The sequence below is a fragment of the Calonectris borealis genome, chromosome Z, assembly GCF_964195595.1.
Source record: "Calonectris borealis chromosome Z, bCalBor7.hap1.2, whole genome shotgun sequence".
NCBI lineage: Eukaryota > Metazoa > Chordata > Aves > Procellariiformes > Procellariidae > Calonectris > Calonectris borealis.
The window spans coordinates 70,415,758-70,559,936 of record NC_134352.1 but is presented as its reverse complement, the minus strand read 5'-3'; the positions used below and the strand labels follow the sequence as shown (position 1 = coordinate 70,559,936).

Sequence of the window (144,179 nt, the reverse complement as noted above, 5' to 3'; positions counted from 1 at the left end):
AACTGATGGTCACTTAGGCAACAGAAAGACAGGCAACTTCTTGTCTTGTTCACATCTTTTTCGTTTTCCTGAGGACAAAACTCTGCTCTAAGATCTGCTGATCCTATCTCCATTTTGACATTCTGCTTTCTGTGTATACGTGGGAATATTACCGTAAATATGCAGGTCATGTACGGACGAGTAACCTACAAAGCCAGCAAAAAGCAGAATGTTGCAATGGCTCAAGAAGGATCATTTTGGGGGGTTACTACCAGGATATTTTCATATTTCACAGTCAATATGAAAGGAAAAAATGTTACAGCTTTGTTTTTGTTGAAATAAATAAAATTATCTCGTTTTCTGTAGGCCAGATTAGTATTGTTTTCAAGCATTGAGTCTGAATAAACAGCAGACTGTTCTCATTGAGAGGTGAAATAATAAATTGTTTTCCCCTCTTAAATGTCCCCGGACTTTTTGAAATGACATCACCTGCGCATTCATCAAAGCTCTGTACTTGGCATATTTTTTTCTGGTTTGGCAAAAATTAAGCAATAACTTGAATATGGTCCAATGAGTAGAAAAAAATTACTTTAAAAAAAGTACATGTGTTTTAAATTTGTTTTGGAGGCTTAGTAGCATAAAAGTTTTTATGCCATTGTTTCCATACTTCTTTTCGCCCCTCAATTTTTTTGGAACGTGGATTGTGTAGGATCAGAAATGTTTTCTTATTGAGCAATCTGCAAATCAGGAAAATAAACTGCTCAGAAATGTCCGTGTTTTCCCGATAACCTTGTTTGGGGGAAAGAATGTTTGCTCGGGCCGTGCTGTGGTTCCTGCCCGCTGGGTGGGTTGGCTGCGCTGGGAGCGTCCCTCCAAGCAGCTCTTGAGCAGATCGTGGCTGAGAGCCCTATGCAAACACCCATGCAGCAGGCAAGAGGTGTTTCCTAGGTGCAGGATCGGACCCAATTCACAGTGCTCAGCTTTATGCCTGAGTTTAAACCTGCCTCCCCTTAGCAAAAGGCAATGGCTTGAGTCTCAGGGGCTGCTACCGGACTAAAGGATCTCATCTAAATCCTGCTGAGGGAGGGAAGGATCCCTTAGAGGTACGCCTCAGTGCAGGTGGAGAGGCCGGCGTGCATTTAAGCGGGGTGGTGGTTTGGGCACAAGTGTGCTGAGCATGCCTATCCATTTGCCTGCTGGGGCAGCTGTCTACCAGTGTGGAAGAGTGGCCGTGTCCCTGCTGACTAAGTCACGCCAGTGCCCTGGTGTCACGCTAGCAGCAGGTTTTCACTGGGCCAGCAGCAGGAGCTCCCTGGGAGTCCTTCTGTCCGCCTGGAGGAATCTCCTCTAGCTGGCAGAGTCTGTAGGTAGCAGGCACAGTGCCCTCCCGTCCTCTACCTTCTCGCGCCAGCAAAGGGAAATACCAAACAATTCACTAGCCTAAATAGATATCGAGATTAACTTTTGGGTGCCAATATAACTTAACATGGGAAAAGTCCAAACTTCACCACTCAGTTTTTCTTGGTAATTAGATAATAAACAAAAGCTTTTATTTTTGCCGATTACTTTTTAGTTTGTGTAACATTACTAGGAGACAAACTGTGGGCAAGTAACATTCCTGTATTAAATTAATTAAAGAGGCCAGGCTGGAATTATGTAATCTTCATTCCTCAAAACTGAGAGCTTGGTAAAATAATTAATTCTTTTCACAGCAGCTTTAGATTGGACCCAGAAGACCAGCTTGTTGCTGGAGTTAATGAAAACAATATCATTGCTCTCTATTCCTGTTTAAAGTCAGAAGGCTAAAAGCTGTGGACTCACTGGACCAGATTTTTCTTCTTGCTTACACTTCATAACATAAGAATTGTTGCAGTGGATCAGAGCAAAAGTCAAACTAGCGAAGCCTCATTTCCAATAGTGACCAGTACTTCATGTTTAAAAAGAGCATAAGAAACAGACTTGATAAGAAAGGTCTTTCCTTCTGCATTTTTATACTGCTCTTAGCTGAAGCTTGGGCCCAAGTTTAGGCTTTGTCAAGACTGCTTCAGGCAGTAAAGTTTAATAGCCACATGCAGAGCTGCCTTTAGCATCTCAGTAACCCTATGGACGTCACTGGATTTACTCCTGCTTCTGGAGAGGGAAGCCTTGGCTGCACCTAGCTACAGTGATAACAGTTTACTGGTGGGATAGCTGAAGCAGCTTTTCACTAGCCAGTGTCCTGACTGGAGCTCAGGGTGGCCTTCACCGTTACCTGTGTACAAGAGCACATGGGTATCAATGCCGTTAAGTGATTAAAGAGCCAAAACAGCATTTTTAAAAGAAGACTTTGGCACACGTGGCTATCTTCATATTTAGGTGCTTGCATATTCTTTTTAGGCCTTTATATCCCTGGGCATTGAGATCTGCACATGCTTTTGTGATAATCTAGAAAACTCTTGCACCAGAGAAGCCCAGGCTGGTGTCTGGCAGTGAGTTAACATTACTCTAACTTTGGGTGTTTGTACCTGTCTTTCTTCTGCTTCTCTTCATTTTTCTTTGGGTTGGGGAGGAAAAATCAGCTTCAGGTATTTGACTTACCAGAGCTGAAGTTCCAGGGAGTGACACAAAGCATCTTAAAGACTGTAACTGGTGAGCACCTTTTGAATTAGACTCTTTTTCTGTGCCCAGTATTCCCAGAGTGTTGCATTTGGGTGAGCAAATATCCAGGATGGATGATAGACCTGTGGTTGAATTATGTCCTTTGACAAGATAAGGTTGTTAATTCATAGGGACAGCTAAGGTTCTTTATTAAAAATAATGTCTGGTGGGATTCATGGCTGAACTGGAGAAGCCAAAATGACACTTTGCTTTTGAGGATGAAATTCATGTACTTATAACCTGACTACATCTTTCACTCCTGTTTGCTGTTCTGATTCATTTTTATTTGTACATTGTAATCAGATTGACTTCTGCATAAATACTTTCTTCTAATTTTATTTGCACAAGATAAGGTTTCATTCCAGTGGGTTGTCGGGCAGTGACATGTTGGACCATGTACATTGGCAATCTTTCTGCATGTTGAATAGGACAAATCAGGCACCTGCCATTTCCCATATGGGTAACTATACAAAAATAAAATTTGTTCTTCCTTTGGGAGAAGGACTAACAGTGAATTTACGTGGCAGAGACACTGCCAATAGTATAGCCAGAATGTACTGCTTTTCGTCTATTGCTCCACAATAGTGGAGAGCTTCATAAGAAGCATTTATGCTAATATATGCAGAGGACAGTTGCTTATTACAGTAAATTTCTCAAATAACAGGAAGAAGTTACAAATATACTTGTCCTGTGAATTTATCTAAAATTGTAAATAAAAACTCATTATTTTAGAGCTGACGTCAGCTTTTATTTTTTTTTTTTTAAGCATTATGTTCCTTATTTTAGAACTGGACCACTTTAGAACCAAGTGACATAGGCATTTGGAAAAGAGTATTAAAAGGAGGCAACTGGTCAATTTTAAACATACTAATTATGGTTATATTTTGTAAAAACAAACTATGATTCTTGTTCTCGGCAGAAAATATGAAGAAAGTGCTAAGACATGTGGTGTTAGTGATTTCATAAACCTCGTATTAAATTTAAAAAATGAGAAGCACAAGGGGAACATGGAAAAAAGTTAGTGCATAACAAGCAAGAGGACACAGAAGCAGTGCTAGCTGGCACTGCAGCAACTGAGAAAAGTGGGCCAAGAAATAAGTGGGAGGGAAAAAAAGAACATTTGGCAAATATGAATCCTGGTGGAGGAAAAGCAAGGACATGTGGCCTGAAGCAGTTGTCAGAATCTAAATTCAGATGAGTAGGAAGATATGTGACAGAACAGGAAAAAAGAAATTGAAGGGGTAAGAGGTGTGTCTCTGAAAGGGAGTCTCATGATGGAAGACTGAACTAGGAAGAAGAGAATACTTAGGGTATGGTACGGTCCTGATGTAACAGGAACAATTAGATTATTAATTAACAGTCCTCGTCTTTTGTCTTTAGTCTTTTTTACATATTTTTAAACCCCACTTATACATTTAATTAAACAGTTTTTATTTTATAAATAAAACACATGCTTTCTAAAGCAAAAATTTAGGATTAATGTTGGACTGTAACAGTGTTTTGTAGTAGACCTCATACTTCATGTGTTCATTTGTTCCTTCTTTGGGATGTTCTTTGTTAATCTTCCATTTCTGTCTTTTGCCTTCTGCATTTGCCAGTCCCACTGGGAGAATCCAGAGAAGTTTGGAGAAACGCTTCAGATTTTTTCTCTTCCTCTCCCCCTTCGCCTGAATTTACAGTCTAATGAAGCACAGATGCAGTCTTTTTTATAAGATATAAGTTTCTAACATGAAATCAAAGACTGAATAGGGAAAATATCTAGTAAGTGGGAAAACTATGTAATTGTGTGACCATCACTCTGTCAGAAAGTTCTGCTTTTGAAAAGCATTCATGTGTGATTGCCTCTGATCTGACCACCCTTGTTCTCTTTTGTCTAAGTGCCTACAAAGGAAAAATGGTTTGAGTATAACTCTGAGTTAGTAACTAGTGAATTACACCCTGTCATAACTCAGCTCCTAGAAAGGTGGCTTTCTCAAGCCATCTGTTGGTTCCTTGCTTCACCCTGATGTGGGCATTGACTATTTGGCAGCATTGCTGCAAAGCATTCAAAAAAGAAGAAACAGCTTCTTATATCTGTGTGAAAGCTCCAGTCTAGAGAGCTAAATATGCAGAAAGTTTTGGGTTAAACAGGTTACAGCAGAAAGCTCTGTTCCTACTGTAACTAGAAATAGTTATGGTAGAACTCCTTTGACTTTAGAGAAGCCACGAGGAATTAAAGAGTGGTCATTCCCTGAGGAAATACCAAAAAAAGGGTATCTAACTCCTGTATGCACCTTTGAAACACCTAAATACTATCCATCCCTCACAAAATATATATTCCTGTTACATCCATCAACAGTGCACTGATGCTCTATGTCAGGTTGAGTCCTGAAACTCCAAATGAAGGAAAACTTTGCAGTAACAAATGTCTAGCCAAGAAGAAATCCCAAGATTTGGACCACAGTGGGATCCTGCCAGTAGCTCAGCAAAGAAAAAGTGCAGCAGAAGCAGTAACTCTTCGTGATAAATCGAGAAGGCACCAAAGCTGCCCAGCAGCTAGCAACCAAGGCAACATCATTAAATGTAACCACAGTAGCTAAAAGCTGAGATGATGCCAATTACGTAACCACAATAGCTAGCGAGCAAGGCTGCACCAGTAAAGCAGCCTCTGTTCCAGTCATGCTCATGTCTTTTGATTGCCTGTTGACATGAACTATAAGAAAACCAGACAGATTTGGAATTTCTTAAATAGCCTGTTACCTGTATTGACAGTACACCCATGTCCTTCCTCAGCCACTGGGGAATGACGCCTACAACATATATAGCCTGGGGTACAATGCAGGACTGTATGTATGTATACATTCATGTGTATTTGAATACAATGTGAGTTTTAGTGCTTAAAGTCAAAATTCATGTATTTAAGAGAAAATGGTTAGTTCAACCTTCCCCCCCCCTTATATTTGAACAACATAATTGCTTCCATTACAAATAAACACAATGCGTTCAATATATTCCATGATCCATAGCTACAAAGAATAATTAACTCATTTAGTGACTTGTTCTCAGTATGGATACTACAGTAGAAACTGCCTCTGTTATAATTTCAAACAGAACATCAAGATCATATTTTGAGAGGTGTAGAATCACACAGCAAGGTCAAAACATGTCTCATCAATACGTCCTCATTATGCGTTTTTAAGATCCAATATTGAGTAACCTAGTTAACAACTGAAAATTACACTTAAGCACAAACAGAATTATAAACAAGTTTGTTTATTTTCAACCATCTTGGTGTTCCTGTTTCCTCTTCAGGCTGACATACACATGCATGCACTTGCCTTATTAAGGATTTGGAAGCTGATTGTTTATGATATTAAAATATTGCAATTATTTAGTTGAAAGGAAGTCTTAAGTTTTTGCAGGAATAAGTTTGACTTTGGCTAAACAGTTATATAAAATGCTGAAATCTAGGCAGGATTAATCTCTATTAAGGGTTGCTGAGATGAGAAGAAACCTTTGCCTGGAATAGGAAAAGAGCAGAAGACTAAAAGAAGGAGCTGGGGAAAAAAGTTTTGATGGATATTTCATTCCCTGAAAAACACAGATACAATTTCAGTCAGAAACACTTGAGAATTCACGCAACAGTTAGAGAACAATTTTCATTGAAAGTTTGTTACTTTTTTTTCTGTAAAAGCTGTATGTTTCATTTCAAAGGTTTCCAAATGAAACTTTTTACTGTTTCTCTTTGGACAGACATTTGTTTTGAACTTTGCTTGTAAAATTTTAAAGCTAAAAACACAGAATAAAAGTTCTTTCATTTCTTTCTCAGAGAGGGAGTTTGCGTAAAGGAAAAGAAAACTTCTTTTCTATTCTGAGCTGCTTCAGATTTACTTTGAATTATTTTGTCTGGTTTGACCAGGGAAGTGAAAAGTCAGCTTGTCACACAGCTCAGCCTCTGAGAGGTCAGGAGTGGGTATTGTACTTGTCATAGAATATCACTACAAGGATACAATGAGAAAAGAAAAAGGCTGTAATAGAAGTACACCAGCTATTTTTGTCTCACGACATTGATTGACTTGATTAAGACTATTTCTTCGACTAATAGTGTGTTGTATCCTGGTTGAGTCTGTGACTGAACAAGCACTTTTCTTACATAAAACTGTTATGTCACATGAAATGTGTGTGCTATAATAAATACCTTATAATGAAATCTGCCAAGACTGATTGAAAAAGCAACAGTTCAAAATGAGATTGAGAAAGTAATTCTGACCAGGATGTCCTATTTTGCTGGTTTGACTGCTCTGATTGAAACCGTCTGTGAAGCAACAGCCTTTGCGTGATAGGCCCAGACACAAATTAATAAGACGACAGTGTGTTGACCTACTAAGCAAAAAGCACAGCAGCCCAATAACTACAAACAGACGCAGTTATTTTACTGCTTTGTTAAAAACTCCCCTTCTCCCGCCCGAATTGTTGTGCTGTGGCTCCTTTTGGCTGTATGTATATTCCCCCTGTGGAAATGTACACTTCCCCAGACAATCCCACCTGTGAATGATTGCATCCTTTAACCCTGAGGTTATGTTTTCTCCTAGTAGTTCACCAAAAGGGGCATTTTTTTCTGTTTTGTTTTGTTTTTAAACAGCTTGGTGGTTAAATTATATAAACAAAACTGGATGCAAGGGAGCTTGATCCCAAGGGCAGAACTTTAGAGGGTGTACACAGGTTTTCTTCCATTGGGGACCTCTGATTGCTAGTATTTTCTGCATCAGAATTATGTCATGCAATGAGTCAGGGTTGACACATTGGTCCTGTAACTTGAATAAAATTGCCAAGATATTTTAAGGACCCTGTACCCTCAAGGAGTAAGTGAAATATACTTTTTATGTGAGTAACACAAAATCTTTTATAGCATCAGAGTAACTGTTAATCTGTTTCTAGTGTGCCTATGACAGAAGAACCTAATATTGCCTTTGTTTCCGCATGAGACGTTACAAGCCTGCTGCTGGTGATATGGACACTCCGGCACTCTGGATGTCACATGTTTGGCAATTTATTCCACTGAACTTGAACAATGTTTTTTTCATTATCCCTGTGTTTTACTGAAGTTTTGTATAACACTGCCTAATCTGTCTCCTAATGATATTTACAGCAGTCAGGGTATATCTCAGATGCCTTTTTCCAAGATAGCTGAACACCTGGATAGTATCAATCTTTTAACAGAAATTCAGTTTTTTAACTCTTTTGTTACTAGCTGTTATTTGAAAAAACTAATTATCAATATCAGGAGAATTAGACTAAACACATAAACAGCCATAAGAGTTTCCAAAAACTGTTTTTGTAAGTTATATACGCACAGTATGGGGAATCAAATAAAATTGTTTCAGGATTTCAAGTATTAATCTCATTGTCAAATAGTTTATTCTATTTATGACTTTTTTTTTTGATTTCTAAATTCCAAATTCGATTGGACTAATAGTTTCCATATTGAAAGTAGTTTCACAGTATAAACAAAGTAGGCATTTTCCCATGAAAAGCACACAAAAAAATTGAACATCCATCAGGCACAATGGAAATGGGAAGACTCAGTCTCCTTCTGAACGCAGAGGTCGTGCAACCACATGCCTGTTCCACACTGTGCAGTACATGCCAAACTGGTTGGTGCTCAACAAGACTCAAGGCACTAGTAAATATTAGCCTAAAACGGTCCAGTTGTCTGAGTCCTGTGAATGATATGTGGGTGAATAGAGTGTCTTTTCTATTTTATTTAAAAAACTTCATCATATTTTAAATAGTATATGAGGCCATAGTAAGAGGCTATGATTTGAGATACCTGCCTCTTACCAATACATTTGGGAAGATGGTGTTGGAGGCAATAGGCTTTAATACACTCTTAGAGAATTATGCACTCAGGCTTTCAGCTATATTCATTCATATTATGTATAGGAAAAAATGTAATGTAGAAAAAAAAGTTTTAAAATGTATTGTATAATTCAGTAATTTCCTAGGCTTTGATGAGGTGTAGTGGATTAGTTCTAATTAAAAAAAAAACCTCAAACATTACAGGAGAGTAAATAACACAAGAACAAAAATCATTCCTTTTCAATATTTTTTTTAAGCTGTTTTTCAGTTTGACAGTTGCTGTAAATCCCAGAATTGTTTTCACTTCAGCAAAAAGAAGATTTCAGATGATGAATAACATGTACTATGTGTTGGAATATATGTTACTACACAAATTGAAGATACTGTTACTGCTGCAGCAGTAGCTCATGAGATACAGCTACACTAACTCACCTATCACACTCATCCACGATATCGTTGATATGCATTCAAATCTTTTCTCTGGCTTGGAAGACAGATTTTGGTGCTGGACCTCCCATATTTTAAGACACGGTCTGTGTCTCTGACTTGAAAAACAACATTTAGATTCCCACCGTGAAGATGTTTTACTTCTCTGATGTTAATTCTTAATAAGAATTAGTTGGGCCAGAAGGAGCGTGGTGGTGAGTCCATTTATGGTGGTGATGTGGAGACCCAACACTGAAATGTCTTCCCAAGTGGAGCAGTGGGCGGGTTTGGAGCAGACTCTCCTGCATCTCAGATGCCCTTGTGTCTAAGTGGAGTATTAGCTCCTTTTTAAGGTAAAGCCTGATCTGATTTAAACTGCCTAACACCAGAAAACAGTTCATTTCTGAGAACATGTAGGCAGGTTGCAAGGTTAAATGTGTAGTCTCTTGAGGAAGATGGAAATGCATTTCTGGCTGATGCTGTGATGCAAATCCTAAAGCCAACTTGATAACTGAATCTCACTGACAGCTTTTGAAATGTCTTTCATTTCACAGAAGTTAAATTTTTGACAAGCTCCAGTGATAAGCACAGCAGAGCTCTCAGCAGCATCTGCCCATTCATCCAGCTCTTTCCGTTATGTCCCTTGTGATTGAAAACTTTCACAGGCAATGAGTACAGTGAAATGCCAATGGTTTTCATTTCTAGCTGACAAGCCATACCTCCAGCTTTGGTGGGAATTCAGCAGAGGATCATAGGATCATAGGATAATTCAAGTTGGAAGGCTTAAAGTTAACTGCAAGCTTAAATTCTGTGTTCACTGTAAGCCTTTAGCATGTATATGTTGGGGTCTAAACAGTCTTCTGCAGTACCAAGTGACTCACAAACACATATTAAAAATCTCAGCTTCCCCCATGACCACCATGTTACAGAGCAAAAAGGCAAGGTCTGGAGGATTTATAAGAGTGGCTCAGATAACACAGGAAGCCATAACTAGAACGTAGCACCTGACTTTTCATTATATTGGCTCTTGACTCTGCTTTTGTCATGCTAATATCCACCACCATGGGAATGAGAACATGGATTTACTAATCACCAAACACACCAAACACATTTCTGATTATGTAGCACTGTTAAGAATATTTCTTTCTAGTTTAGGTTAAAGAATCACAAATAAGGGTCACTTGCTTTTAATTCCTTGGGGGCACATATGTTTTTTTAATTGGTATACAGGTAATTTTAATCAAAAAAATCCAAATTAAATTCAAACAAGTAAGAAGATTCTAGAAGATTCTAGTATGGGGAGATCTTTTAGCTAGGCAAAATGTGTTTATCTCTGCAGAGAGTCTGACCAACATAGCAGGACTAATGTATGTTCTAAGGTAGAACGGTGGTGTAACATTTTTCGTGACACAAATAAGGATTACGTATGCATTGTATGACAGTTGAAACACAGTGCTTCCATCAGTCTGGTATTTCTACTTCTGGTAATAGGTTGACATTAACCAAGAGAGGAAAATACATCTTCATGTAACTCCCAGGCTCTCTTATCTAAATTTTCATTTGGCCTGAGTCCAGGACTTAGTTTGTGACCTCTGATGAACTCACACTACAAAGTAGAAAAGGCACAAATTTCATACACAGTCTTATCCATTTCCCTTCTATTACACTATTTCTCACTGTTTCTGTAACTTTCCATGCTTGTATTAACATTGCACAATTTATTGGCAATGTAGTTTAATTACTTGTTTTTATTAACAATTAATTGACATTGGAAACCCATGCTCTGGGGACACTTACAAATGGAAATTTTAGTTTTAATAACTAGGAAAAAATAACAGTGTGTAAGTTGAACTCTTTTTATGTGGCATATTTTGTAGGGGGCTTTCCTTTCACGTCTCATCAACTGCTAGTCAAAAAGTATTTTATAACATTAATAAAATGTAAGTGGAGAATATCTGATGACAGGAATATTATTTTCCTAAACCATAAGCTAAACTTAGTGTTTTAATATCATCACCTATGTTGGGTACATTAAGATACCTTATGCCTTTTTCATTTGCATGCCAAACTTTATTTTTTCTACTCCCTCTTGTTATTAAAATAAGATTCTTGTTTAATTTAATCCAAAGCAGTATGTTTTTTAAATTACCTGAGAGAGCTATTAATCCACAGTAGTAGAGTTTATCTGAGTTAGCTGAGACACCTACTCTAAATCAGTATTTTTCAACAGTGATGTGGTAACTTCTCTGGGGAGAATTAAGTCTTGTAACAGAGACTCAGGAAGGACCTAGGAAAATGAAAAGGAAAAAAAAAAGTTTTTCTTTCTTATTAAGTCTTTTTCTTCTGGGACCTACTAAAGGCTGAACTATTTATTGAATATCCTGTAAGTGTTTTGGTTTTTGTGTCCCAAGTGCCAGAGAACAGCTAGCTACCTCTGTGCACTTCCTGGGGTGAGTGAACAGCAGACTTGATCAGAGGGGGAATTGCTTTTTCAGTTCTCAACTGGGATGGCATCTCCTCTACTCTGCATGGTGGAGGGAGACCTGGAGGTGAGAGCAGGACTGTGCAAAGGCCTGGGGACTGGCAGGGGCTTCAGAGTTTTGGTAGTATGTTGAAGACATCAGACCTGTGCTGTGATCAGCCAAGCTGGACATTCACAGAGCCACCGTGGCACATGAGTCTCATTCACTACACTGGAGATGGGGATCGTTTTCATTCTATGTTCTTTCCATCTGCTGGCATAGATAAGAACTGTAAAGATGGCTCAAAATATCGGCAGTCGTCACTTCAATACCTTCTCATTTCCTGCCTGTCTCCTCTCTGTCATACAACCTAACATTCAGTAGGGTCTTTTGTCTCGCTGCTGTGAAAGTGGAAGATTCTTTGGACCTGGCCAACCCATACCGTTTCCCTGTCAACTTCCCAATAACCTTAAGATCTATTTGTGTCTTAATTCATGTTATTTCTTCCAGTGGTGTTTCTGGGCAAATAGTCCTTTGAATTTCATATATATATTGTGCTACAAATCTACTGGGCTTTGGCAGGTCCCTCAAAGGCTTCCCTAAATAAACAGAGCCTGTTTTTTGGTTGGAAACTTGGATGACTTGCAAGAAACTTTTCTGACTCGTAGGGACTGGATTATCTCTGATCCATAGAGACCAGGTTTGTGTCTATTCTGCAAGCCCCTCTGCATCTTCCACGTCACTGCTTATGAAACAAACAAACAAAATCTCTGGGTGCATATATTTCCCTGAGTGTTTGCTTAGATGAATTTATGCAGTATGAGGAATTTTTATCGGCAGTTATACTACTGCTACAAATTTAAAGAGGAGTCATCTGCCCATGGTAATGTCCAAGAAATAAATGTATTTTATGCTGAAAAGCTTTCTTTTTTTAATGACTTCTGCGTTATTCGCTGGGTAAGACAGTGAAGATCAGAGGCTATTTTACCCTGTGGGCAACCAGTGAAAGTAAAGGGTCCTTGCCCTTGACATTCCCAAGCTAGAGGCAAACAAGGACAGAAGTACTCATTTAAGCACTGGTAGCGGCATGCTTAACAATGGAAGGGGAAAAATGGATGCATCAATGTAATTAAAATAGATTAAACAGACATGGAATGTATTAGTCATGGAAAAATCCCAGCTTCCAGCTCTTGAGGAGACAGTTTCTGGAAGGCTATTTTTGTGATATGATTGACTTTAAAATGGAATCCACAATGCTTTGAGAATTATCTGGAGGCAAGACCAGCAAATGCATTCAAACTATCATAGGTCAGTGTTGGGAATAGGGACAATTTGTGAATAGCACTTCCAACGTTTTCTGAAATGCCCCCCTACTTGGGAGCTACTGTGGTTGCCTTCCCTTCTGCAGGCTAAGAAAAAAGGCAGTGGCATGCTTTCTTTTGCATCTGGCATGGGAGTAGGGGGGGACGTGCAGAAAGGTTGGGTAAGGTGTAAAGGAAGAAAATGGAATAGGCCAGATAAGACTAGAAAAATAGCAAGAAATCTAAAATTGCAAGTGCAGCTGATCAAGATAAGCACAGATCTACCCTAATACCTACGAGGTGATGCGAGCTTGACGACCATGCAGCTTCCTCTCTCCCTGCCATATAGTCAGAGTTGCATCTGCTGCTACCTGAGCTCTTAAGCCACGTTGCTCCCTCCAAGTCAGCTCCTCCATCTATCATATCATCTGTTTACATGGGACTTTGGGGAGCAGTGGAAGATTTGACCTTAATGAATTTTTCCACTGGGAAATGGTTCCTCTTTTATGGCTACAAGTGTATTCACGTAGTAATAATAATATTGCTTGTGCATGAAGAGCTTGACTTTTTTCTGATTAGAGAGTCTCATGCTCATCAAAGTTTTGAGAAATTTTATAACTGTTGTATGTGTAGTGCTTCATAAACAGAGTTTGTGTTCATTGATTACATGATGCAAGGAAACAGATGTGTTTTATAAACAGTTTTAACACTTTTGAAGGGAGCAAAATACTTTGAACAACACAATGAAAATATCAGCCATTACAAGTCCAAGCCAATGCACTAAATTAATATCATATTGTTCTCTGTGTGAAAAATAAGAGGCCTGATTCTGAAGTGACTTATTTAAATATTTCACCAGTGTAACTCTCTTGACTTTAGCAGAATTGCATGAGATTCATACGTGAGAAAAATATGCTCAAAGTTGAATGATATTTTTACTTGTGTGATGAGAAAGACTGGGGAGACGAAAGCCTTTATGAAGCTGATACATTTGCAGGCGTCTTAGGACAAGCAGCAAAATTTAAAAGCAGCGATGTTTATTATAATGTTTCCAATCTTAAGTTGCAGGGTCCTACCAAAAGGCTTTGAAACTGTCAACATGGCCCCTTATAAGTTTATTACTTGCCTATGAACTGGCATGTGTTTTAGATTTGTTAGAGGAAGTTTTCTAATGTACACTTTCTGTGTTTCTCTACTGTAAACAACTCTTAAACACAGAAAGTCGTACTGTGAGCCAAGCTGGACTTTTACTGGTCACTAGGGTCAACTGCAGAACCAAGTCTGACCTTCAATCTCTGACTCCAATTAGTCACAGAACTAATTTATTTTTCATTTTCCAGGCCATTTTTCTTCTTGGAAACCACAGTGACTTATATGATTCCAAGAGTTGCACTTGGAAAAAATAATTGTAGTGTGTTTGTCTGTATTTAGTTTTAACACATGTTCATACCAGTGATTTATACATTACAAAAGGTGCTAGTTTATTTGAATTAGAAGACTTGGTGGGTCTGTTAATGTTTGTGTCTGGAATATGTTCTTTTCGGAATGAATGTGGTTCGGGTTTGATCTTTTTATGGTTTCCTAAGCATAGGTACATAGATATACTGGAGTGCATGTCCGGTTGTCATGTTATAGCTATTTGGTCAAATTTTCTACTGCTCTATATTGTGAACAGCACTGCAGGAATTTTTAAAGAATGCAGTTTCTTTGAATTTGCACTAAAGTTAAATGAGGCTGGCTGTTCAGTGAAAAATTTTTCTTTGTGCCTATTGGAGTTACAACAGCCGTATGATTTCCAGAATCTAGCAAATCATAGGCTGTGGTATACCAGCACTATATTTTCACCACTGAAGAAGAATTACATTTCCTTTGTGGTGCAGGACTGTGTACACACAATTACCATGAACAATAACCAGAATTATGCACATTGCCCAGCATGAAGTAGGGTAAATAACAATCTCTAAGAGTCTTTCTCACTCCTTATATTCTAGATAATATAGATAATATACCCATACATACATGAAAGGCAAAAGTCAAAGTTTGCAGTGGAAGTTTGGACAACGATAACTAAGAAGAATAAAATCTTCAGAAAGAGATAGTTGCCAGAGCATACTCAGTAGCACTTCAAATTTCGGGATGTCCCAGGGACTGGCATCTTGCCTCCATACTGTTTTTTCTAGGTAGGTTGCACTCAGCCTGAGGCCCAAGCAGGTGTATTTCTCTCCGGTCCTGGATTGCACAGGGTGAAAACCCAGACACACAGGTCAGGGGGACCCACAGCATGTTCCTGTAGTCTAGACATAGCCTCACTCTTCTTCGGTTGAGAGAGCGGTGCCACTACAGCCTGGTCTTAGGTTAAGCTACTGGCTATCTTGTAGCAAGAAAGGATTAGTTTGGGAATAATGCCTCTCCATGAAAACACTCTGTTCTTGAGTCCTTCCTACAGCTATGATGTCCTGGCCTTTTTGAAGGTCAAATCTGCAAGTGCACAATTTCACCATTCCTAATTACAAATCCATTGTTCTGATATGAAAACACATGCATTAGCACACTGTGTTTTTCATAAATCTATGAAAAATTATGATTTGAAGAAATATCTTCTTGAATGGTAGCAATTTATATATTAATTCTATTTGTGTCAAGCTATTTAAGATTTGGGTTTTTTGTTTTCTCGTGCTAATCTTGGAACACAATGTCCAGGGAGACAGACAACGGAAGAATTTTGAGGTTGATTTCTAAAAGCCTCCCAATTTCCCTGTTGGTAGCGGCTGTGGGATTTTTTGGAAGCTGTATGGAATGCACTTTTTACAGTTTTCCAGTGAAACGTCCAGTACGGGCATTCTCAGAGCCCTTACATTCTGTCTAGATTAGCAGCCAAACCTTCTCCCACTTTGATATTTTAAGCTCACTAGAGCTTCAACTGGTAGATGCAGATGACATATTGCATCATATCACTTTAAGTGACTTCAGTAATCATTGTATGAAAAACACAGTACTGCTTATGTTTTCCTGAGAAAAAGGAGAGAAAAAAAATGTTATTTGTACACAGTAACAAGTCAGTGGGAAGACGAGACCTTAGAGTTTTTCAGATGAGGAGTGGAAACAGGCTAATCATAAGCTGTCAGTGGAAAAATAGCTTATATGATTTAATGCTTTAGATATTTTGCAGAAAGCAGCGGCGCAAAATCTGACTGGTGATCTAGCTGCTTTAAAGGCACCCTTGAGAGACGTATTTCCCATTGTGCAGGCACTGTGGTACTCTGCTGTAAAGATCTCTTTGAGGATCCTTTTGCAAGTCCTGTTGTGAGAGGCATGCTAGGATGGAGCTGAGACCCAGGGACCTGCTGTGGTATGACTGCACTTTGCAGCACCGGAGAGTCTGGGAGACTGTGAGGCCAATAGGGGAATCCAGGTACCTGATAGACTTGTCTTGAGGTGCAAGTAAAAAGTAATGTCTCAGAGGTCTTAAGTCATCAGAGCAGGTCTGGAGAGGTTGCTCATCTCACTTCCATCCACACAAGATTTGCCATAGCTCTACCTGTGCAATGTCTATGCATATGACACATATACATGTACATCCATTGACAATACATATCAGTTTACTGGACTTAGAAAATAAACTAACACCCTAAAGCTAATATGAAAAGTCTACTGGAAGTTTAAATAAGCAGGAAAATGTGTGAGTAGATGCTATAGAAAACAAAACATCATAGAGGATTTTCGGAGATAATGAGAAGAAAAAATAATGAGACCTTTTTAGTCTCATTGAATCCAAGAAACAATTTGGGAAGAAAAAGCTCATGGATGGCTCAGGATGTCTAAAATTCCAGATTCATTGTACTAGAAAATCGGTAATTTATGCAAAAAACAGTGTAAGAAAATGAAGCGTCATAAGGGTTTCCTTTTCAAAGTAGAACCACACCTGAGCATTGCATTAAGGACTAAGATTTCACATGAAAGGTTTGGAAAATTCTTTTTTTCTGTAACACAACATAGAGATTTCTGGAAAACAACTTCTGGATAATGAGAATAAGATCATTGTAAATGCTTTTCCTGGAATATGCTCCTAAAAATCTAATTAAAAGGTTTTGCTGTTTCCACCTTTAGATCTGTATTTGTGGAAGATAATCAAAGCATCACATTCCTTACTTCTAATGCCTTCGACATATGTCCCTTCACTCCATAAATGCCTGTATCCATAAGTTGAGCTTCAGCACCCAAGGTGTGGAGCCTGTTTGCTTTGCTTTAAGTTTCACCCAGAATTGTTTTTTGTTTGCCTTTTCCATTCTTGCTATCATTATTGGCACACTTTGTGAGGTCAGTGGAGTCCAGGATAGAGAGGAGAAATCTCTGGTTGATTCCTAAAGATGCTGACCACCTGTTTTGCCATGAATATACAAGGAAATGCAGGGATTCTTCACGTTTCAGATAATAAGGACTCACTCATTTTATGCCATTTACTAGATTGCTGAATATTTCCAGTCATTTCCCACATGGTTATGGTCAGTCAATCAATGTAAAATAAGAGTACAATAGTAAAGAGAAAAAAAGAATGAGCAATAAAGGGACCATAAAAAAGAGTGCAAATCAAAGTGCATAACAGGAAAAAAAAAACAGCAAAACAACAAGAGAAAAAAAAAACAATCCAAGGAAGAAGAAAAAGGAAAGAATCAGAAGCTGCGGAGATGGGGGGAGGTTTTCAGAACAAGCAATATGCGGAGGAGAGAGAACCATTATGTACAGAATTTGGAAATGCGTTCTAGGCAGACATACAGCTTTGGCTTAACAGCAAGAGAGCCTGAGGCCTGACTCAGTGTTGGATTCGTATACCTCCCATATTGCTCAAAACTCAGACCTTGAATTTACTAGCTCAATCTGCATTTAATATTTAGGTTATCGAGACTGCAACAATGAATCCTCTTATTCTCAAACCAGACACAGGGCTGTGGCACAGCTCTGTTCCCACTTAGCAAGGCAATGCAGTCATGGACCTAGTTTCAATCCACATTGGGATGAGATCAAGTCACTAAGTTTGGAATGATATTTTAGCTCATCTGTTCCTCAGTTCTGGATCATTTCTATCCAGGGTTTTAGTTTGTATTCTGTCATCTTTTTTTTCTGTCCATTGCCCCTCTGATTATTGCTGTTAAGCCTGAGGACTGGGCTGGGTTGGGTTTGGGTTGGGTTGTATCCATACTCACTTCCATTGTTGGCAAGTCTTTAATCATTTCTCTCCCAAAACAGATAGAAATATTTGTTTACTACAGTCTCATGACAGGAATCTTACAGAAAATAAATTAATTTTACTTTAGAGTGAAAGCATCAAAAAAGCTTTTGCCAGTAGGAAGAGGAGTAGACATCAATAAATGAAAAACCTTCACGTTACTTCCAAATAATGGTGTCATATTAAAACTCCACAGGGGAGTGGATTACTTGTAACAGTGGTTTTTTTCCACCTTGAAAAAAAAATACACCTTTTTCCATAGCTTCCAGTCATAACTTTGTTTTTTCCATTTCTTATGGTTGATTTTCCCATTCCTGTGCAAAAGAAGGATCTTGGATTGAAGGAGGCTTCAAAGATTACTTTAAAACCTATTTTGCAATAGTCTTTTGGACTGATCATCAGCCACAGAAAAAGTCCATCAGCAGCTAAGCCTTCTTGCTTATTCTATGGTGCAGCAAGGGCTATGATTAAAGCTGTTCTTATTATGAAATTGTGCATTACAATTGAAGGAAATAATTTTGCTCAGATTCAGCAGAGCCACTGACTTAGTTCTTCTTTGCAATGAACATATTTTTCTTTAAGCTGCTGGAGCAGTTCTGAGTAGCAGACCTAAGGTAACATCCCTGTAGATAGTAACTGAGCTAGGGAGAAATATGTAGCAGAAAGATTCCTCTGAGACATATACATGGGTTGTTGTTAAACTGGATTTGTTACTTAGAGGGTAAGCTACCAGTAATTCTGTTTTGTGTTAACTCACAGGGCTGTTGTTTTCCCAGCAAAGAAGTCTCTATTTGCATTTGCCATTAGTCTCTGAAATAAAACAATTCCAGTTACTTACTACTGTTGTTGCTGCTGGCAAGAAAACTACTTTTACAAGCCATACAAGTAAGTATAATAGTAATATCTTCCCGAGGCTTGCTGTTCAACACACCTTTACCTTATTTAGCACTGGGGCAATGCCAATTGGGACCACCCATTCTTGGAAATATAAAGGACCAGCACAAATTGGAAAAATGTTGGCTGTTGAATCATCGTGTGGAATATCCAGTTCCAGTTCCTCAGGGCAACACTTACAGCAACCCACACGGGATGCTGGGTCGCAGAGAGAAGCTCTGAGCCTGTCTGCGGCCCTGATTCAGGAAAACATTTTTATTCAGAAATGGTGCTTAAGTGTTTTCTAATAGTTAGCATGTGTTTTAAAGCCTTTTGACTTTTAGACACACTCACAAGGTCTTGTGGGTTAAGGTCTAAGCCAGTAGACACCATCTTTCCTTGAAGAATTTTATGAAGCTTATGTGACCCTCTGCCAGCCTTTCCCAGCTGCTTATTTTAAGTCACTTTTTCTTACTGACACTTCAGCAGTGACATAAAAGTTACTATTGTGTGTTATGCAGATATAAAAGTGTTATGATTGATTTATACCCTGTAGGAAGGCAAATAAGCTTACTGAAATAAAAGGATCTCTATTAGTGGGATATCAATACAGCTTTTGCTTAAAATAATCCCATTCATCTGAAAAGCTATCTCAGGACAAATGTGTGTGTAGACCAACAAGGCCTTGGTTTCAAGCAGAAATTATGAGGTCACTTAATTGGATTCATAGACTTTTCATTCCTGCTGGGAATTTAATAGAAAGCACCCTTCTCTGGTTTAGCTTTCTGGTATTTTTAATAGGTTCCAGCTCTGGAATAATTAGCAACTCTCATATTACTTAATATGTTATCAGGATATGAAGCTACTGACAATTCTGACAATGTGTATTAGTGAATCTAGCATTCAGGTATTTAAATTGGTCTATTAGATGTAATATATGGATAAAACAAAATGTTGGGCAGGAAGAAATCAGTGGATTAATGGGCCGGTGCCAGATTTAATAACTAAGGTTATTTGGAGGGAATTTATTGTTTACATAAAGTAATCCAAAGAAAATAAGAGTGATGCTCATTCCTGTGCATAAAAGCAACCACTGTCTCACAAAGTCACATATGATCTGTCTTAGTCAGAAAAGTTGCATTAACTTTTGGAAGAGGTTTCATAGTATGTCAAGCTCTTTTCATAGCTCTGTTTATAAACAGACTTTAGTGGAGTTCTGATTTTCCTTGTGGATATAAATTTCTTCTATGAGATGACTATGTCCGTGCTGGCTGTAAGATTTGTGAAATTAAAAATCTGGGATTTCTGTAAATATTTCTTGGTCTAGCTAAATGAGGATCTTATACAAAACAGCAACATAGTCATATACCTTAGTAAGCCCTCCCAGACTTCAGCAAAAACCAGGAAGTCTACTGAAATGCCCATGCTGCGCTTTTCCAGAGAAAGTCAATGAGATGAAACACTCAGCAAGGTCTGGAAAAGTCCTGGACATTTACATGTGGTTTAAGAACTTCAGACTTACACCTGCTAAAGCTAACACATTTTGAAAGAACTCAGTGTCATGTTTTGATAAATAAACCATTGTCAAAGATTAGTATTCAAGATGAAAGCTAACATGACAGATGATTATCCAACACCGGCCTATGCTGAAATTCTTACACCTTTCTTTGGTATTTACAGCTGGTATTTACAACTATTACAGATAAGGTACTGACCTCTAAGTCTGAATGGCAGAACAACTGAATGGCAGATGTTGGGATGGCTTTGAGATAGTTTATAATGATTATGCTGGGAGGTGTGAATATATGTGAATGTACAGATAGAGAAAAGAGTGTGTTACTTGTGTTATTCTGTTGATTTTTATATTGTTCCAATACCTTTATTACAGGTATTCATTATGGATGTCAGGTCTTTGTATTTAACTAACTGAGATAACGCCATGTGGCATGGAATAACATTTGGCATGGAATCTTGCCACAAAGCTTGGTTTTGATTATGAGGGAAAAATACGTATTTTGCAAGTTAGTGGGGTTTCCTTCTGCTTTTTCTTCTTGATGTAACTGCACAATTTTATGTATCTATGTGACTGAAATACATGTATCCTTGACTTCTTTACGAAAAACAATTAGAAGTAATGAAAAGACAGTAAAACAAATATAGGAAAAACACCCAGCCACCCAAGTCACTAAATCATACTGAATTTCAAATTGTGACTTTTAAAAATGGAGTTATTTAAACATACAATCTTCTTCCTGAAGGGGAGATGTTCTTCATGCATGTGGTAACGCTGCTGGGATCACTCCAAGAGGAAAGGAACCCTGCGTTCTTGCTGATATTTTTAATGTTTCTCTGACTAAAAAGACCATAGTGTGGGACAGAAATTTCATGTAGCTAGAGAGCGTCAGGTAATGGTGAAGAGGTACTAATGCTGTGACTGGATGGAAACCTTGGGGAATGGACTACAGTTCATATAATTTTGTAAGTCAGTTTATGTTGGTGGCAAAACCTCAAGAACATATATGCTTTGCGTATCATGTCTAAAGGACACATTGCAGATTTTGCTTCTCTCTCTTTGTATCAGTTCTGCAAATCTTATTTTGTCCATGAATAAAAAAGTCTTTTGTCCAAGAATAAAAGGCAACAGGAGACAATGAGGTATTTTATTATTCTCTCAGCACCTTAGTTCTCTCCCTGTATTTCCAAGGGAACAATTCATGTGGAACAAACATGTGCAAAGAACACAAGATCCACATAAAAGGGCACCAAGCATCCTGTTTGTGAATAGTTGTCATGTAGTTGCAGCCAGCTGCCAGCATGTAATGATGATTTATGCTTTGGCTACCATTTGCTTGGCTTACTTGTGATTGGCTCTTAATCCTGCCTAGATGGAACGATTGGGCTGCTTTCAAAAGACATAGCACTTGTAATGGAGCAGTTGTTAAAGCTTTTCCTAATCCGTCCATCAGCTGAGGAGCTCTAATCAATCTGGTTCTAACACTGATGAACAAGGCTCACAGATAGTGTAGGCGGGCAGGAGGAGGCAGCTACAAGGTGCATATTTGGGCTCAGGTCGCAGCAACTATGCCAGGTAGTTGTGCTGATTTCTCTGCTGTGCTTACAGCAGCTTTGATTAAGAGAGAATTTGAGAAAGATGCTTTATCTTGGCAGAGAGTATAGTAGAAAGTACAGAGAAGAAGGAAAATTCTGATGAAGGAAATGTGTCATTGGTAATCATTTAGGCTGAGGAACAATGGAATTCTGACTGTTTGCGTGAGGCCTCTGCTTAAATGGCCAAAAATAGTTACATGTAATTACCAAGTTTTCAGCTGAATAATTTGGCAGGGTTATGAAACATGTGCAGAGGCTTTCCATCGCCTCATGTGGTCTTTGTGCTTGTGAAGGGTGAGAAATGCTTAAACTGAAACAGTCCTGATGTATGGGTTCTCTGCTGGACCAGCATTTTTAACTTAGTTTCCAAAGGTCAATTACTTTTGAATTGGGAAGTTTTGCTAATTAATTCCTAGCCAACATGGCTTCTCAGCTTACAAAAGCAAACAAACAAAACAGGGACAACAAAAACCTTCCTAAGGGGAATGTTACAAATTAAAAAAAAAAAAAAAACAAACAACAACCCTTTAAAATGTCTTATAAAGTTCAAGTGCTATTTCTGTGAGTGAAAGGCTTTGGGAAAGACACATTGTATCCATGCAGCAGAGCAACAGTGTATGTCTATTACTGAACTCTCTGTGACCCATACATATAGTACCTAGAATACAATACCAAGAAATCTGACCTAAAAATAACATCTACAGTACGTATAATACATTTTAACTGTGATCTGGAAATGTATGGAGAAAAAGGACCTATGCTGCTTTTTTTTTTCCTTCTTTTTTTTTTTTTTTTTTAGCATGGATAATATAAGAATTACTCAGAGTTGAAAATTACGATTTTAAAGGCTTCAAGATGTCTCACTAGGTTTTTCTTCTTGGACATAAGCCAAACAACATGAGTGGTTCTGTTTTTTAAGTGTATATAACCTCCACTTCCTCAGGCTTTTTAATTCCCCCTTTCCCATCATTTTGAAATAAAAAGTGCAAAAACTTCTTCTCCCTTCTGTCCCAAAAATAATTATAAGAAACATAGTTCCAAATATCCCAGCTCAGCTTCCTATTAAATTTAAATGGAAAGTTATAAAAAAATCAATATAGCATCGTTATTTCCAGACAAGATTCTAGGTTGAATGTAGCAAATTTGTGGAATTTCATGTGCATGTGTGTGTCTTTGGTGAATAATTTTAGTGGGTCGAAGTGTCTGCTGTATAGGTAATTCATATGTTCTTTCAACTGTCTTTCCATAAACCATTGACTGACCACATAATGGGTAACCTCTAAGTCACCATTTCTTGGGCTAGGACTTCAAGTCTCATTCTGTGTTAAGCAAAACATGGAAAGAGCCAGTTCAGTTTGGAGTTTAGGAAGAAATTCCATGAAAAAATTCATTCGCATGAAGTTTTATGAGTAGGAATTACTAAGAGATGGAGGAATTACTGAAAGATAGTTTTAAGTCTCCTTTTTTCCATACGGGAAGACCCTAAGTATCAGGTCTAATTAAGCCCCCACAGAAAAACCATTTATGATTTTCTCAGTTGAGAATACACAAAGATTCTAATGATTTAGGAAGGATTTTTTTTTTTTTTTTCCCAGCTGCAAGTGAAACTATTTCTTTGAGGAACTGAGAAAACTTGTGTCATTTGCAGTGATTTTGAAGTCAGCTACTTCCACCAGCATCTGCTTAACTACAGGGAATTTTAAAGAAAAAAGTAGAACAAAATATGCAAGCACTGCTGTACTTCTTTGGAAATGGCTTGTATGAAACAGCTTAGATTTGTTACTCAGGATTCTCTCCTGGGTGCTGCCTTGCAATGTGCAAGAAAAGGTGAAGCATTATGAGAAGTCAAGGTAGATACCACATATAATATTTACTTACTGGACAAATTCCCTGTAGTCATAATTCTTTTATAGTGCAAAAATAAACTGGAGAAAGAATAAGATATCTGTGTTAATAAGCTTATAGTTAAATACATAAAAAATATTGCTTATAGGAATCGTGAAATAAAAACAGCATGCAACAACAGAGTGAAAACTCAGTATTAAAAGCTAAGCAAAATTAGTGTATGCACAGGAGTGGCATGATAGAATCAGACATAGATATGTCTGATTTACTTTTTTTTTTTTTTAATTCATAAAAAATTGGTTGAAAATAGTTTCTGGTTCTGTGCTCAATTGTTACAATTCCAAAGACCACTATGAAAAGCTTAAAATGTTGAGTTACATTTGTCATTCCCTTTTCCAGCTGAAAACCAGAACAATTATTTTTCTACTTTTTCTTTTCTTTTAAAAAATTTCTTTCTATTCCCAAAAGAATTCTTAAAAAAATGTAAGAGGCAATACCCTGTCTCAGTTTTGTACAATTTTAATTAGAAAGTTATAGAATGATTTTAATATAGTATCCTTGTTTTCTGATCAATTTCTAGACTGGCTGTATCAGATAATACATAAATTGAAAATTTAAAACACAGAGTCTCTTGCTGGAAATAACATGAAAAAAGTCAGATAAAAATTATTTTATTTATACTTTAAAAACATTTAAAATGTTGAGCAACACTCTATGTAACCTCTTTATAATCTTCAACTTTCTTAAGATTTGGAGGTAAAGACAGGAGGAATAGAAGGCAGTATTTGGAGAAGAAAATGTTTTATTGAAATAAGTGGCAGAATTCATGATTACTTCAGTTGTACCGGAGCTAATGCATAAATCATTGTTTGGTTTTTAGACAGCTGAAGAGAAAAAAGTAATTTCAGATCATACAAAAAAAAATTACTCTCTTCAGCAAGCCAAAATATATAGGTGTATTTTCATTTAAAAAAAAAAAGAAAGAAATGTCAATGCATCATTAATTCAGATAATATAGTAAACACATAAATTGAAATATGTCACCTATTTTAGATTAATTTTTTTTGATGGATGATGGAGATTAACCAAAGTACCCAAGAAAATCAGCATACAGTTCATGGAAGTTTGATTTCTTCTTCTTTTTTGTTTAATAACAGATATAGTTCTTTCCTAGAACTCCATGTTCAAAAGCTTTTCTTTTTCTTTTTCTCCCCCCCCCCCCCCCTTGTGTTTTTAGTTGTTTCTTTGATTTCTGGACAAAGAGCTGTTTGAATTTGCTGATGGCTTGGTGGTAGGATGTTTCAGGGGTTTATAAGGCTGGTTTGTTTTCTTGGGACAAAACAAGCCCTTTCAGGCTTCCAATCGTGAACAGCTTGAATGGCCAAAAGGCAATTAATTACCTCAAGATGAGAAGGTCTTTTTCACTAGCATTTAAAAATTTAACAAATAGAGCTAATTAACTTTCATCTTTCTGTCAATCCACTTGAACCTAGGCACTAATTTAGGCTCTTAAACTAAACAATTGTTCTTGTTGATTGCTTCTGACTAGGCATACAAGAGGAGTAAATTTGTCTTGGGAGTAATTACTCTTACGATCATTAGATTTAAAGTCATTCACTTGCACTCAGTTGGTATTTACTCTTGGTGTAGACCTGGGGAAGTTAGGGTCCACTAAAGGCTGGCACTGCTCCAAGTGAGCAAGTGTAATAGAATATGTGGCAGGATGATGTGGAAGTGTGGAGCTCATGTGACTTTATCTAAGTTCCCCAAGTGCATCTCCCTTGCTTTGGGTGAAGCACCTATAACATACTGGCACAGAGGATTAGTAGCAAATACCTGTATGGGAGATACTTAACAGCAGATCTAAAAATAAGAGAAAGAATATAAAGAACTGGCTTTTACAAAAGGGCATCTTTCATTTTAAGAATGGTTATGTCCTACCAATCCTTATTCACCTGAATTAGAGGGTGAAATTAATGGAAGATGAATATATTTTAATGTGAAAAAATTGGTGCCAAAATTGTCTAAGTTGAAAAATGAGATTGCTCAAGGCTGATAGTTTTTTAGACTAAAATAAATATTCATCATTACATTGCTGAGATCAGTGAGGTTCTCCTTCACCTCATTTCCATGTGTTACACTTGCTGTAATATGCCTAAAATAAGGGCCTGATTCTGCAAGCTGGAGAAAATCCTACTGTGAAGTAGGGATTGCCATCTAGTATGTGATGTTGCGTGGGGAACGAAGAGCCCTAGTTTTCCTACTGAGCTTTGCCTTTGATCTGTTAATCATCCTACGGTAAAGTGCTTTAGCCGGTCAAACCATTATTTCCCTTTTCACGTGTTGTTAATATGTTCAGTTCCTTCTTAGGTGTTTAAACTGCTAACAGGGCAGTAGGGTGTATGAGGCATGGGGATTCACCATGCCTTATATAGTTGAATCACAAATGTAGGGAGCCTTGGAACAGCAGCAACAATATTAGCGAATGTAATGAGCACTATTCATTACATTTGGTAGTATGTATAACAAACTGGACAATCTGGTCCTTCAAAGAGTTCTGTTCAGTCTAGCGGGAATACTTGCACATGTGAGTTTGCAGGATTATAGTTCAAGTCTGTAGAGCCAGTAAATCTGATTGCAAGATATAAAACAAACATGCAACCAGAATCCCCTATTGACATTGCCCATGCAGTAAGTTTCTTAAAAGGTTTTCAACAATTGTTTGTGTTAGACATGGCTGTTAAAATTCATTGTTCTCCTTTTAGTATTTAAGTTCTTCAGATATCCCTTGGACAAGTGCAGATAATTAATTAAAGCAGAGATTTCCCAGAGTCTCATGAAAGCACACTTGTCAGGCAATCTTTACTATTATTTTAATCTCCATTGTTTCACAGATTGTTTATGTTAATCTTCTCCTGCCCTTTTTACTGTTCCAGGCAATTTTGTGGCAGAATTGAAAGTGGAGGAGGCTGAGACAGACAGCATGAGGCATTACAGCCACTTGAGCTCTCCTAGCCTGTGTATGGTTTTATGTGCTTCTAATTATCAATGTGTGGGAGTTTTGTCAAAAAAGCTGGGCGTGTGGTTCCTTTTGTTCTTCTGTGTCTGTTGTGGTTTATATTTTAAATGGGACACAAATGTGATTTATAGTGCGTGGCATGATGCAGTTAGGGAAAATTGGTCTTTTCCAGGCAACACAAACATGAGCAGGAGAGAGTGCACGTGAACAGCATGTTGCTCTCAGAGAAGGAACACTCCGCTAAAGCTCACAGAGGTGGAGGAGAGTAAACAACATGTCAAAGTCCTTTTCAAAAAGAGGAGAAAAATGCCAATTGCTTACTTCCACTGCGTCTAAAAATACATACCATTGAAAGGCAGAGCTGTGAGAGATCAAAGATAACAGTCTTTCAGCAGAATCACACTGAAGTGTGAAAAGCACCATGAAGGCATGGAAAGTTCTGTGTACTCACCAGCAAAGCATGCACCATAACACCAGGGGTTACCTTCTGGCAAGCCCAATGCTGGGTAGCACAGCTCAGAGCAATCTTGCAAGAAGATTCACATGGGGTTCTGCCCTATCCCCCAATAATAATAATGTGGAAAAATTTTTTCCAGGCTTGCAGTTGCTTACCAGCCCATAAGACAGGACGACACAGTACTGTGACAGGGATGAAAATGTCATGGATAAATTGTGTGACCTGGGAAAGGTAAAGCATAAGAGAAACATGCCTGTTCCTTTTAAAAAAAATCACCATATAAATCAACACAGATTCTTACGATTTATTCCTCCTCATGATGGGCTACTAGTGAAGTACACTTCACATTTAATTTAATGAAATTAAGGTACGCAGAAACATATTTGAGGGCTTGTTCTTTACGCAACTGCTGTTTCCTGATAAATACTCTCAGAACAACTGAAAAAAATTGCAAGGAAAACTAATAGAACACACTATTTTTTGCTTCTCTAATTAAATGGGAGATTATTTTGGACTAAGGCATAGCATCTGAAGTGCAAGCTTTTAGTGCAGAGGTGATCATCCCAAGCAAGGTTTTGGAAAGGGCCAGCCTTCTCCTACTTCTAAGGATGCTGTAATGCATAGTGACTTTAAACTCCCTCAAAAAGACATAACTCAAGCTGCTTATTTTACTACTGGTAATTAGAGTAATAGACAACGTATGAACCTGAAATGAAACACAGAGATGATTTGTGAAAAGAATGGATACATGGATATGTAATCCAAAAGACAAAGATAGGAAGTAAAGATTTAATTAAAAGCAGTTCTTCTGAAGATAGCACTTTGTAGCAAATGCCTGAACTCTGCAAAGCTCAGTCAGTGGGTGGTAGGGTGTTTCCAGAGGCATTTTTTTCTCTGTTTAAGGAAGTTTGGTCTTACAATGGTTTAAAAAACTCTTCAGGGTGTTTGGATTCTCACTGGACTACCTGTTTGGGAAGGACAAGACTGAACCTATGGATAACTCTCAGCCTGGAACACTACAGCCCCCAGTTGTTAAATTCTTTAGTTCAGAGCTAGGGAAAAAGAGAATAGAAAAAAACGTGCTTCCAAAAGAAAACGGATTTTTGAGTGTGGCAGTAAAAAACAAACAAGCAATGCTAGAAGTATACATTGTCTGCAATCTGCATTATATTTGCATACAGGAAAAGGCAGGGGAATATTTTGGTATTTAGAACAGAGAGGAATGTGAAAACCTATGTGAGGGAAAGTAGAAGTTTTTCAAGGAGCTCTGGTGTGTGGTTTGTGACCCTAAACAGAGACCTGCTTTTTAGCATCAGAAATATCTGCAAAGACCTTCTAGAATTTTGCTCAGCTCGTTTCGAGTGTCCCCTACCTCATTCCACAAACACACAACAAAATCCTGTGCTATGACAAGAAAACTAAAACGACTTCTGCCTCAGGGTACGCATGCTTTAGTTTACTGGATTATATTGCTTCATTCCTGACGTTTCATTCACTTACTTAAATTGTTCACAAAACATTTGATTTGTGTACATTAATTCAAAACACACTCTACTGGAAATTTCATGCATTCTTACTCTCCCCATTTCAGGTATTTACTGTTTACAGCTGTGGAAATTCCATATTTTGGCACCTTTCAATTCTCAGGTCTAATGATATTTAGATTTTAAACTCACTGATTTAAATGAACAGGTCTGTTATACATATGAATTTTTAGGGTATCTGTCTTGAAAACTTACAGTCTCCTTTGTTTAAGGTGGTAACCAATGTACATGGAACATACAGCTTCTAAGCTGAAAATTAAAAACCCCTTATAATGGCAGAAGGTATACTGTACTAATTTGCCTTTCCTTTTAAAAATTCACTAACTCTACTAACATTCGTTAATCTGAATGGAAGTAGGAAGATCCTCTATGAAATACGTAGTGGCTTCTGCCATCCTGGCGTCTCGATTGTCTATTCACTTGCATAATTTGATTTTCAAATCAGCACAGGGATCTGCAGTTGTACGTCTAATTCAGAGTATTTAAGTATGGTCAAGTCAGTTATTTTGTGGGATAATAAATTCCCCTAACTCCACAGATGCTCTACTTACTTTCTTGAACATTTAAAGTGGGAATGGAGATAATTTGCCTTTGCAGAGATGCTGCAGAATCCAGTAAATTACCTGTAGTTGCACTGGGAATGAGCTTAGCCCACGTTTTTTATGCCTTTTCTGAATGATATAGGCAGAGTATTTTACAGTAAATCTCAGAGTAATATTCCCAGCAATCTGATTTATTGCAGTAGTGGTATTGCCTTGTCCCCACATAATTCCTCCTCTCTTCTCCAATGAAATCCCAATCAAGCAGAGCTCTGAGGCAGCTCATGTCACATTTCCCTGAAAGCGAGCAAACACCAATGGAGCCTTTTAAACTCCAAAGCTGCATTTTAAACTAAAACCATGCAATTTAAAAACAGCAAATTTTTAAAAGGCACAGCAGTGCTGGGGGAGATGGCATAATGCTTCCCCACAGGCACTGCGGCTGCATGGGGGGGAGAAGAGGGAAGGATGGCTTGCTGCCATCTTGTTCCTGGTCAGACATCTGCAGTGGCTTCCCAGGCAACAGCAACTGCCACCCAGCCTCCCCCATGCCCCTGGGAAAGGCCCTTCTCTGCTAAGGGTTGTCTTTGTGCTGGCTCCCGGCTCCTACTCGGCCTCCCCACAGCGTGGCCCTCCCTGTTCTCCCAGGGCGCCCGCAAGTGTTGCCTGGCTGGGCCACCCAGCAGCTCTGACATGGCTCCTCCTTCTGGAAGGTTCCAGGGGGCCTGGACCTGCTGCTGCCACCAGGGGCAGGGCCACCAGGGCCTTTTCTGCTTCTTTTCTCATCTGTACACTGGGCTACACACTGCCGCTGAAACGTGACTCTGTCCTCACAGCCTGGCTCCAGAGGTCCCGCATCCTGCAGGATCACCTCCATTTCTGGTTTGTTCCATCTGCCAGCAGCACACTTGCCTTGCATTTCGCTACATTTCTGTGGAAACCATGACTGTCCGGCCCCTCTGTCTTCGGCTAAGCCTCTATCCATCCCTGTACATTTGGAGGCTCCAGACTAGGGAGAGCCTCACAGACAGGGTGGCTGAGGCCGAGGCTGCCTGTACAGACAGTGCTGCATTTTGCTGCCCTGCCGATGCTGAATTCAGGTTTGCAGTGGCAGCCCCGCAGCTCCCCAGGAAGGCTGGTTTCAGGGAGCTCTGAGAAAGGGCCATCAATAGGATTTTGGGTTCTCCTTTCACCCTCACTGCTCCTCTGAACTCCCACATGCTCTGATTCCCCTGGGGTCTGCAGGCTGTTCTAGAAGGGAAGCCAACTCCCCGGCACAGCATGGAGGACAAGCAGGAGCTGCGTCCTGCTGCTGTGAGGAGCGCCCGCCCTATCGTAATCTGGTGTAGGACTTCCATTCCCCGAGTGGCTGGTGAAGGAAGGTTAATGCTGCATGCCCCTGGCGGGAAAAGAGACTTTCTGCCTTTATGGGAGCCTGTGCAGCCTGGAAACAGAGCCTCGCTGTCTCCATCATTCTTGGAGCTGTTCATTTTGATGTTCGAGGTACCTTGCCAACAGGAGAGTGGAAGATCCTTGGAATCTGCAAAGGTAATGAAAGTTTATTTTATTGAATCATGATGACATTGCATGAAACTTCGATCATTAACTCTGTATTATGGGGCTGAAATATCTTTCTCGAGCAGACAAAAAGAATGGCTGATCCAGATGAGAGTCTGCAGGAAAGTGCTTATTAGAACTGAATCTGAGGGGCGGGCTGGGGCTTGCAGGCTCGGGTCTTTTAGGCTGGGAAGGAATGGCCTGTCTGCCTGACTTCTTGCACTTCACAAGCCTTTCAAATTCACCTACTTATGCCTGTATGGTGCCCAACAATTTGTGGCTGAGCTAAAGCATAACTTATGATTCATTTGTTTCACTGTTGTGTATTAATAAGCATGGCACAAATGTTTTAACTGCATTCAGTGTGTGAAACTGCTGCCTACTGTTTTGTGATAATTCAGATTGCAGACACACTAGCTACTGCTGGTTTTACTATTTTCCTTTGATGCCAATCTTTTTCTCTTCTTTTTGTTTTGTTTTTCTTTCTCCCCTCCCCCCCCCCCCCTTTTTCTTTTTTTTTTTGGCACACACCAGGAGCATTTGTTTTGTCCTCTGTCGGCCATCTGGTGCTTATCCATTATCACCTTATGGGAAAGTGCCTGATTTCCATTGGGCCATAGTCTGTTTAGTTTGAGCGCTCTGTAGGCTGAATTCCTGGAGTTTGAACTAGCTCAGGAGTTTTGATTGCAGGGAACTCAGGAGTTGAGACCAGTACCACAGCATGGAAGGCAATGTAATTACATAGAAATAGGAGAGATCGTGCATTTAAATCCATCTTTGAGACATTTAACCTCTGCTGGAGTAAATATATAGCATCTTTTAATGGATATATAAAATACAGATGAAAACTAACATGCAAGGGAAAGAAAATCAATGAGGCAAGAAGCTCAGGATGATTGCGTAACAAATACGAAGCTAACATGTCCCTTTTTGGAAACACTCATCATGCTTTGATCCGCCATTATGTTTATCTTGAAAACATATTGTTTATGTAGCAGATTATGCTGTTGGCTTCTGAGGTCACTGTCATATGGTAAAAAGTCCAGTTTGCTGTGAGTAGAAACATTAGGAAAATCCTTGTGGGTCAGCCCGTATAAAGTGGAGAGTCAAACTATTGCACACTATCCCTGGGATAAAGGAGTAGTTACAGGTCAAAACGTGCTTGAGGATTCCTGGCAGTTAGAGAAGGTCACCATCTGTTAAAGGAAAAAAAAAAGTCCAAAATTAAATAAATGAGGTTAATCACCTTTTCTCAGAGGAGCCCAGTTTTCCCTCAGAGCATTAGCGATTAGATTTAAGATTGCAGAATACTGCATAATAGGAAGAATCTTGCACTTGCATGAAGTAAGCAGGTAGCATGAAACCCAGGTTTTAAGAGTCCTATTTTAAATAAAATTGAGCATAAACCATATACATCTCTAACAGGCTTTTAAGTATTAGTGGGATTTAGGCAATTGAGGGATGGATTAATTTGTCCAATTTGGGTATCTAAGAGATAGACATCCCAAGGCTTCCTTCAGAGTCAGTGAAGTACCATGGCTTTTTCAAGGAAAGGTGATTTTTTGGTCATCCTCCCTCAGGAGCATATGAATTGCACTCAAGTAATTGAGCACAACTCAAGCTCACAACTCTTTTCATGCACATCATTATGGATACTTTATTACTCTTCGTTGACTGGAGAAAGAGCCTAAGTGTTGCTATGGCTTTAGACGTTAATAATCAGACATCTAAATAGAGGTGAGATGAATCTGGTCAAAGCCTGGAGACGTAATACTCTACATATGCACCTAGAGACCCTAGAAAAAGGATGACTAATTTTCAGTGAGTATTGTTCTTTGTAAAACTACAAAATTTTTTACAGAGCTGAATTTTCCTTTCTAAACGTTTGTTGATTTCACCTGGCTTTCACTTGCAGCTGCTGGTTTTAGATGAAGTGACACCATTTGGTTCCTTTCCATAGAAATTAGAATCAATGTAGGCTTTACAGAGACTGTTTTTATTTGTGATATTAATAACCATAATCATAACATCACTGCACATTACCCTCTTAGCTGCATCGGAGAAGGCAAAAATTATGAGCGTGTTACTTCATCAGAGTAGCTCAGCTGCACCTTAGAATAGTGGTTTCTGTTTTGTTGAGAGATTTATCAGCATGTAGGTAAATTTCTCATGGAAACTGATTGAATGGAAGATCCTCAAAGCCTTTGAGGATATAGACAGTATCGACTGTCCAAACACGATTATGTGATTTGGAGGTTGCTCTTCTTATAAATATAGACCAGGTAAGTAATCTTTTTGGAAAAATTAAGCAAAATTGAAAGAGGGTGTTTGATGAGTACTCCACAATACATCTTTCTTACACTGACATAACTAAAGCTCCAAATCAGAACTTTATGGTTGCTTCCTGGAAAAATAAACACCTATTTAGGATAGAAACCACAAGATACAATTAATTAATCTCCTCAGAATTTCCATATTGATTTATGAGTTCTGTTCAGAATTTTGGATTCTCAGGAAGTTCAGTACCTTCCTGACCAAGCCATTTGTCCCAGTTGCTAATGTTGATGTTTTTTTCATAAGTGATGGAGCATGGCTTAGTCTGTGACAAGCTTCAAGAGCACTTCTCTGGCTCTGTCTGAAAGATACTCTGTCCATTAGTACATCGACTGAGGAAGGGCAGAAAAGGTGAGAAGAATAAGAATCACCACAAAGCTAGCACATGGCAGAGAAGAATATGTTACTGCTATCAAAGCTGTCTATGAAAGTCAGTGATTGTTGATTAATGACCTAGCTGTCTATGGATAATATCCGTGTTCTCTGCAAACAAATAAAGTTTTTAATGGAAACTGCCAGTGTTCCTGTTCAGTTCAATATTAATAATGAGATGTTCATCACTTAATGTTAGCAAAGTGATATTTCAGAGTTCTCCTAGCTTTTGGTTTGAATCTCCCCTTGAACACATGATGTTCTTTCACTCTATTTTTTTTTTTAATTTCTGCATAGAGCTGTTGTGTCATCTGGTGAATGGTACTGACTATATTGTTCGAACCGTATTAGACTTCTTTTTTCAGCAGGAGGACTGAAAGACTTATTTGAGGGATAATTAATTAGTGTCCCCTTTTGTTGGTTCATAATCACAAACTGTGTTTTCATTACCATTTGTAGATCCATTAATATGGTCTTCTTTAGGCGAACCCCTATTCACACAACATCTGACTGTGGATTCTTTGGGCCAGCTCTTATAGATACTAGAGTGACATACCCCATTTGACTACTTGGGTATCATGCTGATGTCCAGGAGCTTCTTGTGAATGGTTGCATTTTTTTCCTAGTAATATTTTTGCCTTCTTCCTTCTACCAGTGCCTCCAAGCGTTCATATCTTTTATTTTTTTGTGACTTATAATTCCGGAAAAACAGAAAAAACTTCTGTGGGAATTAGCATTTGTTCAGGTTCAGCCTTTCATTCTGCAGTTCTCTTGTGGTGCAAAAACTGGAGTAAAGGTCATGTCCACTTTAATTTGCCTTGCTTACTGTATGATTTTCTCAGCTAGCCTGCTGGACTACAAGCAATAAGGACTTCAGTTACGGATATGAAACAGCAATCATTTACAAACCTACAAAATCCCTCAGAGGCCAGTTGTACTCTATTATCTCAAATTAGTTCTTTCCAACTAATAGGCTGTATGAAAAGAAACCCTGAAGCTGCAGTAGTTCCAACAGCTATTTTCCTGCCCTGGTTTTAAAGTTGAGTATTGTACATAACTCTGTGACTCACTGTCCAGCCCTCCACAAACTCTGGTCCATGCAGTCCTAATTTCTGTGTCCTGACATCTGTATCCTGGTGCCCATAACCCCCTGTTCCCATGAAATGAACTTACATCATTTCCAGTGCTGTCAGGGAGATTTCACAGTGTCAGAAGCAAGATTTGTTCCAGTAAAAGTATTATGAGTTTGTTGAAACTACGAATATAAACTAAGACCTATTTGAGGCATTGTAACTGCTGCTACCACTAGGAACAAAATCAATATTCAAAGTAATAGAAACAACTTGGGAATGCAGCTCCTTTGCGTTGTCTTTGGTATTTGAGTCACAACGCCTGAGTTCCTGCAAAGGAATAGATATGTGTTTTCAGTTGCGCATAGACAGAAGCCTAAGAATTAATAAAAAATGATACATCCTCATAAATCATATCAATTACAAATTCTTAGTTGTGATGCATGTTGCTAGAACATTTTGTTTAGGAGTCAGTTGCTATAATCCCATGAAACAAAACTGTGGAAATAGCACCCCCCGCCCCTGAATACCTTGCTCATATTAATGAAGTCCATTGTTTGGTGACTACAAGAGCCATGCAATGGTTTTGAGGCACACCCTGTTCTTTAGGAACCGGCAGATCCTCTGCAAGCTTTGGCAGGATTTCAAGTTATTTTGTGTCTCTCCATCATTTCCTGCACCGCAAGATAGAGATGTGGTCAAATGTTTGGGTTTTTTTTGATTTCCAGCCTGCAATTCTTTCTCATAGTATTGGAGTCACTTTTATTAGAGTGAAGTTAGGCTCCACTCCAGGAAATGATAGCTATTTTGCCCACAAGAAACTTTCAGATGACGTGCTTATTTAAAAGAGTTTTGCCTATATTCCAGAATGGTTGATTCTCTTCAACAACTGAACTTAGTAACATATTTATTTTCCCTCTTTTTATGTCTTTTTACGCAAATTCTTGAAGTTTGTAGGAGACAACTTCTTGTCACAGGTACTCAGTGATGCCCTCCTATACTTGCTATTTGTGAATAGAGAAGCACTCGTGGGGGGATGTGATGGTAAGTGGTTGTCTTGGCACAGTGATCATGAAATGGTTGAGTTTAAAATTTTCAGTGTAATGAGAAAAAAGGACAGCAGAGTTCCTACCCTGGACTTCAGAAGAGCAAACTTCAAGCTATTCAAGGAACTATTTAGCAGAGTATGCTGGGAATCTGCTTTTGATGGGCTGATGGGTGACCTTATTTCTCTCTACAGCATCCCCAGGAGGGGAAGTGGAGAGGGAGGTGCTGGTCTCTTCTCCCTGGTATCCAGCAACAGGATGTATGGGAATGGTTCAAAGCTGTGTCAGGGGAGGTTTAGACTGGACATTAGGAAGCATTTCTTTACCGAGAGGGTGGTCAAACACTGGAACAGGCTTCCTAGAGAGGTGGTCGATGCCCCAAGCCTGTTGTGTTTAAGAGGCATTTGGACAATGCCCTTAACAACATGCTTTAACTTTTGGTCAGCCCTGAAGTGGTCAGGCAGTTGGACTGGATGATCGTTGTAGGTCCCTTCCAACTGAAATAGTCTATTCTATTCTAGTATATTCTAAATTACTTTGAGATTTTGCTCATAAGAATATGGAAGTTGCAGTATTTCAGACCCTTTTCTAGCAGTCATTAGGCTGGTTTTCATGAGGAAGTTGTGCTGAAAAGCAGTTCAGCTTTGTGAATCAGGAGTAATTCCAGGGCAGCCCACAATTTTATCTTGGTTCTGTTCATTTATAGAGAAAGAGAAATAGATCAGTCTTAAATATTGACTAGAGAAGGCATTTTAACAAACATTTAAGACATTCTCACAAGCAGATTTAAGTTAGACACAGCACCTGCTGTAAACAAGAAAAATGGCAATACAGAATCCATGTGCAGTTTCTGTATTACAACTACTGGTTCTGCAATACCAATACTTTGATCCTATTTTATATCCCTCTAGCAAGAAACAAATTATCCAGGAGAAGTCACAGGAAGCCTCAGAAAAAATAACAGGAATTAGAGATGGACTCCTGGTACAGGTGGCATGCTACTGTCCCTTCCCAACATAAAAGTTGTCCTGTGTCTTCATCTACATGTCTGTAATTCTCATCATCATAAAAGAAATTTTCTGTTATTTGGACCATACCAAGCCTTTCTGCACAGAGGGATCTATGTTATCTGTTGCGAGAGGCTGGTTTTTGGCAGCCTAATGGATTCACACATAGTTACAGATTTAGTGCAATGTTCAGGAATCACTCATTTAGTTATACTACCTATTATGATTAGTTGTCTAGTAGAAATTTTGCACATTAGTCAAGAACGTCTAATTGTTAAAAAAGATGCTAGAGCTGCAGACCAAGGTGATTTTATTTTCTTGGCCACAGGCTGTGACAATGTCATAAACTCAAGCGACAGACAAAAATCTAGCACATCCAGTCTCTGGTTCTGATTCAGCTCTTATTGGCAGTCAGAATTATATATGTATGTGACGATGCAGTGTCTGCAGAAATATCTAAAACAGCTTGATCAGAGAGCACCTTCTTAACGTTGGGAGTGAATATAAGCAGTAAACTTCACCGGTATTCCTGACAGGCTATGTAAATGTAACTAGGATTATACAGGCATCAGTTTGCTGAGTTAAATAGAAGATATCTACTTGATGCATCTCCAGGTGAATTAAAGTTGGGTCTTCAAACCTTTAATGTGGAATTCAGTTGCAGATTGAGACACTTACATTTAGGTGGTTACATATAGATGTCTGCATGTAAATTGTGTACTTACATTTGTATCACAGCCAATGGGGCTCTAGGTAACCTAGAGCATATCCCAGCTGACCCTCAGCAATTCAAGACAAAGTATAGCTCATAGTCTTCAAATATCTTCTTAATAGATTCCTCAGTTCCTTTGCAATTTCAGTTCACGTTCCAAACATTTTCCTAAGGCTCTTCTGAGGCCATGAACCTGGATACAGTGTATATGCTATGGAAATGAAAGAACATATATAGAGGTTTTGATTTATTAATGATTAGTAGTTCTCTTTCAGGCTTGCTTTCTCATTTCTTGCTCTTTCAAACAATTTTTTTGACAGAATGCTAGTTTAAATCATATAAATTTTAAACAACTAGATAAATAGATAAACCCACAACCATTTTGGAGTGCATCTTCTTTTTTCATGTGTATTATCCATAATATTTTTTCAGAGGTTGAATTTGCTCTTACGTAATGGAAAAGCTTTGCAGTACTATTGAGGATGATTAGGAGCAGCAGGTTAGTAAGCAGCTAGAGCTTTCACAGAAACTGCTATAGTTTCCCTTCTTACTTGATTAAATATAGAATGAAATGTGCTTGACTGGAGCATATATGCTTTGACTATTGTGCTTGAACCACATCGCAAAGGCAGAATTGAAACCATACGTTAATGGAATGCGGATACTGATGACAGGAAGGATGTTCTCATAAACAAAGCATTGGAAGCCATATCTCCCTCCTCCTTCTGCTTGTTTCCATCTGCTGGCCAAGTACATCCCATGACTCAGTTTGTATTAGTTACTGGAAATAAGCCTGAGAGTACAGTGGACCACAAGAAAGGTAACTGTTTAAGCACAGCAGCAGCAGCAGCAGCGGTTGTGAAATCATTAACACAAATGTGAATTTGAACAAAATGGGTCTCCTGTGTGTGAGTGTAACCCTCTATTTTCAAGGTAAAAAACTTCTTAGTGCCAATAGACATATTTTTCTGCTGTGACATTTAGTTACTGGCAACAAGCACAGAAGAAAACATTCAGTGTCAAGCAGTTAATCTGTCTTCATATAGGTGGAGGAATAGCTGTATAATGTATATTTGATTGGTTCAAGAAAAGTCTCATCTGGAACTAAGCAAATGGTTGCTGTGAGATGAACTCTAAGAAAAAAGTTATAGTCCTGACAGTGCAAACAGATGTTTTTGCAAAATGTACTTACCTCCTCATAATATGCACAAAAGAAACTGGCATCTATTTTGCTGCAATTCTGTCATTACAAGCAATGGAATTATTTTGCATCAACCCTCTTACTCTTTAGAAAAGACTAATAATTACTGGTAGTAAATACCTTAAACATAACATAAGGCTCTTCACCATTTTAGAAAACTTCTAAGAGATTTTTCATCTCTGCGGCCCTTAACTGTCAGTTGGCTCTCCTGTAAAATTGACAGTGCTTTAGACTCTTGTGGAAGAAGCCTTCTGAGGATCTTTAACATAAAGTAATAATATGAAATATTACTTTTCATGATAAAACAGAGGCAATCAATGAAATTTCCCCATGATAGTTAGAGAAGCCTTATCTTCAATTCATTGGTGAGTGGGTGCTGACCTTGGAGATATATAATGGTTGGGCAGTGATGTGAGTTAGTGTGCATCTCTTAGCTTGCTTATAGAACCTGTTAATAGTAAGTCTATTATCAGTGAATGGTGGAACTGGAGGGACTGTAGGGAAAAAGGATTGTTGTACAGCTTAAGCACTGGGATGTTGCCCTGAAGAATGGTTCCTCCTTCTACCACAGAGTTAGTTTTTGTATAAGCAAGTGCTGTAAAATCTGAGCATTAGTCATACTTTCCACTCATGGATGATATGCTTGGATTCCTCAGTCTCTGGGTATCCAACTTAGCACCAGTTAGTCTTGGCATTTCTGTCTGCAGCTAAAGTCAAAAAGCAATATATGGCTAACTATTCTAAAAAATAGGTGTGAGTCTTAGATTCTGTTGTTCCAACTCAGTAGACATGTTTGACCTTCACAGCTTGTGTATTCTATTTATTGATGTCTTGGGAATGGGATGTCATAAAAAAAAAAGTAGAATACAAACCCTTCTCCAAAAAAATGAGGATTAGGTAGTAGTTATTTCTAAAGAATGACTTTAAGTATTTAAAAGGACATGTTTATAAAAATGTTCTGACTAATGCATAAGCAGTTGCTCTTCAGAATATGTTAACAAAATTTACCTGTGGGACTCCTTTATTTGATTCTGTTTTTGTTTTAATGTAAGTGTATTCTGCTTTTCCCCAGGGAATTCTACATTCTCTCCAGGCAATTCTTAACAGAATTAAATTTTTTTTAGGATTTCAAAAACCAGATAGATCCAGTGAGAATACTTGAGGAAAAAAAAATGATAGATGAAGTCTTCTGTGTTTAATCAGCAAAGATCTTTGTGGAAAAGACTGACATACTAGTCAGATATGGCAGGATGGGGGTATGATTTAGGTAACTCTTTAGAGGGAAGAGAAAGAGTAATTTTGCCAAGAAATGCAGTACATCAAGAGAAATAACATTGACAATGAGCTGGACTTGGCTAGAACTTTTCCACATTCCTCCTTTGTATCATGTCTATTTTGCTTGCTTTCATATGGTGCCTGTTCTGCATTCAGTAAACTGAAGAAATTTCTAAAGGTAGAATATTTATTCCTTTCTGTGAAAGTAAGTAAAAGTAAGCAGTTATGTTGACTCACAGTCTCAACAGTTGCGAAGATAGCTGGAAATATTTCCCAGAAATAGCTGTGGCATTAAGACAGAAAAAGTCATTATATGCACATCTTTCTATGAACAAACAAAACCGCTCAGTGCTACCACGTCAAGCAAAAACTACATGAAATAGCTCAAGCATTTCCTTCACTGAAAATAGCTGAGACTCCTGACTGGATACTTTATGTAGAAGGGATCAGAAGACATGTCGTCCGTGTCCCCTCGCCTACCTGACCCCCCCCCCCCAAAAAAAAAAAAAAGAAATAATCAGAAAAAACCCATGCAACTCAGCAGTAGCAAGACAGCTAGCAAACAGCAAATTGGTGGAGTTTGCTTGCATGGGGGAACCTAAATCTACTTAGTTTGCAGAGTTGAACAGTAGATACTCATCTAATGTCTTCAGTTCATCCTCAAAGTACAAACAAGATTTCAGCTGATTTGTAAACATGAATGCAGAAGATCCAGCTGTGGGAGGAAATGACTAATAAGGAATGCATGACAAGTTGACTTACTGTTGACTTCTCGAGTGACCAGTTCAAATAGCCAGAGGATGTGTTAACTAAACCAACAACCAGATTCCAGTGGGTGGAGGTTATGACAACATTTGTCTTTCCAATCCCATGCCTGCCGACACAGACACAGGGTAGATTTCTGCTGTTTCTGAAGACTCTCTGACACATGGAGCAGCCTCGAAGTTTGCATAGCTCATTTTATTTTGGATTGTAAGAAGATACAGAGTAAGAGCAAGGGAGAGGAAATGACCTAAACAAATGAATAGTAAATAGCTCTAAAATCATGCTGCTTTTATCTATTTAATTTTGATTTAAAATAGGTTGTACATTTTGGCACTTGCTTAGCAGGTTAGAAAGACAAGCTTTATTTGTACTAAGTCATTAAGTCAAGATATTCCGGACAAGTTGATGCAAAGCATTGAAAGGAATTATTATGATACTTCTCGGAGCTTTCCAACAAGACCAGGTCTTTCCTATTGGAGTACTGTAAAGGGACCTAATCTGCAGGCTCAGAGAGGATTCTGGCTCTAAGAGACTTGTGCTGTGCTGTAACAAGATCATACTGGTTACAGATTTTTTTTACGCAGAAGACATAGGAATCACTTTAGAGAATCCTATTTTAGTCACTTCTCTCTTGTTTTAGAAGACTAATAAAAAAAATGGCCTGTCATCATCACATGCCAGTGTGTTATTGATACATAGCCACTGTTTCAGCCCCTCGCAAAAAAATGACCTTTGCATCCTTTCATTGTAACGGCAAACAAGGTACATAGTCCTCAGTTTTGTAGTGTCAGAACGTTTCATGTGAATGAATTTTATCTCAGAAAGCTTCTATGAAATTTGGAAGTATTGCCTCATATTTTTTTGTGAAAATTAAGGCAAAGAGTATTGTGAGATAATTGCCTTTGGTTACCTAGAAAGTCTAAATTAGAAATTGTGTTCAAGTCACCCAAGTGCCAGAATGCAAGGAAATCATCCTTCCTGTTGTGTTATCCCTAGCTGGTTTTGTCATTTACTGAATGCACAGATTGTGTGTGATCATAAAAATTAAGGACAAGTGCTTTTAAATTCCTTCCGAAGCAGGTTAATTTCTTTCTGTCTTCAATCACATAACTTTGAAACCTAGCATTTCATTTTTAAAATTATAAGGAAATTGCTCTTGGCTGGGACCTAGATCTCTATTTTCTTGCTTACTCTGGTTATTGCTTTTCCTTTAAAAAAAGCATTTGGAATACAGAAGAGTTATATAGATGCCCGGAATTCTAACAGATCCCTGACTCTGAAGATTCATTTCAATATGGCACCTTCAGCCGTCTTGTGTTAGCAAGAGTTGGAGTCACTTCAGAGGAGCAAAAATATAGCTGCTGTTCCACTTGGATTTCTGTTTCATTACCCCAGACACAATTCATGCAACAATCAGATATACAATATTATTTCAGACACTCAAAACTCTATAATTCTGCCTCACTAAAATATATGATTTTCTTGAAAATCATGAGATGTAATAAAATGCCTTCTGGGATTTTATGTCTTCTGTGGCTTGAGTCTTCTGACTTTAGGTGTACAAGGTTTTTCTGTGAAGGTACAAATGCTATAATAAACTTGATTCTTAAAGAAAAAACAAGGTTTTCACCTATTCCTTTGACTCCCCTACCTGGATACATGCCCGAGGAAGTGAAAAACAATACTGCAAAACTAACACTAAACTTGTGATTTGGATGTAATCTGGCAATTCCCTAGTAAAATCTTAATTTTTAATACACCTTTGAAGATGTATTTGCATATGTAAATAAAAACACGGATGTCGTGGTTTAACCTGGCAGCAGCCAAATACCACGCAGCCGCTCGCTCACCCCCCCTGCCGGGTGGGATGGGGGAGAGAATCAGAAGGGTAAAAGTGAGAAAAACTCGTGGGTTGAGATAAAGACAGTTTAATAGGGAAAGCAAAAGCTGTGCACACAAGCAAAGCAAAACAAGGAATTCATTCACCACTTCCCATCGGCAGGCAGGTGTTCAGCCATCGCCAGGAAAGCAGGGCTTCATCACGCGTAACGGTTACTTGGGAAGACAAACGCCATCACTCCGAACGTCCCCCCCTCCTTCTTCTTCACCCAGCCTTATATGCTGAGCATGACGTCATATGGTATAGAATAGCCTATTGGCCAGCTGGGCCAGCCGCCCTGGCCACACTCCCTCCCAGCCCCCTGCACATCTGGCAGGGCATGGGAAGATGAAAAGTCCTTGACTAGCGTAAACAATACCTAGCAACAACCAAAACATCAGCGTGTCATCAACATTATTCTCACACTACATCCAAAACACAGCACTATACCAGTTAATAGGAAGAAAATCAACTCCATCCCAGCCAAAACCAGGACAACAGAACAGAAATCCTTGTTTGTTCTTTATTCGATAGTTAATAATATGGACCAAAAGTGCCAATGAATTTAATGCCAAGATATTGGTACTTTTAAAAACTAATATTATCTTAGTGTTTTCCAGCACAAATCGTCACAACAGCATTTGCTGGTTCTGTTATTCACTGATGACAGTTAAGGGTTTTTATTTTGGTAGGTTTCATGTAAACTTACACATTGCTCATAAAATTTGTGTGTCTTTTCCCCCCAAAATGTTTGTGTATCAGAGCTGTCCCTGTCTACAAAGGTCATTGTTGTTAGTTGATTGGTGAGCTAATGACAGTCCATATTTTTTAAAATTAAAATCTAGACCATGTACACTTAAGTTTAATCCATCCCTTTTTAATGCTTTTTCTCTTTAGTGTCATATCTTGCTTCAGAACTAAAGTAGACTGACAAACCCTAGAAACATGTTCAACAATTATTTCTTTTTGCTACTTCATTGTGTAGTTTAAAATTGTCACTTTTTTAAAGCTTTTACATATAAAGCTATGTGTGTTTCTCTTAGCTTGCTAAAAGCCCAGCAGTGGATACCCAGGCTGAAATGTTTTTAACTGTCTCAGCAAAAAGGACCTTTCCATAAAAACTTGAATATAGTATAATTTCCTTAAGAAAATGTCAAAAATTGACATAGTTATAGTCCATAATCACTTCAGTGGTTTTCAGTTATTGGAAGTCCAGATAATGGATGTACACCTGATCTGTTCTGGGGCAGTCCAAAAGGAATCAGCTTCCTCTTCCACTGTCTTTATGCACAACCACAGGGAGAAAATTATAAGTAATAGTCCAAGGTGGCTATTAAATGCCTCACTTCCGAAGGGGAAAAAGACAAAGTCTTGGGCCTGTCCCATAAATTGTCACTGTCTGTTACAACTCCTTTCATCTTTTCTTTCTGTTATGTTGGCTTTTCTTAAGTGGATTAATACTGGTTCCTACTTGGGCCTCACAGGAAAACTCCCTTTTCAACTTCCCAGCTAAGTAAGAAAACTATCCATAAATACAGGGAACACAGGAAAGAAGAAATTAAAGCTAGAATCTGACCTCCTACGTAAGTTACACAAGGCATGAATCTCTTAGACAATATAAGGAATGGTTTGCAAATAGAGCAAAGCGTCTAACTATAGGACTCTGCTGTATATATTAAGAATCCACATAAATCATGGTGGTTTAATTAATGACTGTAATTGTGCTTAGGAGAATAGAAATTACTGTAAAGTTCATTAATGGAATATAGCACTGACATAAAACAGGCTGGTTTGCACATATAGTGCCTTTTACAAGCATTCAGAGCAGACTTTGATCAGTGTAAATCAGTGAAATTCTGACTTAGAGATATGCTGATTTATCCTAGTTGAGGACTATGGTTGTCAATGTGAATCCCATAACTTTTTTTCCGGAACCATTACTTTTTTAGTATTATAAAGCGAGTTACAAGTGGAATATCAACGGCTTTTGCGATGGATGTGTATGTTATATAAAGAGAGACATCACATATATACATATACATACATTCTGAGAGTAAGTTGTTACAAGCATGATTATAGCACTTGACTGGGAGTCAGGACATTTCAGAGTATTGGCCACACTTATGACAGAATGAGACCAAAAGCTAGAATATTGCAGGTAGTTATTGCAGGGTTCTCTTGACAGAGAACAAAAGCACAATGTTCACTTGTGTTTTACCTTACTTCTTATGAAGTGTATCCATTTCTGTCTGCTTTTTTCCCTGGTAAAGGGCAAGAGACAAAGAATCTCATGTTTAGAATACCCGAGGGATATATTTAGTGTCAAAAGCACCTGGGATACCATAGTGATTAGTAGAGAATTAATACCTAAAATAACAAAAGGGCTTGTGCGTTCTGAAATCTTTGTATTTTCTGATTTAAGCTAAAACCAAACTGAAAAAACATTAAAATCAGATGTTCTAACAGATGACAAGGAAAGAAGTTATTTTTATCTGTCTGTCCAGAATCAAAGATATGCAAAACCTTTGGAGAATGCCTGTCTTCATGTGATTTTTAGAATGAGACCTAAGAAGGAAATGAATTTTAGAAATATACAACAATAAAAAACAGAATAGCAAGCCTGTCACCCGAACCTCTTAAGGTTTGAAAAAGTTCATATTTTAGGTGGCAGTTTGGATTTACTGCTGCTTTATCTGATTTGAGCTGCTATTTCCAGAGGAGCAAGTGCATCGGTATATATATATTTATAATTATTCTGTTTCTGTAATATATTGCAGAGCTATGCAATAAGAAAGGAACAAAGTTTTTTAGATGTGTAAACAAGGGAAAAAAATACCTTCTGTTTGGTGTTTTGGATGGCAGTAGAAGGTCACATATCACCCACAGCCATGAGTTTGTATTCCTTTTATTTCTATTTTATCTCTGCTCTCTATCTTTTGTATTTGATGACTTTTGCTTTAGTTTGCCCTATGGCCATCAGATAAAAGTGGTCAGTCATCATCAATTCATATCTAATCCTGATGATGTGCTTATACCCAACTTTCTGTATAAGATGTGAGAAAGTCTGTAAAAATCAGTAAGTATTTTCTAATGTGTGGAATCAGGCATAGTAAAAAATGACTGTAGAAACTGATCTGGTTTTGGCAGAAGTATGGCGAAAAGGTAGAACTCAAAATGTGGCATTTGACCCTTCCATATTGCCAAAGTTAGCTACTGTACATGGCAAGTTAATCACATCTCTATTTTTCAGTAGTGGAACTTCTTTTTTTCATTTACAGTTGAAAAAAAATGCTTTTTAAGAGAAAAAAAAATGGTATTTTCTTCTCACATAAGGAGTGCACCAATGAGTGCTGCATTTCTTGAGCTTGATATACTAAGTTCTCTCAAATAGCTTTTTTCCAGTGACTGGTGAACTTACAGCAAGGATATTTTGCAGACTGGCACGACAGCCAAATGACTGTGATACCACTTTGTGACTGGCAGGTTCGTGTACCTCTCCCCTCTTCTTCACCCCCTGCCATTTAGTGGAATGTTTCCAGGCATCAAGACTGTTCCCAACTAGCATGATGTGACCCCTGTTTATACTAGTAAACTGTCTTAACCCTAAAAATAGGGCAGTGACCTGCAAGGTGCCTTTGGGGAGTGGTCTCCGTGCTTCTCTAGCTGTCAGATTATGCTTGCCTGGGCTAATGTAGTTGATGACCTCCAAAAGCTCCAGGATGAAGATCTTAATTGTCATATTTGAATGTAATTATAAGAAATTCCTTTGTGCCAGTTCTCTTTTGTGCAGGAAATGTGGCTGTAACAGACCAAAAATGTGGTGTGATCTAACAACCATCACAAAACTCACTGACTTCTCATTTAAATGTAAGACATCTTTCTTTGACCTTGACTTTTCTAGTGCTGACCAAGATGTATAAGCATGTGTAATATAGGATAACACACAAATAATTCCAAAGCCAAACAATCCACTGTGTTTACAGCTCAGCTAGGAGAAGACAGGAGAACAGACATGAAACCGTCAATCACGTTTCTTAATGCGTGGCTAAAAGATGCTCACATACAGCACTGATAGGTTTGAGCAGACCAGCTTCTGGTATTTATCAGGTGTATTATAGCTCAGATTATGCTGGTTTTCTACTTGTGACATATGCAGTATAAGTTTTTGGCAACTCTTATTCCTTTAAGACCATGGCAGTAACACAGCTCATTTAAAATTGAGCAATCTGCTTTGGGAATTTTGTGTATTACCATATCATCTGTACTAGCACAAGCAGTCTTGAATCATAATTTATGACATATTTTGGAACTTGGTGTAGTTCTGTACTGTGAGTCTGAAATCACACTTTCCCTTTTTATAAAACTCCAAACAGTGGGAAGCAGGTGGCTCAGGCACAGCCTTACATCAGTCTCTGTAGCTTCAGCTTCTTGATCACATGCCAAAACTGAAAAACGATTTCCAAATCAAGCTGCAAAGTGACTTCAGTCGTATAGACCCACTGTTCAAATGTATAAAGCTTTGACAAATGAAAGGAAGAGCCACACTTGTATCGCTTATATCTTAGAGCATTTGAGATGGTAAGCACTGAAAACTTAACGCTCTTTAGAAAATGCATAATAAACTTATTGCTAAAAATATGGGAGGGATTTTTAGCTAAAATAAAAATAATCTTGGGCTTGTTATAAGGTGTGAGGACATCCCAGGGATAGCAAAAGCAGACACTTCCTCCTAGTTGTTTTTCTTTCACCTGTTTGTTTTCCATTTGAATTTTCTTTGTTCTTTCTTTGCTCTGTGTCTTTTTATGTTTGTTTTCTTGTTCTGCCTATTTTCTGTGAGTCATTTTTAATTCACTTTTATAGCAGGATTGTCTCCCTCTCTCATTCTAGAAAGAAAACAAACATGATAACCACAATGTTTGAGTGGGCTCACAATTAAATAAAGAGTCCTTCCATCCTTTCACAAAACACAAAGTCCTGGCCTCACTGATCTTGGTTATGCTGTCTGTAACATCAAGACTTGCCAGTGAGTACTGAATACTGCCTGTCTGCAGATGCAATCATGGTTGCCAATTTAATTTGTTTGTGTCTTAACCTTTCCCATTCCCATCCTGGCGCCATTATTTTGGGGTTTAAATCTTCCACAAGTTTTTTTTTTTTTTCTATTCTCTGTCTGTGTTTTTCTCCTTCTACAGTGGGAAGTAGGATATAGAGTGATAGAAGCAATACTTATTTAGAGATTAAAGCTAACGATGTTTTCAATGCAAGGAAAAGACTCATGGAAATAATGGGTTCGTCCTTTCATATATTATTAATCTAGTAGCTTTTATTAGCTAAAACCTTATCTAACAGGGTGTGTTGATTCTTAGAAAACTGAAATAAATTTCTTGCTTTAATGTTATATTTCTATGGAAGCGGAAGACTCATTAAAGCCACTTCATGATACGCAGCTTTTAATTTAGCCAAACCTCAGAGATTAAATTATTACATTTGATGTAAGCCCAGCAGTGAGTCATGGAACAATTTAATTTAGGCAAAAATCTGCCTTGTCATTCCAAAAGCAGTAAGATCATCCTTTGTTTCAATAACTTCAGTCTCAAGTAGAGCTTTTGCAGACCACCTGCTGTGCAGTTTTGGTAGACCTGCACACACTAGCCTGCAAGGTTTTCCTCCTTGCAATTTAGTATATAGTCCTTCCCCCCCCTTCTTTTTAAAATAATTTTGCAATAAAGGAAATAATTTTTATCAATATTTTTGAGATTTTCATCAATTCATTTTCAGGGACCTATATGGAGTGTCTCTGTTGTACTCTAGCTGGAAAGCATAAGTTTGGCGAACATATTTTACTGTTTAACAATGATACAGGCAACTGAATTTGCCAAAGCAATTTTAAGAGACAAGGGAATAAGTCAAGATGGAAATAAGTAATAGATTTTAATGTAATGGGTTACAGTCCATATCTAGATACCATTCCGTTAAACGTGTTTTCAGAGTCTCCTATATTTTGAAAAATAAAAGGTATACTGATTTTATACTTTCATTCAAAATAATATACATCAATTTTTAATTATCCTGTATGGAGTACCTCAGGAGTGTTGTAGATTTACACAGAACTCCATGGAAGCTGTGCTAAGAACTGCAGAGCTCAGTACAAAATGGAATTCTATTTAACATCATTCAGTTGTTCCCATAGTATGGCTGGTTAGCATTAGGTAATGGATCAAAGTATTTCTGCTCACTCAAGCCTGGGGATACTCCATAAGGAAAGACTGAGTAGTTGTGAGTAATTAGACTTACATAGAAGAGATGGCAGAAATACATGATTATGTTCTTTAAAAATGTGAAACATTATTAGAAGTAAGGTAATAAACTCTTTTCTTAAGTTGGTATATTTGTGCAATTGTATCAGAAATCTAAACTGAAAGGAAAGGAAAGGAAAAAGAAATCCTGCAGTTTTTGAAGACAGATAAATCCTAAAGTACATTTTTTGGAGATAATTCTGGGATCTCCATCACTGAACGATTTAAAAATTGGGTCCAAAAGACATCATTCAGGAATGATAAAGGGAAGAGCTGATTCGATTTAGGCAGGGGCATAGACTAGAAGTCCTCACCAGGCCTTTCAGACTGTACCTATAGCTTCCTATAACAATGGTGGCAATGTTGCCTCAAGGTGTGTATCTCGAATCATAAATACTATATGTAAATATATTTGCATGTACAGATGTAAACACTGTTCACGCCTTTCCATCCTCTGAATATTTTTCTTTTTGAAGCTGTTCAGTTTCGGGAAATTAATTAGGATATTCTGCAGTGTATGTGGAAGTCTGATTTGGGGTTAAGTTGTTTCTTGCTTGAACAATGTTCACAGAGTGATGCCTGCCTTTTAGTATTGACCCATTTTTTAAGACAACAGGCAGATTTTGTAATTCTAATAGATCAGAATAAAATCAAAGTATTATAATACTTTGTTTAAAAATTTAGCCATGACCAAGAGCTATTAATTCTACAAGTAAGGGGCTTTTCTATTCCTATACTTCTTTGTTTATATTTTCAGGCAAAGTAAGTGCAACTTTAAATAATTTCTTTAGAAATTTAATGTTGCACTTCTTGTTTATTCCACAAAAACCAACTACATTATGTGAAATTTCTTTTTCTATTCCTATGTGGACTGGCCAAATCCTGCAGAAGTATGGATCATCCAACATACACTGAACTGAGTGGTGTTCTTTTTCGTTTCTATGGACTGAGGAATGGCCATAAATATATGAATTTCAATCTTCTTTCATCTATGTCTCTTGTGGGTCAGCTGTCACTTCTACAGGGAGACGGTATGAAGACCATATCTGGGTTAGTAGAAGGGAAAAGGTTATTCCATTTTTAAAGCAAAGAATAGCCTGGTTATGGGTGGTCACTTGGTGCACGCATTTTTTTAGTGGTGAAAGATTGCTATGATCTGGTGTGGTCTTGATCCACAACAGTTCAGCAATGTTCTCCTCAATTGATAATACTGCACCTTCACTGGGATGGCTGTGAGGAATTTGCATCTGACAGCATAACTACTGCTTTGCAAGCAACTCCATAAAGCGGAGTGGGTGAGGAAGCAAGCTGTTCAAATTTAATTTGGTTGCAGCAAAGACTAAAAGTAAGATCAAAAGGGAGGAAATGGGGGTCTTTCCATGCAAGTAAAGAAATATTGAAAAATGAGAATAAGAATTGGATGTAATTAAATAGCTTGAAGTGAAGTGGCAGTAAGGGAGAAGAAGGATAAGGATAGAAGTGAGAAATAGATATAGAGACATTTTATAGGGATTATTGTTGACTGTCGATCAGTTCTGCCTGATTTCTAGTAGAAAGAAAGCCTTTGAATAAGAGTGGACTAAATGGGTGAAAAAAACCTGGAAAAGGTAAGAAAAGAAGAAGAAAATTATGATGACAAGGAAACAAATCGAATGTTCCGTTCTCAGTGTGTTGAACAAAACTGCCTTAAAACATGATAGGATAATCGCCCAAAAGTCAAAGGCTCTTTTCCATTCAGATCACAAGAGTTCCACAGGCTATCATGGGATCCTAATATATTTGCCCTTTGCACACTAAAACAGTGCTGAAGCTTTAGGCATAGATGCAACAATGCAAAGCAAAATAGAACGGCTTTAAAACCTGAGTTATTCCCCACTTAGTAATAAGACATTTGATATCTTTCAGGGAATTATAATGTGGTTGTAAAAATGTTTTCCCAGTCTGACATTTAGGTACTCAATCCAGCAGCACATTTGTTTTCATAATATTTGAGAAACCCGTTTGGTTCTTTTTCAAATTACAGTAGTGCAAATGAAAAAACACAAATAAAACTAAAAAAAAAAAAGGAAGTTACTGCTTTCAGATGTTCTTCCACACTTTTCTAACTCAAACATTGGATTGTTTTTTGAAATGTAATTTTGCAAGCCCTCCCAATGTAGTGGTTGCGGACTGGTACTTTGGCTACTCAGGGAAATAAACATTTTAAAATAACTAAATGCATCATTTTGGAAAAACTGCTCCTGCACATGTTTAGCCACAATGCACTCAACCAAAAAAGTCAGACAGTTTTAAAACTGGAACATGTGGAAGCAGCACTGAGACGTATAATAATAAGCCACAACAAGGGTGCGCATTACCAGATTGCTGGTATACTCCTTGGATGTGATGTGAGCCTGGAGACCAAAGGCTGAGAGACTTCAGTATCTCCAGAAGTGGGTTAACAGCACACTGCTGTACATCTTGACATGATTAATTGGTCTTAAATGCAGCTTGCTGCTAACATATTTCATTCAACTCTTTAGAGTTTTGTATACTGTATCTTTTCACTGCGAACAATAAAGACCAGTAGAAGAATAAGAGAAAAAAATAGCAGTGATTTTCAAAATAGTCTCTCATTTTTAACAATTTTTTTTCTCAGCCTTCTTGTCTTATTCAGTTCCTTTTTGATGAATTCTTTTTGCCCCATGAAGCCGGCCTGTCTTCTCAGTAGTAGTTTAAGATGCAACAGCTATTATAAAAAAAAATTAACAGCCAGTTTGGAATTTGAAGAGATATACTTCAGCTTTTGCTTGTGTAAATTTAACTGTCTATTAATGCTCACTCTTATTATGGGCTCACTGTTATATTTCAGTGTAATTTCCACATGATAGAGATTTAAACTGCCTTACACTTAAAGCTCTGCAAATGCTTCAGATAGATTTAACTTGCTGAAAATGCACAGTCTATTCAAATGTCGTGTGCCTCTTTGTGGGCAGAACAGAACTCCTCTCGGCTCTCTTGTTCTTGAGACTGTATGTAAGAAGTAGTAGGAGCAAGATTTTAGTTTTCCAAATAGGTATATGCTTAGAAGTGACTTCCACAGGGGTATCCAAAGTGTAGACATATCAGAGGTATTTTGTAATCTCCCTTACTCATTCTGTTTATGCTCAGCTAAAGAACTGTAAATTTTGTGGAGAAGTTGTGTATATCATTTCTGCAAAATGCTTCCCACAGAAACTGTAGAGTGGTGAAATTATGCATGACTTGATTTTAATGTTTTTTTTGTTCATGGCCACAGAAGCGGCCTGTGTCCAAAGAATGCCCATCAGTATATACCTGAAAGTACACATTTCATTTTGTTGGAAAACTAAGGGTGAGATTTTTCTCACTTATTCTCTTAGTCTGAGTGACTCCCTCTGATGGTCAATGGAAGGAAGTTGTCACCTCTGGAGAGTGACTCATACCATCCTAAAATGTAACTTTGTACACTGAATAAAGAGGGGTCCCAGTTGCGATTTAGATAGCTAAAGGTAAATCAGATGAACATATATCTATAAATCTATTTATATCATCTGAACCAGCAGATTTAAACATGTACTTCAGGAAAGAGTTTCCTATCTAGCACACTTTTTATATAATTAAAATGTAGGAAAAACAAAGATATATCATCTCTGAGAAGGAAGTGGAAATTGCAAATGTATTTGCTTAATGAGATAGAACCATGTTAAAGGATCAAAGTAAAGTTTAACTATTTACATCTTTGCGGTTTCACAGACTGTCCATCGTAATTAAAGTAAGGTAAACCGACAACATTACAGTATCATTCCTACAAAGGAGGATACCATTCTTCCAGATGTCATAAGCAAATGCTGGACCGGCTAATATCAGTTTATATGGTAAGGATCAATATTTGCATCCTGCTTTTCCAGTAGTGTGAAATTATGCTAACTGGTTATATTGCAATGGTCTCCTAAATGGCTGAAGAAAAGTATGTATGTGTTCTCAAATTGTAATTCATTTTTAGCAGAGTATAAACAAAATAAAGAATTTATTTTAATGTGCCATAATCTACTAAACTAATGTCTGGAAAACAAGGATTCATCTTCTGGGCTGCCAGACTAATCGCAAATTCTTTGTAAAATACCTGGCTCAGCATGTACTATTTACTTTATGAGGGCAGGGAATGCCCAGTGGCATAATTTTTTTTTTCTTTTAATATGAAGGAAACTGAGAATGTAACAGGGTGAGTTTTCCTTGAGCCATATTCTTCTGTGAGTACGGGTACACGCTGGGAGGTTCCTAGCAGGCTGATACAGGGCAGAATTCCTTTCTTTTCCTCCAAGTTTTTAGTGCAAGCTTATCACAAAGAACTTTTCATTACTTCTTCTGGATGAAGAATCTAAATCTTTTAAAAGGTGTTTGGTTTATATAACTTTAAATCTGTGCTGTCTTCATTTTCTGTGAATTGCATTTTGACCTTTGAAAGCACCTCTAGTGTGCAAAGACAACAGCCATTTTTCTCTGAGTGAGGCTAGAAGACAACACATACCAGTGTCTCACATGGCTATGTCTTTTTTGTTACACTCATTTTGCAGCTTTCATTGTGCAGGAGACCTCAACACAGATTCTGCCTTGGAGTTAACACAGACATGCTGAAACGTGGATCCTAAGCAGGTACAAACCAGCATAGATACCACTAAAGTGAGCGGAACAGTATCTCATGTCAGAGAAGGGTCTGGTCAAAGGTTTCTCTGTTGTTTCTTTTAGAAATGAAACCAAATGTAAATTTACTAAAAAACACGAAAACACAAAACAAATCCCAACACTTTTTATTCTGCTAGTGAGGATGGATTCAGCAGGAGGGGTTAACAGAACTGTAGACCCATGAACAAGGCCTTGTGTCCTGCACACTCCACATCTCCAGATGGCGGGAGAAGATGTGCTTCTGAATTGCCAACAGCAATTTTGTGGCTACGTGCAGTCCTGGTAGTAATAAGAAAATTAAAAAGAGAATGGCAGAAATGGCTGTTTTTCTGAAGTTTTTGCAATGAGACAAATGTCAGTATTTTTAAATCAAACTGGCAAAACTAAAATGTTGTCAATAAAGTCAAACTATGGAGCTGGTAAGAAAAAATGTTGGCGTCTTCCTCCACGTGTGACTCAAAAGTTAGCAGTATTGAGTCTAATAATAACTCAATAGCACACTTCTCCCAGAGTAGCAACAAAAATGGTTGTTTATTAAACACAGTGTTTGAACTGTAACGCTGTCTGTAGCACTCAGTGAAAGTAAAGGCAGTATTTGTTAAGATATATTTGTACTATTGAAACTCCGCATTGTCAAGTTTTGCAGAATCCATGTGGGATTATCATATTAAGGATTTACTTTCCTAATAAAATTCAATCATAAAACTAAGGAAATTGTTAGCCTACAATCTACAAAAAAAGTAAGTCAATTCATCTAGATTATTTTTTGTAGGTGGTGAATATTTTTAATAAATGAGAATAAGGTATTTTACAGCTATCCCTTTTTAGCATTTTCACCTTTAGCTGAAAATTTCTGATCTAATATTTTCCAGAATTTCCTCTAGTACCTCCAAGGACCTTTGAATCAGACTCTGAACTAGTCTTTTTCAGACAGTGAGGGAGTACACTGTTCACTGGCATGCTACAGTATAGGTAGTACTTACAATTTTTAGGTGGTGTTTAATGTCCCAAATCTTTTTCTTTATGCTGATATATAAAATTATTCTTGCACAAGCTACTAAAGCACCAGGTTAGTGTCAGCTGGTAAGTTTTTGCTCTCATTGTATTTAGTTAGAGATATGACTGTACTAAGCTAGTTTCATTTCTTGTTAGAATATTTTATCAGGATGTGAAATAAATGGGATATGGTTTACGCGTATAAGTTTGGTCAATATTAGCTGGATGGGGATAAATCATTGGAATCTGAGTGCACTGCTAAGCAGAAAATAGGAAGGTTTGACCATCAGATCGTATCTTAATTTCTTTTTCTGAAGAACTTTGAGCCCAGCATTTCCAGCAGTTTCATGTTAGGATGTAGTCTAAATGGGCCACAAAGTTAAATGTCCTACTGTTGGTTTCTTTGTACCCTACCTTTTGTTTTATAGGGTTCTTTCCATCACTGATCCTGTTTCCAGATCGAGGTATTGTACAGGGAAGCAGAAAATCCTCTACCTTTGGTGTTGCATGAAACTTACCGACCCAGAGCCAACCTGGTAAAAAAATTGGAATTAGATCTGTCTGGAGTTATTTCTGAGATGTCTCAAATGAAACCACTTTTGATACAATTATTAATTGGGAATTATTTAAAAGTAAACAAAGAATGCAAACAAGAAAGAATAATTGTGTTAGCAAAATTAGAACATCTTGAAATTGTATTGTAAGATGCAAAGCCTGTACCTCTGAAAAGTCATTCCTAAAAGTAACTACAGTAAATAAGTTCTTTGTGCCTTTGTGTTCTTTGTGATACATTGTAAGAATCCAGGGGTACCATAATTAAGTGCCACTTGCCAATATTTTCCAGCACTGTGTAAAGTTAACTGCTCATATAAAACATATTGTCTCCTGCTGCTGACTTTTTATTGTCCTGTGTCTGTATTAAATGCTGGACTGGTATGCTTAAGGATATAATTTTGTGCAGGAAACCACAATAAGGTCTGGGAATAATTGCAACTCAAGATCAAGATTAAAAGATAGAATTTTGCAAAAATCATTTGACACTCTTATCAAAAGGGTTTCTCTAAATACAGTAATTCTAATGATCAGTTCATGTATAAAGATAAATGTTAGAAAGAGTAACTGACATTTAATGTTTCCACACACCAAAACAGTTATATAAGGCTTGATCAAGCCATGACATTACCTTGTCATCTGGTTCAACACTCAGCTTGAAAATCATTTTGTTATAATATTTTACAATCCTTCTAGCCACGAACAGTTTGGCTTTAAAGAGTGTGTGTTAGATATGGAGTTTGCCTCAGTCTTCCAGTGATGCTGGTAAAGCTGTTCTTGAGGACAATTCCAGCCTTGGAGACCTATATAAGACATGGGTGAATATAGTCTGTCTTCCATTATAGCTTGTTCCAATCGAGATTTTCTTCCTGATGTACGAGGTCAGGAGAAAAAAGTCGTTTTATTCAGGTGGCTTCCTCTTCTTTGGTTTATTCAGAAGGCCTCCTCTCCTTGATACAAAGTGGAAGATTACCCTAGTCTCCCTGACCCTTGCCATTTTGCACAAAATTCCGTTTGAAATATTTTTTCTTTTCTGTGAGAGGGAGAAGAATTGATTTATGGTTCCAATCTTTTGCAGACAATTCAAACAAAGTCCACAGCAACAGAACAAGCAACACTGTAATCCATACAGCATGTGCCATCTGTAGAGGATGTAATTGCAATAGTGTTATAACCTCTTCTCTGTGGGCCAAACATGTGGAACATTCTCTAGACGTTATGTTCGGCTGAAAATGTTTAATGTCGTGGTATTTTGAATTGGGACGAACATCCAGTAACAATGTACTGTTCCTAAGCATTGAACAACTGTATCAAATACAGCATTTGAAGACAGGCTTGTAAAACACAAGAGCTTATAAACCCCATACAGACCTCCTTGGGGTCAAAATGGAGGAGCTGCACTTTAGAGCTTTGGTATGAAATCCATGAATTACGCTCAACTGTGTTTAGTTAAACTAATCTCATCTTGATCTGAGGACTTAATTCATACCAGTAGGTCCAGTTGGACTGAAGAAATAAAAAATGAGCAGCTACTTTCTTTCTGCAGTGGGCAAAGAGTAGAAAATGTCCATTAGGGATTTTGCTATTAAAATACACTGCTTAAAATAATGGATAAACTTAATAACAACACCTTAATTGCTATTTGTTGCCACAGAAGCTCCTATCAAGATTATGGACGTTTTGTGGAAGGAAGTAGCACATAATAAAGACAGTACTTTTCCTGAAGATTAAAGTCTTAGGACAGTCCGGTCTGCCTTTAGCCTTATGAAAGTTAGTATCTAGTCCAAGCTGGGTATCTAGGATTTTCTTGTAGCTAATGGGGAGTCAGCTGACTTCTCAGGACACACAAGCTGAGAGAATTTTCTGCAGAGCTTAGTGTATAGAGGTAACCTGGGAGTTTATTTTTGGGAGCCCTGAAAACATCCCTTCTGCACATGATTCTGTCTGTGGCAGGAAGAACAGGCTGCAATATGGGAAGAACAAGTTAATAGGAAAGACTTAGACTTCTTAGACAGAGCTGTGTCTAGGTCTGCATTTTCAAGAGAAATCTTCACAATTCAGCATTTAATTCTATAAGAAATGTCAAATTTTTTATGTGCAAGACAATAAAACAGAACAGATTTGAACATAGGTTTTCTACTTCCTTGGCAGATGATGTAATCTGTAGTTTAGTCTAAGTGGTAAGTTAATCACCAAATGGGCCAGAGGTGGGTCAAAGGCATTGCAGAATTTTTATGCTATCCAGGGGCAGCTAACTACTATGAAGTACCAGAAGCAAAAATTTACAACCAGTTGTTACTCTCTTAATGTAACCAGTTAAATTAAAACTATTTTGTTGTTTCCTTAGTAATTGCAACGGCAATGTGATAGACAGAGAGAGGGTGTTTGTCCCCCGGGGTGGATGAATCCCTGAAAAGGTAATACTTACCAAAGTTCTGAGAGCAGTGTTCTGAGGAATAGGTAAGGAAAACAGCTTTGCCAGTCACAGTATTGTGGAAGGCAGCAACCGTATTTTTTTGTTGATTTGGCTTTGCTGATGTAAGATCAGCTGCCAAAATCCTCAGGTCCCATGAGTACCTCACACAGAAGAAAAAACATGCTTAGAAGGCAGCTTGAAACTGAGATGGTAGATCAGAATAAGAGGTACAACACATACAGTGTAGGGAATCTTGACCAAAAAGAGAAAAATATCTATGGAATTTAAGCAGCAACCAAACAAATGTTGTCAGATTACAAATTTTGATGCAGACACCTATTATCTGCCACAGATGTACTTTTGAATCTTTATTTTAGGCATTTTTATTTATATCTGGCTCTGCATGGCTTGCCAAGGTCATATATAGCCACTCTGGCAGCTGAGATTTGAGGTCAGAATTCCAGTCCAGTGCCTTACCCACAAGATTATCTTTATGCTTAGACACTAGAGACATCTTTTGAAAAGTTTGGTCTGTGGTTAAGATTGCAAACAGATTTCCTGTTTTCTACAGTAAACATTTCAAAGAGGGGTAGGTTTTGGTTTGAGGTGACATGAGGATCTAGCACTCAACAGTTGCCCTTCAGAAGTGGAGCATAAGGCTGTAACAATACATTTAATATGGGTTTTCTCCTAATAAGCTCTTCTCCCCAGCATAGGCTGAAAAGAGAATTTCATTTTGTCAAAGCCAAATAAAATAGAAGTTTCATATTATTTAACATACTTTCCTCATCTCAGGTTCCTTAATGCTTCAGTGCTTATATGACTCTAAGAACACACTGAAAACCAGTTGAAAAACAGGCTTGTTTGAGGCCTTAAGTTCAGCATTAAATAATTGCAAAATTAACTAGTCATTTGGTAATTAAAAACACACATTTAAATCACATCAGGGCACCAGCCTCAGCATCTTAGTTTCAGCATCAAGCAGATTTGAGTAAGGCATGGTTTATATTCAGCAACCTGCTCTTAGCATGCACCATAATATCAGAGCCTCTGTAGATTTCTAGTCTCAAAACTAAGCTAATCTTCATACTGCTCGTTTATCACCCAAACACAATCCAGTGTGTTTTAAAGATCTGTTTCACTTCCAGTCCCTCTTGACCCCCTGTATCACGAGTATCTTAAGCTTTTGTTTTACTGGAATACTGGTATAGAAAACATCCCAGACAGTGTGTAGTGAAAATGTTAGCAGATATATTTACAATGTTTTCTAAAACTCGTCTTGCACAGTTGGAGGCTGCCTTCTTTTTATCTATAAATTTTACAAAATGTTAAAGAGCTTGCAGATGATGACTTGCTGCTTTTATTCAATAGGTTAACTGAATCTCCCAAGTATCTTTTTAGAGTAAAAAAGAATAGTCTATCACTAAACAACAGAAAATGAAGAAAAAAACCATTTTTGTCAGAAATAGTATTTCTTTTGTTTGTTTCTGTGAACAGTGTGAACAAATAATGATGCTCTGACTCTGCATATGCGGTTTGACACTGCAGGGTGCAGGTGCAGAAGTGTATGGGCTCTAAGCTTAAAGAAAAGAAAGCTGAATAACACATTACTTATAAAACTTACCTAGTAACTACATAGTGACCAGTTCTGGAGAATGGTAAACAAGGCAGTTTCTTGGTACTTGGCCTTGCAAGTAGAGTTCAAAACCTGAATGAAGGACATAAGTTCCCTAAAAATTAAGAAGAAGAAGAATTTGGGTTACACTGGGATTCTTGATGGCCTGCACATCAGTGTGCTGGAGCCCAAGCTGACTCAAGGAAAAGGTGCCCTGGATCCCATTGGTCTCCTGGCCATACATACATCTCCTCTGCTTTCAATGTGTGTGTAAGAGTAGGGTTCACAGGGCAGAACAAGTTCCTTATAGATAGACTAAGAGTTTGGCTGAAGGCTTTATACTTCAAATGCCATTGACTTTGCTTCTACTTTTTCTTTTAAAATGCAGCTAGAGAAGAAAATAGCCCCACTAGGCACCTTTCATATAATAATCGGAGGGCATTTGCCATCCTCTGGCTCCTAAGAAAGTGACATAACCATCAGTTTAGAAGGTGTGCAGGAGATGGACATCATCCCACCTCTCACCATGAAGATTGCTACTGTAGAGACAAGGGACCAAATTAGTGTGGCTAAAGAGGAAGGAAGCAAGGGGAAACTTGTATCCATTTCAAGGATGAGGATGTGTTCAGAGACAGAAAGAGTCCTAGGTTCTGCTGTTTGGTTTCAGGACATTCTCTACATTAAAAAGCAGCTTGATGTAGGCATAGTAGCCTCTATAAATTGGTTCAAGTTGGACATATCATCACAGGGAAAATGACAGAATGAAATTCAAACTTCTTGCCAACCTTCAAATCCCTTCTTCAAAGCATAGCGGTGCTCAAGTTGCTCAGAGTAAGCTGCTGTAATGTCTTTAAAAGACAGCATGGTTTTAATGAGGAATGTTGTTTGAACAATGTTCTTTTTAATTTCTGACATTTGGCTTCTTGTTTACTAAGTCTAATGAAAGGTAATTTACATTTTGTTAAAAAAAAAAAGCAGTTCTCAAAGAAAACTTTTGGGTGGCGTGCAATGATGAAAACTCTTTGCATTTGTCTCCTCTGCTGGGTGCGAGATAAGTATCCTGAAAAGTGATATTACTTTTCTATAAAAAGCTTCCAAAATCATAGAATCACAGAATCATAGAATCATTTAGATTGGAAAAGACCTTTCAGATCATTGAGTCCAACCATAAACCTAACACTGCTAAGTCTACCACTAAGTGCCACTTCTACACGTCTTTTAAATACCTCCAGGGATGGTGACTCAGCCACTTCGCTGGGCAGCCTGTTCCAATGCTTGGCAACCAATTCAGTGAAGAAATTGTTCCTAATATCCCACCTAAACCTCCCCTGGTGCAACTTGAGGCCATTTCCTCTTGTCCTATCACTCGCTACTTGGGAGAAGAGACTGACATCCACTTCGCTTTTCAAGTAGTTGTAGAGAGCGATAAGGTCTCCACTCTGCCTCCTTTTCTCCAGGCTAAACAGCCCCAGTTCCCTCAGCCGCTCCTCATAAGACTTGTGCTCTGGACCCTTCACCAACTTTGTTGCCCTCCTCTGGACACGCTCCAGCACCTCCATGTCCTTCTTGTAGTGAGGGGCCCAAAACTGAACACAGTATTCAAGGTGCGGCCTCACCAGTGCTGAGTACATCACTTCCCTACTCCTGCTGGCCACATATTTCTGATACAAGCCAGGATGCCATTGGCCTTCTTGGCCACTTGGACACACTGCCGGCTCATGTTCAGCCGGTTGTCGACCAATACCCCCAGGTCCTTTTCCTCCAGGCAGGTTTCCAGCCACTCTTCCCCAAGCCTGTAGCGTTGCATGGGGTTGTTGTGACCCAAGTGCAGGACCCGGCACTTGGCCTTGTTGAACCTCATACAGTTGGCCTCAGCCCATCGATCCAGCCTGTCCAGGTCCCTCTGCAGAGCCTTCCTACCCTCGAGCAGATCAACACTCCCGCCCAACTTGGTGTCGTCTGCAAACTTACTGAAGGTGCACTTGATGCCCTCATCCAGATCGTTGATAAAGATATTAAACAGAACTGACCCCAATACTGAGCCCTGGGAAATACCATTTGTGACTGGCCGCCAACTGGATTTAACTCCATTCACCACCACTCTTTGGGCTTGGCCATCCAGACAGTTTTTTACCCAGTTAAGAGTACACTCGTCCAAACCATGAGCAGCCAGTTTCTCCATGGTGTCAAAAGCTTTACTAAAGTTCAGGTAAACAACATCCACAGCCTTTCCCTCATCCACTAAGTGGGTCACCTTGTCATAGAAGGAAATCAGGTTAGTCAAGTAGGACCTGCCATTTGCAAACCCATGCTGACTGGGCCTGATCACCTCATTGTTCTGTATGTGACATGTGAAAGAAGAACCATGCATGGCAAATTGATACAACTACACTGGCAAGTAGGACTGTTAGATGCAACGAAAATACAGAAAGAGTGAAGGAGAACAACATGGATACTGTAGAGGGAAAGTTGTGCCTTCATGAAAAACCTATGAATAATGTCATTTAATTCATGCACAGTACCTGTGTGGTATGATATACCCGTCTTTCCAAAAAGCAGGACTTTTTTGGTCTGACCATGTACAGCTCTTTCTTTGCTCTTGTGTTATTTTATTTCATCTTGAAATTTCTGTTTCTTTCACGAGATCAATATGGAATTATTGCTGGAGTTTTGAGTCCTGTGATTTGTGTTTTCTTATTAAACATAAGAACAACCATGGGCACGCTCACGAGCTGTCTAGGGCATACTTCATGGACGTACTACATCCTGATCTCTCCTGTCCTAAGGCAGAAAACCAAAAAACTAAAAGGCTTTCTAGTGCTGACCTCAATTAATTAGCTGCTCCTGACCACGACAGATGTTCCTGTTTTTTCTGTATTATATAATATTGGGGGTAATGTTTAGAAAATGGCCTGATACTACAGACAGGCTAAATAGATATTTCCAGATATTTAAAACATCATGTCTGGGATGTGTAGGATTGCTTTAGATTGTTACAGATGCAGTTAGCTGTATGTTAGACACTCAGGCTTGGCGAATGTTAGAGTAAAGTAAACATGTTACACGTGTTACACGTTAGAGTAAACGAACTAAAGTAAACACTTGCGTATATAAGGTTTATATGAAAACGCAGCCAAGTTAGCTTGACTCTCACTTTCTGCATCTCAAGATGCAAACCTGTTAATTAAATTGTTAGAACAGGAGTAGAGCGTAAGGTCGGAGGGCAGAGAGAGGATATTCTTAGTTTATATGCATTTTGGCTCTGGATGGGAATTATCAGAGTCTGCCCTGGTTGGATGCTTTCCATGCAGTCCTCTGTTCCATGATCAAGCAAGCTAGGGACATATGGTCTCAGTGAAACTAATATAAAGTGAGGTCACAGATGGTCAAAAACCATCTTACCTATTGTTCACTGACTACATGAATAGGAAATGGGCAAGGACTGGCTTGGCAAATGCAGAAACAAGTTGGGGACACAGATGCAAGTGAATGTTCATTTATAAAAGAGGCAAATGTCAAAATGTCATTACAGAAAATTATTCAAATCATGTCACTTGTCAGATTTAGGATGTGTTTATTTCATGCTACCTGGTATTGGTGAGCACTTTTGGGGGAGGGGACACTTTTTCTGAAAGATACAGAAATTGGAGATAACTTATCATAAATAGTACGGATGATAAGCGGTTTAGAAAACATGACCTCCAAAGCAAGTATGAAAGAATTTCATTTGTTTAGTCTGGAAAAGAGAAGAATAAAGAAGGGATATGATAACAGTCTTCAAATGCATAAAAGGTTATTGCAAAGAAGATGGTGATCAAGTGTTTTCATCCCTGCAGAAGATAGAACATGAATTACATTAATTTCTGGCAAGGACCATTTATATTAGATATTAAGAGAAACTTTCACATCAAAAGACCAGTTCAACACCCAAGCAGGTTACTTGAAAAAGCAGTAGAATTTCCATAATTAGATATGTTGAAACTGTGGGATGAACTTCTGTCAGGGATGGTCTAGGTAATGGATTATACCTTAGGCAAAAGGTCTGGAATAGAAAATTACCAGTTTTATATCTCCAGCTCACTGATAAAAGTAATAACTACTAGGCAAATAGAAAATTAACTGTAACTTTTCAGAGATTCAGTAATTAATTGCTTGGTTGTTTTACTGGATAAGCTGCTAAATTTAATATGTGGCTCATTATTAATGATTCATAAGCAACAAAACCAGCATAGATTTTTTTATTTGTTATGTTCCGACAGCAAGCCATTGTCTTAATGATTAGATGAATAATTTTCAGCCCATTTGCAGATTCAATGGAAATGGATATGTGAACCTATGTTCAGCAAATTAGGCATACTGATGGTAGGTTTGGTTTTCTTAATCCTTTGGATTCTTTGGGAACTATTTACACAGAGTACATTCAAAATTCTTTAATTAAATCAGATTCATTATACGTAGCATACAAAATTGTAATTATTGTCAGAAAGGCATGTGGGATAACCCAGGGGTATATAAGCCAGCCAGCATTATATAATTCCTACTACAGGATTTGTGAACCAGAGAATGAAAGCATAGTAATAGCTAATAGGCCTCAAAGGAAATTTAGAACTTGTGAAGTAAATTAGATTTTCTTTCATATGATAACAAGTTTGATAGATAAAAGTAACTGTGTAGATATACTATGTTTTATAGACTTTCCATTTAGCATAATTTCATATTGCAGTTACAAAAATCAACATTATGAAATAACAGTAAAACACATTTTAAATGAGATACCAATTAGCAAAAAGTAGCAATCAGAGAAAAACAACTGAATAAAGGATTTAGACAGGAGTACCAGAAGCGAGCATATTAGGTGTGATGCTATTCAGGATTTTAATCAATGACCTGGACATAAACATAAGCTTCCTACCTATCTGTAGAAACTAGGTTAATAAAAAAGCAATCTGTGTCACAAGGTGAACTAGTCTCATCCTCAGACTTATATGGGATGATAAAACCAGAAAGTTTTGTTTTGCTTCTGCATGGTAGGATACCGTAGACGCTATAGATGCTGACACACAAAAAAAGAGTCTTAAACGTTATCAGAGGAGAAGCCTTATGCTGAGCAACTGAAAAAGTTCTGTCTATTCAGAAATGTTGAGAGTGACTTGATTCTGGTTCTTCACAGAGAGTAAAACACTGGCTATCACTGCCTTTTAGCTCCAGTGACAAAAGGTAGAATTGAAACTAGGATTGGCATTAAAGCCAGACAAACACAGATTTTAAATAAAGTACGTAACTGGGACAAAACTGGACTCACTCTTTCTTTAGATACTCCTGTCAAGACGAGATAATTTTCTAGAGGATACACTTTAGTCAAACACAAATTAAGCTGTATTCAGTTACAAACTGATTGAGCTAAATGTAGCTACAATAGAGAAAATTGTGAAGATGAAGTGACATTCCCTTTTAGTTTCATGCTTTTTGGGTATGTGAGAGAAAGATGAACAAGACAATTGTCTTGTTTGCAAGAGCAATTACTGAAAAATTCTATATGTGAATACTATGTGTATAAAACTATTGGTCAAATAATTACTCATGATCAAAGGCACAACAGTCATGGGAGTGTGGAAGCAGTGATTCATTAAACAGTGTCAAATGTTTGCAGTGAATGGTTAGATCATTTCTTGCACTGATGGAGTTCTCTTGGTCACTAGAGACAGTATGTTAAAGTACAGAAAATTCCACCAACCCAGCTCTGCCAGCCCACTGTGCAGCCAGCTTCCTGCATTTTCTACTTCAGTCTTTTTCCTCTTGTGTCTTGACTTCATTAATTTTTTCTGATCTTTTCTCTCATCTTGCTTATATTGGTCTTTGCAGGAAGCAGTATTTAGAGCAGAATGGAGTCCTTACCTGAACATGTCGTACAAAACACTGACTACATCAGCTCTATGTGCCCTTTTTTCACTGTGTAAATTACTTCCATTCTTTCTTTATGTTGCCATTCTTCCAAACAGTGATGTTGTGATGTTGTGTGGCAACTGAGAACAGCTGCCAAAGTGAAGAACTTCTTCCCTAATGGATTTTCTAAAGCATGTTCAATGATAGAGATCTGGTTTACCATGCATGCTAAACTGTCTCAGTGTCCCCTGTGGAAGTGCCTGGGTTGGCATGGGCTCCATATGATGTGCCTGGGTAAACACAGACTGCTGCATAGTCCCACAGTCAATGCTGTGGCTCTGTACAGTACTGGCTATGTGCATTTGTGGGGAAGAATAAAAGCGAGAGTGTGTCTTGTTCAGTTCTACCTAGGTGGCAAGAAATCTGTTGTGGATTTCATGCTCAATAAAAAAAAGACAGGAAACAGCACAAGATTTCTATGTATTGCAATAGTACTGCCAGCTGTCTTCTGTTTAATTAGGGCCGTCCTTGTTACATGGTGCTTGTTTTAAATGTGATCTGGCTCAAGTTAAGAAAATTCTCCATATTTACATAAAACACAATAATGTTACCAGTAAAATGTTTATAACATGGACAATCTGGGAGGGACTGAAACAAACAAAAATCACATTTAATTTAATAATTAGAAACAAATAGCAGCTTGCTTCTAGGATTGGTTTTGAAGAAAATTTGAACTTCTCCTTAAGGCTCAGGCAGTGCCCAAAACTTAAATTGAACCTTTTCTGTGAGGTTCTGCAAAGTTAATTTAACTCATTCTTCCCAATACTCCTTATTTCCACTGATGTGCTTCTTGGTCTAGCCACATTTAAATTGTTTTGTTGCTTTTGTGATATGATACCTGTCCTTGCCCAGTCGTTTCTTGCAGTGATTCCTTATGTATAAAGTCCTTATACCACCTTGCTGCACTTAGGGCATACCTTCTAAGTAAAGATTAAGGCTCTAATTTTGCTTTTTCTATCATTGACCACACTTAAAGAAGAGGGCTCCGTTGAGACTTTCCCTGATATGCCTTATATGATTTACTGGTCTCATGATACTAGCTGTGATTGTTGTCTCTGCCTTCTGTATGTCTGCAGGGGTTTTGTTCATGTTCCTTCCATTGGACTGAGGAAAAAAAAAATCCTCCAAATGAAAATCTGTATAGTTTTTACTTTATTTTCTCATAAATCACTCCTTGAATTCCACCTCTTCAGTAAGGACCATAACTCCATCCTCCCTGATATGGATTTGAGGTATGCATAATGATACTTTAATGATAACACTCTCATCTATTTATTGTTCTCTGTCATATTCTACTATGTCAGACAAGAGAGTTGTAATCATACTGGAGCAGTAATGTGTCTTCTCTTACCTTTTATTTTTTGGCACCTAAACCAATGGAGTTTAGATAACAGCAGTAGCTGTAGCTAACAATTGTACTTTTGCTATGAATAGTAAACTGATAGTTGCTAAATATACAGAGAAATGAGAACACCTGCCTTAATGACTTTGAGGTACAAGGTTTTGTTATATGGATTTGTAAGAGCTGTGAACTTCAGAGATGGACATTATCTTTGAAGGATGCTGATTAAGCTAACTTCCTACCTAAGTTATAGAAGCAACAGCAGGAGATAACATTGGTGCTCCTATGGGAGGGAAATAATGAAAACAACGTAATGAGTTTGGCAGGAAACTGCCATTGGTATAAGTCTGTGTGCATGCATGTGGTATTTACGACTACTGGGTATAAATATTGTTACATGTTATATACATTAACATAGAACTAATTTAAGAAAATGAAGTTAGGATGTGTGGCATAGTGTATATTTTATGATATTTCCATATCTTGTTAGTGCTACAATTAACTGGAAGAATAATTTTACCCTCTTCTCCCTGTATTTTAGTTATGCTGAATCCTTGGCATGCTTGCAGAGTCTAAGCAGTAACCAAATAGTTATGAATATTGTATATTTTCCCTCTTCCCTGCAACAGTCCTTATTTTCAGGTCTTATATAAAATGGTGATACAGAGTTTGAGAAGAAGAAACTGTGAGTGGTTGAGCTGTCCCCAGTATAAATAGAGGGCTCTATATAATGCAGGGTCAGTCTGTCATTTGATCAACTACCACACTTACTTTAAAAATGAACAAAAGAAAATAAACATAAAATAAGCACTACAAAATATTAAGCTGCCATCAGATCAAAAACTTGCATTAAATAGAACAAATTGATTTACTGGTTAATTTATAGTACTGTTAGTGATAGTTGAAATAAGTAAAGGTTCTTGGACAGTATCCATAAGTCAACTGATAGTAGGACATAGCACATTTTGAGGAGGAGTGGGTTAATGGAGAGGTTTACTTAATGTGACATTATTTTCCAAGGACCACTGAAATATATAGCGATTATCTATGAAAATTACCTGCTGCTTTTTGTGCAAATGTCAAAAGGAGGTGGATACTGACCTGTGCATATTGTAACTGCCTGGGTGAGTCTCGTTTACTGCAATGAGTGTGCAATGGAAGCTTGAGTCAGACCCATATTGCATCTTTTTATGATGGTTAGTAAAAAGGGACCAAATACCATATTGCTGATGTTTCCTGGAAGAGTTTGTGCCCCTGCTTTTAGTCACTCTGATTTCTTTTAGTTAGAAAGATTTTAGCTACTTAAGTTTCTTTCCTGTTCAGTACTGCAACACACTTGTGTAAAGTAATTGGGGCGGGGGGTGGTGGTGGTGTGTGGAACTGGATGGGTCTGGGCATTTTTTTAATAGGATCTCTACATGTTACTGGTTTGAGTTTGAGCCTGTTGGTAATAATTGAAACTTATGTCTGCAGCTGACTGCCTAGTGTTTTATATAGATTCAGTTGATGGTTCATAGAATCATAGAAAATATTGCTATAAGGGACCTTGGAAGAGAGCTAGTCCATCCTCCTGTCTGTGGCAGAATCAACAAAGTAAACCATTCCTGATAGCTCTTAGATACTTGAAACTCAGAAGGTTGTACAATTATCCTAATCAATTTACTTCAAAGCCCTTAGTGTTAAGAATGTTTTTCCAAATATTTAAACTTAAATTTCCCTTACTTCAGTTTGATAATTTTGCTCTTAAACTATCTGTGGTGAAAATAGGGATATTATATTTATCAACGTAACAGAGTAGCCCAACTGGATATGTATCAAAAATCAACACAACCAGTTTTGACTGGTCTCAACATATTTGAAGAACTAATCTAATCTAATGGTTCTGGAAACAGAACAGCTTCCTCAGTAGTAGCGGTTCTACCTCAAAGTCAGATGAGGCTAGATCTACAGGGTGATATGGAAATGCTCTCATATGATGATCACAAGCATTGTGTCTTTTGAAAAAAGCTCAGTCTCTAGTATTATCAATCCAGGATTATTTTGCAGAATTTGTTGCTGGATATCTCTTTCATTGTGGTTTGATTTAGTAATCTAAGCATTTTGGGCAGAAATGTTTAAGGATTTCTTACATAGTGCCATAGTGTCTTGATTTTCTTGGACACAGATATTACATGTAGAGTAGAAGCTGAGGGTCTGGCTTTCTGGGATATGTTGTATGTACCATGTCTACATTTCACAAATGACGTAGGTACATGTAGTCAGTCTGAATGGAGCTGGGCATGCCCAACCACTGCAGTATTGCTTATGTGTTGATCTGCATAAGAGCAGTGACTAAGTCTACTTTTTGGAAGTCTAGAAGCCAAAATGGAATTATTGGCATGCCAAATAAAGTATGAGAACAGCCATATTGTGGCAGACTAAAAACTATCCTCTAAAATATTCTGTCTCCAACAGTGAACATAAAAGTGTGTCAAGAGGGATGAACAGAAGAATGGAGCAGTTTTACAGTATTTCCTTAAAGTAGACTTCCAAAGTCCAGCACTAAGAAGCTCAAGTACTTCCTGGGCCAAAACCTGGTGTCTTGTATTAATAGTCCTCAGCAGACAAGCTGAGACAACTGTCTGAACCTCACTGAAGTCCTTTATGGCAAAAATAAATGACCAGTTTGGGGAAAATCTAATATACGTAAGGCTTAACTCCAAGCAGAATACCTGTCACATAAGTGCTGAGGAGTAGTCTGCTCTTACATCTGGTCCTGTGTGTCACAGGCAGTTTTCCGCAATGGTTGTGTTTGCAAGGTGCCACCTGACAGTTTTCACTTGATTTTTTTCACAAGTGAATTTTCATCCTTAGTACTTGGTATACATAGGACATTGTGTTAGAAACCTCATGCTGTATTGCATTTCAAATGCAACGAGGAAAACCTGTATTTGTGTCAGGACTCAGAAAAGAAGTCCAGGAAAAATTTTACAAGAGTGAAAGGGAAGAAATGCATGATTGCCGCTGGTGACTTAAACTCTGTCACTGTCATTTTCTGACTCAGAATAGAATTTGCCTCCCATTCTACATCTGTACATGTAATCAGAGTCAAGTTTGTTGTGACTTTAACGTGGAGAATGGTTAAGACACTAGAGCAGTCAGGGAGCAAAGGGCCTACCATTGCTTCTGGATAACTGACTTCTTCAATCTGGAGGCCCAGGCATTCATTTACAACTTGATGGTGGCTTTCGGTATGAATATCGGCTGAACCTTGCTGCAGGATTTTGTATTGAAGTACTTTAACCGTCCTGACACTGCACCTTCCCATTGCACCTCTTAATTACCATAGAAATGTAATTACAGCTATCAGCAAGACTTTTCTCTCACACTATATCGTTCGCCTCAGAGCATTTAAGAAGCAATCAGTTAAATAAATGAATGAATTAAATCTTATCCGTCTCTGTCAGGCAAAGGATACAGTACTCATTTAACAGGATAAGCAGAGCCATATCTCTTCTTCCAAAGCTGGAATCTTTTAGCTTAATCTATATTTAAGTGAGCATAAACTGTATGCTGTATCAGTAGCACTCAGTAAGTCAAATTGGCTGACCATAAGGAAGAGAAAGAGGCTGACCCTTTACAATATTGCTGATATCTCTATTCTATTTCATCACTGAAATAAGATCCAGTCAAAGACCAGCATAGCTCATGTATTGGCTACCAATTAAGAAAAGCAATGAAGACTGCAAATAACACTAACAATATCATATCCTTTCCTTCCGTTTCCCTTTCCTTGAGTGAACCATGAAAAGAGAAAGAAGGAGAAAAATACATTTTCATTTGCAACATATCTTGTGCATGGTAATTGTTATAATAGCCAAGCTATCCTCACAATGCATATTTAACTTTTGAACCTAATTTACATGTTTACTAGTAAGTATATGGGTAGTTTCAGGGGAGCCAAGGGTTATCAAAACACTACAGTATCACTGGATCTCTGTGTCGTGTTCTACATGGAACCAGAAATGAGAGTCTTATGTTTGTGGCATTAATGACAGCGTACTGCAGACATCAGTTGTGCAAGCTCCCTCAGTGAACCATTTATGAATCTTATGGTTTAGGGGTATCACTACATGTAAAAGAAGAAAGAAATCATAGGAAATTACCATAACTGGACAAGAAATATACTGCACGTAGTTAGCAGTATAAGAGTAAACTGAAAACTATATTTTTCAAAAAGATTAAATGAAGAATGTGTTTTTTGAGCTCACATTTTTAGTGTAAATTTTAAAATTTAAAATACGTCACATGAATACTTATGCTGTGATTTTTATTTACACCCAATATCCTCATTTTTTATTGTGCTTTATTAGAAATATTACCTGGAAGGTCCCAGATTATTGACCCTAACATCTAGAAGGTGTTTATTGAGTTTTTTCCCAAGATTCTGCTGTTCCTGGACTAGTCTTTCTACAATTGAGTATTAAAAGAATAGTAGTTAATTGTATCTGAAGCCTACTGATATGGATACTAGAAGACAAAGCTCAAAACATTTTGATTGTCCTGAATGGATTATTTCTGTACAATTTGGAACGAATGTTAAATTGTTTGTACAGGGTCTTGATAAAGCAGTTCCTTTTCTGAGTTCTGCCTCGACTTGTTAAAAAAAAAAAAAAAGAGAAAAGAGAAAACTAAAGTGCTCATACAATTTTGTGACATACATTTTGGAAACATGGGGAAGAGAGACTTCAAGAGTATTTCTAATGCAAGAAAGTATATAAATTAGCTGGGCATCATGAAAATAATGGATTGGAGAGATTCATTTTTCATTCCACTCAGACACAGGTCACCGAATAAGGCAAGTTCCTGCACGTACAACATTGAATGTAATCTGTTTTTTCAGCTATTTTTAGCTAGGAAAAAAGTGCAGATTCAGGTGTAGACCAGTGTTTGGCCTTTACCCAGGCTTCTATGAAGACAGTTAGCAAATGAAAGGGTTAGAAGTTCATTGAGCAATTAGTAAAACAGTTTCATAATCAAAAAATTATATAACATAATTTAAACCAAGCCACAGAATAGTTTGGATGGTGAATTAGTACATCTAGAGCTTGGATGAATGGCTATACCAAAGGTAGGCATACTTTACATTTCAGTAGTAATAAAGAACCTGTAATATCTTGATTTTTCATTTACTACATTATCACAAGATGGAGTCTGAGCTTTGATGTAAATATGGATTCTGTTTTTTCTGCTGTGGTACATTATCGATATATTATCAGTGCCCTAAATATTTTGCACACAACTATACAGTGGAGTACTTTCTGTGTTTTTTTTCAGATATTGTGATTCTCATAGCCTCATATTTGGACAGTGGTCTAATAGGACATGTATTTCTGATGTCACCGCCAGCATATTCATTTATTCAATTGCATGACTTAGTATTTTACATTAATGAAATAATATACAGTGGCACCACTAAAGGTCCTGGTGAGGAATTTCAGGAGTGCAAATTCTCCTCATTCATACTGCATTAGCTTAGAGATCAGTGCTCTCATATCAGTTACTTGAGGCTTAGTCATGGTTCCTTTATTTTGCCTTTCACAGGAGCATACTTTCTTTACATTGTTGGGGTGGCCAAAGGACATACTACATTTTTTTTCTGGGATTAGTGAGTGAAAATACATCAATCAGGCATCTGAGATTCACCATGCTTCATTAGAAAATCCCAAACCTTATTCCAAGAAAGCTCCCATATGGTTAAACATGAGGTTCAAATATTTTGAGCAGGTAAGCATAACTATAAATCATAATCTGATAGGTCCAAAAGCAATTAATTTTTTGTATTCTATTTCTTGCTTATAATGCGATGGGAAACAACTTTTTTTTGCATGTGTTTGTTATTTGCATTTGCACTGAAATTGTTTCAGTCAATGAGCTTTTTCTGAAAAATACCATCAATAATCACACATTGACTAGCTGCAGCAGAAAATGTGTTTGTGTTATTTGTTGTACTTTTCTTTCTCCAATTTAATAGAAAATTAGGAGGCTGAGTTCTGCCCCACAGTCTAACTTAATAGGGTAAATAATGATACTTGATACTTCAAAAGAGGGGCTGTCTTCATGCATTAGTTTCAAGATCACTCCTTGAAGCAGTTACGACTGATTGTGTGAACAGAGACAACCAGTTTCAGCAGGGGCGTAGATTACAATGTTGTGCTTATACACTGGTATTCTTGTATTACTAAAGCTTACTAGCCTTTAGTAAAATGTATAACCTGAAATATCTTGAATGAAGTCTTACATAAAATGTAACTATTTTTTCATATCTAAAGTTTACTTTAAAAATGTGGGTACATGTTCTTCTTCCTAAACCCCTTCATTCTTTCATCAAATATGCTTGCTTTAAATTCATTGCTTTTTCCACTGTATAAACTAGGTGGATGTGAATACTTACAGGAAGAATCTAAAGCATTTGGTTGTTATTAGTGTGGAGATAGCTGACTCACACATGCAAAAAATTAAAGAAACTTACAAATGTTCAAGTGATTTTTGTTTTGTTTTGGGGCTATACAGCACTAAACCACATCCTGTAGTACAATGGATCTTTTCCCTTTTTATTTTTATTGTGCAGTATCATTTCAGGTTAATAAAACAAACAAGGACAATACTCTTATTCTGTATTCCCCACATTTTATTATTTTTATTTAAATATAACATACTATACATTGTTGCTCAGTGATTTTTATTTCCCTTTTCTTTTTTAAATCCCTCTCCCTGTTTTCCTTTTGCTCAGGAGTCTGTTATGCTGAGAGTGACAGAAAACAGAGCTTATGGTTGAGGATCTGTGATACTCTAGATCAAGTGTTTGCAGTTTACTCCCACTACAGTGGGTATTACAGTATACCAAACACACAGGAATCATTGATTCCTTCAAGGTTTTTTTATTTTGGTTAATTTTCAGAAACCACTATTCATGTTACAAATGGCTCCTGACTCAGTTTGGAAAAGTGATATTTCCCATCTTGGCCTCTGAGCAGCATGGTATTTTGAGTACTATGATAATATTTATGCATAATCCTTCCCCTGACCAAGTCATCTAGGTAATTCTGTCAAAAGAGATTTTCGTTTGTACCCCAAATGCTCTTTAAGTGGTCATCCAATACTGCATTCGCCCAAGCTCACATTGAGTGTTCACTGCGGGTGGTCCATTATGTCTTGTCAGTTTTAATTACCGGTAACAAATTTTAAACAACAAAAACTCGCTTTTATCATTGTAGTTAAGTTTGCTGTGAACTGCAATTACATTTAAAATCTGAAATTCTTATTTCCCTTTCTAGAAAAATCTCATTTGTGAAGAAGTAAGCTGGAGATAAAGTACCATGAAATACAATGTCAGTTATCAGCTAAATGTTGTCTCTCAATGAATTCCTGGTTTTAAAACAGTTGACTTTATTTAAGGACAGGAAATACAACCTGACCATTTTGTATTTTATGGGAAAGCTATTATTTTTTGCTTTTTTTTAAAAAACAGCTAATATTTAAATAACAGATTAAGATTGAAGTGCTGGTTAAACATTGACTTAAATAAGTTATAGAAGATTCCAACAACACCAGCCTTTATAGAGGTTAAACATTCTCAAAAAGACACATTAAGCAAGGCTCTCCTTTGTACCAAAATACAGTTTCCAAACAATAAAAATAAAATCAACTTTTTCACAACAAGAAATATTGAAGATAAAATTGCAGCATCAATATAATCTCATAGTTATCACTTAAAGTATTTAGAACAAAATAATATTATACTACTTTTGTTTCTTACTAAAGACACTGCAAAGGCTTATTTATTTATTTAGTGGAATACAATGTGAAGATAGTGGTACAAATTGTTTGATGTACTGTTTTCTATTTATCTGCTCTAACAAAATGAATCTCAATATGGTTACATTGGTGAGCTGTCCAGAGCTCTCTAAAATTACAGAGTAAAGCAAAACATAAAACAAACCTTATGTACCTTTAATTGAACAGATTTCATATTATGCTTAACTTTATTATACTGCACTTGCTTAAGTTAAGCCATGGGACTAGTAACACTTCATAAAAATGTGCTGGATATTATGTATTTTGAGCCTTCAGTTACTATGATGGATATGAAAGGCACGCTAAAGCTGGATACCAGCACAGCTTTTTGGTTGGCCCTCATATATAATATACATGTGAGTAATAAACTCTGATAAATGCATGAGCATGATTTTGGATCTCCTGTCCCTCAGTCCTTACTTAGGTATCGCTCCCACTATACGCCTGTGATTCTAGAAGCTGGTAACAAGGACAAATGTGCTGAATGGGCGTATTAACGGAATAAGGAGTGCAGGACTGTGTTGCCTTCTTACTTACCTTTCAGAGGCCAAATTTTACACTTGGGAATTACACGCTGTTTAATTTTAACATTTGTAATCTTAGTGAGTTTAACAGGGCTGTCCACATCTAGGTTCCAGCCCAATGCTTGCTGCAGAATATCGCACTGATTGCAATCAATTAGATCTTAGTTCCAAATTGAAATCAAAGTCAGATGAATATACACACATTGACACCCAAGTACAGATGTGGCCCTTTTTCTCAATTTCGAAATAGCAGAAAGACCCTTTGAACAAAGTATTTCTTGAAGTTTGTTCTTGAGTGCTGATAAGTAAAAAAATTTCTCCAACATTAAGACACCCAATACCATAAATCCAAGCACTGCTTGTTTGGTCTTTTTGCTTAAGTGCAAGACAGTTTAGGAAAAAAATGGATTATACACATTAAATTCTGCCTTTAAAGCCTTGTCTAATACCTATTCTCAGAGTACTTTTGAGGTTTTGATATTTTAACCTATCAACCTCTCTGTGAAGTACTGAGAAAAAGGGAAAATAACAAAGAAGCAAATGAGGAAAACATTTCAAATCAAAAAGATATTTAACATCCTATTAAATAAATAACTTAGAGAGAAATAAAAAGAAATGAAGTTAGAACATACAAGCAAACCATACTATTCGTTTTGTTAGAACAGTTTTACACTACTTTGCTTATATTCCTTAATCCTATCCATTCTTCCCCAAGGCTTCTCCAGAAATGTCATTATTTGTGCATATGACCCAAGTGCTTCCAGTAAATGCTTGCGCGTCTAACTGTTCGTTGGATCATCAGGCTTGAACGAGCAATTAAGGTCTTTGATATCAGTTAGTATTCCATAAATAACTTTCCCCATGAAGATCATTCAACAGATAAGGGTATCACGTCCCTTAAGTTCTGTTGCAGAGATAAAAAAAAATTGTTCACACTGGCAATAACTTCCATCCCATTTGATGCAGCTTGTATCTTGATTATAAGATATGACACTGAACTAAATAAAAGTATTTCATGTGCCAGCAATGAGTACAAAACCTTCAAAGGCTTCCCCTGCTCTCTTTTCAGACAAGCAGATGTCTGCTTGTTTGCAATTTCTTTGCATTTACTCTTCAAGAGGATTACCAAATATTCTTGACATAAGAGCCTTTGGTTCAACTGCATCAATAAAATAGTTCCTTCATCTATGACATTACTACCATTGGAAGAAAGTGAGCTGAAGTGTTTTTCCTTCTTGTTTTCTGTCCTCTCTTTGTAGCTCCCCTTCCATTCAAGGCCACAAACATTTGCCTTCCATTGTGCTTCCAATTTAAGGATGCATATGTGTTATATCCATTTTCTTCAATTCTTTCCTTTAATTTGCAATCACTGTTAAACTCCTTCTGTTAAAAGAAGAAAATAAATACACAAATTCAGAATAAACATAATCTTTCAGAGTTGCAGCATACTGAAGGTAAATAATTTCTAAAAATGTTTTGGAAGATTTCAGTGTTCTGTATGTGACACCCTTTGAGGATTCCACAGTGTATTTAAAGAAAAGTTTTACTGTGTCCACAGCATTTAAAGCAACACCAGTTCGACTGCAAAAAGTGAAACCAACAAAAGACATAAACAATTACTCAGTGCATAATTATAGCAGTGAAATGATATAATTCACTCACAGCTAAAATTAAATTAAATTTCTCTCTGTTGGAATATAGCAACAATATTAAGTCAAATTTTCAGTCATAAACTCAAAGTATGAGGTAGCAATCTTGGAATCATTCATTACATTTCAGTTCTAACAAATACAACCCTTAAATATTTTGAATCAGATTACTGAAACCATATGTTAAACAAATATTCATGGGATAGGCCTACTTCTTATTTAAAGTAAGAGCCTTTATACCACACTGCACATGAGAAAGGCGTTTTTGGATAGGTGCAAATCACTGTTATGCTGCTGTTGCAATGGATGTGAGGCCTATTTACTTTGCTGACCTGAAGAGGGGCTTAGCCTGAAAAAGAATCATGTATGATCCAGTATATTACTGACTAAATAAACTTGAAAGCGATTTTGTGTATGGTACCAGGGATTAAGATCGTCTATTTTTAAAGGAGAATCAGTTGTCAGTTTGTTAGAAAGAATAAAAAATATAAGCATGTGGAAGCATGTAGGGGGAGACTATTTTTTTCCGTAATGTTAAATGCACTTTTACGCAGATATGCTTCTTTATAATGAAGACAAGAATGCCTTGTTTTCACAAACAAGTAGCTCCTACATATAAAAAAACCCAGTTTTATCAAGTTACTTATATTCCATTTAGAAGGCTTTTGAAAGTGGAACATTTACAACATACTTAAATTACAACCACAAATTAGCATTTTGTTGTTTCTGCATTTCAGAAAATAAGATGTTCTTTCACAGCTCAGGGAGAAGCACGTCAGAATCTCTGAGTATGATATGCCAACTACATGTGGTATTTTTAAAGTGTCTATGAACAAGACAAGAAATATGTCTGAAGAATAAAACAATTTTCATAGTACAGATAAGAATTTCAGGGATGTTTTATCTTTTATTATGATCAAAATCCTTAGATATTCAGCTAGTAGAGATACAGAAAGTATCCACATTAATACAAAAGGACATAAGAATATTTAAAAAAAAAAATTTCCATTCCTATTACTTTAAATTAGAATTTTTAAACTAGTTGAAGTTCAGTACTTTGATACAGTAAGAATTTTGGGGTCTATAATTAACGTTTTACTTAGTTGCTGCTAAGACCACAGAACATATACTTGTGTTTTCCTAACGGAATTGCACATATTCAAATGCAATTTGGCTCCCAAAACGCTCTTTGACTTTGGGATTAGTAGTTAGTTGAACAATGGCTGTCAGGGAAGACACTATCAAGAGAAGACTCTCTACAGAACGACCACTGATACTGCCTGTATTTACAAAGCTACATATAGGTCATTTAATATTTATTTGCTCTAATATGCCACCTCTGGCATCAAGGTATTAAGAAGGCTGGTGACCATTAATCACAGTTCTAAACCGCAGTAACTTCTCCTATCTGCCAGCAGCTTATTTTGTGAGTCGTCTTTTGCTCTCTCATTCTAACCAAAGTCAGTCAAATGGAAATGTATTCGATAAACATAGAAACAGTCTTACTTGACTTGTTTTCCCAGATGCAGAATTGTACTTGAATCCAAACTTTTATCTCTATTCTTAGATAATACAGAGAGAACAGATGACGTTGTGATGTGGTTAAGAAGTCTTATTGGCAGGGGTCTGAGTGTTAGCCCAGGACTGCTTTGCTCATTTCAAACAAATTTCAGCACAACCCTGCACCAATGTCTATTGTGCACATGCTTAAGAGTGTTTTTACAATTTTTATTGGTTCTGTTTTTCATATCCATCTGCAAGCTGCCACACTGTAGTAATATGAGTCTAACTGCAAGTCTTGGGAGGATGGGAAAAATAATAACAGAAGCATTCTTGAAATCTCTGAAGTACTATGGAATAAGTTTTGATAAGTCATTATGTTGTGATTTTATGATGTGAATATTGAAAAATTATCTCAGCTGGAATTAAAAAAAAGGCTTTCCACATTCGTATCCTCCTGTCAACACTGTTTCTAATACGCTATGAATTACTGAATCGTATGGCAGCAGTTTCCACCTATGGTACATGAAAGCTGTTTTGACTTCTTTTGTGTGTATATAGGGTTGGGATGGACTCTCACTACACCAGCTATGGCTAACAACTTGGGTAGGAAAACTTATCTCAGGCTTTCGGACAGACCATCAAAAATGACTAAATTAAATGCTATAAACTGAGACGTGTGAATTGAAGATGGTGATTTATGCTAACACCTTCACATATGTACAGAAGCATACCCATGATCAATGAGTGTAGTTTAACTGACAAATGGTAACTTTGTCAGCAACTCAATATACCCTTATACCTCTCAATGGTGCAGGACTGAGCACTGCTTATCCTGTATTTCTGACTAGTGTCATTCTAGAAATTAAAATCCATATTTACAGGAGTTTAATAAACATTTGTCTGTTCTGGTCTTTCCTTAATGTCATTTTTCGACACTTTCCAGGAGTTTAGAAAGTCAGAAGTAACCTTTTGAACCAGGAATGACTAGCCACAGTGAAGATGAGGGAGGACAGTTTATGTAGTTTGTATGAACTGAACCCACTCTGTAGAAATGTTTCCTTAAAAAAGAGGGCCAAGTGACTTCAAGCTCCTCGAGTCTCAGTTGAGACTGGCATTACTTTGTTATTTTCAGCAGAGGTAGGTGGCTTAGCTACATTGCTCAAGGATAAACCCAGCTCCAGTACCTATCTGTGACCTGCTCTCTTTAAAACCTATGGATGTTCTGAATACTAAGCAATCTGAAGATTGGCTCATAACCTTTGCAGACGACTTCAGTAAGTTTACATTTATGTGGGCTCAAACTCACTGGAACTGGGAAAAATTTGCAAAATTACAAACCAAACCAGATGTAATACCAGAACAATCTGGTGTTTGTGTAATCATGTGGATGTGTGAGGGTACACTTGAGTTTAGTAGTCAGATTTATAGGTCATATTGCTTCCTATTAAAAATATTTGGATAGTTACTGGGTTTTGTTGGGTTGGTTTTTTGTTTGTTTGGTTGGGTTTTTTTTCCCCTGAAAGTATCAGTAACCACAAACTTACACCAATACAAATAGTGTGTATATGGACAATTTTCAAATGATACCCAAAATCTCCTCAGTCAAAGCTTATCTATCTGCTGATATATAAGTCTGTATCTCTCTTTACTGCCCATAATCTTGTGTATTAATCAATACAGTCAGTTTAAAGCTGGCTACTCTAGAAATCTTCTTGGAAGCCATAGTTCGATAATTTGGTGTGTCTGCTCCATCAGTTAAGTTTTCAAGATTTCAGGCACACTTTATCCCCCTCAGAATTACTGCTAAATGTGACTGTAGTGCAGAAAAACAGGCCAAAACAGCCTTAAATATTACATTTTGTAGGACCCTCTCCATTGACCACTACTTAATAAGAAACCTGACATGAAGTATGATAAATCCCAGCAGCTGCTTTGGTATGATATAAGCTTAACAAACAATAGGGAGCTTGTGGAGAGGGGGGCTGCTGGTTTACCAGAGGATGAAATTTTGATGAACAGCTCATTTCAGCTCTGATTAGTAGTAATACACAGACAAATGGTGTTTTCAGTAGGTAAGAGAGGCAACTATGCTGACTATTGCAATCCATTCAGAAGATAAAAAATACTTACAGAGCCGTAGACTTTTCCTTTCTTGTTCATGGCTAAATAATAGTTGCTCTTAATGGACTTAACTGCCACAACTCCAATTTCTACAGATGTTATCTCCAATATGCCTAAAAAATAAAAATTGAGCTATTTAATAACTTCATTAGAGGATTTTCTCACTATAGAAAAGACAATAAACCTGAAAAATACTAAACTTCTAATATTCAGAACCAACAGACCAACAAACTTTAGCAAAATCCTTCTCTAAACCATTAAAAGAATATACACAAACATTGTTTCAATTAACATATTTCCTTTGCTAACCCTGCATTTTAAACCCCATAAATGCTGAAACAGGCCCATTCTTCTTAGCATATATTTTACTAAAATTTATCAGAAGAGACATCTGAACCACAGCATTAAATTAAATCTATAGCATATGTCAATAGAATGTTAGATTTACCCCAATCTTCAAAACCAGTGGTAAACTATTTATTCCTTGTAGGACATTTAGATAAACTAAATCTCTTGGCTGCACTGAGCTGATAAATTCACTTTTGGCAAGTGTGTTGACATTTTGGGATATAGTAAGACTAACCCTAACGGCCACATTATCTTTGTCTTTCAGATATCAGAAACATTTTGCTCTGTTTGCAATAAATATGATAAATTTTTCTTTAAAACAAACTCTTTCTGCAATACTGGATGGCTCAAGAGGCCAATAATGGGAGACAGAGCTTTTCATCTCTATATTTTCTGCCCAAGAGCATACTGATTTGGGAGTAGCACAAGTTACTACAACTTACATAGTGACTTTAGAGATTCTTTTTCAGCTATTCCTAGAGTAACTGGATGGCTATGTTGTTTGGGCATCGTGTCTTAATACAGGATAAATATGGCTCCAACCAAATAACTTCTAAATGGTTTATCCAGGTAGTATGCCTGGCTCCAACATTTCTCCTGATATTAAAGTAGATATTAAAGTAGTCAGAATAATAGCCGATCTAACTCAGTGGTCACTAAGGGTCTGCCACTGGAGAAATTACAGGAGGGGCAAAAGTGTTGAGAAATTGTAAAGAACATTGTAGACTAAGCCAACAAATAATGTGACAAATAGATCAGCTGGAAAAACACTGATGAGTTGTTACCTGCTTAAAAAACAAGAATCTGCAATAATTTCCTCCTAAATGTGTTCTATGCTTTTTGTCTGAGCAGGGCAGTACTGGAAAATCCCTGTGGTTTTCCATTTACTTAAAAATTCCTTATGGCACATCAATTGAAGCCAACAGTGTAACTTGGTATTCAGTGCTTTTTCTGGAAATGCTGATTTTCTATCCTTGAAAGCTGAATGCAGTCTGTTCAGACCATGGAACCATGTGGACTTTAGTGTGCAGAGGAGGCAAGGAGGAAGTTTTTTCACTGTAAATTTTTTTGAAAATGGCTGCTTTATATATGATGCAAAAGCATTCTATATGGCCATTTAACTGGTCTATGCAACTCAGGAGTGAGGGTGTTACTTGTTCTGTGACTAGAGGTAGAGGCTTTGACGTTAGCTGGGCAGTGGCTGTGAATCAAGTATGAAAAAGCAACAGCTGGTTTTTATTGGGAAGTAAATTGATGACATAGTTTATGTGTGTGAAGAAGAGAGAGAATATCAAATTAGGCTATTTAACATGAAAGACCTTTTATTGTCAAGAAAGGAGAGGTGGCCTTTCTTGGATGCATTTTTAAATACATACAAAATTCTATACTTACATAAGCTACATAAATTTTGATATGAAGATATATAAATACCAGTGCAATTACCAGAGGTTTTGTGTTTACTTAGCACGAAGTATTAGGTTGGCCACAGCTACAAGATCTATAGTCCTTGCATATGAGAAAGACTTCAGTGAGAACCGCAAGATAAACAACAGTAGGTCTAGGATCTAGTAAAACCCTTCAGAAAATGGACCATATCAAACCAGAAATAATAATATAAAAAAAAAGTTTCTTGTCCAAACCTATAAAAAGCGGAAAATGCAAGATTGTTTTGTTTAAATATTGATATCAACATGCAAATATAAATGTTGATAGACACAAACAATCATGTATTATTTTAAAAAAAAAGTGATAAAGCCTTCTGCTGTAAGATTTTTATGGTAAGATTCTTAATTACAGCATGAAAAATCACCAGTGCTAAGGATGGAGTTGCACATATAAGCTAAGAAAACTTTACCTATGCTGTGAAAGATCTGAATATCCACTGAGCTTCTTAGAGCCATGTGAGAACAATACTCTACTAATTGCCTCTCAGGCTTGAAACCCAGACTTGAACAAACAGAGTGAATGCACACTTACATACGGCACTGCAAGTCTGCTACCTGTGAGACAGTAAAAACAGCAGTTCCCAAAATCAGGTCACTCCATCATCAGTAGTACCCAACTCAATAGCAGCAAAGGCCCCTTGATATCTGGAGCTGCCTAACTACTGCCAAGCAGAAAAGATATGACCAGTTATTTAAATGAAAACTCTAAACACAACTTCCATTAGTTACTTATATGTAATGTTAGCTTGAGAATTAGCAAAAGGTGCTTAGGTGGAAATAAGAGGAGCTATAACTTAGGGGAACTCTAATCTAGGAAGACCCAGAAAATGTGAGGGAAGAGTCAGTTAAGACCCATGATCTACTTTTAAGGCTAACTTGTTTACTGTGGCAAAGGAGCCATATATAATTTTCCATATATAAGATGAAGAGAATTATACTCACTAATCTCAAGAAAAGTTGTGACCTTAATTAGATCTTGATAGTCAGCTCATATATATCAGTGTCATGCCATTGATACGAGCGGATCAGTGAGTTCATACCAGCCAAGGCATATTATGCTTGTATTACTCTTAAATGTTGCTCATTTTCACAGCAAAGAAAAGCCAAAGTTGCTTTCTTGATTTCCTGTGAAAGCATTAATACAGAGCAGTGGTCTTTAATATTTCTCTCCCATGGGACATCTCCTAAAGTATTTGTGCTCAAAATCAGAGTTCAGTGGAGTGCCTTAGGTTATGTGGATGAGAAGCTATTACAGGGTAAGAATGTGGTGCGAACACTGCTACAACACCCACTTCTTTTTACATAAGTGACATGTTTTTTTGTATTTCCCACGCCAAAAAGTGATGAGAAGAATTTAGTTAATTCTTTCTACAGAAATTAATTGCTGTAACCTGAACTGCGGCACCAGTAAAACTAGGCTGGTTCCATTTCTAACAACGGCAGCAGTAACAAAAAAAAAAAAAAAAAAAAAGATACAGGCATAACGTGCCATTATTGATTTTTATGTTGAAATGGATTAAACTGAGTTATATTTTGTCATATTATCCTTGTAACAATAACACCATATTAGACCATTTCAACTGATTATTACACTTGCAGCTGAAGGAGAACAGTGCTTAAATAAGAAACTTGCACTAACCCATTTTAAGTGTTTTGCACTTGAATGATGGAGATACACTGCTTTTCAGTACGATACCTAAGTTAAAGTAACAGAAGTATTCAGATAATTCTTGAAAATATAGTAATTTTTTCTGGTAAAGTTTGTTTGCAATCTCACACTCCATTATATCCCCAATGGGGCAGTTGAAAGGAGGTCATGAGGAGAAATGTTACTACATTTACATTATATCCACAGTAACTAGCTTGATTACACCTAGTTAATGCCATTTAACTGCAGCCAAATGTAGCCGAATTCTTTGGAACTATTATCAGTTTGATCTCATCACCAATGATCCTGGATTTATTCTCACTGAGTGTGTTTTGTGTATTTGGAAGTTGAAAAATGTACAATTTTCAGTGACAATTTTGCATTTTCTAACCTCTGCAGTATTTTGGGGGAAGAAGGGGATATTTTAATGGCTGTTTTTCTTTCAAATGAATTTAATACTCTTGATATATTACCCCTTGGGTAACAGGGACCTAATTTGGTACTTATCTACCCTGCTACCCTCTGTACACACCACAGACTTCACTGGAGTTACATGCTAGTTACAAGCACAGAACTAACTTTTGTCTAGATTGCAAATTATTCAGTATTATTTACAGACTTCTCAGGAGGACATTCTCTCATGTGTTTGATAGAAATCTACTGAAGGCAACAGGAATCTTCATAGGTGTCAGTGATGCAGACACAAATTTCAAAGGTCAGCATGAGAGCACCAACTCATCTGACATGGATCTACAAGCAGAAGCCATAAGGACTTTCCAGAACTTTGAAATAGATTGGATTTAAATCAAATGCTTTTGATGTAAGGGTGAAAATATGTATTTGATTATTCTTGAGTCATTATTAAATTCAGCAGGAATGTATTAAAAAAAGAAATTGACATATACAGTATGAAGCTTAAAACTGTAGTGTTTTCACCATCTAATGAAACTGACTTCTTCGAGGGTACAAGAACTTTTGTGTTTTCCTCAAGGTTTATGTAGTAGAGTTGTAGGCCATGACTGGACTTCTATAATACTGTAATAAAAAATATAATTTCCATGGGCTCTCAGGATTAACTCTGCAAAATTTCTTATTCTTCAATTGCTGCAGGCTTGGAGGTAAAAGCCTATGTGTAGTCATAGACAATATGGCTGAAATGATGCCAGACCACTGCGGGTACTCCACTGGCGTTAGTTAGGAAAGCTATTCTTGACAGATGATTGATCTCAGGCACCCTCAAAAAATGAGATTCTATGACCTCCCGAGTAACCTATTCCACTATCTACATTAGAAAGTTTTTCTAGTATCCAATTTAAATGGCCTTGTTGTAACTTGAGCCCATTAATTCTTGTTTAAGCTGTAAACTAACATGAAAAAGAGATCTTTTTTTTCTTTGCAGAAACCTTTCATGTATTCACGAATTATTATCACACCTACCTATCTACCTACCAACTTTTGCTCTCTAAACAAGCCCAGTTTTTCAATGCTTTCCTTAAAGCTTTCAGATTTTCTAGACCTTTGAACACTCCTGGTGCTTTTGCCCACAGCATGGCCATAGTACTCTTACTGAAATCTTACCAGTGTTACCATGTGAAGGAACATTTCATGCAAAGGATATATGCGTGGTCATAGAGTTATGCATATACTTCCTTTTTTTTTACAGTAATATGATAATACTGATTCATGTTTGATTTGTGATCCACCACCCTTGGATACATGGAAGAAATGTAAGCAATCATTCCTCATTCTATAGTTGTGAATTTGATTACTCCTAACTGAATGTCATACTTCACACATGCCCCAGTTCAGTGGCCTCTTGTTTATTTTATAATTTCTCTAATTTGTCAATGCTGGTTTGAGTTCTTATTCAGTCCTCCAAAATACTTGCAACTATTCCAAGTTTCGTATTGCCTGCAACTTTTATAACAATATTTTCAATTCCTTCATTCAAGTTATTAATTAATTTTTGATTGAAGAGACTCTTGTGGAACTTGATGCCTCTGTTCAGATTGGCAGTGAAAAAACGCTACTCCCTGAATATGGCTTTCCATTCTGCAAGACTTTCACTTAGACTTTGCTTGCTGAACTTGGTTAAGAGAATATCATTAAAGACTTTAGTTTCAAAAATGGTATCTTGTGCATCTCTCCTATACATAAAGATTTTTATCTCATCACAATTGAAAATTAGGCTGGTTTGGCATTACTTCTCTTTGATTAATTCTTTGATTAATTCTTTTTGGTTGATAATTTCTTAGGTGTTTACAAACATATATTTAAAAATTCCTTTTTCCACATTTTTTCTCAGTATATGCTGACTTGTCTCTAGGTCTTTGGTTTTTTCCCTTTTTAAAGACAGGTATTATATTTACTACTTCCTCAGTTATCTGGGGAATCATTTTTCTCCTCAAGTTTTCAGAATGAATCTCTAGAGGCTTGGCCAACCTACTCAGTAGAGCGAGTAAATTTTATCAAGTGAAAACCAGATAAATCATCCAACTAATTTTCATTTTGTTCTTTTTTATTCCAACCAATGTTAGCTTCTCTTTGAAGCTCATGTTTCTTTCCTGTGAAGACTGAAACAAAACAGGCATTTCAAAATACTTCCTTGTATATTTCTTGTATCTGATTTTATACCATTGCTTGGGCTCAGGAATTACCATGCCTTAAAACTTTTTAATCCAAGAAAATAATTTCCATGATATAATGTGACTTGTAATTAGGCTTGATAATAAGCACCACAAAAAATTAATATTCTTGGGGGAAAAATTCTCATTAGTAGTTACTCATTTCTGGTTCCATGCTTTTTAGGAACTTGGCAAGGAAAATAAAATAATTTAAAAAAAAAAATGCTGTGGCCTCCATTATGGTTTTAAAACAGATAGCACGCTATTATTTTACGGCCATAACTCTGTAAACTTCAACAATTACAACTAATCCCCTTTGACCACATCCACTGTAAAAGCATAGTTTTCAATACCCAAACCATTTCCAACTCATTATAATTAGAAACATTTTAAATATCAACTTGAGATGTGCCCTGTAGCTATGCATGTGCTCTCTTTACAGGTCCCAAAGGCTAGAAACATATTCTCAATAGAACCCAAATATATTTAACTTAAATAAACTGTATTTTTATAGTTCATAAAAGTGATCATTATATAAACGACAAAGCAACAGAAAGCTGACTGGCTGTCTTGCTCTGCACAGAGGGACTGTAAAAAAAACAAGTGAAAAATTGCACTTACATAATTCTGTACGCTAATTCCAAATGTCCTATGTTTTTATAAAAATGCTGGTAATACGAAGCAAAAAATTTACAAAATATCTTGGAACTTGAGTGAAATTATGTCAAGCAATTTGTTAGGAAAGACAACATGACAGAATATCAGATGTATTATCAAGGCAGTACTGCAGTGGATCCAAACATACCCTGCAATGAGAACCGCTTGATTCTGGGACCAAATTCAACTTCTTTGCAGTGTGAGGCAGTGACCATTTTTCTGTAGCTGCGTTATTTGTGTAATAAGTTCTTAAAACATTTAAACACATTTAAGCACTTTAAACATGTGCAACCCTAGCTGCAGTCCTCTTAATGTAGAGGAACAGGACTACCTTGCATCTTCCTCCCCCTTTCAGAGATTATCCCACATATGTGGCAATCCACAGACAGTCCCTCCTTCCCTTGCCTTTTCTTCTGTCTGCAGAAATATCGCAGATGAAGAATGAGTTCAGCTGGATGGAATGTGATGACGACTGAAAGCTTCTGAAACTTTCCAATTTCCCAAATGGTGACAAGAAGCTTCTGGGCCTGTGAAGGCAGCTGCTGGTCTTGGTGGGTAACTGGGGAGGACTGAACTTGGTAACATTCCTCTAAACTGATTTTTCAGAACTTTGGTTTGTGCACCCTCCAGGGAGCTTGTCTGAAGGTGTACCTTTGACTGGCATTGGGTTGGGTCAAACAAAGTTGGTGATAAGGCATAATGTTAAAGATTTGATAGTTCAAAAAGCTGCTTTTAAGTAGGTGGCTTGAAAAAAGGTTGTTTGAAGAAATAAGAACACTGGTTGGATGTGGTCATGAAAGAGTGAAGTGCTAAGGATAAGAGGTCACTGACTCTGTTTCCACTCTGTTTCACCATTTACACCTGTGCAAAGCAAGTTGAAAACATCCCCAAATGAGAAGTTATACGGTTATTCCTATCTTTTATTTGTTTTGCATAAGAATTGTTGACAACAGAAAGAGGAAGATGGTGGAATAGAAGATAAAATAAAAAACTGTAGATGGAAACTGAAGATGGGCTAAGCAAGACTTGCCTTTGGAAGCTTTTTCAATGAAGCAAAGTAGTTCCACTAAAATGTAATCTTACAGACTTTGCTGTTGTTTTTGGAAGATAGCTTAAGATTCAAATCTCACAACCCACAATGCCACAGTTATGGGCAGAAATCTCAAATAATAACCAACCTGAATCATAACCTGAGCTTTGACTTAAAACTAAATCCTTATTCGAAGTTAAAATCAGTTCAGTGCTTTTTGTTATTATTTAATATTTTCTAAGATCTCTACCCTTCCTGCTCTAAATTAGAAGTGAAAGTACTGAAAGACCACAAAGCAAGCTGCTAATGTGTCATAATTAGATCAACTATAGCAAAAATACGAATGTCCCATAAGCTTTCCAGTCCAATTCCCACATCTGATGCATTTGGATAAGCCTGAGATATATATCCAAACTTCTGGAAGGCTGTGGGAACAGGACCTCTGAGCCTTCCTGTATTAGCACAATATCAGCATAAGATGTGAAATCTCCATGGTGTGTAAAGACCATATAAAAGACTAATTATTAAAGCCCTTTCTCAGACCCACAAGGGGATTAAAGGAAACTAAACCACTTGTCCTTTCCTCATCTACTGCTTTTATAGCTTTAATTTCAGAGCAGAGCAAGGACTACTCAACCAAGTCCTCTGTAGACCAAGTAAATGGAAGGGTGGCAGTAGTAGGGACCATAGGAAGAAAGATCCTCCTTAGTGATGCAATGGTGAGAGCAGTTGGTTAGCAAAGGAGGAGTTTAAGTTTAGCTACAAGAATTGCAAGAATGAATTTAGCTGCTATACATCCTGACATACAACAGAAACAATTAATTCAGGAGCACAGTTACCCTACATTTTCCCCTCTTGTCAGTGAAGGGAGGCAACTCCAAAGAACAGTTCTAAACACCACCACTCCTTCTGTTAAATGTCCAAAGTTAGATGGGTTAAACTTAAGCAAAGGAAATGTAGGGAGTGACTGACATCTATGCTGTCAGTTAAGATGAATTCAGATCTGCCCTCAAGGACCTTGCCCATCACTTTTATCACTAACATGAAAGCATGTCATCAGACTTAGCCAAAGAGCTGGAACTATCTTGCAGGAGGGAAGACAAATATGTTTGCTTCCTTCCATGGATTTAACTCATGCTGTGGAGATGGGATGGCTACAGGTAGAGCCAACTGTACCTAGCGTTGTTAATGACAGCTCAGATTTCTTGAGCTCCATGCTTTGAGCCAAGACAGGAAGACGTATAGCCAGCTACATGAATGTTGATGAAAAATATAAGGGCCTGAACACCTCAGCATGCTTGACCCCAACACTGCAAGATTTGATAACTTGTAGGTTAGACACAGACAGTGTCAGGATTCATTATGTGATCTGTTTCTGGGATGGAAGAGTTACAACTGACGACTAATACTGACCAAGGAATGGTAGCAATTCATACGTCAAGAGAAAAAAAGGAAAAGAAAACACCCCCACCCCCACCTAGTATATATGGTTAGATGCAGGGTTATAGTTATCTGATTTGTTAGATCTCTTGACAAAGATGGCTTAAGGAGTTTCAGCCCTCCCTTCCCCAAGATACTTTTTCCTGCCTCTGGGCTGAAGTTCACCAACCCTTCAAATATAACTGTTTGTGGAGCAGCACTATAAACAAAATCATTGGAATGATCTGGCTTGGAAATAACTCTCAATAGAAAACAAATCAACCTAAACCCCTAAGGACTAAACAATCCAAGTTTTTGCAGTCATTCCTAGTAGTATGTTTTCTCGATTTCCTATTGCTTTCTTTCTGGTCTCTTTCCAGTTGGCTAATTTTTTTGAAGTGAGGTGCCCAAGTCTGGACCGATGTTCTAACTAAGGCCTGATGGGTACTGAATTGAGCAGAAAGATTACTTCACGTGTTTATAAGGAAACTTGGATCCCAATCCAAATCCTGATCGAAACTTGGCAGTCCATATATGTTTCCATTTAGTAGACAGGACCAGGCACTCAGGATTTCTGCCAAATCTTAAACTTCTAGGTCTTCACAGAACTACACAGGAGAATGGAAAGCTTATAAGAGACTAGTAAATTTTCTCAGGGGTGTGTGGAGCTGCCTATTTCAACCTGGGTGGAATCCCGAGTTATCTTTCACATTCATGATCATTACGTTCACCTCCTGCATTTTACCATTTGTGTAAGTTTCAATGTGAATAATTGCAAATTGGAAGAAACTGGATGAAGTTAAGGCTATTCCATTTATTGCCCATCCTAACACACAAGGAAGGGATAATACATAGGCAATGGCACTGCAGAAGAAACAGTCAAAATGCATGGTGACTGCCAGGAGAAGTAGCTGTCCAGTAGCAATCCAGTAGGAAAGGCAGGTCTTCACTGCTCAGGAAGTCAGCCGCTGCTCTGTCAGGAGCTTCTAGCAGATACAGTACATATATTCACAGATGGGGCACAAATTATGATTAAATGGAGCCAATTTTTACTTAGGCACTGAGGTATGAGCAGATGGAAGAAAGTCTGGGTGCTAAAGTGGTCAGAGTATGTACAAACAGATGAAAAAAGGTATCCCTACGAAATGTTGTATGGAAGTTGTGAAACTTATGAAACTCAGTGTGCAGCAGAGGGCCTCTGCTACTTGTCTGTCAACAATCTTTATCCAAATGACAGGTTTGTTGCCTCCTACTGAGACTGTCTGACACATACTGTAGCTGTTGTTCTAGCTAAGGCTGCTCAGCTGCACATCAAAATGAGACAACAGTTTCTTTCAACAGTTATGTTCAATTTTGGGCCTCATTTGTTCTTATGATGGATCTCAACTTGCCTCCCCATTGTGCAAGACAACAGGACTGGAAAATTATGGTCTCTCATTTGCTAGTCTCAACTACTTATCTTCTTGTGGAAGGTAGGAGACAGAAGTAAACTCACCACATAACTGTACCACAAAGCTTGGGAATGTGCATTGCACTGCCTGTGGCAGGTAGGATCCTCTCCTAAATCTGTATGGGCATAATGACCTAGTAATAGGGTAAAATAGAAAAATCTAGTTCTACAGGCTCCTCTCTAAGGGACCATGATACAGTTCCTAGAAGTATCCTGCTATTGCTATGTTTCTCTGAAAAAAAAGGATCTTTTAGTGTTTTCCCTGTAAATCAGAAAGTTGCCAAACACTAATCCACCACATCAATTAGTTGTTGGTTCTAATGGTTTATGTCTGTCTTTGCCTCACACAGGAAAAAGGAATCCATGGTATTTTAAAATATGGGATCCACATGCTTATAATGCAAGACTACCCCTGGACATCTATAATGATCACACTTTTTCACATAATTATCTTTGGTGGCAGTTACTCATTAACGCTTTCAGCAGTTTTCTTCTACAATGCCACAAATATTCCTAATATTGCTTGGTCACAATAATCACTTTTTTAAGGAAACTTTGTAATGACTGTGGGAACAGAATGAACATTTGAGAAGTGTAGATTAGGGCAGCTGTATGACATGGATGATCAGTATTAAGAAAATGACTGCCAACAGTATTTCAGTATGTCTTAAAATTCCTAACTGTTGTTTGTCCCTTGTAGCTTTTTTTCCTCCACAAATTCTTTTATTAACTGATCTGGATGTGATCAAATAAAAGGCAGGTCTCTCACCTTAATACTCATATTTATGTAGTTTGGGTCAATGTTGTATATGATTTAAGATGACCAGTCATAGATTGTGAGTAGCTTACAACCCCATGGGTACTTTGCAAACAAACTACTGTCTAAAGTTTTTCAGACAAAATACTTATTGAAAGACACAATTATTATAATAATTGTTATTGGACAGTCTTGCAGAAAATAAAGAGAAATTAATTGCAAGTTGTTACTGTATGAGATGATGTTAATGCCAACAGTTTAGCAGCAAAGAACTCAATGACCAGTTCATTGCTTTGTCCATTCATTGTTTTCTCTGACATAAATAATTGTGTACTTAATTAATCCTAAATTACAACCAATCAAAAAGACACCATTCAATAAATGTATTATTCTTGTTATAATGCTAAGTGATCAGCTTCTCATTCTTTAATGTAGATTTGTACTTTGTCTTACATATTCTGTACACTTCTTTCATCATCAAAGGTATGCTGAAACACTAAAGCAAGTAACAAGGTCTGTACTCTTGCACACAGATGTAAACTATTGCCCGTTATAGTGCAAGCACCTGATACATGTCTTTCACAGTGTTTTCATCTTTAATACTTGACTGTCTCCTAACCTGGCTGGAGCTGGTATCTTCAGTCTTCTAGTACAAACAGTTTTTTTTAGACTTTGATGAGCAGTGATAAGTGCTGTCTTCTTAAACATTCATTCACCACCTCATCAAAAAGCAGGATGACAAAATCGTCAATCTTGCACAGAAACTTAAAAGGCTGATCTGCAGAGCACAATCACTTCACACCCTTCTGCTTTCATTATCTTCAAGCCTCCTTCTATATTGTTTCCCACCTTCTCTGCTGACATCCTCGGATAGCAGCTAACAAGCATGTTTTGCTCACAGGATTATGTGATCTAATTGCACGTGCTTGCGCCTCATGTCTTGTCTTTTTATACAAACTCTGATTCTCTAGCCTGGGTTGCTGAAATCCTTTTGGTTTTCCCTTTCCTTGAACTATGTAAGTCTCTTGCACAAATATTCACAAAACTATGCTTGGGACCGTTAACAGACACTACAATTCAGAAAGTGCGATACATTCTTTCCACCTTTTCTACTCAACCTTCTGTATTTAAACTGGGTTTTCTGCTCACTGTAATCTAACAGCACAAAATCCCACTCACCCAATCAACCCCAATCAACCACTCAACTGACAGTGAGTGTGATTTCTGCTGTGATCCCAGCAGAATCCTTGTCAGGGGATGTGTAGAAGGCAGGCAAAGAACCTCTCATTTTCTCTATGCACTTTTATGTCAGGCTCAGAGATACCTTTGCTTACACTACTGTCTAACATTGCAAAGAGCACCTGGCCCCTAGGCCATTTGATGAAAACTGGCTGACAATCATATTTGCACCTTCTAGGGTGGTCTGATGCATCCCTCAGAGTGCTTGGTTCAATTTTCCTCAGACTATTACCTCTAGAAACTTTACCCATACCCCTCAGACACACCTGTGGTTTTTCTGTTCTGAGTGTCTGACATATTGCGAAGACTGTGTGGCAGCCCACCAGTTCGCTGTTTCTATAGTCTGATGCCAAGGTCATGCAGACATCCTCTCGCAGGGCCTGGCATGAGAGTGTATAAACCCAAAGGAACCAATCTTGGCTTGGTCTTGTGCATATTCCCTCTTAGGAGTGGTCCCTGCAGTGCACTATTCTGAGAATTTTGTGGAGGTTCATCTCAGGAGGAAATAGTTCATGCCAAAAAAAGCTAAGCATGAACTAACCTGCGCAATGCGAAGGGTCAAGAGTGCTGGATCCAAAAGCCACCGGGGAGCTAAGTTATTTGACAGTGTAGACCTAGCCTTAGACAGCTATGGAGATGAGCAGCTGAAGAACAGAGCTGCCATATTTCTGTCTGGCATTTTGCATGTGGAGACAGACACTTCTGAGCAATGTCAGAGCTATGGTGCATATGCTGCTTGTACAGCCTGGGCACAGACAATATATATAAAACTATCTATGTACAATGTCTTATTGCTTGTGAATGAACCAACTCCACAATTATATTCCAGGAAGCATCAACTTTTCTATACATGTTGTGTAGCTGATGTATAGATAACAATAAATAAATAAATAATGGGTCAAAAATAGGGAACAAAAGTAATCAGTTTTCTCAGGAAATTAATTAGCAAAGTCCTGGCGTTGTCTGCGCTCAACATATTTATTAATGATCCAGAGTAACGCCATGACAAACCCTGCTGATTATACTAAATTATGCAGGGCAGTAAATCTGAAGGAACTGGGAGTAACTGCAGAAGAATCTCAGGATCCAAGCTGACAAGGCAATAAAATACCAGATAAAATTCAATGTAGGCAAATGTTGTAGAAAGTGGTGCACACAGGGAGAGTAATGTTAGGTTTACAAACACGGAATGTGTTACAGAACGGCTTATGGCCCAGCTATCACTTCTTAGTCTTACAATAGATAGCAAAACAAAAATTAGGAATGTACAGGACAGGAGTAGGGAACGTTTAGGAAATGAAAAATATAGAATCATAGAATCATAGAATCATTAAGGTTGGAAAAGACCTCTAAGATCATCAAGTCCAACTGTCAACCCAACACACCATGTCCACTACACCATGTCCCTAAGGGCCTCATCTACACGTCTTTTAAATACTTCCAGGGATGGTGACTCAACCACTTCCCTGGGCAGCCTGTTCCAAGGCCTGACCACTCTTTCACTAAAGAAATTTCTCCTAATGTCCAGTCTAAACCTCCCTTGGCCCAACTTGAGGCCATTTCCTCTCATCCTATCGCTAGCTACTTGGGAGAAGAGACCAACACCCACCTCGCTACAACCTCCTTTCAGGTAGTTGTAGAGCGCGATGAGGTCTCCCCTCAGCCTCCTCTTCTCCACACTAAACAGTCCCAGTTCCCTCAGCCGCTCCTCATAAGACTTGTGCTCCAGGCCCTTCACCAGCTTTGTTGCCCTCCTCTGGACATGCTCCAGCACCTCCATGTCCTTCTTGTAGTGAGGGGCCCAAAACTGAACACAGTATTCGAGGTGCGGCCTCACCAGTGCCGAGTACAGGGGCACGATCACCTCCCTACTCCTGCTGGCCACACTATTTCTGATACAGGCCAGGATGCCGTTGGCCTTCTTGGCCACCTGGGCACACTGCCGGCTCATGTTCAGCCGGCTGTCAACCAGCACCCCCAGGTCCTTTTCCTCTGGGCAGCTTTCCAGCCACTCTTCCCCAAGCCTGTAGCGTTGCCTGGGGTTGTTGTGACCCAAGTGCAGGACCCGGCACTTGGCCTTGTTGAACCTCATACAGTTGGCCTCAGCCCATCGGTCCAGCCTGTCCAGGTCCCTCTGCAGAGCCTTCCTACCCTCCAGCAGATCAACACTCCCGCCCAACTTGGTGTCGTCTGCAAACTGACTGAGGGAGCACTCGATCCCCTCATCCAGATCATTGATAAAGATATTGAACAGGACCGGCCCCAGTACTGAGCCCTGGGGAACACCACTCGTGACCGGCCGCCAACTGGATTTAACTCCGTTGACCACAACTCTCTGGGCTTGGCCGTCCAGCCAGTTTTTTACCCAGCGAAGAGTGCACCTGTCTAAGCCGTGAGCCGCCAGCTTCTCTAGGAGAATGCTGTGGGAGACAGTGTCAAAGGCTTTACTGAAGTCCAGGTAGACTGAAGTCCAGGTATAGCAACAAAGTTTAAATTCATCTGTGCTTGCATTTTGAACACGCATGCTATCCTAGTCTCTCAACTCATAAAAGATGGAGCAGAACTGGAAAAGCTACAGGAAACGGTAACATGCATGATCAGAAATAAGGATTAACTGTTATTTGAGGAACTAAAACCTAGGGCTTTGCAGGGTGGAACAGAAATGGCTTGAGGAGGAGGAATATATAAAATCTATATAAATTCACCTTGAGAAAGTGAAGGAGGACAACTATGCACTGAATCTCAAATGAAATTATTGGCCAGACGTTTAAAACGAAAGAAGGCATTTTTTTCACACTTGCTAGATTATAGCAGTCGTTGGTGGGATGTCAGTTTGCATGAACTAAAAGCAATCAGAACAATTAATTCAAAAAATATTTTCCTAGGACAAGTAAATAGATATCATCATTAGTCTCTGAATTGCATACTGATGGACACTACAAAAGTATAATTGGCAGTTACCACCATATGCTTGTTCTTCTCCTCTTCAGGCTTCTGTTACCGCTACTGTCAGAGACAGGAAACCAGACTGACCTTTAATCTGAAGCAGTGGAGTTGCCCTTTAATTCTTACATATACATTCCCTCATACAGAGAAATGGAAGAAAGCAGAGAAAGAGCCAACAAAGATTTGTCAAAAGCAAATTCTGTTAAATATTATAAATATATTAATTTCATTTTTTGACAACGTAACAGGTCATGTAATTAAAAGAGCTACGTATTTAGGCTTTTGACACTATCACATTACATTATCATAAATACACTAGTTTCATCTAAAACTGTATTTTAAGTAGGATGGAAAACAGTCTAGAAAACCATATTTAGAGAATCATTCTCAATGATTCACTGCCACAATGGAATGAAGTATTGAGGAAATGCAAATAGAGGATAAAGAAGAATGAGATATCCATTTTGCAGAAAAGTGTCTGGGTGGCTAGTGGTCCACAACTTGAGTGAACAACATGAAAAGCAAACATCTTCCTAAATGTGAATATAGTTTGTGAAATGCAAAAGAAAATCTTTCTACATCATCCAGCCCTTGGAAGGCTTCATCTGGGCTCTGTGCGCATATCATTTCAAGATATGTCTAAGGAGGGCAACCAGCATGGCCATAGGTCTAGAAAACATGATTTGCAATGGAAAATTAAATAAATTCATCCTGTTTATCTTAAGAAGAGGAGATTTGGAAAGAGAAAGCATATCAGTAACTTTCAAATACTTAAAAAATATCTCGAAAGAGGAGGGTAATATTCCATGCAAGAGGCAACAGGAATAATGGGCTCAACAGCACAGAAGAGTAAGAGAGGATATTAAGAATAATAAGATTTTAATAAGGGTGGTAAAAACTCTCTGTATTCATTAAAGATGCTTTGGAGTGTGCAGTCTTTAAGAGCAGGTGATAAAAGTGTCCAGCAGAGTTGATAATAGGTATCATCTATATGTACATTGTGGGACAAGTGGATGCACCACATGATCTCTTAAGATTTCTTCTAAGTCTATAAAGCTGTGTTTTCACACGTGAGAAGTCAATCAAATATTTCTGAAAATGTTGGACTTGCTATGCTACAGAGCAGTATTCTATACAGTATTTGCATAGGAAGTCAAACAATTCCAGAAATGTACGGACTTACAGTGTGCATGGTGTGCATCTGATGTCCTGAAATACTCAGGATTTTTGGTTACACAGAAACCAGTCAGAACTATTGTATGATATTTCTGATCAATGCATTGGAATTCCAGAAGAAATGCAAAGAATCATTAAAAGGCCCAGGCAGCAGAAGAGGTCAGTTCAGATATGTAGTAGCAGAAAGCAACAGTAGGAGTGTGATCATTTAGGTTTTGCTCACAAAAACTTCAAGACCATAAATTTTTTCACAGTGCATGGTCTTTGCAGATTATATATAAATTTTGGAGATCTTGCCTCTGAATTGTGAACTCTACATCCCTCATCCTCATGTTCTTCATTTGCAAGTTTGTGCTTATTGATCCTAATTGATACCTGATCAAATGCAACATTAACTATAATTCATTTTTGTTTTCTTAGAAACCATTCAAACACTGTAGTCAGTGGTGTTCAGAAATGAGACACCTATTTATTTCTGTAATGAAAAGTGTAATTATGACAACAGTACTAGGCCTGTTATAATGAAACTTGAAGGGACTTCTTCTTAAAAAAAAAAAAACAATGAGCTTGCATACTGGTACATCCTACAGAACTTGGGATTCAGTATCTGAAAGCTGGACTCCCAACTGTAGTTCCCACAAGACTTACAGATTTGTGGGACTCCTTTCACAGATCAGGCTCATAGACAGCAAGCATTCTACAAAGCAAAGCGTGAAGATAACAGAACCACTTCTGAAAATTTGATTCTTAATGTCCATGTTCCTCCGCCCACCTCTAGTGAATTATTTTCTTTCTATTAATCATTTTCCTGGTGCCTCTTTTCCCCCTCAAGCCCTCACTGTAATCTCCTCCTCTCTCCTTGTGGTAGCCACTACAAAAGAACTTGATAGAAAAAGAGTAAGTTGAAACATACGACTAAGAATCACAGTGGCTGCTTTTAAACTGTCAGTCTATTTATTTACTTTATTTATTTTGCTGTTTTCAAATCTTGTGTGCCAAGACCACGCTCTGGGAGCTCCTTGCTGTGTATAAACTAACACTATAATCAACAGTTACAAGACGCTGTTAAATCTATTGTCATGCATCTGCACAATCATAATTCACTTCCATGCCACTACAAAGCAATTGGACTGCCTGACCCCACTCAGTCCCACCAGTTGCATTTTCAGCTGCCTATGAAAAAATGAAAGCCCTCAGAGAAAGCAGAAGATAATGAACCAGTCTCTGGTAGGAACGATGAAAGAAATTTTTGCATCAGGATAAAAATTATATTGCAAATATTTCCTTTGTTATGACAATAGAGTAACATCAATATATTACTGAAACTATTTGCAGGTGATTTTTAATTTCCATGTCCCATACGTTTCATGTACATACTGAGCAACAGCTAGTGCTCTGTAAAATCTTTAATAAGACAGAGATGATGAAATCCCAGTTGGCAAACTACCTTCTCAATTCTCTAGTATCAAAGTGGAACAGTTCTGGTGCAAGGAGTTCCAGCATGTTGCCTGAAGGATCTCAAAGCTGTCAGTGCCACTGCTGCAAATGTCAGCTGACAAGACCCAGTGCCCACTGACCTCAGCAATCCCTTCTAATTGGTCTTCACTCTTTGAATATCAATCTCTGATTTCCAATGTAACAATTCCAGTGCTGGGGGCACATAAAAGGGAGATCTGTGGCCACATTCCCAAATCGAGGTAGACTACCCACAGTCAGGAAGACTGGAAGTTTCCAAGGCTGACCTAAGTTTATGCCAGATCTATCCTTCCTCCTTAAATCCAATTTCAACAGGAGATGTCAGGCGAATCAATAAGTGACCAGTCTGGCACAATTCTCAGCTGGTTCACCATTATTTGCTCAAAAACATCTTAAGTCCAGTGCTCAGAAATAGAAAGATTTTAATGAGCAGTATGCTCTAATTTATGAAGCCTTATCTCTCCTTCTTAGTTAATGTATAACATGTAGAGACAGTGATCAGTACTATCCCGAAATATACTGTAATCATCAGCTGATACTTCAGCAATTCCTTATTTCTGTGCTGCTTCATACATAGCTCTGAAAACGAACAAAAAATGTTCTTGCAGATCTGTGGCCTGTGTTTGATTAAATTTACCATTTTTCTTAGAGTAGAACTAATAATTTGTCACTTCTTTGATTGCTTGCACATTATCTCATAAGAGTTATATCTTTGTTTACATGAAAACCCCAAGCTATTCATTAACAAACCTGAACGAAAATTTCCAGCAGATGCAAAAGTTATTAGAAGACAACTAGCATGAATACTTAAACCTCACTTCTTCAAGAAACCGGCTGACCTCTCAGTAACAAGTGGGCTACGGCAAATCACTGGTGGATTTGTTATAGGACCACTCTATAATGGCTTCCCACTCTGTTCTCATAAAATAGTTTTTATCACGTACATTAAAAACAGGCTATTACCTGTTTACTGTTAACAGTCATGCCCCTGAATGCCATTTCCTCTTTATGTACATATTAGTATACATATTACAATACCTGGAAAGAGTGTGACCTTCGTTCCAGGATTGTTAGATGTCAGAGCCAGGAAGATCAGTTTGAGTTGATTATATCAGTTGATTCAGGAGACTGATAGCTTTACAGCAGTGACCTAGCAAAATAATAGCAAAGCTTGAAATAGGACTCCGTTATCTGAGTTCTATTTCAGTGTTTTATCCAGTGAGGCTACAATATTTAACAAGAGCAAACTTTCCTAATTATCTTAAATGATTTGAATATCAATCTCTGATTCCCAGCTTAACAATTCCAGTGTTGTGGGATATAGAAAAGATTTCTAGATGCCTTTTCAATTCATACAATAATTTATGTTGGAAAAGGCTGTTGGAGGTCATCTGGTCCAAACCCCAGAGGCCAAATTCAAAGTTTTGTTAAGTTGTTCTATTTCGTCTTTTTGGTATCTATGTTATCTCTGATGTGGCTGTCCTGGAAAAGAGTTAAGTGACTTCCATGACTGAGGATCTTTAGAATCCATCTCTATCAATGATCTCTTCCAAAACTAGATCTGCCATATGCAAACTGAAACCTCAGGGGAAGTCTCTGGGGTAGAATTAGCATCAGATTCAGAATCTGGTCCTGATTCCACTGTAAATGAATTAGAAGCATTAAGCTCAGAGAAGATCACTGACTTTTGACAAGAAGGTGGCTAACGGGGCACTGTAAAACATATGCAAGAAGACAGTGACAGCTGATTCTGATTTCTCTTCCAACATGTGGATTATGTTACATCCACCCAAGCGCTAAGCTTTCATCTCAAACAGTTGTGAAGGTGAAGGCTTCTGGGGGTCTCATTCTCTAATTATGCCTGACTTAGAATTCATTTAACTTAGACTAACACGGATAGGAAGTCAAGTTCTGTTAGCTGTTCCACCTTTCACCTTACCACACATCTGGGAAATATTCAGATCAAGATCATAACCTTGCATTTTGGTATTAGCTACCTAAAAAAACATTAAGATATCACCAACAATTTGCCTTTGACTGGGAAAATTAGAAGCATATTTGAGATGTAAACACTGTTGTGGCACTAATATTGCTGGTAATGATTAAAGGCTGCTACTTTAACTGTAATAGAATAAACCAAAACTGACAGTCTTAGTCCATGCCCATTTTCAGTTTAAACAAGATAAGGAAATCCCAGTGGTATATCATATTCTGAATGAGGCGGAAAGCTGGGAATATTTAGAGATGAGTATTTTCAATGAGGTCTACAAATGGAAAGCAGTATGTGTAAAGTACTGTAACAAATTTGTGGTTACAAAACAGAAGTGGGGATAGGACCCAGCTCTTTCTCTGTAACAGGCCTCTCTACCACTTGAGCTTAGGAAGAATTGCCTTTAATTGTAAACAGGCTAGACCTATGCATACCATAGTGTCGATGAAGTAGAGGGCAGCATTCATTAGCCAATGTATTTCATATTCATTAGCCAATTTATTAGATTATCATCACCATCATTATTGTTTTACTTCAAGAAAAAACATCAGAAATCAGAGGCTGGTAATACAGGAGTTCGAGGGGAAGAGCAGCTGGAGCTATCCACATGTGGGAACGGGGAGATCCAAACTCCCTTTCCCCCACTGTTTTCAACTCAAACTTCAGAACTTAACTCTAAAGTTGGGCCTATGTTAGGAAGGATTTGCTGCTGCAATCATACTGGCAAACCTTGCTCCCTTCTAGGATTTATTCTGTGTTGAGGTTTCTGCTCATTTTTTTAAAAAATGAAAAAACCAACTGGCTGAAGCCAGGAAAATTCATTAAGAATGAAAGCACATTTTGATGAAAAATTTTGATCAGGCTTTGGTACCAGGTATCAAAGAAAAAAAAGAAGATTCTCTATAAGTTGATGTGTCTAAACAATGACTAATTGTCTGGGATAGATGATCAGCCAAATATTACTTATGCTCAAAGTGGAAGTTACTATTCTCTTTGCAATGTTAACTGTAAGAAATGCAGTAGGCTGGGATATATAAGCAGTCAAACTAGATACTATGGATCTTTCCATACAATTAAGACCTCTAAAAATTGCTGTATATTAGAAATTTATTATCTATTTATTTTTTTTTTCTTTTTCTTCAAAGTTGTATTTTTAGGTTAGAATTGTAAAAAATGAGATTTCCCTCCAGAAACAAGTGTTTCCTACTGTATCAAATTTTCACATCAATAAGCAGCAAAATAATAATTCTGTCAAATCATGAAGCTGTATATGCTGCTAAAGATGGTGAAATGAGATACAGCACACGTTAGCAAAAGCATCTGTCTCGCATGTTTAGTTTCTTAAGCCTTTGATGTGTTTCAAATATCAGTAGAGCCTTTTCCTCATCTTCCCCATTGCAGTGCAAGTTCAAAGAAAACACATTATAAAAAAGCTGAATTGTAACAAAAGCTTCCTAGCAGCTTTGAACTGCTACATACAGTTTTAACATTTATAAGAAACGCTATAATATCTGAGCTAACATTTTTTGTTAGTTGGTGCCCATTTATCTACCACAGGAAAAATAAATGAGGGTGGTGGAAATAAACTATAGATACTTGGGGACACCACGAGTATACAGGCTGTATACTGGCTATAGGATTTATTGTGAAAAATTCAGTTCTATAAATCAAATGTAACAAACAAGTTTAGCCAAAAGAAAGCAGAAAACCCTAAGCATGCAAAAATTTGGTTCAAGATAAAAATAATTATTTTACCTACAACCAGATTTGAATATCATTTGCTCCTCACAAAAGTGGTACACATAGCTCATGTATGAAGGAACTACTAAACGTAGATAACACTCTAGGAAAGGTAGAAATAGATGCAAAAATTTGAAGCCACTGTCAAATATCACCCCACAAAAGGAGGTGGAAGGGGATAGAAAGAACATAATTTGCAAAATCCAATAGGCAAGGCATTTTCACAGCCTCCTTCTCCAAGTGTACATATGTTTAAGTTAATTAACTTAATCAATAACTTATTAGATTTATCTAGTCGGTATGTGCTTTAATTTTAATATCAAAATTTAATGTTTGCTCCTTTGAGATGGATATAAAGTCTGTCTAATTCTGCCATCTTTACTCCTTAAGATTCTTCTCATTCTCCCTCAGTTGCTTTGGTTGAAATCACAGGATAAATCAGTATTGAAAACAAAGCAGCGCATCTGCAGTTACTTCTAGGTACGCAAGGCTAAAATAGTGAATACTGACTTACATTTAAACTAAAGTAACTTTGGCATTCATTTCCTTCAAACAAGCATTGGTTTCAAATACTGTTTTTTTGAACATCTGTGACAAAATTCTAAGTAATACATATGTATGATGTGCAGAAACAACATATATCATTGCATGTGTAGGTGCTGGAGGTAGGAGTTCGCCTGCTAGAGAGAAACGAAAATACCACAGTGTAAACTGAAAACAGGTCTTCTGAAATACTTGGAATTCATTAGTGTTTGTGACTAGAGAAACTTGGGTAATGTCACTTACCAGAACACTTAAAACAAAACTAAAGAGGTTTTGCAACAGTCGAGGCAGTACAGAGTATTTTTTAAAAGGAAATGTGATTTGTCTGCTTGTTAAGGCATCTCAGCATCTGAGAGAGCAGCCCTGCCTGTGTGGTAAATTCCCACGCAGGCTAGGATGCACTGATTTATTTAAATAATTTGATTTGAACGTAATGCATTTAGAGGTGTTACACTGTATCTGATAAAAAATAAAACCCAAGCAAATAATATGTTTAATGCTATCACATTGTTCAGAGGAACTGTCTCCTATTTTGTACTTTTACTGTGTTTAGCATAAGGGGATTAGCATCATGGATTTCTAGGTGCTCAGCACGCAATGTGTTGGCTGTGCAGAGTGATTCAGCCCAGTGACTTGAGCGCTGCTGATACTCAGGCAGATAGTTTGAAGCTGATTTGAACAGCTCTGTAATGCTATGGTGAAGAAATACATTGTCTCTTCTCCAGAATAAACCTCACCCTGTCTGTTTGACTAATGCCCGATTCTCTATGCTTAGCCATTCTCCTGTATTAGATAACTACCTTTTTGTGGGCTATTGGTCCAGCTGACCAGTGATGTTTCCACTTTTTTCCCTACCTTGTCAGGTCTTCAGATAGTATTTATAAACTGGCATCTGGTTGTAAAGGCTAAGTTGCCATGAACAGTTTTACATGTCCCTTTACTTAAAGGACACCAGAAAAACAAATGACACTTAAGTTCAGCAACAAAACTAAATTGGTAAAGGTTATACCTTTATCAATGCACCTGCAAGTATCTACATTCCTCTTGTTTGCAACATTAAACTGCATGTAGGAAAAGGTTTTTTTCACATGTATATTTTTGCATATACTGTACTAAATGTATATATTGTTGTCTATATATGTACCTCACTATGTCTCTGATGTAAAAATATAGACCCAATCATATGAATATTATCATCTACTGAAACACTGTTTATGAAGACTTCTTATATGTATTTAACATTTCACATATAATTTAGAAAGGTACTCCTAAACTCTGAAGTACATCTAACTGGATGTGAATTCCCTGGTATATTTCTCATCAGAAGCCAAATTGCTGCATAGCTTTCAAATTGTTCATACTCTCAAATTATATTGAACATGTAGAAAGCGCACTAGCTAGTAGTGAATATTTCTGATACAGAAAATTATGTAGAAAATGAAAAATTACAGGATTCTACATGCAGGCTAAATGATAGTGACCTCTTGTAAATACCTCATGTAATCCAAGGGCACAGGGTGAACTTGCTTCTCTTAAAATTTGATATATTTCAGCACAGGCATGAGACACCATTCATCTTCCCTTCTCATATTTCTACCCACAAGACAGATGTCAATGTTGTCTAATGGATAGATCTCATCTAAGCTATTTCCCATCTGGAGGCACGCCAAACAAAAAAGCCTAACAGCTAGAACCAGAGAAGGATGTCCTTCAGAAAGTATTCCAAGCTTTTCACTAATTATAGGTATCTTTTCAGCTCAGCTGTGTTTAGCCAACTTCTAGCAAACATCTGTGAAAAACACAATTTGTTTTTGATGACATCAGATAACACGTATGTTCACATCCATATATCCCTAAAGATAATAATATCTACTAATAATAATCTAGTTGATGAATATTAAGCTCAGTAATGCAGGTGTTTGCACTCTCTACACCACAGAAAGTCTGCCAGATGTCCCAATGCATGATTTTTCAGTATATCATAAGTATATTATAAGTAAGCAGAAACATAGTCAAGTGACATAAAAGAGAATAAATAATAGAAACTGAAATTGATGGACTACATTGCAGTGTGCGCTTCAGCACGGGGCTGAAGTGTATTCACACAGCGTGCTCACACACTAACTGCAAATACATCACAACTGCATCATCAAAAAAAATCTGTCTGTACAGGGACACTTCATTAATAAAGAAGAGATCGCAATGAAACATTTGGCTGGCTTTGATGAAAAGGAATTGTGAAATATAATTATGAAATGCAGTGTCTGAAAATGGGTGCACAAAATGGCTGGAGTTTATAGTTTTTCTTCCTGTGAGCTGTGAACAGGACTGGCAAATACAGTGGTGACACTAGTTTTAGTAGAGATGTGTTAAATCTCTAGTTAATATAGTTAAATCTCAGCTATAGTTAAATCTCAAGTTTGCTCTCTGACTTCTCCACATAAAATACTTTCTCTTTACAGCCTGGAAGTCTTGCCAACACTGGAAACAATCTACTGCTTGAAAAAAGGCTCAGGTCCCTGGAAACATCATGAATAATAAAAGTCAGAGTTTAGTGAATATTGCAGAATTAATAGATATTATACTACACAAGAACATTTACAGTTCATCACATAACTTCCAAAGCAACATTATTTTGCCTTGTTTATTGCAGTAATATTTTATTTGTGCGAGTAGAGTGGGCAAATAAGATAAACACACAGTGACATTTAAGATTGGCGTAAGTCTAAAAAGTTCATTCTTGTGCTAAATCTGCTTCCACTAAAATCAGTGTTGAATTTCTTTCAACCCTGCATTCCCCTTTCCCTTTATAGTATTATGCCTCCTCAGTATCTACTGATGGAGCATTTGGCTCTTAGATACATAAACAGGTATTACTTCGATTGTAGTGGGGTGTACAAAAGTCTGAACACAATATTGGTTTTTGTACTGGTTTTGGTTGGCATAGAGTTAAATTTCTTCACAGTAGCTTGCATGGTGCTATGTTTTGGATATGTGATGAAAACAGTGTTGATAACACAGGCTGTTTTAGTTACTTCAGCGCAATGCTTACACAGAGTCAAGGCCTTTTCTGCTTCTGACACTGCCCTGCCAGCAAGTGGGCTGGGGGTGCACAAGAAGCTGGGAGAGGACACAGTTGGGACAGCTGACCCCAGCTGACCAAAGGGATATCCCATACCTTATGACATCATGCTCAGCAATAAAACTAGGTTGGGGAGGGTGTTTGGCCGGGGCTGCCATTGCTCAGGGACTGGCTGGGCATCAGTTGGTTGGTGGTGAGCGATTGGTTTTTAGTTTTTTTTTTTCATCACTTGTTTTTCTTGGTTTTGTTTCTTTTCCTCTTTATTGTTTTCCTTTTTTTTCCTTTTTTTTTTTGTAAAATTATTAAACAGTCTTTATCTCAACCCACGAGTTTCGTCACTTTTACCCTTCCAATTCTCTCCCCCATCTCACTGGGGGAGAGGGAAGTGAGCAGGCAGCTGTGTAAAGCCTACTGGGGTTAAACTATGACAGTTTTGAATCACGAAAGTTGCTTAAGCAATTATTATAGGCAATGTTACTATACTCCCCTTTATTAAACTGTCCACCATGTCTCTCTTTTGTATAATTGGAAAAATACGAATCTGTAGCATTAGATTTGTTTTAATCAAAAAAGAATCAATGTTAACATGTTATTTACTTTTAACATGATATTTACTTATCTGGCTTATTTTTCATTTAATAAATATTATTTAATGAGAAAGTCCAGCTGTATGACAACATCTTAAGACTGACACCAAAATCATGATATTAAATGAAGTAGTACACTTGCTAATGAAGTTAGGTGTTAAACACTTGAGTAATAAAGGACATGGATGAAACACTTTGCATCAGAGTTTAGCAGAGAAAATAACTTATTCGTTATGATTTATTCAATTTATTCATGTCAGTAAGTCATCCATTCAAAGTTAAGAAATGATTGGGATTTTGAAAGATAGTGAAATTTGTAACAGGAAAGAAATCAATGATTAAAAAAAAGGTGTCAGAAGATGAGTTCTACTACTTTAAAGCCCCAAAGGAAAGAGTAACCAGAAACAGCTAGTTTACTACACCAACTGTATACACTTCTTTTGCTTAATAAATTAGTTCATACTGAATGCAAAGCATGTTTTGACAAATTACTCTTTATGTTTCCAACATAATGTAATTTAAGTAACAAAACAATGTTAACTTGTTGGTTTTGAATTTTTTTAGTTACATGCTAATTTCTTTCCAAATGTGGCTTGACAAAAGCCGTATGTAAATGATTATCTTGTAAATAACTAACTTATCGTCCACCATTTTCTAGCAAAACCAAAAACGAAAAATTATGAATCTGAATAACTGTTCATTAAGCCATATAACTATGCATCTACAAATCTGCAAATACTTTGTGGTTAGCAAAGAGGAGTGTTAAACAGCACCAAGCAATGAGAACCAACAAAATGACTAAAACCAACAAATGCAAAATGATTATTTTTAAATTAAATATTCCTCTTGTATGTTTTAAATCATGGTAGTATAAAGTGGGCTAGTAAAGCTGAGTTAAGTTACTTCTTATGTGAAGCAACCACATCATATAGTCATTTCATAAACTGATAAACCTTAGTTCCTGCTTAGGTTTTTGTTGAAAGTGCATTTCAAAAATCTCCTGTATTGTACAGTTAAAAAATATAAATTCCAGCAAAATTTTTTAAGGGTCAGTTTTTACCCATTTTCTTCTATATCATTAGTCTCTTTTAGTGTAAGCAGTCATCTTGTCTCTTTTCATATCTGTAGGGTTACTTTTTATCTTCCTGCTTAGATATATTAACAGAGAAGTTTTACATCCTCTTTCAGCCTTTCTTTTGCTTGGTTAAACAATCAAGTTTTTTTCACACTCCCTGGTAAAACTGTGCCTCTCTGCAGAGCTATCCACAGATTCGTGTCTGCCTCAGCTCCCATTTCCATTTTCTTCTTGACTAGAATAATGCATTTTATTTCAGATGAGCTCTTAACACTGCCAGAATGGAACCACAATTACTCCACCTCTACAGGAACTCTCTAATGCAGAACACTAGACTCTTGTGTTTATATTTTTCATGGCTGCATCACGTTAGAAATTCTTATTCATTCTGTGATGAAGCTGTATGCTGAAATCCTGCTTTCAGATTAATCAATAGTTGCCTATAATATATATTCTTGTTACTAGCCCATAATGGTATGTCTTGCTCTTTAAACTATCATATTTCCTCCCACCTCTCCACTCACCAATCTCATCAAATACTTCCTATATTCTACTACTGCTTTATCTTGTTGAGATTTCTTAATGTCACACCACCAAATTTAATTTGTTTTGTTGTCCCAGTTACTACCGAAAATGTATCAACCCTCTTGAAGTCCAAGCAGATAGATGAGATCTCATTTATTTTCCTTGTCCGGAAAAAAACATCATCAAAGAAATATATCAGATTACCCTGACATTATGCCCTTTTGGAAAATCCATGTTAAATTTTATCCCATTTTCTATTTATTTCCATGCATTTAAAGTGAATGTTGGAGAAGAGAATAATTATATCCTATAATTTTTAGATTATCTGATTTTTAGTTGTGTGGACGAGTCAAAAAGGAAAAATATGAATGTAATGAGCAGAAGAATCGAGGAGCAGTCAGAATCACTACGAGCAGTCTTCCTTCTCCTGAATCAGCAGTAGGTCCCAACACTGCTAAATTTTTTTGGCTGAAAATAGCCAGTGGCAAACTACCTGTGGAGATGTTATGCAGGATTTACCACCCTATTTTGCAGACTTCTGTATTCACGCTCATTCTTGAAATGATCCTGGTCCCAAGAATTTCCACCGTAAAAAAATATTGACAGGATGCAACAATTAGGATAAGTGAGCACAAGTTAACATTGTGACAGTGTGGTGAGGTGTGTTGTGATACATGAATTGGAAGCAGAGACTGGAAATGATGGTTTAATGGTTTTTACAGACTTTTTGAAAGTGTGAGAAAGGTGAGAAGGAACAGACAAGAAATAGCAATGGCATTTGCAAAAGATGGAGCAAATGGTCAATAAAGACTAACATGGCTAGCAGAAGCCAAACAAAGATTACTGAAGGTAACAGTTTTCAGAATTCATACTGACAGACTTTGTTCAATGAGTCATAGCTTTGTACTGTTACCATTTCTTTGTGCAGATAAAAACACTCCAAAGATGAATTCTGGGCATAATAATGCCTGCGTGAGAAAAATGAGTTGGAAATTGTTTGAGGGAAGATTGGTGGGAGATGAGAGAGAGCGATCACAGTGAGATCATCTCCAGATGTCAAAGACCTGAATCTTTGAGGGCAGCCATGTGTCCAGTAGGGCCCTTTGAGACAAAACTGTGTTCAGAATAAGATGCTGTCAAGGATGAGTTCAAAGTCATGTTGAAATTGCTATCCAGGATCATTTTTCAGGAGGATGCATGCTTGTCTCTAAGGCAAAGCAAGAAATTTGATTCTTTGTCATCCATCCCAAGCATACAATAATTTTTATGGATCATTAAAGCTTGGAAATATAGAATGGGAATCTTCTGGGGTACTCTGAGAAACAGTGATATAACAATCTCTGGGCTTTTCAACCTTTTTATCTAAGCTAAAACACATTTTAATTCTTAGCTCTACTTAAAACAAATATTCTGCCAAGACAGTCATGTTAGAAGTTGATTTATCTGGAACTGTGTTTAAACCTGATTTAAAAACTACCATTTAAAAGTTAAGGTAAAGAGTAGCTTTTGAAGACAAGAGGCTTAAAAATAAAACAAAATAAAAGTCAACTGTATGTTTGAAAGATTTTCCATCTCCTTACCTTACGAAGAAGTACCTGCTTTTTAACACCACATTTTAACAATGTAGGGACCAACCTCTCTCATATAAAATAATGATTTACACAGAAGAACTGAAATTCTTGTGTTGAAACTAATTTTTGTTATCCTCCAGTTGTGAATCAAAAGTGCAGGGCAGTATGTTTGAGTAATCTAAGAAAATAAGGCATCTTTAATTTGACATTCATTAGGGACCAGATTTCAAGTTCACTGGAGTCAGTGGAAACACTTCCATAAACTTCAGTCTGGACCCTTTAATGACACATATCTCAGTGAAGTCCATTTCCTTACAACTCAAACTCAACTCTCAATCAGAATAAATATTACTTTATCACAATCTGAAAATATACAGACAATGCAGAAAATGTCTGTAAAATAAAACATACCAAAATTATGTATTAATGTATGTTGATCATCAGCTATGTCTGTGTCAGATACAGTCAACAGTTGTTTTTTACCAATCTACAGTGAAGGACACATTTTTCTTCAAAAAACAATTATTATAATCACTCTATCAACAACCCTCAGCAAACATATGCAAGGGGGTATTTCCTTTTTGACCTCTTAAAGGGAAATATTTGAATACCAAAAACAAAATAGGAAAAATACTATCAAGCCTTCCCCACTCACAAAGACAAACAAAAACTTCTGTAACTCAGTAAAATAAAAGGATCAAACCCTCATCTACTTGATATGAAAACCCTAATCTACTTGATATCAAAGCTGCTCCCCTGGAATCAATAGAGTATTCTCTTTTACATCTCAATGAGTTCTTACTCTGCTTATTAATATTATTTGGGTAGTACAAAACCTCTTTTAATTAGTTTCTTGGACATAAGGTTGTTTGGACTTTGTGAGTGGGATGATATGTAAAGGCACTGGTGGCACATAACAGTCTAACGAAGTTTTTTGGTTTCTGGAATTTCAGTGATTTAGTGACTTTCAAATGGGGATGCCCAGAGCTTTTGTCACCCGCGGAACATTGCTAGTAGTCCACAAAGAACTAATGCCAGAAAATATTTTTCTTCTTTATTTCTATCTGTGACACCAAATTAAGAGGCTATTTAAAAACACAAAAAAGACCTCTGCAATTTCAACAGAGATAAATAAGTTTGGAGCTAGGGCACCCAAGAATCTGTCTCAAATTGTCAGTTTGCACACTGCTATGCTATTGCTATAACTGCATAAAATGAAATGCCACTGTAAGACAAAAAAGTGAAGGTTTTCCTTGCTGCTAATGAAGTACTAAGACCTGCTGTGCACCAAGACCACCCTTGGGAATGCCTCTGTCAGTGACTTCTATCTAGGGCAGTATTTTTTCAATGGATTATTTTGTATGAGATAAAATCTGCATGACACTCTTAACACTTGAAGATTGTAAAAGGTAGTCCAAGGTTTGTTTTAGAAGTGCCATTCTTCTTCAAAAATCAGTGGTTTACACTGTAGTGAAATGTAAATGTACCCCAATGAAGTCAATGGCAAAACTACTGCTGGTTTGAAGAACACCACCACCAGGTCCTGCAATTCCAGCTGCTACTTTCTTACTATGGTGTAATACAATGAACAGATGCATAAAATCTGCTGAGGATGTGATACTGACTTTGTCTCTGTCAGAAAACTAACTTTTGCCAACTTAGGAAAGAAAATGAAAGCAGTATATTTTGTTTCTTTATATCTATCACTGATAAGAGATTGCACCACAGTGTCATGGGAAGATAACTGATTTACATTATAAAGAAAATATTTGCCTTGGATTTAAGCAAGAGTTCTTTAGTGCTTTCCACCAAAGAAACAAGAGGGTAAATAAGAACTATGCAAATTGCTTGAAGTGAAAAAAAAATTGTTCTCTTTTAAGGTTTATTCTGAGAGTTTTCCTTCTAAAGAAGAGCACTAGCATGCATTAACTGCTGAACTTTGTTTCCCTTGTACTCAAAGTTGCCATTTGTAATGTATTGCCACTAAGTTACTCAAGTAAATGGAGAGGCAAGTGCCTTTCAGTGCTCAGTTCCCTTAGCTCAGTCTAATTCTTTGAGTTGCACCAAGAACCAGTCTCTTCTTACCCGTTTCACCCAACTCAGTAAATGTGCCTGGGACACAGTTTACTCCAGAGCATGTTGTAGTTGTTCTACTCAATCTTCTCTTACACTAAGCTTATAACTAGAGAAGGAAACATTTTGTTGTTCCTAAACCAGGAGCAAATGCCTCATTTTCTAAGGTTAAGGACCTACAATTGTTACAACAAATCCCCAATCTGATGACAGTTCCTGACATGTCCTCTTCCTGCTCATCTTTTCCTTGCCATTTCCAAAGACACAAGTGGAAGGCTTCACTTGTGCTGAGACTATGCTTTCTTAAGTGCTCATGCAGCACCACACAAAGTGGCCCTTGTGGTCCCAGAATCCAGCTTCTTCACACAAAGAAATTCTCCTCACACCACCAAACAACTACAAACAATGAAAGAACAGCCTGACATCTTTTAAGTGTACTTTCAACAATATTCACTACTCCTTTTTATGAGAAGACTAAATCAGGACAATGTTACTATAGAGGAGAACCTATCTCATGTCTTTAGCTTGCAAACAACATACACAACTTAGGGCAATCTTCCTTTCAATTGCAGCAGCAGAAAATCAAATTCTTTTACTGGCTGTTTTATTAGGAAAAAGGAAGTTGCATTCGCTAGGTGCTTACTTACATATACGCTTGCACTTAGTTTTAATTCACAACGTTGGTTTTCTAATGGTTGGAAATACAGGGATAACTTACTGATGTGAACCAAAATTAAATGAATTATGAATTGCAACTGACTGATTTGCTTTGGTGTACTTTATTAACTCGTTCTATTTACTTCCTTTTTTTGCTTAAACAGTATCCATTAGAGACAGCTGAATGGCAGTACCTGAATGGCAGTATTTAGCATTTCCATACAGAGTTTAGACACAAACAATTTTCCCTCCTGTTTTGTTTGTACTTCTATTATGCTAGGCAGTAACACTTATGAAATAACAAAACATCGTGAGATCATGATGATCATGTAATTTTAAGCAGTTAAAGGAGAAGAACACTTTAAAAGCAATCTTAAAATTAAAAACAACAATTCAGACTTGAGCCAGGTGATACACATTGGTGTGCCATCGTGAGGTTTCTGCACAGACACCCACATCTCTAACAGCTTTTACATTTTATATGAGATCATCACATAATATTGTTAAAAAATACTGTTTTAAAAAGAATTTTGGCCTGTGGGTATGAAACCTCCAATGAGCTCCATGAAATGAAGAAAAACTCTTAACACAGTGATGCCTACAATCTACTTAGGGCCCATGAGTATGATGGAGCTGGGATAGTGGTACTCCATGCAACTTACAAGAAAAGGAGAGGGGATTGCCTGCTGTCTCCAGCCACAATGTTTGCCTTTGGACCAATCTGCAATGGAAGCCCACAGCCATTAAATGCCTCTTGCACTCTAGGTCTCAAGTGAGGACAGGATATATGAACCATGCCTTATTCTTTCCCTTTCCCCCCACAATATAATAAAGTAGGAGAATAAGCGATATTTGCCAGAAAGGCATCTTCTAACTGAGCTAAGACCAGAGGACTCTGGACTGGAACCAAAAGATTTCTCAGACCCTTGGAGCATATTAATAACGAAAGACAGGTAGACATCTCAAATTCCTGGATTCAGCTCACAAGTTAACAGGGCAAGACATGTGACAGTCAGTCTGGTTCTGGCCAATCTTTATATAATGGAAGACATTTTCAAACTGGTATTTATCAATTTCAGGGTGACCCTGTTACTCTCATACTTTTGTGCCATGAATTTCTGAGGAGTGCTCACTTCAGAGCTGACAAAGATGCCAAAAGTTGACTGCTGTCTGCCCCCTGCTATGTACACAGAGCACTGCGGCACTCTCATCTACAGGAGTCAGCCAGAGGACTCTGCTTTTGTTGGTTCTTCCCTGCTTTCTGCATGGCTGAGGTTTTCAACCCTCAGAGAGTCACCAATTTGCCTCCAGGCCAGAGTTTGTAATGAAAGTCTTGGTGCCAGGATTTTGTACATTCTATTCTGCCTCTAGTCAGGATGAGGAAACTTTCAAAATAATTATCCAATTTTAAAGACAAAAAGTAACAAATGGGTATCCAAGGAGCTGTAAGGTTCAATATAGGCTATTTCCTCATACAGTTAAAATTGGCCTACAAACACCAGGCCTAAGTTTAGCAGTGATTAAGATTGAAAACTCTGCAGAGCAAAAGAGAAATAAATCTGCACTGAGGAAAACTGCTGTGGTGGGAAAGCTGCCCTCTACATATTACCACCCACAAAGCCATATGGGGATTCCATGGATAAATATGTGACTGCTAGCGAGAGCTGGGTGGGAAACCATCTCTCTAGCCCAGGAAAAATTTCAAGATTTCAAAAGTGCTCCTATTCTGCACCAAGGAGTCTGACCACTGGAATCAGATAGGTGGGTATTTGTGTCCAAAGTAAAATATGTTACAAAGCAAAACAGATAATGACAAAATAAGTTTCAAAATCTGCAGAGTTGGTGGGGGTGGGGGGGGAATCAGACTTTCTCACCACTAGAGTTTGAGAGCAAAATTAGAACAGGAAAAACCTAATTGGGGTCCTGGTAGCCTGGCAAAAATAATGTACAGGAGAATGGACAAAGCCCAGAAGAGCTACAGCACACTTCCCCTTTCTCTTTTCAAATGTAAATTATTTAGTGTAATAGCATCTGGTCATTGGATAGTTTAAGACTGGAGTCTTTCAGGAGAAAATCCTGAATATCATAGGGCAGATCCAGAGCACCATAATCAAGCTGGTGGCCTGTGCCCTGCTGCCTTCTTTCTTGATGGCTCTGTGACAGGGGCCACAATAAAATGTAACTGTTCCTGACGTATGTTCTTAATCAAATCATAAATGCAATTCCATTCCCAGGTCAAAGGGACAGTGATGTGAGGTCCTTCAGTGCCTCTCTACTTTTCACAAACCCCAACCAAAAGTTTGCATCATGGGTTGACAACTACATTAGCAGACTGCCCATGAAGTATTTGATACTACATGTTACAAATGCCCTTGATAGACAAATTCAATTTTGTATTACTTACAAACAATTAAAATATTTCCCTAACATGTAGACAACATTCAGACTGACATGAGAAATAAAAATTTTCCATAAAAGCTTCACAAGGCTACTAGGTGTGACAGGCAAATTTCCTCGACATTTGTCATAATCCTATGATTTTTCATTGATATCAGATAGCCCAAGGAAGTCTGGGAGCAGAACAGGACATAAACTGAGAATGATGCAAACACCAGTGATGATAACAGGTGAACTTTCTGCATTTTAAACAGATATTGATGGCAAAAGCCTGAAATTTGGAAGACTTCATAGAGAAAAATGATGGCTTCACTTACCACACTATTACTCCAGCTAATATTCAAGACTATTCCTCATGCAGACATGTAAGCTGATTATGTTATCCTGCTACATCACATTCAAAGCACTACAGGACTTTTATTGCTTCCTGTGCTTCCAGAACATTACTTAGCTTATGTCGCTATAACTTTGAAAATTTGAAGTACAAATGCTAAATATTATTCTGTTCAACAAGGTGATTAGTATTACATTTAATTTCACAGTTTTGATATTTCAAATAATAAACATGTAAAATTCAGGATGAAGAGGTTTTTTTGGCTGGTGAAGTGTGCTTGCACTGTATTTCTTTGGCACACCTTGTACAGAAAGGAAAACAATACTTTCTCCAAAGCCTGCTGATCTGTAAAAAGGAAGAACAGACTGAAGAACAGTCTTTTCTAAGGATAAAAGACTCCTTGGAATGCTGTGTTTGAAGGCAACGCTGCAACATCATCTCAACTAAATGTTCCGCCTGTATATATAGGAAAGAAGCCATCAAAGCACATCAATGAACTTGAGTGTCTGATGTATATAATGCAAATATTTTAGTAGCAGTGAAACATTGTCCAGCTGTCTCTTCTAAGCTTTCAATCCAGATTAGCAGGAAGCCAAATTATCCTAGGCTGTTACATAAATTTGGTGACATCTGAAAGAAGTGGTGTGCTCAGTCGGACAGACAGGTTTTCCATGGGAATATGTCATATTAGGAAAGTTATAAAGCAGCTGGAGATTTAATACAGAATCTGTGATGGATAAAATCCAGGGCTACTGGCTGTGCTACTGCCTGCCCTTAGTCACACCATCTCTACTCAACCAACACATGCAACATATTAACAATGCAATAATTAGTACACATTCCTGTCTGCTACTTAAAACTTCACTCCCAGATGCTGCTTTGGTCTGATCTCAATTTTATTACCTTTGATGATTCCCTGCACTTTGTAATACCAGGCTGCATTGCTATTCATTAGACTCAAGAGTGGTCAGGCAGACACTAGCTGAAGCCAGGTTTCTAACATGAATGTCCTCGCTTTTATTTCATGTGGCTGACTTCTGTAAATTACTGTAAATCTTTCCTCCAAATCCCCTGCAATATATGTTTATATATGTGTGTATCTAGGCAAAACAACTGCAGTCATGAGAACAAAACCAGGCAGCTAGATAACAAGCCAAAATGATTGACTGATTAAAAAAAAACAACAACAAAAAAGCTATTTTGCAGTAAGCCACCTTGAGAAAGAAAACATCCGTTATTTAATCTATTCTTTGTACATACACATACACTCACACATACACACACCTACTCTTTTAAATTCTTATGGTTTCTCTACACCCATAACAGCACAAGACACCTAATACTCTCCTACAGCTGGGCAGTCAGACCTGGTCATCTTATATAAATGTTTCTGCTAAGAAAATGCTCATGAGACTTATGTCAATGATGACATTTTTTGTTTATAATTTTAAATAATCAGCTCTCTCATCTTTTATCTTATTGTTCTGGGCCTTGTCTCACCTTCCTTATCTACTCCTAACTATTTTGTGGTAATGTATATGAGCAGAGTGAAATTATTTGGCATCTTTTTCTGGACAGCAGCTATAAATGCTTGAATGTGCAAAAAAGTATGCACATTTGGACACTATCAGTGGATACCCAAAGGCTTAGCTTCCAGCATCAAAGATTTTAAAGTTCTTTTAATTTAAAATAAATATGAAGGGAAAGATTTCATACAAATACAAGCTGTCAAGGTTTGGCTTGAATTGATCCAAATAAAATAATACTTCAAAACATCTTTACCTGCCTCTTTGCTTATTGCTACAGCAAAATACGTTAAGTAAAAGGGAAAAAAAACCCAATTACCTACTATGCAGAACTGGAAATATTCACAGTAAAGCCAGAAATTGGGAAGCTTAGCAGACATTGACTTTAATGAACATTTTGGGATTGAGTTGTTGCAAGTGTTTATACAAATTATTCAAAAAAGAACAGGGTTAATATTTTTGTCTACATGGAAATCTTTCTGGAACTTGAATTTTCTTTTAACATTTTTATTCAGTGAAACCCAAACTAGAAAGCTAATGCTTGGAAGAAAGAGTGATATACGTCTAGACTGACAGTGCAAGCCCTTTACAACTGCCGTTGTTGATTTTCAGACAGCTTTATTTCAAACTGGCTTAAATACATTGTATTTTCAAATTTTGACTTACTCTCTTTTTCTGATATGTAATTTAGAAGACTGTCATATCCCATTGCACAATCAACATGAATTTAAGAATAGTGCAATAGTTTAACTTCTATTACCCATAATAAGCAATTTTTCAACATGAACATTTCACATCATGTTCTGTTTCAAGATATATCTTATACTACTCTACTTACTGATGGGATGGAACAAACAAAAACAACAAGCTACTCAAATTCCTCAGACTGGGCAATGACTAATTAAGTGTTAGCATCCAGGAAGAGTGTCAAACCAAACAAGGGACGAATGGAGCTTGTTTGTCACACTCGTAACCAAAAAACTACTTATGAAACATATAACTGGTCATCTTGATAATGGAAAAATAAACAACAAACATAACTCATAAAAGCTGGGGTGTGCAGATTTTGTCCAACTGAAAGTGCCTGGAAACTTGCAAGCAGATGAAAGCTGATCCTGTAAACTCCTCCATCCAAGTGATATTTAACCTCAAGAAAATTATTCAAGTGACTACAATAGGGTTGTATATAAGAATGATATGAAGAATGAGATCCTTTAAATTGTACAGGTACTCTAATTTACAAAAAATTGAAAAGGTCACACTCATTTTGAGAACCAAGATCTCATTTGACATAAGATAATAAGGTGTGCTAATTCCCAGGGGCCAGCTTCTACCACCAAATATTTAACTCATTTTTTGACTTGCACTATGAGTTGAAACACCTTTTCCCCAGTAGATGGTTCTCCTGGGACTGGCAAGATCTCACCTGTCCAAAAGGAAAGTTGGCTACACAAACTTTTGCTTACAAGAAATAAAAGCTCCACTTTAGACTATCCTGTTCTAAAGCAAACGCTTTCCGTCTTAGAAAAACCTACCATCATATAGCAGTTAATTGCTATTTACAGGCATTATTATATCAACAGCTTAGTCTGTTTCAATTAATATGAGGTAGAATTCAACTCTCCTTCCACCCATTCTCCCCAAAACCAATATTAAATATAAACTTAATTTAACATCACTCTGCCAAAATTTAATAATTTCATTAACTGGACTACCTAACACTCTTTTATTACACAACATACGAGATGATATAAACATAATTTTTGGCCTATGTGGATTTTAATTCAAAACCCGAGTTGGACAGCACAATGCAACATTTGGCAAATCACAATCTTATCTTGGCGTTTGTAGTAATAATGTCTAAACAAAAGTAGACATTTACTGGCAAAAGCAAACAGCAGAACTTGTGTCTTTTCCTTTTCACAATTCACAGCATCACGCTGGCATTTGTTATACATTTCTAAGCACATTTTGACAGCTAAAAATGTCCCACATCATATCTCAATGTAATGGCTGTTTTACATTATATTTTTGTATCTAATCCACTTAAAAAAATGATGATCCAATTATTTTTGGTACAAAAGAATTCCTTAGAAATTCTGGTAATTAAATCTAGCAACCTGGAGAATTCCTTGACTGTCTTATGATTTTTTTTTTGCTGTGATCTCATATAGGCAAATTCAAGACAGCTCCTATGCAAGCAGTGTCCAAGTTGCTTCAAGCATATGAGCTGTATCAAACAGATTTAAAAGATTATTGTACTGCTGCTCTGAAGAAGCAGGAATGAGGTGAGACAGAAGTGAATTGCCACGCTTTAAGCTCACTGGCTGACCTTCCAACCCTTCCTCAACTTGTTCCTGCACACTCCAAAGCATAAAGCTGCCTCTTCTCTTCAAAAAGAGTAAAGAAAATGGTGTTGGAATGTAAGAAAACATCATAACAAGAGATAGACGGAAGCAGGTACTTGCACATTCATTTCTCTGTTTTGCATAGGAGATAACTGATTTCACTGGAGTTTGGTTTGAAATAAAATAAATCTTAAATGAGACATGACTGTCCTGAGGACTGCTTTTTATTTGAAAAACTTACACTTTCTGTTTTTAACCTAACACCTACAAGGATTTTATCAAAAAGAGAGCAATGATTTATCAGTATGCTTACACTGCACTCTTGACAATGCTTCTGTTTAATCAGTTTTACTATTTTCCCAATGAAAGTTAGCTTCCGGCTCAATATGGAATTTTCATGGGACAAAGAGAAAAAATGTTTTTTAGACTAGCAAAATGTGATCCCAGAACCTCAGAAGTTCTTGACAAGTACAATATATGCAGGTGTTCTACTAAAATTACTTCAAGCTATTATTAAAAAAGGAAAGATTAGGTACTTTAAATAGAAAGAAAGCTTTCAGAAAGGACTATTTAGGTGTTAAATTTTTGGAGAATAGGTAGGAATCTTTCTGCTTGTCTATATGAAAGAAATACCACACACAGGATGTGTAGCTGACCAACAAATGCATAAATGACTCCTCCAAAATGCACAGCCATGTGTGAAAGCTTCGAAATGCAAGCAGATAGTAGAGGGGCTGGGCAAGTGTGGCTCTCCTGCTTTGCTAATGATAGCTTCTCCCGGGTTGTTTATGTAGTGTGTTGAGAGTGTCAGCTGATGTGGATAGTACTGGAAACTTTCAGGCATAATTAACCTCTGTAGCCTCTTAATGCAGTTTCACCTATAATCCACGGGTCCATGTCAGAGAAGAGCAAAGAGTTTGTTCAGGCCCAATTGCAACATTTCACAGAGAAGTCACTGATTAAAGCCAGACATACAGACAGTAAAAGAAAAGGAAAACAGAAAAAAAAAATTGTCATGTGGTGCCCATTATCTCCATATATCAGCTGCAACAGTCCACACTTCTATGACATCTTGATGCATCAGGGGAGCGCTAAGAATAGCTTTGGTTGATATATCTATCTTAGAATGCCGGGAACAAGTGAAATTATACTTAAAGTCTTCTTTAAAGATTGAAAAGATCTGTCACAATATGAAAAAAAAAATTGTCAACACATTCTTTTCACCCCTCTTCAACACAGAAGCAAGAGACTTGTATGGATTATACCAAATGCAAATACACAGCCACATATAACACACTGTTTCCTAAAGTGCTTTTCTAAACACAAATGTGTGCTTAGCATAAAAAAGATACAACCTCATGAAAAAAAGTCCTGCTTGCTCAGCTTGCACTACATCCAGAACAAATGGCAGTTATCTTGCTAGTCCTGAAAAAAGTCAGGGAAGTAATGCTTTGCTTGGGGAGCAGAAAACAAGCATATTTCCTAATGTTTACCCTAAACCCATTGATAATACTGGGGAATGAAGCCAAGGAAGTAAAGGTAGAACTCTGCCTGTTCCTTTCTACATGTGGGACAGAGAGATAATGACCCATGGGCAGGTTTCTGCATGGAAAGCAACAGTTCCATGCACAGTGTTAAGCCATTATGGGTATGCACCCTAATTCTCTAGTATTTCTGATTCAATAATTCAATAACTCTTAGGGACTGAAGCTACCTAAGAACTAGCTGGAATTTCTATTTCTTCAGTTGTACAGACATCAGTGCCTTGTGCCTCAAGTATTAACTTAGACATTTTACAGGCGGTCAAGCTCCTTGCCTGGACAAAGAACTTGGACACAGGCCTGTGCGAAACACAACACAGTCGTTCTCTGTGTTTAGCATCATGTCGGTGAAAAGCCTGATTATTTTGGCAAAGAATACTACAACTCTCTTCTGAGCATTTATTTGCTTGCTCTCCAATTCTTTTCCTATTTTGAAATTAGTAAGCTATATATGGAACTTTCATGACCAAACATTTTTTCATCTGAAAAATCACTAAATTAATTTCATTTTCACGTAGAAATCATAGAATCGTAGAATCATTAAGGTTGGAAAAGACCTCTAAGATCATCAAGTCCAACTGTCAACCCAATACTACCATGCCCACTAAACCATGTCCCTAAGCGCCTCATCTATACATCTTTTAAATACTTTGAGGGTTGGTGACTCAACCACTTCCCTGGGCAGCCTGTTCCAAGGCCTGACCACTCTTTCACTAAAGAAACTTCTCCTAATGTCCAATCTAAACCTCCCTTGGTGCAACTTGAGGCCATTTCCTCTTGTCCTATCGCTAGTTACTTGGGAGAAGAGACCAACACCCACCTCGCTACAACCTCCTTTCAGGTAGTTGTAGAGCGCGATGAGGTCTCCCCTCAGCCTCCTCTTCTCCAGGCTAAACAACCCCAGTTCCCTCAGCCGCTCCTCATAAGACTTGTGCTCCAGACCCTTCACCAGCTTCGTTGCCCTCCTCTGGACATGCTCCAGCACCTCAATGTCCTTCTTGTAAGGGGCCCAAAACTGAACACAGTATTCGAGGTGCGGCCTCACCAGTGCCGAGTACAGGGGCACGATCACCTCCCTGCTCCTGCTGGCCACACTATTTCTGATACAGGCCAGGATGCCATTGGCCTTCTTGGCCACCTGGGCACACTGCCGGCTCACGTTCAGCCAGCTGTCAATCAAATAATGGGTTTCAACCAAATTTTCAATTCAACTTTCTAAAAATTACGATACAATTCATTTTTATACCTTTAGAAGAAAAAGAGAAACATCCTGTTAAGCTTATTAAAGTAAACAAATATATTTCAATCTGGACAGTTTTCATGATATATTTCTAACTAATTCCCACAAAATGTCATGCTTCATCTCAACTGACATTATTTTGGACTTTGATTTTGTAGGAAAGTCTGTTTCAATATTTCATATTTACTCTAATTGGAAAATGTTTTGGCATTTCAACATCTTTAAGAAAGTGGGGAAAGTAAGTTCCTTCTCCAAAACACCCATAAACCAAATTTCTTTCAAATTTCAAGAGAAATCTTATGTGCAAATCAATGAGAGTAAAACATTACGTGATAAATTATTTCGGTTCACCCTCGTCTACATCAGCTGTATTCTGACCATCACTCTTAACGGAGTACTTCAACCTTTCCAACACTCTGCCCTGTCAAACACACTGCAAACCAGGCCCATTTCTATAGTCCACATTTCTTTTACTAATTGGGCAGAGGGCAGCCTTTGCCAAGTGGCAGATGTGAGGTCTGTTTGGGGGGTTTGTTAGTTTTGGCAATCTTGGAATTCTTCTTTTAGGTCTGGAACATGGTGCGCAGTTCTTGTTTAAGACCAGACACCTAGAAGCAGTTCTAGAAAGGCAGGAGAATGAAGGCATTATCTTACAAGAAAAGGGCATGTATGCACAGAACCAACCAGAAGAACCACAAGAAATACTTCAAATTAAACTGCCCCAGAAAAGCTATTCAACTTGGGTTTGGAAAGCAAGACAGCTACGTTTCCAGCGTGCCACACGGGAATTAATACGCTCCACCGAGACACATAGCTTGTTAGGCTGTGTGGATGTAGCTACATTGCTTCATGTCCAGAACCAGCAGGAAGATGGTGGGCTGTGTCTCAGCACACTATTCTCTGTTTAGCAATGAACTTGGCATATTAAGTTTAGCAGAGGGAAAAAAAAAGGAGAGAATATAACTGCCTCCTATGTGTACGTTGTGGTGTGAACTCTGAAGAAGAAAAGCTGTGGGGCAGTGAAGGACGTTACTGGGGCAAAAGAGTGGGAAGAGTAGCACTGATTATGTAGGTATCTTGACTGAAAATAAGAATTACTTGTAACCCTTAGAGGAGTGAGATTGTGGAATAGCCTTCAGCTAAGGAGTATGGTGAGCAAACCTACCTAGTGTTAATTGAACTTGATAAACTTCTGAACAAATCTATATGACAAGCACTGGTGATAACAGGGGCTATTAATTAGGGTTCCCAGGAGGTTTTCCTTGGTCCTGCTTTCCTGTGACTTGACATGTTTTTATTTTATGGACACGCACTGACCAAGTGAAGCAAATGCCCATGGCGAGGCTCTGCACTCAGCAGAGCTTCCCAGTCGTCGTAAGCCACACAGCAATGCTGGCTGCTTCCTGATCCTGGGACACACGGCCTGCCTGACCACTTTGAAGTGATCCACCAAAAGTTGGTGTTAAAAGAACAAGCCAGAGAAAGATGAGTAGAGATTTTTTTGGTACCATAAGTTCACTGGTTACACATTATATGGCTTTGCAGAACTCCCCTGTTCTAGGCCACGAGCCACAAAACACTCCCCACCTACCTACGGCTCTCAAACTGCCACGGACAGGATGTTTGTAGGTGGGAGAGGCCATCTGGAAGTGCCCATCTTGTGGATGAGGGAGCTTTCTGGAAATGTAGTAAAGATGCTGTTGATACTGTGCATAGACTGCTGTTCCACAGAAAGTGTCTGCTGAAGCTATACAGTAGGAATGGTTCCAATACTAGCTTTTTGCCTTTGAAATTTATGCAGATAAGGAGAAGACAGAGTTTCTAAGGTAGTTGCAGAGCCCAAAAGATGAGGACCTTATTGTGTGAATTTAGAGTGCTCCTGCCTCCCCACTGCAGCTTGCAGCACAAAGAATTCTTTTTTAATTTCCTTTTCCTCTTTATCCCACAACTGACCTTTTCCTTTGGCTATTTCAGCCTTCTGTAAAGCTGACATCTGCAACTTTTTCCAGGATTGGCACAACCCATAAAATCAACTGGTATTTTCTCCTGGACTAGGTTCTAAGGTGGTATTATTACTTTATTATTATTACTGCTACTTTCATAAGGTGCTGAAATGATACTCTTGATAGAAATTGAAATCACAGTGTGAATAAATTGGCTACTTTACATTGCCAATTTCAGAGAAGTATGAGGAATGCATAACTGAGATCCTAGACTGCTATGCTTAGGTACAGGGTCAAAACTCCACCCTCTCTGTTTAAAGTCTAGATGATTTTGGTGATTTTATATAAAATGTCATTCCTTTTAACGCTCCCTTTACTTTTTTTCCTTCTAAAACATCCTGCATTCCTGTTATGAATAATGAATAAAGGGAAAAAAAAAAATCTATACCAGCCAGTCTTTACGTGATTTCCCCAGATGGAGCTTAGCTGCTCTCCAAACACTGCAGTGTACACTTGCATTAGATAATATCAGCCAGGATGGCTGGAATTTTGTATTTAAGCCAGTAAAGCTAAGATGTGTGATTTTGCATGGGGGAAATTATTGAATGCTAATATGAGTTGGTGAGATTTAGTAACCTCCAGCAGATTTAGGAACGTCCAGCAGTTAGAACAAGTTGCTGGAGGGCTTTTCCTCTACCCACTCACTTCTGGTAGTGATTCCCTGATTGCAATAGTCTCTTCATTTTTTCAGTGTCAGACCTGTTTCTCCTGCCTTTCTGTAGGAAATTTTCTTTTGTTCCTGGGTGAATACCTTTTCTTCAGTTAAATCTCTCCTAAACACTAACTTATCCATAAAAGCTTAACAATATCAGAAGGAAGCAATTAAAATTACGAATTTAGAATCCATATGCAAAATCTGCTCATTTTCAGACTTTCTCCAGCTGGTATCTGTAGTGAATACATTAACAGTACTTAAAATATTTATCTGTCATGATAAACCAAACTCAGTTCCTAATCTCTTCCAAAGGATAGCTTATGGGTTACCAGCAGCTCCTAGCTTTGCTCATTAAGAACAACTCATTTTCAAACATTGCCAATTTTCTTGACACCACTGGCTGATGGGCATTTTTACCAAGAGAAAACACTTTCCAACACTTTCTGTCTTTAGACAGAATTGCCTATTGTCTCTTTTCAGTCTGTAGCCTACTTCTGTAGGCTTTTCTTCTACTTTCTGTATCTTTAACTGGTGTTAAAGTTGTCATTTAATCTGTCATACATGTACATCTATGTTGGAGACATACTGTGCTGTGCAAAATAAACAGTGTTACACTTTAACCTTCAATTCCTATTTCTATTAAGAGCATGAATGTCATCCTTTGTATTGTGAACACAAAATAATGAACAGAGTAGAGTCATCAGTCCAGGGATTTATGGTGGAATAAGCTTGAATGAAGATAAAAGAAATAAAATCCTGGTCTTTAAACTCTCTGTCTCGGTCCCTGTCTCTGAGGAATGGGAAAATAATACAGCCATATTTCAAGATTTGGTTAGCTAATGTCTTTAGAGATGAAAAAGTCTAACACTGAATAGCGAACCTAAGATCTGTAGCATGATACTTCTATGTCTTAAGATACTTCTATGTCTTATGTCTTAAGACATAAGAATTTTAACTAGTTGTTACTTTCATTTTTGCTGCGACTCGACAAACTTTCTGCCACTACTTATCAAAAGTAAACTTGGAGTTATTGTTCCGAGTATAGATGTCCACTACAGTAAAACAGCCTAACACAGCACTCTGTAATACTGTCTTTTTCAAAAGAGCTCTTATCCAGTTGAAAAGTTCACCTTACCATATCAGTTATTTTTGTTTAGAGATATTTTAACTTTTTGTTCCTAATGGAAGCCAATTAGAAAAATGAGGGCAAGAGGTTAAACATACATCTGGTCGCCCTGTTTAACATAGAGGTTTATCTTTTGCAGGTTGCTGATGATAATTTAGACGGGGGGGCACAAAGGAAAAGAAAAACTTCCCTAACCTAAAACTTGTATATTTTTCTGTTATGAAAACAGCAGCCTCCATTTCTCATTTGACGTACAAAATAGCTCTGCTACAAAAACCTGTATTTTTCAGCTTTGTGTTTAATTGTTGGAGCCAAGAAAAAGAGATGAAGAAATAAGACAGATCTTTCTTGGGCTGACACTGTTTAAAAAGTAGGCTATGGCAAGCATGGCTCTCATTATATTTAAGTGAATTAGTGTGTTTCCTTTAAAAAAAGTAGAGGGAAAAAAAGGAGAGATTAACAAGCCACCAAGGGCCTGCTGTAAGATTTTGACACTTTTAGTGGCTTGTGACATATGACTTGTGAGTATCAGCTCTCCTTCAAAATCAGAAAACAAATCTACCATTTGGATAAGGAATGCAAAAAAAAAAAGAAAAGCGCAACAGCAAAAAACTCTGCTACAAGGTCATGTTAACTAGGATTCATTAGCGAGGTATTTATTGGAACAGGAGAATGAGATACGTTCTTTAACTGACTAAATTCTGAAATTATTATTAGATATCTAGAAGTCTCTAACATTTGTCATCCTTTGCTAGGTAAAACGTATGCTATGGTCCTGAAGATATTGATCTAATGTGTCCAAATACTGCAATAATGACACAGATTTCTACTTATTCTCAAGATGTTTCATATCTTGAGAGCTTTTACATCATAAACTCAATAGAAAGAGCTCTCAGAAGTGCTCACAGGAATAGCTGCACAAGGATTACAGCTGAAAATGTAAGTGTGGTCTTCAGTTAGGGCTACTGTGAAAAGCAGAAAAATTCTGAAACTACCATGAAAAAATACTTAGTTGAAAAACCAACAATATGAATATTAGAAAATGCCAGACTGAAGTTTACTCAAAAACCGAAATTATGTTCCCATCCCCATTATGGACTTAATGAGATGAGTCTGGTAATCTCAGCTGTATCTTCTTGCATCAAGCACAAGGTAACAGAAAGTAGTTAGATGTCTTTACATACTGGTTTTCCTGCTCATTGTTACAGATGCTTCTTGAGTCTGCATTGGTGTGTGAGCACAGGTACTCATACTCTTCACATCTTCTTAAGGTTTTTAAACTGTGATTAAGGTTAGGAGGTCCCTGGTTATCAGCTCTTATGAGAGCTGACTAACACTTCCTCCATCTGCACAGTGGCAATTTTTTTGTAGCATTATTGAATTTAATAGTTCAGACAGCACTAAAGATCTTCCTGAATATAAGCACTGTGATGGGCTTTTTTTTTTATTTCATTTTGGAGGCAGGAGTTGCTATAGTTCAGTTGTATTGAAAAGCTACATCAGTCTTTGTTACACCCTGAATACAGTTGAAAACAAAAAGATTACATCTTGCTGACCCTTATGGTCTACTACGTACATTTATAAAAGCAGCAAAACCAAAAAGGGAAGAGTTCCACAGAAAAATTATTATGGATATTTTACAATAGTGTTTGTCTCCAAATCCTCATCTTTGCAAAACGTTTCCTGTTTCATAAGCAGAATCAGCTGCAAGCAGAGTCCACAAATGCATGTGTGGCAGAACTGAAGGAATGAACCAAGCATGGTGAATTTTGAGCAAATCTGGATAATGCTTTGAGGAATTATTTGGTGTGTGGTCTGAGGCAAGAAGCCACAGCGAGGCGGAAGTTAATCTTATGTACTCCCCAGCTGCAGATATGTCTTTTTGAGAGCAGACTGCAGCAGGAGACACAGAAGAAATGACCAAAAGACCAGATTAATACCACATGAGCCAAGTGTCAGCCTCATTATATGTGTTTTCACTAAAGTTGAAAAGACTTCAACTTGGATGGCTGTCATTTCAAAGAGAAGTTGTGACATGTAAAATAACTGTAATAAATTAAACTGAAAGAATAATGTCTGTGACACTAAAGTGGAATATCAATAATAAAAAAATGGTAGGAAAAGAAATAAAAACCAAACAAATAATTCCAGTAGCTTAACTCCAACACATAGACAGCATTTCAGGGAAATTAAGGAAGTCCCAAAAATATATAATAGGGCCAAATACAATAAATACTACGTGGACATCATGCTCAAGTTTCTTTGACTGACAGGCCTGACAGTGAAGAGAAGAGAGTGAAATCGCAATTATATTTTAACTGTTTAATCATCGAAATTATACAAATCCTTGAGTTGAAACATCCTCATGTTCTGACCTTTAAAGCAAGATAAATTTTGGCATCGCTCATGACTATAATGTTTATGCAGCACAACCAGATCTAGAGCTCAGCTTGACAGAAGCACAGATCCAATTGTGCCTACGCCCATACTGTTTGGTTAGAAGCTATTTTGCCATTAACTTTTGTATTATGCTATGCAACAAATTTGTTGAGTAATCTTGACAGAGTGCTTGCAAGAGAGGCTATAGAATAATTTTTTTCCTGGGGAATCTTAAGTTTTCTCTAGTCAAAAGATAAACACCTAAGTCTACTAGAGTTAAGAAGTAGCCTACTCTTTCCTGATCTATAAGAGGACAAAACTGCCCTTGCTATTCCTTATATCCAAACCTTTCTGTAAAAAGAGAATGATTACTATCTGGGTGTTTTTTTTTTTCCCTGGCACTTATCACAGTGTTAGTGGTGTGTTTCACAAATAATTTGTTTTCATAACACCCTTGCTCATGTAGGAAGTATTACTATCCTCATTTTATAGGCAGCAAAGAGCCAAAGAGAGATTAGTGTCAAATATATTTATAAATTTTGGGGTACAATGGATAACAAACATATATAGGACCTCATATTTCATAATACCTAACACTTTATGGCATTCCCTATACTCAAAGCTTAGTTCCCGCAGACTATCCTTGTGCCAAATTGTTCAGTCTTGTTCCCTCTCCCTTTAAGCAGATTCCTCCTCTATGTTGCTTGACTGTCAGCAGGAGGAGCTCAGGGAACTCAGAAGAGTCCCCCAGCTCCCTTTATGCCCAGGGTATCTTCACAGCACATGGTGAAGGACATGAGCCTTTAGTTTCCCACATCCTACATCATTATTCCAGCCTTTATGCGTTGTTTTGGTAAAAAAATCCATTGTGGTCATTAAGAATCTTTCTAAAGCTCAAAAAACCCACTAACTCTTCTACAAAGAAAGTTGGTGTTGGACCTTTTCTTTCCCAACCAATTTAGTTGCAACCTTGACCTTTAGTTCCAATCTATACCTTACAGCTGTTCTGTAAGGTATACCATCTAGCTGAAACTCATTTCCTCATGCAAAGCCCTATAGTAAGGTATTTTACACATGGCATTTATTAATAGTAATCATTCTGTGTCTTCCATACAGTGATCTTAAAATATTTTTAGCAATGTCAGTGGGTTCAGTCTTGTAGCTCCTTAATACACAATCATCAGCTTTGAAACAATGGGCAGTCACTGTTCTTGACTGGTTTATGCCATATGAGAAAAGGAGGTACCAAGGAAGAAGTAATATATAGCTGTTACATAGTCTAAATGCCATGGGATATACAGACTGGGTTCCAATTACCACTCCTCAGGTTATTCAGGCACATGAAGCTGTGACGAAAATGGTCCATTTCTCTACACAGTACTTCGTGCAGAGATTTTTGTTAGTATTGTCCTCCTCCCCTTGTCCTGCAGTAGCTCCCACCATATGTTGGCAATAGGAAACATGATCATTGCTGGGACGGATAGAATTGCCAGTCTGCATGATCTCAGCATCTCCCTCCATCCTCCTTGGCCTAGGACTAGGGCTGTCCACAAAGCAAAACCCAAGGGAAGCAGCAAAACTGCTAGAATTGAATCCACTTCTGGGCCTCAGAAAGGGCATAATTTGCACCTCCCAGTGCTAACATTGGTTTTAGCTGCTGAAGTGGTTTAAACTATGCATTGCCATAAGAATTGAGTCATTGCTTGTGTGTGCTCATGGAAGCAGAGGTGATGCTGGTCTGTGAATAAAAGCTAACAGACATGACAGTAAATGTTACTGTTTGCAATAATTGGCTTACTTGCACAACATGTCTTCACCCAGCATCTTCACCTGTAAGAAGCTGAAACAATCATAATTTCCTTCCATTTCTTACACGCTACTCACTTTCCAAGCTATATCTGTCAGAACCAGGTAAAGTGATAATTTAAACAGCTTGCATTGGTTTGGATATCTGGTTGTACCTCAGAACAGCCGGTGAAACTCAGCTCGTACTAACTTTCTGCTCCAGTTTACATACGGTGGTACCTTAGCCCAGCCCTTTGGCCAAATTACCTACTGCTGACCCAGTTACCTGGTTAGGGTAGCACCAAAACCACACGTATATCTTTTACGGGAGCATCTGAAGAGCCAGTTCAGCAATCAGGCCTAGACCTTAAAGCAGACTAACAAACAGCAGCCACAGCTCGGCTCACGTGGTTAGCTCTAGACTTTTTCCGCTGCTCCTTTTCATGTTACCATTAGTTTTGCAGTTACAGATCCTCAGTGAGCACACAATTTCTGTATTGCAGTTATTAGCACTAGTGTTTTGACAAAGGAAAGGTGTCCTGTCATCAGAACGTGGGCCACGTGCACTGCTCTGCTTCCCCCAAGGCAGGGGAGAAAGACACAGTGAAGTCAGCTAAGGTTACAGTTCAGGGGAAGGCTTTCATTAGCTTCCTTGCCTCCAAGGGACAGGTGCCACAGGGACCAAGATAATTCATGCAGATGAGAGAGGTACTTCCAGACTGACGTAGTTTACACTTCTAATGTTTATGTCTAGGAAAACCATGGGGAAAAAATAAGTATCTGGGACATATACAGAGAACAAACTTTGTTCTGTTGAAGTCAAGAGACTCTTTCAGTGAACATCAAGAGCTTTAGCATCTCCTAAAATGTCATAAAAATGTATGAAAAGAAGACATTAAAACTGCGGTCTTATAAAAACCACTTCATATTAAATACAGTCATCCCATATGCCAGTGAGCACATATTCCCTTGCTCACTGTAGTAACAAACAGTTACTGAATATATGAACTTGTAACCGTATAACTACTTCAAATCTTAAAGATAAGCTTACAAAATATAACATACTTGATAACACTAAGCATATCAGTCATAAAAATACCCTATTCCACTCTCAAAAGATTAAAACACTTAGAAGTTTAGGATATCTTGATGTCCTTCATCATGTATGTTTTTCATAGCAAATATAGTGGATAGTACTAGCATAGTGAAAAATTGAAGAAAAACCAACCAAACAAAATCCCCATTTTTTTCTTCTTTAACACAGGTTTGTTTGTAGCTGCTTTAAATAGCTTATTACTAACAAGGGCAAGTTTGTCCACCTTTTTGCTTGCAAGTAGTCGGTACTGACTTTGACATTAGGAATAAAGCAGGTTATTAATCCTCTTGAAGAGGATAATGTGAAGAAGAGAATTCCAGAGCATGTTCCAAATAGTGTCTAGTATCTATAGAACAGGTCAGAGAAGACACAATGAAATTGGGGGTGGGAAAAGTTTACATCCCAACACCGATTACACACTTTTAGACAAATTCAACAGGCACCTTAATGGCTTCATATGTTCAGTCTGTGAGCAAACTGATGATGGAGTCAGATAAGACAGGACAATTCAACATCACTGACAGTTCACAGCTGCCAAAATGGGTAAGCCAAGCTCCCCCTCTCCCCACTTCTCTCCCACTCAAGACACATGCTGCCCCAATTTCTTTCTTGTCATCCTTTCTAGTGTTGCTCTGGCACTCGTCACACTTCCCATCCCCTTCCTCTAATGCGGGCACGATATCATTGATTTATACCCAGCCTCCACTTAGCACCATGCCTTAATTCCAATTAAACAACATCCTGAATGCTTCCAAAATGCTTCAGCATTTTCCCCCGAACTCCCACACACACTGACTACAGCTGCACAGATGTGCATCAGGAACCTGAAAGAAAACTTACATTTCCTTTATTTCTATGCAATGTTTGAACCTTTAATATCAGTGGCAGAAGAAGGAAGAGCAACTAGACTCCTCAGCCCCCCATTTTCACCTCTGCTTCCCATGTAGGAAGAGGAGTCAGGAACTGCAAAAACCAACTAAGTTTATTGTCCTTCACATATGTTTTCCACCATGAAAGGAGTAGGCATCATATTGCTTTACTAAATCAAGGTTTATGAAAGATCTGATCTTTGTTTTTATATAAAATTCATGAGCATTCATGTTTCTAGTATCCATAGCCGCCTCCTCTCTTGCACAACATCAGAAGTTACAGAAGGGGGGAGGGAGAAAAGGAATGAAACCTTTTGGTGTAGTTTCAACATTTCCTTTTTCTTGAGTCAGCTTCGATGTGTGTGAAAATTCCTCTTTAACTGTAGAAGATATACACTACTGACAGATTATTTAGAGGTAAATGTGAAAGGGGACAGACTAATAATTCTTTAGACTAACTATAAAATAGGGGAATGCTTTACAGTTGACACTGTGAGTATATCAACCCAGTAATTGGATGCACGTGTTAGTAGCAGTAAAAAGGCACTGTCCAGTTGTCCACCTTACATGGGAATCTACTTTGAGTGTATTCGTTGATTTACTGTTGCAATTAGAACTGAATGTTCAAAGAAAGAACAGAAGTGACCTAATTTAAAAGCAAAGAGTGCCTTTAAAGCCATTATTTAGCATGTGACCTGGCTCACTTGTAACCATTTTTTCCCCCTGCAACTTCCATTTGTTGCACTGTACTCATGAAGTAGCATACTCAGTTTTAATAATCCACTCAGCTAATTCAGTTTTAATATCCATTCAGTGATTAAAGATTAAGCCACTTTCTCCTCACTTCTACCGTTGAAGATTTTAATTTTCTTCATAAACACAGAGAGTTTTCCCAGGCTGACTTTTCAAAACTTCATATAATAGTGTTTTCTGTCTCCTTTTTACTATGTTGTAACTAACAGAGATGTTTTACAACAAATTGGCACTAGAAACAGAAGCAATTAATACAGCTAGGAAAGGATCTTACTAGTTAACAGAACTAATGGTTGCAAGTACCATTAACTACTTTTTTGTGTTCAAAACATCTGAGCAATGAAAGGTTGCAAGATATTAAAATATTGCATCAAAATGAGTTGTAGAAGCAAAAGAAAGAGAATTTGTTTCATAAGTACGTACAGTTAGACTAGCGGTACTAGTATACCTACTGACCGAGAAACGTAAGTGTGCTACAGTTAACTAAATGCATCCTCCATTTCTGATCTTATAATTTGGTTTTCATAGCCCAAAGCAAGCAAAGGTTATTTTTCCATGCAGTCTCATCAAGCTGACGGTGGTTGCTAATGTTGATAAACATTCAAACTATTTGTGCTGCTCAAAGTGGCAAAGAGGTCATTAGATGATAAACCCAGAATATTAGGATAAGGTAGTTCATTATCTTATGGTGACTGCAAGAAATCGTAGCAAGTGTTCAAAATGTGCAAACTGAAGTTTCAACTTGGTGCTATTTTGGGGAAGAAGAGACATTAAGAGCTTGATTCAGAAGGCTCTTCAGAAAACAGAAAAACAAACAAACAAAAACAGGCCATGAAGAGGGAGTTATAACAAATCCCAAGTTGACCGAATAATTACTCTGTTTTGCTGACACCATATCTCTCATCCCAAATATTAAGCTTAAGAATAGAAATGCAATATTGTTCAGAAAGTTTTTTTTTTCCTATTTAGAAGCTTCCTTGTGCAATTATATTACTTGCTCAGAAGAAAAGTTAGGAATCCACCATGACAGGAGATGTTGCCCTATGTTCACATAGGTACCTGCTATTTTTAATTTAAGGCACACAAGTTAACAAGATTTGCTCATAGAAGGGTTTTTCCTTTTCCAAAATGAAAGGCTCTAGGGAACAAATGAAAACTCCCCTATTGCAGGATCTGATCTGACTCCCATTTGAAGTGAAAAGGCCCCTATTCACACACACTGCTCAAAGACATCTGAAAGTCATCTTAAAATGCCTTGTTTCAAAACAGAGGATCTTATCCTATGAGTGAATGCATCCAAGATGTTTCAGAAGTGTAAGCACATTCTATAGTGCTCACTCAGCTAATGCCATCTTCAAGGGAAGCTTTGACCAAGCCACTACCTGAGAACCCTCCCATGAAAACAGCAGCACGGCATCTACAAGCCTGCACGCCCCTTGGTTTCTTTCTTCTGAGGTTTTAAGAAGAACAAACTTCCAATTGCCTCTAACTCTTTCTTTTTTTCACAAGTGGCTATAAGTTAGATTTATGAAGACAAAAAGACTTCTTACAACTGTATATTTTGAACAGATTTATGACAGGGCTACAGTATCAGCATGGAGGGTCCACAAGGCAGGAATGCAGTAAGGGTAAGAGAAGAGTGTCATGTAGACGTTAAATAGTACAATATTCTTTCCACATTCATAAATCCTAAGTGCCTAAGGTTGTATACTGCTGGCTATAAATTACGTAACTGAGTTCTGCAGAAGGGAAAGAAAAAAAAAAAAGACTTAAAGTGCGAAATCATTTCCATACGAAATTATACATTTCATATTAAAGAACCTAAGATTCAAATTACTTCACTAAAACAGTATTATTTCCTATTTTAAGTCTTTTTGATTGGTAAAAAAATAAACCAGATCTCTATAGAGAATAAAACAATAAAACACATATGCCTACTAATCAGCCTTCAGAAAAACAGAGAAAAGTTCTCACATTAATTTAAAAACACCAGCTTATGAGGAGTTGATAATCCCAAAAAGCTAGCTTAAAAATCGTTCAGTAGCAAAAGAACATATTTTATCAAGTATTCTAATCTGGTTTGAGCTTTACAGCTCAGGTTAAGGTACCTAGCAAGCTTTATGATTTTATTACACCCAGGATATAATCAAAAAACTAAGTAGCAAACCAAGTATACTTAATCAAAACACTTTTAATGCTATTTTATTTATAAACCCAATATGTAGTATAAATCTGTATTTATATATCATGTATATATGCACACAGTTAAAACTCTCAGTAGTAATGTTCAGCATTTCTAGTAATTAGAGCGGTTGTTTACAATCTTTCGGGCTACAGAATGAGGCTCAAAACTTTGCTATTGGTCACTACGTTGCTAATCTGATCCCACACTAACTAAAGCAAAACCAAAGACTATCAGGGACTTCAGCAGATCCTAAAGCTATGTATAAAAGATAATTGCATACTCAAGGGAGAAGCCTGGAATAGGTTAGCTCGTGAGAAGTAGCTAATTATTTCATGATGAAAGAGTGAACACTCTTACTCTGCAATTGCAGTGCCTTTGCACTGTTTGGATTAATCCACTTTGGATGCTCAAAAGGCCAATTAATAGAATCTCAGCTGCTGTAAGCCCTTTTAGTTTTGCTTGAGCTAAATTAACTCATACAGCTGAGGATCCAGCCCCTTCTTGTCCACCTACTTCGAGCAGAGGTGACACCAGGCAGTGGCTGTGCCGCCATCTACCGTAGGTTTTGCATAGCACTGCTGGTCCAAAGCCCGCAGGAATCGCTCCAGCAATTCTTCCCACTAATATCCAGGCCCAGTGACACAGACTCCACTCCCTAAACACGTACCTAAATAATGGGCCTGATCCTGCAATCCTTGCTCAGGCAGAACTCCTCCATTAAGCAACACATACTGTGTTACTGTTCTTCAGCTACTAAGATCTGTCCTATAAATTTGAAGTCTGTGTGCTTCATAGTGCTATTAACTGTTGCCTTGAAAGTCAATTGAAAATAGTATAATACTCGAAAATATGTTCAAGTTTTCCTGAACCAGCTTATCATATATCATATAGCCCAATGCATGCCATCCATTAAACCCAAAGAGTTTCACAAAGCTTTCTGAGTGCAAGTAAAGTCAGAATCTGCATGCATGCAGTTGTTTCTCCATTTTAATATACAGCTTAAGCTTCTCTTGGTCATCCCAGATCTCAAGTTATAGTGAAAGCTTTTGTAATTGCTCTTTGGAGGCTTTTTGGGGTTGTTTTTCCCCCAATAAGTACTTAAGACACCAGAAAGCAGTAAAGCTCTCCTTATTCATGCATGCAAATGGCTCTATCAAGAACAGGGGCAAGGGACTTCACAGCTGTGGTGCTACGGAACGAGCTAGTAGTTGCATTTTGAGAACAAACTTCCAGATGTAAGGAACAATAAAACAAAACCTGAAAAGTGTCCTACTTCTACGTAGTGACAGACACCCTCCAGCTATGCCAAATGCTGCAAGTTCCCCCAGCCTCCTGACAGAGCAGTCAGAAGCCACCTCTCTTCCTATTACCCTATAGGTAGAGAAAGGCTGATGGAATAGTTCCAAGCAATCAAGTTGGAAAACATCTGCCAGAGTAAACTTTAATTTAGCACACTCTGCACAGTATTTATAGAGCAAATCTATAAATGCTGCTTGAGCCATTTAAAGGCTGGAGACTAAATTCTGTTTTCTGAATGTTTATTCTGACTTTCTCCAACTGTTCTTCTTACTTGACAGTGCTTAATTGGCATCCAGCCATGAAAGCTGTTGTCTAATTACACAACATATCATGACCTTACAGCCCTACAGATAAGGCTTTACTGCAGCATAAATGGATTTTAAACATTAGCATATGAGAAAAAGAAAATTAGCCTCCAAATTAGAATATTTCGAAGTCTTGTGTGTGAATAGTCACTATTATTTGTTTAGGAAAGCATGGTTTCGAAAGAGGAACTTATATTAGAGATTAAATAGCCTTTAATGTTAAACAGGCTACAATCTAGTGGGCTGGCATGGCAGAAATCTATTCACATGTAATTAGATATTTTAGACTATCTTAAAGATACCACATATTTGCATGGAATCAGTCCAGCTGGGGATTATGGCAGCATTATAATGGCACAGCTACACGTCAGGTTATGAAAAGCATAGATTTTGTGAATCACTGGCAACATTTTGCTACACAGACACCCTTGAAATAAAGGCAGAGCAAATATATTCTTAAGTGATCTCCGACGATGTACTTTTACAGAAAACACAATTTCACACTGCAAATCATAATGACTATTAAAAAAGAACATACAACTGTTTGACTTATCTTCTGCTAGCAAGATTCTAATTGTTTTGTATTTAAATATGTTTTATACTAGGTCTGACTTTGTGATGTAAGTGTGGTTGGCAAGTTGCAAGTTTTAAGATGATGGGAGTCCTTTCTTCACTGCACATAAACTTGAAGGACAGGATACAACTATGTATAATAAAGCCATTGTTTTGGTTTTATATGAAACAAATTACATTCTTTTCTCTTTCAGTAGATACTCTGCAGATATGACAATAATCATGACATTAGCAAGAATGCCAAAACTTATTCTGATGCACTAGCTGTAAAACTAGGAAAAAGAATCACACCCTATAGTTGCATGTAGACTGAAAGAGCAGAAAGATGTCTATGTGCATTTCAGTGTATTCTACCTCTTATTGGCATGATCTTGCAGAAGCTCACGCATGTATGCAGCTTCACTCACTTAGCCAGTTCTGCTGGCTAAGTGGGACTGCTCAGATAGGTACTTACTTCTCTGAGTACACTGTCGTCAGACTGGCCCCTTATAGCCTTTTTGGCAGCAATGTTCTGCACAGAATGGCTGGTGTTCTCAGAGATGCACAAAAAGCTGTCAGAATCCCATTTTAGGGGAATGATGCTGTTCTCCTCCACAAACAAAAGTAATCTAAGAAATACAGTGCTAGGACCTCATTCCACACAAATTCACCAAAGTGAAGCCTTCATAGCAGCTCTGTTTTTCAAGAATTTGGCTTTCTATGAAGTATAGAAAGGGAGGTAGTAAGATTCAGCTGCTTTGACATCTAAAGTTTTTTACAAACATTAAGCACATGATAAAGCACGAAGTTGTAAGGTGGAGCGAGTGAAGGTCTGACATATGATACAGCAGCCCTCTCCTCCCAGTTTGTAAACCTATATTATGGGTATTTAACAGAAATACAGCTGAATTCACAGTAACATCTACCATACAGCGTGGCAACCTGCTGAAGTACTCCATACTTTACACATTAGCTAAGAAGGGATCTACTTAAGTAAGCTCTTAATTTAACAGAAGATGTATCCCCAGGTTTATCTGGATTTATGTAAAACCACCCAAGAACCAAAATGCGGTTCTCCACCAGTGAAGCAAGTCAGAGAGTTCCCTTCAACACTTGCATAACAGACCTTACTTTCTCAGCATGCTACTATAGTGGGACGCAGTCACTCAAGAGTTACAATGCAATATATTGTGATTTACTACATTACTTCAATTTGAGATTGCACAGGCAGGAAAACCGAATAAAGGTTACATTTCTAGCACTGACAGCCGAAAATACATTACCAGAAGCATGCTATTATTAAAAGCCTAATTAGTACTACAGAAAAGCTCGAAACTTCAGCCATGGAAACAGCCGTACGACTTTTACTTTGAAATAATTTCTTTTTTAAAAAAAAAAATGACAATGAAATGCGTGTGAGGTCTGTGCGAACCCAGCCCCAGATGTTTACAATGCAGCGAGTAGCGGTATCGCGGCGCTGCAGCCCGGGAGCGCGCGGCGGCGGGGCGCAGCGCGCGCGCCAGGGACGCGGCACGCACCGGCATCGCCTCACCGCGGGCGGCTGCGCGGCCGCGCACCGGCTCCAGAGCCGGCCGGGCACCCCCAGGGCAGAGAGCGCACCCGGGCCAAAATCCCGGCCCGAAGGAAAAAAAACCCGTCGCGGGGTCGGGGCAGAGGGAGCGCGGAGCAGGCAGCTCTTGTGCGGCTCGGGGAGCAGCGTGTGTGTGCGCGGGGGAAATCGATGCATTGTTTCAATACAGCGTTCTCGTCAAGGCACTTTAATGAAGGGGATAATGATTTTCAGATTCGGGACACAATGCCCCCCCCCCCCCCCCCCCTCCGCGCCACATCCTTACAAATCTTTCTAATTTGCTCTTCTGCCAGGCAAAGAAACAAACTGTGCTCGGCGAAGCCATTTGCAAAACAAATGTAACGGGAGAGATTTGCAGATACGGGCTGGCAGGGAACGGCGTCCCATAGGAGCCCACCCCACCTCTGCTCCGCGCCCCCTCCCCGCCGAGGCGTCACTTTCTCCTTCCCTCCCCAGCGAGAAGACTCGGGCGCGCCGGGGCCGGGGCTGCGGCGGCAGGGGCGCTCGGGGGGGGCCGGCAGCCGCGGCTCGGCAGCGCGGCGGCAGAGCGGTACTTACTGAAGGGGCAGTTCTCCTTCTTGGTGCCGCTGACCTTGCCGTTCTTCTCGATCTTGAGAAAGTACTTGTTGTAAGAGTAGAGCTTCCTCTTGCGCACGTCTCCTTGGAGGTGATTGTAGCTCCGCACGTGTCTCCCCGCACTGGAAGGAGAGGAGAAGGACGAGGGGAAGGAGGAGGATGATGAAGAAGAAGAGTTGGTGGCCTCCGGGGACAGCATGTCCTGGCCGAGGTCATGGCAGGTGACAGGCACAGAAGACACCAAGAAGAGCAGCAGCAAGCAGCAACAAGGCAGGTGGGAAAAGGCTGAGGCACCATTTGTCAGTATCCATTTGCACATTGTACTGAAACTCTGGGCGCTGGAAAATGTCTTATCAAATGAAACATACTGGAAGGGTAAAACCTGGTAAAAGGCAAGTGGAGAGCCGGTGGTTGTTGCTTCTGGTTAGATCCCTCTGAGCTCTGATCTGGCCTGAAGTAAGTGCACCAACATCCATAACTCAGGGGACAAATCGCCTCAGAAGTTGCTGCCTTTTAATCCTTTGAGTCCTCCCTCAGAAAAAAGAGCTGTTGGTTTTTTTGGGGGGGTTGCTGTGGTTAATCCTCTTTCCTTTTTCTCTTCCCCACCCCACCCCCCCACATACACACACACTCCCCAACCTGGTTTGAGACTTCCCAGTAGTTATTTTGTTCTCTTCCTCACTCCTTTCTTCACCATCTTAGATGCAGAAAGGTCTGAAAAATAGATGACAGCAAAGTGAACAACAACAACAACAAAAAAAATAAATAATAACCAGCGGAAAGGGGTGCTGGAAGGGATTTTTCACACATACCCCTTTTACACACACACACATGCACTCACACTTTGTGGCTTTGCACCTTCTTCTGATCCCCACCCCCTTGCCTTTTTGCAAATCCCAAACCAGTTGCACAACTCGTCCTTTCTCACTGACAACCCCAGAGGAGGCAGTTTCTTTGTTTTGCTTTGAATTCTCCAGAACAGTATTAAAAAAAAAAAAAAAAATCCAGAGAGAGAGAAAGAGAGAGAGAGAGAGGGAAAAAATCCCAACTTGTCTCCCCCCCTTCCCTTCCTTTCCCTCCCCCTTTGGTTGTAAACAGGTTGGAAGCTGAAGCCTAAATGTCAGCGATTACAAGTCAGAGGTGGGATGTGCCTCTGGTGGTCAACCCTTATTTGCAGGGGGTCAAGCAGCGGTGGGACATCTGAAACCCTTTTGCAGTTGGAGCGAGCGATGCCTGCTGCGGAGGAAGCCTCGGGAGCTGCCCTCGCTTCCTCCGGGCTGCAGCGGCAGCAGCAGCAGCCGCCGCCTTCGGCTCGCTGCTAATTGCTCCTAAAGCGTTCTTCTCCTCGGAGCGCCGGCCACCAGCATGGCTTGGAGACTCATGCTTTACTAATTTCCCTGTCTTCCAGGCTGAACCAATCCCCTCTAGGGAGGCTTCCATGCCTCCCCCCAGCTAAAAAAAAAAAAAAAAAAAGAAACTTGTTTTCTAGCGGAGGATTTTATTTTATTTTTTTGGCAGTGAAGTGCTTGAGAAAGCCACCTGGAGCTTGTTGCCTGCTAGATCTCCCCCTCCCCCCCGCTGGAGGAGGGGTTGGGTGGAGGGGTTGGAAAGAAGTATATACTACAGGCAGACCCTGGAAAAGCAGATTATATACTGGTCAGAGAGAGTAAAAAGGAAAGAGACATAATTAGCTCCTTTTCCTTCTTTGCCAGCTTCCATGGAGGTCTTTTTCCCTCCTTTAATGAATCACTGATTTCTCACTTCCGTTGCTGAAATAAAAAGTTCACACTTTAGCCTGCTCTTCCTTTTAAGCCTCTCAAGATTTATTGTGTCTCTTTCCCCACCCTCACCCTCCTTGTCTCAAAAGAAATCAGGGCCCTAAATGACCATTTTCTAATTGCTAACATGAGTCATTTACTGAATCACGCGTTTGACTTCAAAGCAAAAGGGGCTTTATTGGGATTGCTAAGGTTTCCCCATAAAATCTGTCTGAATATTTTGCTGCTTTTTTTTTTCCTAACTAATGTAGTTTTCTTTGCCAGAAAGAAAAAAAATTTCCATTTTTAAGGCTATTCTAAAGCGATTTTTCAAGCTATTATTTTCCTGGAGGGGCATATGTTGTTGGTTTTTCCTTTGATTCCAACTCTCCTAATGGATTTGTCACTTCACATACTAAATGTTATGACAGATTCATATTTCTGGCCCATCATGAACTGTCAACTTTCCCAGTAATTAACAGGCATCTTTCATATGATGTGCTATCTTTTAACACCAGAATAAGGGATCAGGGACTGACAGGATATGGGCAGCATGCAAGAACATTAAATTTTGGTTCAGTATTTAGTATTGTAAAATAACTGTTTTGGAATGCAAGTAGGTGGAACATTCGCTAAAATAATGGAGTAGTGGAGAAGTGAAGTGGTACAGAAACACAGTGAGTAGCTCAATACGTAAACCCAGAACTTTTTTGAAATAGAGGCAGTTTAATAATGCAGATCAGTGGAATGCAATGAAAAACCCCCTATGCAATTACATTTGGCATTTGGAGTAAATCTTAATTTAAATAACAGAAAATGCAGAAAAGAACAAATAGTTCTAAAATTAGACTGATTCATTAGATTAGGATGTTAAATATATTGTTAACTTCACAACAGAAATTAGATATTATTTTCTCCAATTACAGTGTTTATTCTGGAGAGAGTCGGCTCCTAAATTTATGTGTTCAGCTTCTGGGGGTGACATTTAAACAGCCTTAAAAATGAAACCATTTAATGTTAGAATCAATATGTTTTATGATGTTGTTTATGGTACTTCAGAGTATTTATTCTGCTTGTATTTGCACTGAGTGCAAAGCATTTCAGAAATGTTTCTGTGAATCTGATTTAGGCTTTCCTTTTGTGGCAACTAATAAAAAAAAAGAAATAAAACCAAAAATGAAGAGCAAAAGCCTACTTTTTGATGAATGCCTGACAACTTACATGTATGTCTACAAAGCTGATGTCAATGTTTGCTTGCTGTCTAGATCATGAACAGGCACAACACGTTATTTCTAAAATTCAAGTTCTTTTGGTTCCAGCAGCTTAAATCATAAATAATTACTGTAATGTCTTAAAATTACACATTTGAAGAAATCTTTCATTTTTTCTCCTTTTCCTCTCAAATGCTGGAAAGTACAATGAATCGGCCTTTTAGGATCTCAAGTGGCAGGAGAAAATAGTAGTTTGGGGGGTCAAACAGATGTATTTAACCCCTACTCATTAAAAAAGTAGGTACTGTCTTGAATTTACTCAAGACCTGTTTCTAGCTTGTGATTGGCTGTATGTTGGTTGTAAGATCTTGTGGTTAAGAACAAAACCCACATATCCGGAATTTCATATTAAATCTGCTTCTGGCAGGTGCAATATTCAGTGCAGTACTTAAAACTACAGCGCATAGAGTCCTTTTCTATCCCATGTGATGATAGGGAGGGCATTTACAAAACAGAGTCCAAATGAAAAGCTGACATAGCTTTTTAGATTATATCTCATTCTTTTTTCTACTTTCTGTATAGCCTTTCTTTTATAGCACAGTTGAATCCCTAAATACCCCACTACTTTGTATTGTCAGGTCACCTCTTAGGTTAGCCTGAGAAAGCCTGAGAAAAGTTCCACAGGAAAGATGCACTATTTAACGGAATTCAATCTGTCCCAATAGATTTGAATCACTAACATAAATGTATGAATGTAGATTATATCTCTGTAATGAGGCCTGAATCATTCTCAGTTACTTCAAAGGGCTGAAATTCAACCTTCCTTTTTAGCAGCAACAATCAGACCTTAATGGGTTCCTTTATTAATTGTCCATTGCTAAGCTTGAAAAGCAGCTACCTTCAGTACAGGGCTTAGACTAGAAATGGTACCTGCTGCTTCTAAAACAGTGTTTCTGATTTGCCTTTTACTGCTCTAAGATTCTGTGAAAAGTTTCCTGAGCTGCAGTTTTAGAAATGCTGGATTACATTGACCCATCCAGAATGAAACAAAGAAAACCCTTTCTACAAAATGTGCAATAAGCAGAAAATATATTTTAAGGGTTTTCTTTTTGGGCTGTTTTCTTTCCAAAGAATGTTCAGGGAAATGAATTGCGCAGGTGAATTTTAATGAAAAATACTCGAAACAAAATATTTTTTTTGATACTTGTAGCAATAGCTTAAGTAATGTTTTTGTCTTTTGATCAGCAAGGAGGGATGTGTTGCGGTTTTTTAGTTTGTGCGGGTTTTTTTTTTCCCTGTTAAGTAGATGACTTGAATCTGAAAAGTAATATTTTAAGGTAGTTGGAATAGCTTTTTGGCCTGTATGATTTCCCTTAGGCAAGGCGTTATCTTTTCTGGTGTTGTAAATAAGTTCTGTCTATGCCTTTGAGCGTTAATATAATCAACTCACTTTCAGATGTCACCAGCCCCTTAGTTTGGATTGCGAGATAGCAATCATGAACATTTGTTGCTTACAGCATGATGAGAGATGCAAATGCATCTTCTGGTTATGGGACCCAATTCTGTTCTTATTCAAGGTGTTGGGAAATTTGCCAGTGATTTCATTGAGAGAGAGTTGGGCCAGGAATGTCACTGCCAGAGAGACAGCTCTGCCAGAAATGAGGCGAAGAATGCCAAATGCCAGTGGTGGCTCAGGTGCCTCCGTCTCCGAACTGCAGAACTTGGCAGTGTTGTAAAACACTAATCTTGGTTATAAAGAAAAGGCAGTGGTGCATAGTGTCTACAATCACTAATCAGCGATGAGAGAAGCGGCTTGATTTGAGATGCAGTGCTACTTGCTGAAATCTTTACACTGTAGAGTGTCATGCCCACCAACAACAGGGACTGAAGGCCATTGCATTTCATCTGAACAAAGTATGTCTTAAAGCTTGAGAAAAAAATCATCATTACAGTTGTTTTCTTCTGAGAAATCTGCAAAATCACCATCGTTTTTATCTCTATTTTTCACCATTTCGTGTACCTCCATGTAATTTAAAAAGTGTCAAAATACTAATATTATTCTAATTTTATGTATAGAATGAGGTATAAAATAAGCCCCTAAGTTGTCAAAGATCAAGACTGAAGGCGGTGTAACTCATCTGTGTGTATGAAGCTGGAATAAGAAATAAAATCAGAATACTTTTTTAGCTGCCTCTAGTGGGATTTGGTAGTGTCTGGAGTATATTCCTTGGCTCCTCTGTGCACACTTCTTTCCAACTAAGTATCCAAAACTGGAGAAGAAGCGGAGCAGAGTTTAGCAGAGGTTAATAAAATGTTTGTTTCAGCATTTCTTTTTTATTTCAAAATGACTTGCTTTCCTAGGTCAAACGTAACAACTGACATGTGCAAAATGAGTTTGAGATAACCGAAATGCAGTTCAGCCAGAGCTGGTTCCATTCAGCCTACAGAGTCACTAGTGAGAATGGCCAAGTGCCCTGCCCAGGCTGAGGCTAGTCCTCGGGAGGAGTATGATGGTACTCACTCTCTGAGATCTGGTGGAAGAATGAAGGGTTGGCTGGGCTAGCACTAGTGGTAAGTAATGATTAGCTGGAATATACCCTGTTTTATGTTTTTCTTTTAAGAAACAGAGTGCACAGGTCATCTTCTT

General features: G+C 37.9%; 1 protein-coding gene across 1 annotated transcript; it reads right to left on the bottom strand.

Annotated features, from left to right (window-relative positions):
- Window positions 1–74,116: 74,116 nt before the first annotated feature.
- On the bottom strand, window positions 74,117–139,541 carry FGF10 (fibroblast growth factor 10). The gene is made up of 3 exons (XM_075136609.1): window positions 138,547–139,541; window positions 79,956–80,059; window positions 74,117–76,056 (listed from the first exon to the last, which is right to left on the bottom strand). Exons 1-3 carry the CDS (start codon window positions 138,881–138,883, stop codon window positions 75,859–75,861), a joined length of 639 nt encoding a protein of 212 aa, XP_074992710.1. The 5' UTR covers window positions 138,884–139,541; the 3' UTR covers window positions 74,117–75,858.
- Window positions 139,542–144,179: the final 4,638 nt, after the last annotated feature.

Coding starts and splice junctions, on each gene's coding strand:
- FGF10 (XM_075136609.1), bottom strand. CDS start 138,883: ATGTGCAAATGGATACTGACAAATGGTGCCTCAGCCTTTTCCCACCTG. Junction 80,060..138,546: donor GAAGGAGAACTGCCCCTTCA/GTAAGTACCGCT, acceptor TTTATTTTTTAG/GCATATTGGAGATAACATCT. Junction 76,057..79,955: donor AAGGAAAAGTCTACGGCTCT/GTAAGTATTTTT, acceptor TTCTTTTAACAG/AAGGAGTTTAACAGTGATTG.